This window comes from Notolepis coatsorum (assembly GCF_963971535.1).
Source record: "Notolepis coatsorum genome assembly, chromosome: 7".
Lineage (NCBI taxonomy): Eukaryota > Metazoa > Chordata > Actinopteri > Aulopiformes > Paralepididae > Notolepis > Notolepis coatsorum.
In genome coordinates this window covers 157,580,571-157,724,749 of record NC_140171.1, presented here as the reverse complement: position 1 = coordinate 157,724,749, position 144,179 = coordinate 157,580,571, and the positions used below count along the sequence as shown (strand labels likewise).

The 144,179-nt window shown below is 45.4% G+C and overlaps 2 protein-coding genes and 2 long non-coding RNA genes across 5 annotated transcripts; all 4 read right to left on the bottom strand.

Moving 5' to 3' along the window:
• Positions 1–24,246: 24,246 nt before the first annotated feature.
• On the bottom strand, positions 24,247–43,651 carry LOC311232314 (NLR family CARD domain-containing protein 3-like). 2 transcript variants are annotated; one of them, XM_084319068.1, is made up of 10 exons: positions 43,632–43,651; positions 42,791–42,989; positions 38,058–39,867; positions 37,669–37,842; positions 37,214–37,387; positions 34,915–35,088; positions 32,477–32,650; positions 27,697–27,870; positions 27,498–27,544; positions 24,247–27,184 (listed from the first exon to the last, which is right to left on the bottom strand). In XM_084319068.1, exons 1-10 carry the CDS (start codon positions 43,632–43,634, stop codon positions 26,649–26,651), a joined length of 3,465 nt encoding a protein of 1,154 aa, XP_084175194.1. In that variant the 5' UTR covers positions 43,635–43,651; the 3' UTR covers positions 24,247–26,648. The 2 variants fall into 2 exon arrangements, with proteins under 2 accessions (XP_084175194.1, XP_084175195.1); XM_084319069.1 differs by lacking the exon at positions 32,477–32,650.
• A 20,572-nt stretch (positions 43,652–64,223) lies between these two features.
• On the bottom strand, positions 64,224–65,309 carry LOC311232316. The gene is made up of 4 exons (XR_014619937.1): positions 65,191–65,309; positions 64,857–65,028; positions 64,579–64,727; positions 64,224–64,423 (listed from the first exon to the last, which is right to left on the bottom strand). It is a non-coding gene; the product is annotated as an uncharacterized lncRNA (long non-coding RNA).
• A 1,100-nt stretch (positions 65,310–66,409) lies between these two features.
• Positions 66,410–68,234, bottom strand: LOC311232318. The gene is made up of 4 exons (XR_014619938.1): positions 68,103–68,234; positions 67,012–67,246; positions 66,648–66,921; positions 66,410–66,543 (listed from the first exon to the last, which is right to left on the bottom strand). It is a non-coding gene; the product is annotated as an uncharacterized lncRNA (long non-coding RNA).
• A 1,710-nt stretch (positions 68,235–69,944) lies between these two features.
• Positions 69,945–111,253, bottom strand: LOC311231821 (uncharacterized protein; the record flags this gene model as incomplete). Its single annotated transcript, XM_084318443.1, has 7 exons — positions 111,157–111,253; positions 93,823–93,971; positions 91,361–91,471; positions 75,332–75,436; positions 74,787–74,891; positions 71,520–71,630; positions 69,945–69,960 (listed from the first exon to the last, which is right to left on the bottom strand). The coding sequence occupies exons 2-7, from the start codon at positions 93,942–93,944 to the stop codon at positions 69,945–69,947; spliced, it is 570 nt and encodes a 189-aa protein (XP_084174569.1). The 5' UTR covers positions 93,945–93,971; positions 111,157–111,253.
• Positions 111,254–144,179: the final 32,926 nt, after the last annotated feature.

The window sequence follows — 144,179 nt, the reverse complement described above, 5'->3', positions numbered from 1 at the left end:
TTTATAAAGCGCTTTAACAGCCACAGGGGCACAAAGTGCTGTACAGAGGGAGCATATTAAAAAACTATAAGCAGCACTAAAAATAGATTAAAAGTACCAAAAAGAGAAAAAAAGAAAAGTCATCGACATCAGGGTTAATACAGGGGCAATATAAATCAGTCAAAACATCTGCAGCCAGATGACCCTGCCTCAAAGTCATTAAGAATAACTTAAAATGCATCCAATGCGACCACCTACCAAAGATTCTGATAATTTTGCAACTGTTTCCAAGTAGAGGGAGCAACATACTGAAAGATACTTCGGTAATCAGCCAATCTCATCTCGTCATCTCCTTCGTGACTCTCCCTGTTCTGCGTTGTGTTTGTTTTCAATACTTCCCATTGGCTGTCACACCCACTGTATCAACCCCTGTTAGTACATCCGTAGTCATAAGAAACGACACTGCAACATGATCTTTTTCCTGATGTTTATTTTCATAAACATAGCTCTGTATCAGATGTAACCCATTCAGTAATGTCCTTGAACAGTCCTTGAAGAAAGACTAAATTCATTATTCTCCACCGTCTCGTCTCATTAGTCCAATGGTTCTGAGGCCTCGTCGTAGCCAACAACCATTCCCTGTTAGCCAAAGCTAGCGATGACATGGCATATTCCCTTCCTCCCCGCGAGGGGAGGAGGAACCGTTTCAAAGTCTCTGATCAACACGTCTATGCGTCGTGTCTCAATCTAAACTTACCCCGGAAGGAACTCACACCTCATAACATTCTCCCCATAGCAACGGGCCCGCCCCTTCTTCTCGTTACTACGTGACACGCTCTTCACCTTTAACACACTAAACGTCCGTTCTATCAATGTCAAATTCTCCCCATAGTTCTCTCTGACCAAACCTGCCTGCTCTCAGTGCTTATCAGTGTTTTTGTTACAAACCTGCTGATGACCTCTGAGCCATGGGCTCTGCTATTAGTCTGCTGCTAACACACACTGACTGCCGGCTACTTTTAAGATCTATAGATCCGTATGAGTAGATGCTGCCACCCACCGATATATACATTATATACACATTGAAAAACATAGATTCCTTCAATACTTAAACCCCCTTTTTCCCAATTCAGTACGGGCTTTAGGGACAGATAGTAGGAATAAGTCCTGGGAGTAAACACAATAAATTCCTGTACATTTTTAAAGAATGTAGATCCATAGGTATGATGGAGGAAAACCAAGAATAGCCTTATAAATAAAAATATGCCTATTTTAACAACACATCACGCATATCGCTCCGGCGTCCAAAGTGTTAAAGTAGAAAAACAAAAGTAATCTGTAAAATAATACAGTGAATTTCCTGTGAGAATTACATTTTTTACAGTGTAGGCTGATGAATGAACAATAATCCACTTGATAAAGTAAATTTGGATGTAACCGAATAACCACGGCTTGGGTCGAGTGAAAACAGACGACTGACGAGCTTAAAAAGTAAATAAAGACACAAGGTACAACTGAAGACTAAATATTGGGTCCTCCTCTACTAGTCAATGAAAGCAGGTGGATTTTATTCAACAAAAACACGATGCAGGTGCAGATAACGCTCTGCCTTTGCTTAAAGCCGGACATTTGCACAAGGTGCGCTTGATTTCCATCACAGGCCAGTTGAATTGCTCCTGGGTGAGGCAGCGGGCCGGATGAAAATGCCAGGCGGGCCGGCATAAGGATACTAGTAAAACATTTTAAAATATTAAATGGCATATAGAATCAATGGTTGTTTTTCTGGTAAATGAATAGTTTAGATGAATCGATAACAAAATAATGGTTAGTTGCAGCCCTAGTGTTGGTGCCGTGTACAGGAGTTCAGTCGTAGGTGAAGAGGTATTCAGTACATTGTTCTGGGTCTGTAGTAAGAAACATGAGCATCACGTTCTGTTCAACGTTGTTTCCAAATAAAAAGAGAAAATGCCTTTAATTTGTATTTAGTTTAAACTCTGGATTATTCAAAAGTAGTCATGGATTATGTGGTTATTTTGTAGACAAATGTACTATATCGTGATATATATTGTTACAGATATATGAAATTTCCCATAGTGTGATGTAATATTTTATCCATAAAGTGACACTTAAGCTGTCATAACCAAAGGGGCTTTAGTCCTGGACTAAATTAAACTGACCTTAACCATAGCCATGATAACCACTCCTGCTCCAGAAACGGTTGACTAACTGGTGCTTGAAACAAAGTGGTTTAAGTCTATAACTGTAGATGACTCTGGACTACACTGTTCTTAAACTATAAAACCAAGATACATACCATTATAAACCTCTTACATAGAAACTAAAGCTGAATAAAATAACCAATTATCTTTCTCTCCTTCCTCTGACACTCTTCTCCATCACTATCTCCATCCAGATAGCTGTCCTGTCAGGCCTGAGAAGAAACCAAGAGGCTTGGATGGAAGAAAATGTCTCTGCTGTGACCAGTGTGGAAAGAGCTTTAGTCATCGAAGTAGTCTGAAAACACACCAGAGAATTCACACAGGAGAGAAGCCCTACTCCTGTGGTCAGTGTGGAAAGAGCTTTAGTTATCAAAGTAGTCTGCAATCACACCAGATAATTCACACAGGAGAGAAGCCCTACTCCTGTGACCAGTGTGGACAGGGCTTTACTCAGCAACAGAATCTGCAATCACACCAGAGAATTCACACAGGAGAGAAGCCCTACTCCTGTGGCCAGTGTGGGAAGAGCTTTAGTCAACTGATTAGTCTGCAAGCACACCAGAGAATTCACACAGGAGAGAAGCCCTACTTCTGTGACCAGTGTGGACAGGGCTTTACTCAGCAACAGCATCTGCAATCGCACCAGAGAATTCACACAGGAGAGAAGCCCTACTCCTGTGGCCAGTGTGGGAAGAGCTTTAGTCAATTGATTAGTCTGCGATCACACCAGAGAATTCACACAGGAGAGAAGCCCTACGCCTGTGGCCAGTGTGGGAAGAGCTTTAGCCAACGGTCTAGTCTGCAATCACACAAGAGAATTCACACAGGAGAGAAGCCCTACTCCTGTGGCCAGTGTGGACAGGGCTTTACTCAGCAAGGGCATCTGAAATCACACCAGAGAATTCACACAGGATGGAAGGCCCACTTTTGCGACCAGTGTGGAAAGAACTTTAGTCGACTCGATAGTCTGAAGAAACATCAGAGAATTCACACTGGAGAGAAGCCCTATTCCTGTGACTAGTGTGGGAAGAACTTTAGGACAAGTACACATCTTCTGATTCATCAGCAAATCCATACAGCAGAGAAGCCACATCATTGTGGTCTGTGTGAGAAGAGATTCAGCTAATTAGAATATTCGGAAAAAACATGCGGAAATCCACTTGGGAGAAAAGATTCAATGAAATTTCAAACCTGTCAATTCATCTGCACATTCTTAGAGTAGAGAAACCTGCTGTAGCCAGTGTTGGAAGAGTTCCACTCAATGATATTTGTTTATTATATCTATAAAGATGATCTCTTTATAGATCTGTCAAAAGAGTTTGATACAAGTGATTCACAGCAGTAAAAATTGATATAAAATGAGCATAACATAGACGCAAAGCAATGCAGAGAATATGAAGAAGGGTAAAAGCAATGCAGGTAATAACAATATAAATAGTAACTCAATATTCTTCCCCATTAGATGGTCATGACACACTTTGAAGTTACTTCATCTGTCCGTTTTGATTGATTATTTTGAAGTTACTTCATCTGTCCGTTTTGATTGATTATCCTGTCATTCATTTAGTTCCATTGTATATCACCCTGTTTGTTTGTTTTTGCATTTCTTGTATTTTGTTAATCCTGTTCTACAGTCATCCATAGTATTTTGTTAATCCTGGCTACAGTCATCCATAGTATTTAGTTAATCCTGGCTACAGTCATCCATAGTATTTACTTAATCCTGTTCTACAGTCATCCACTGTATTTAGTTAATCCTGTTCTACAGTCATCCGCAGTATTTTGTTAATCCTGTTCTACAGTCATCCATAGTATTTAGTTAATCCTGTTCTACAGTCATCCAGAGTATTTAGTTGCTTCTTTAGCTGTACAGGATAGCCTTGTAGCAAATGAACCGGAGGTAAAATCCAGAAATCCAGTTATAAAAAAATATCGTTGCACCAAACTGTTTTATACTCTCAACAATTCCAAATTTGTTTGGGATCCACGGTGCAAGCCAAAGGGACTTTTTTGTGGACACTTAAATTTCCGCAGTCTTGGAACAAACGTGAACAGTTAGATCATCTATAGCTTGATTCCAATATTGATTGTTTAGGTATATCGGAATCCTGGTTAAAAGAGTCTTCTCCAGAAGCCCTTGTATCCATGCCAGGATACAATGTTTTCAGGAAGGATAGGATTAAGGGCAAAGGTGGGGGTGTATTACTATATAGCAAGCAGCCATGACCTCCTGTACGGCCTCCAATCCGGCTTTAGGAAGTCCTACTCTACTGAAACATGTCTTCTTTATCTTACAGACAGTATCAGGAGGGAGATAGATTCAGGTAAGCTGTGTGGGCTAGTTCTACTAGACCTACAGAAGGCTTTCGACACAGTCAACCATGACATACTGCTCTCCAAGCTTAAGGCCTTGGGTATGTCTGAGACAGTGGTCAGATGGTTCTCTTCCTACCTTGCTGATAGGGTGCAGCGGGTTGAGGTCAGTGGCACTATGTCAGAGGCCAAGCCCATTGTATGTGGGGTCCCACAAGGAAGCGTGCTAGGACCTCTCCTTTTTTTACTGTACATAAATGACATGTCAGCAGCATGCTCATGTAACTTGTTTTTATTTGCAGACGACTCAGCCCTGCTAGTCTCACACAAGGATCAGAACACACTAGAACAGATGCTAGGTGGCTTTCGGACAACAGGCTTTCGCTTCACCTAGGTAAGACAGAGGCAGTACTATTAGGCTCCAAGCTCAGGAAAGCACAGGAGTTTAACATCCAGCTAGGAGCTGTAACCCTAAAACAGCAAAAAAAAGCGAAGTATCTAGGCTGTATGATAGACGGGAGCCTAGATGGGGAGGCTATGGCCTCCCAAATACTGGGCAAAGTCAACGCCCGCACCAGGTACCTAGCTAGGAAAGCCAACCTCCTTGGCAGAGATAGCCTCAGGCTACTAGCAAATAGCCTAGTACTCTGCCACTTTGACTATGGTAGCGTGTCGTGGTTCGAGGGCCTGACGGTGAACATAAAAAAGAAGCTTCAGGTTTCCCAAAATAAGCTGGTAAGGGTGGTAATGGGTCTTGGCCCTCGCACCCACATAGGGAGGAGTCACTTCCAGGAGCTTAACTGGCTTCCTGTGGAGGCCAGAGTTACCCAGCTCAGGCTGAACATAGTGCACAATATCATAAACCAAAGGTCCCCTAGATACCTCCAGAACTACTTCACCCCGGTAAACGAATCCCACAACCACAGAACTAGAGCAAGCATAGCAAACCTGAAGCCTGCTTCTTTCCGATCCAAACTGGGCCAGTGCTCCCTTACTTTCTCTGGAGCCCAGGATTGGAACAAGCTGCCTATCCCCATCAAACAGAGCTTGAGCCTCCACAGCTTCAAGAGAAGCGTCAGGAAGTGGCTCATGGACAGAATAGAGGAATAGACCCCTATAGTTTGAATGGGTTTCCAATCAGTTTTTAGTTATTGTGGGGTATACAATTTTAGCGATAGGTTAGTCTTTTAATGTTTTAAATGTATGAGTTTTGTGTTATTGTCAGTTTTTAGTTATTGTGGGGTATACAATTTTAGCGATAGGTTAGTCTTATAATGTTTTTTTTTTTTTTTTTTTTTCTCCATTTTCCTCCGATTTTCTCCCATCCCAATGTTAGTCGTATGCCAATTTCCCAGTCCCTTCCTGGTCGCTGCGCACTTACCCCCCACAGTCAGATCATCTGGGAGAGTGGAGGCTACCACGTGCTTCCTCCGACACACGTCCAGCCAATCACCGCTTCTTTTCACCTGGCAGCGCGGATTCTCATCGAGAGGGCGTAGCGTGTGGGAGGACCACACTATCCCCCTCGAGTCCTATCCGCGCTTAGCAGGCGCCCCGACCGAACTGTAGGAGTCGCTGTTTACAACGACCCGGACCCACCCCGCCAGCTTCTCCCACCCTCTAATACAGCCAATTGTATTAGTGCAGACGGCCAGCCAAGCTGGTGACAACCCCGGAGCTGTGAGCTGGATTCGAACAGGCGAATCCAGCTCACAGCTCCGGGGCTGGTGACGAACGCAATCTCCGCTCGGCCACCTAACCGCCCACAGTCTTATAATGTTTTAAATGTATGAGTTTTGTATTATTGTCATGTTTTTGTTGTGGCCTAACAGCCCTGGGACCATGACGGAAATAAGGGTTTTACTCTTTTTTTTTACTCAGTATTTACTCAGTATTTTGTTAATCCTGGCTACAGTCATCCATAGTATTTAGTTAATCCTGTTCTACAGTCATCCATAGTATTTTGTTAATCCTGGCTACAGTAATCCATAGTATTTTGTTAATCCTGATCTACAGTAATCCATAGTATTTAGTTAATCCTGTTCTACAGTCATCCATAGTATTTAGTTAATCCTGTTCTACAGTCATCCATAGTATTTTGCGCTGCGCTTGTGTCGTTATGAATCTTTATGTTCAACAGACTATAACTTTAAAATATACTCGTCAGTATAAATCCAGTGGCGAGTAATGATTAGGGTTTCTCTCATTTTAATGCTAATTATACCACTAGTTCAGACGTCTCGTTACATTCCAACAAGTGCCAACATGTCCTGATAATGCTATGAATCGTAAGCTAGCGACACTGTTACACCTGTCCATTTTACAGAGAAGAAGGCATCAAATAGGTTTTTTTGTGGTTGAACTGTGGTATAATAGCAATAACATGCTTACGGTTGTGTATCACAGTACTGCACTACCTCATTGCTGTGCATTAAAATGTGGTTTTAAAGATGTCGTACTACCTGTATTATGTTTGAGTTATTCTATTGTTTGCAACATTTTGGATAAAATGGTCAATTCTGTTAGTTTTTTGTTTTGAATCTTTTTTTTTATTGTATTTTGAACAGACAAAAAAAGTAACACACCTAAAGGTTACAGTAGTTATTTTTCCCCCCACAAAATAAATCACCCCCCTTTCCCCTCACTCATCCCGCTCGGATCAAAATAAAAATATAAATAAAGAAATCTGTCTGTTCAGATGTCAGTTCTGTTCTTACTTCATTTCTTAATTAATTTCACTTCAAGTTGCTTCTTGGAGATTATGATGATGATGATGATGATGATGTTAAATGAGACAATAAATACTTTTTTTGTACAAAAAATAAAAGAGTTTGATACAGTCGATAATCACATTCTTTTATAAAGGTTATCTAGTATTAGCCTGGATAGTGGTGCATGTTATTGGTTTCAGGATTATCTATCTTCTGCTGTGTCAAATCGGGCCCTGTTCAATCTGAATTATTGTCCATAACTAAAGTTTTGCTGCAAAGTTCAGCTGGGTCCTGTCCTTTTTACTATTTATATGAATGATATTGTTTCATCTTTGAATGACTGACTTGACAACGTTTTGGATAAGATGTGATTTATTGACATGCTGCAGCTTTAACGCTTAAACCGCTGGACATCATTCTGCCTTCCGGTTTGTTATTGGTGACCGATATGATGCCACCACTGTGTCCTTTATGATATATATGATGCCACCACTGTGTCCTTTATTATATATATGATACCCACCACTGTGTCCTTTATGATATATATGATACCCACCACTGTGTCCTTTATGATATATATGATACCCACCACTGTGTCCTTTATGATATATATGATACCCACCACTGTGTCCTTTATGATATATATGATACCCATCACTGTGTCCTTTATGATATATTGTTTAACCTTTATTTACCCAGGGTAAGTTTGCTGAGCACAGCTGCTCTTTTTCAGCTACGCCCTGCTTCACATTCACACAGTTCCATTCACACCTGGGAGCTGCCCAGTACAACCACAGTCTGACACCATTGGCCACTGACCAACTCCACTGGAGCAGTTGGGGGTTAAGTGCCTTGCTCAAGGGCACTTCAGCGGCAGATTTTTCCTGCCGGTCCCGGGGATCGAACCGGCGACCTATATATGATGCCCACCACTGTGTCCTTTATGATATATATGATACCCACTACTGTGTCCTTTATGATATATATGATGCCACCACTGTCCTTTATGATATATATGATACCCACCACTGTGTCCTTTATGATATATATGATACCCACCACTGTGTCCTTTATGATATATGATACCCACTACTGTGTCCTTTATGATATATATGATACCCACCACTGTGTCCTTTATGATATATATGATACCCACCACTGTGTCCTTTATGATATATATGATACCCACCACTGTGTCCTTTATGATATATATGATACCCACCACTGTGTCCTTTATGATATATATGATACCCACCACTGTCCTTATGATATATATGATACCCACCACTGTGTCATTTATGATATATATGATGCCACCACTGTGTCCTTTGATATATATGATACCCACCACTGTCCTTATGATATATATGATACCCACCACTGTGTCATTTATGATATATATGATACCCACCACTGTGTCCTTTATGATATATATGATGCCACCACTGTGTCCTTTATGATATATGATACCACCACTGTGTCCTTGATATATATGATACCCACCACTGTCCATATGATATATATGATACCCACCACTGTCCATATGATATATATGATACCCACCACTGTGTCCTTTATGATATATATGATACACTGTGTCCTTCTTGATATATATGATGCCCACCACTGTGTCCTTTATGATATATATATGATACCCACCACTGTGTCCTTTATGATATATATGATGCCCACTGTAACTGAGGGGTACAATTCCCTGACTGTATTGAGAGTATGGTATTATTAAACCACTACTTAGTTATGTACTTTAATTACTGGCCATACAGTACACGGTATATATGGTGATCACCCACACAAGAATACTTCAATGACACTAAAGTTCTATTTTGAGGGATTTATTATTATAGCAAGCAACAATAGGTTACAACATGAGAATTATGAATTGCGCTTATATGGCGAAGAACACTTAATTAGGTCAAGAGCGTAAGTCCATGAGCATTAAGATGGGTATAATTGAATACCACCTGTAGCATAAGAATTACATAAGGCACACTCGTAGTCAGCTGGAGATACTAAGGGGGTTCCCTCCGGTTGTAAGCCAGCAGGGGGGAGGAATGTTCGGGAGCAAAAGTCTGGATCAACGGGGAATCAATAAGCTCCAGCTACGGGAGTCGGTACATATACTCCCCTCGATCGGCAGACAAAAGCAGCAGCTATAATCCAGTATGCGCGACAGCATGGATGAAAGCCAGCCAGCCTCTTCCTAGAGACGGGCTCGAGTGATGCTCCTCACGGGTAGATCCCACACAGCAGTGGGGTAGACGGTTCTATGCTCCAGCAGCCACAGTACCAAAAGCAATATAATCCAGCCGGAAAAGGCTCTGCATTCGCCGGTGTAGATTCTCCTGTGCACTATACTTCACATTAACTAGGTCGAACTTGACGTTATTTCACTAAGCTCTGACACTTTTACTATCCTATTCGCACGCGGTTCTAAATGCTCTATTTAGACGCAAGGTTGCTCACTTCACTTGGTCGTTGACTCGTGGTGAAGGCTTTAACGTTAAGACGATACGTTACTTTGAACGAATGATGAACTGAATAAACTGATACTTTGAACGAAGTGCTGCTGTTTCCACCTGCGCCGTATTTATACGTAAGGTGAATTATCTAGTGCCAACCTCAGTTCTGTCTCGTATTACTGCGCAAACCTGGACATGTTGAGACAAGCCTTGGCGGTGGCTTTGAACTCGCCATTGGGGGTATGGTCGTTGGCGCCTAGGGGTCGCTGTCCAATAGGAGAACGAATATTATGGTCTGGTTTGTACCTAGGTAAAGGGATATTCCGTGTATATATACAAAGAATATACAAGGGATATCAAACGATATACAAATATTATACAAGGGATCTCAAGCAATAAATATATATATTCGGTTTAATCTGACCCTTTGTAACACCCACCACTGTGTCCTTTATGATATATATGATACCCACCACTGTGTCCTTTATGATATATATGATACCCACCACTGTGTCCTTTATGATATATATATGATACCCACCACTGTGTCCTTTATGATATATATGATACCCACCACTGTGTCCTTTATGACAGTGGTTCTCAACTGGTCTAGCCTCGGGACCCAACATTTTCCTTAGTCATTAAGTCGCGACCCAACATTTTTAACCACTATGATTTATGTAAAAAAAAGAAATTGCAGTAATACGCAATCTTTGAAAACATAGAATAAATACAAAAAAAGTGCAACAAAAGTGCAACTATTGCTAAAAACCCAATGAAATAAAATAATAATAAATAATATATGGTTCTTAGCAGATTTCTTAGCTTAACATAACAGACCTAAATTTGGGGGAACTAATGGGATAACTGGGGTTGCAACAAAAGTGCAACTAGGGCTAAAAACACAATGAAATAAAACAATAATAAATAATATGCTTCTTAGCAGATTTCTTAGCTTAACATAACAGACCTAAGTTTGGGGGAACTAATGGGATAACTGGGGTTGCAACAAAAGTGCAACTAGGGCTAAAAACCCAATGAAATAAAATAATAATAAATAATATGCTTCTTAGCAGATTTCTTAGCTTAACATAACATACCTAAGTTTGGGGGAACTAATGGGATAACTGGGGTTGCATCAAAAGTGCAACTAGGGCTAAAAACCCAAGGAAATAAAAGAATAATAATAATAATAATAATAAATAATTATGCTTCTTAGCAGACTTCTTAGCTTAACATAACAGACCTACAGTAAGTTTGGGGGAACTAATGGGATAACTGGGGTTGCAACAAAAGTGCAACTAGGGCTAAAAACCCAAGGAAATAAAAGAATAATAATAATAATAATAATAATAATAATAATAATAATAATAATAATAATAATAATAATAATAATAATAATAATAATAATAATAATAATAATAATAATAATAATAATAATAATAATAATAATAATAATAATAATAATAATAATAATAATAAATAATTATGCTTCTTAGCAGACTTCTTAGCTTAACATAACAGACCTACAGTAAGTTTGGGGGAACTAATGGGATAACTGGGGTTGCAACAAAAGTGCAACTAGGGCTAAAAACACAATGAAATAAAACAATAATAAATAATATGCTTCTTAGCAGATTTCTTAGCTTAACATAACAGACCTAAGTTTGGGGGAACTAATGGGATAACTGGGGTTGCAACAAAAGTGCAACTAGGGCTAAAAACCCAATGAAATAAAATAATAATAAATAATATGCTTCTTAGCAGATTTCTTAGCTTAACATAACATACCTAAGTTTGGGGGAACTAATGGGATAACTGGGGTTGCATCAAAAGTGCAACTAGGGCTAAAAACCCAAGGAAATAAAAGAATAATAATAATAATAATAATAATAATAAATAATTATGCTTCTTAGCAGACTTCTTAGCTTAACATAACAGACCTACAGTAAGTTTGGGGGAACTAATGGGATAACTGGGGTTGCAACAAAAGTGCAACTAGGGCTAAAAACCCAAGGAAATAAAAGAATAATAATAATAATAATAATAATAATAATAATAATAATAATAATAATAATAATAATAATAATAATAATAATAATAATAATAATAATAATAATAATAATAATAATAATAATAATAATAATAATAATAATAATAATAATAATAATAATAAATAATTATGCTTCTTAGCAGACTTCTTAGCTTAACATAACAGACCTACAGTAAGTTTGGGGGAACTAATGGGATAACTGGGGTTGCAACAAAAGTGCAACTAAGGGCTAAAAACACAATGAAATTAAATAATAATAATAATAATAATAATAATAATAATAATAATAATAATAATAATAATAATAATAATAATAATAATAATAATAATAATAATAATAATAATAATAATAATAATAATAATAATAATAATAATAATAATAATAATAATAATAATAATAATAATAATAATAATAATAATAATAATAATAATAAATAATATATCCTTCTTAGCAGACTTCTTAGCTTAACATCCCAGGGAACTAATGGGATAACTGGGGATGTTGTTTGCTCCTGACAAGAGTCTCAAAGTCTGGGGTGATGGCAGACAAAGCAACTCTGAGGTCATGCTTAATGTCCAATCTGTTCCTCCGCTTTGTCTTCAGCTGGACCAGAGCTGAGAAGCCACTTTCACAAAGATAGGTAGTGCAAAAAAAAATTAAATTTATTTATTTATTTTCTTTACTTTTCTTCTTTTTTTTCACACACATCCACTCAAAATGGCCCCGCGACCCACCAGTTGAGAAACACTGCTTTATGATATATATGATACCCACCACTGTGTCCTTATGATATATATGATACCCACCACTGTTTCCTTTATGATATATATGATACCCACGCCACTGTGTCCTTTATGATATATATGATGCCCACCACTGTGTCCTTTATGATATATATGATGCCCACCACTGTGTCCTTTATGATATATATGCCCACCACTGTGTCCTTTATGATATATGATACCCACCACTGTGTCCTTTATGATATATATGATACCCACCACTGTGTCCTTTATTATATATATGATACCCACCACTGTGTCCTTTATGATATATATGATACCCACCACTGTGTCCTTTATGATATATATGATACCCACCACTGTGTCCTTTATGACAGTGGTTCTCAACTGGTCTAGCCTCGGGACCCAACATTTTCCTTAGTCATTAAGGCCCCGTTTAGACGGAAACGCTAGCAGGTGAATCCGCAAAAATATTTTTACGGATGTGCCTTTCGTTTATACGGAAACAGCGTTTTTACGGGGTGAAACCGCAAAAAAGTGAGACTACCTTCCAGGGTGGAATTCCTAGAAACGCAAAAGCTTTGCGCTTTCGTCTAAACTGTCAAACCGTATAAATCTGTTAAAACGATGACGAAAGGGTTGTCACGGCTCTGGTCGCGCGTACTGCTTACGTCACATGTAGCAGGTATGCGCCAGTAGCCGAGACGTAAACAAAGCAAGTATGTCTGACTTATATCAACGGAGATCACCTGAAGGCTACATTGGCAGTACTTTTAACCCTTTCACTGCCACACGACAGAAGGTTAACCCTTTACTATCACACAACCGGTGTTCTGCAAAATCCTACTCCCTGCAGAATTCTACTGCCGAGCGCTCCTCCGGCTGTCGTGTGGCAGTGAAAGGGTTAAATACACAAGAATCTGTCCCGCGGCGTGACTGGACCCACTGTCTGTGAGTGACTCTGCTTTGGTGCAATCACATTCCCCATCCACAGTCTGATACCGTTGTTTGTTACATAGCAACAGTGGTAGACGGCATTGTCCTCACAAAGAAGGCGCGGGTTTTCCCAAACCAGAAACCTTGGGTGGACAGCACTATAAGAACAACCCTAAACTCACGCACCACGGCTTATAACCTGGGCAGAGAGTCAGGAAATATGGAAGAGTACAAGGCTTCAGTCTACACTCTGCGCAAGGCTGTTAAACTTGCTAAGAGGACATATGCTGAGAAACTGGAGACACAAATGGCACAAAACGACAATAACTGACTACAAAGTCAGCGCCCCCTCAATGGGGAGCGACGACGCCTCTCTAGCGGACAAACTCAACTCCTTCTACGCTCGGTTCGGTGTAGACAGTGTCGCCGCTAGCCCTCTGGCTAGTGACGTCACTGGCGCACCGGCTGTTGTGGAGGGGGGGGGGCAACCGCGGGGGGGCGGGGGCGCTCTCTCGTTGTCGGAACACAGTGTGAGAAGAGCATTTATGCAGGTGAACACCAGGAAGGCTGCAGGCCCAGATGGTATAACAGGACGCATACTTAAGTCCTGTGCAAACCAGCTTGCCCCGGTGTTCACCGCCATATTTAATCAATCCCTGGCGGAGTCAGTAGTCCCTGCCTGCTTCAAGATGTCTACCATCATCCCTGTACCGAAGAAACCCTCCCCAACATGTCCAAATGATTACAGACCGGTGGCACTCACCTCTGTGGTCATGAAATGTTTCGAGAGGCTGGTCAAGGACCACATTTGTGCCTCTCTCCCCAGTGATATGGACCCTATGCAATTTGCATACAGGACAAACAGGTCCACTGATGACGCGGTCTCCCAGGTACTGCACAGCACTCTCTCCCACCTTGACCGTCAGAAGGGGGGCTATGTGAGACTGTTGTTCATTGACTACAGCTCAGCGTTCAACACCATAGTCCCCACCAGACTGGTGGACAAGCTGATCGAGCTAGGCCTGAGCTCCGCCCTGAGCGCCTGGGTACTGGACTTTCTGAGTGAAAGACCCCAGGCGGTCAGGGTGGGGGGTCAGACCTCCAACACCATCACCCTGAGCATCGGGTCCCCCCAGGGCTGTGTTCTAAGCCCCCTGCTGTACTCACTCTACACACACGACTGTGCGGCCAAGTTCAGCTCCAACTCCATTGTGAAGTTCGCCGACGACACGGTGGTGGTGGGGCTGATCTCGGACAACGACGAGAAGGCCTACCGAGAGGAGGTTGAGGTACTGGAACGTTGGTGCCAGGACAACAGCCTGCTCCTGAACATTGGTAAAACCAAGGAGCTGATCGTGGATTATAGGAGAGGACAGCAGGAGACACACACACCACTGTCGATTAACGGGGCTACCGTGGACAGGGTGAGCAGCTTCAAGTACCTGGGGGTCCACATCTCAGAGGACCTGACATGGTCAACACACATAAACACAGTAGTAAAGAAAGCGAAGCAGCGCCTCTACCACCTGAGACAGTTAAGGAAGTTCAGAGTATCGGGGAAGATACTCCAGTCCTTCTACTCAGGAGCTGTAGAGAGCATCTTGACCGGAAACATCACTGCCTGGTATGGGAACAGCACGGCACAGGACAAGAAGGCCCTACAGAGTGTGGTGCGCTCAGCCGAGCGTACCACGGGTATTGCGCTACCTCCCCTGCAGGCTCTATACAACAAGAGGTGCAAATCCAGAGCCTGCAGGATAATGAAAGACCCCCACCACCCCAATAACAGCCTGTTCCAGCTGCTGAGGTCAGGCAGACGCCTGCGAACTCCAGCTACTAGGACGGAGAGGCTTAGGCTAAGCTTCTTCCCCCAGGCCATCAGAGCCTTGAACAATGAACATTGAGAGACACAGAAACTGAACTATCCACACACAAGCACATACACGACACGCACGCTGAGCACGCTCACACACTAGCAGCCACTTTAACACTCATGCCGCACACACGCACACTTATGGCCAGAGGAAAGGCCACTTAAAGTAGTATAGCATCAGGAACAGTGTATTGCACTACTAAAGCTACCTAGCATGTCCTATATGCTCTGTAAATACTAATGTACAGATACCGAGATGGCACACCATGTACCTGTTTATTGCACTGTTTTATTGGATTCTATTAATATGTTGTACCACTGTATTTTATTGGATTCTATAATATGTTGTACCACTGTATTGCACATCGTCGCGGGCAAGACCAGCCGCATTTCATTGTATACCTGTATGCCGTGACAATTAAAACTCTTGACTTGACTTGACTTGACTTGACAGTCTGCGAATCAGAGGCAGAGTAGGGCGGGTCTTCACAGCACGTCATGTGACATATGCGCCAATCGTGTGACAGTGGGGCTCCGTCGTCTCGAGTCGTTACAGCGTCGTCTGCACGCAGAATTCCATCCCAATACGCTCGTCTAAACGTAAAATTAAAAGTGAAACCGCAAGATGACTTTTGCGGTTTCTGTTCACAAAACGCTCGTCTAAACGGGGCCTAAGTCGCGACCCAAAATTTTTAACCACTATGATTTATGTAAAAAAAAGAAATGCAGTAATACGCAATCTTTGAAAACATAGAATAAATACAAAAAAGTGCAACAAAAGTGCAACTATTGCTAAAAACCCAATGAAATAAAATAATAATAAATAATATATGCTTCTTAGCAGATTTCTTAGCTTAACATAACAGACCTAAATTTGGGGGAACTAATGGGATAACTGGGGTTGCAACAAAAGTGCAACTAGGGCTAAAAACCCAATGAAATAAAATAATAATAAATAATATGCTTCTTAGCAGATTTCTTAGCTTAACATAACAGACCTAAATTTGGGGGAACTAATGGGATAACTGGGGTTGCAACAAAAGTGCAACTAGGGCTAAAAACCCAATGAAATAAAATAATAATAAATAATATGCTTCTTAGCAGATTTCTTAGCTTAACATAACAGACCTAAGTTTGGGGGAACTAATGGGATAACTGGGGTTGCAACAAAAGTGCAACTAGGGCTAAAAACCCAATGAAATAAAATAATAATAAATAATATGCTTCTTAGCAGATTTCTTAGCTTAACATAACATACCTAAGTTTGGGGGAACTAATGGGATAACTGGGGTTGCAACAAAAGTGCAACTAGGGCTAAATACCCAAGGGAATAAAATAATAATAATAATAATAAATAATTATGCTTCTTAGCAGACTTCTTAGCTTAACATAACAGACTTACAGTAAGTTTGGGGGAACTAATGGGATAACTGGGGTTGCAACAAAAGTGCAACTAAGGGCTAAAAACACAATGAAATTAAATAATAATAATAATAATAATAATAATAATAATAATAATAATAATAATAATAATAATAATAATAATAATAATAATAATAATAATAATAATAATAATAATAATAATAATAATAATAATAATATATCCTTCTTAGCAGACTTCTTAGCTTAACATCCCAGGGAACTAATGGGATAACTGGGGATGTTGTTTGCTCCTGACAAAGAGTCTCAAAGTCTGGGGTGATGGCAGACAAAGCAACTCTGAGGTCATGCTTAATGTCCAATCTGTTCCTCCGCTTTGTCTTCAGCTGGACCAGAGCTGAGAAGCCACTTTCACAAAGATAGGTAGTGCAAAAAAAAATAATAAAATTATTTATTTATTTTTTTTACTTTTCTTCTTTTTTTTCACACACATCCACTCAAAATGGCCCCGCGACCCACCAGTTGAGAAACACTGCTTTATGATATATATAATAATAATAATTCATTTAATTTATATAGCGCTTCTCAATAACCCGAAGTCGCTGACAGTAGTCGGGAGCAGGGGTACAAACAAAGAGACGAAAGCAAAGAAACAAAACAAACAACAAAGAAACAAAAACAAAGGAACATGAGACCATGGGGGGAACGGGGGAGACAGCCTGATGGCAAAAAAAAAAAAGACTAGAGACATATCGATCAGGTTGGAGGGGAGGGGGGGGGTTTAGGGGTGGGGGGGGTTGAAGGCAAGGGAGAACAGGTGGGTTTTGAGGCGAGCTTTGAAGGTGGAGAGTGTAGGGGAGTCTCTGATGGACTGGGGGAGGGAGTTCCAGAGTCGGGGTGCAGTGCGAGAGAAGGCCCGATCTCCAAAGTTTTTAAGCTTGGATGTCGGGACAGTGAGGGAGGCAGTGGAGGAGGACCGGAGGGAACGGGTTGGGCGGTAGGCGAGAAGGAGATCAGTCAGGTAGGGGGGGGCCAGGCTGTGGAGGGCTTTGAAGGTGAGGAGTAGTGTTTTAAAGTTAATGCGGTGTTTGATCGGGAGCCAGTGGAGGGAGTGGAGGACAGGAGTGATGTGTTCGCGGGACCGGGTGTTAGTGAGGAGGCGGGCGGCTGAATTTTGGACCATTTGCAGTTTATGGAGGGAGCGGGAGGTGATACCAGTGAGGAGGGAGTTGCAGTAGTCCAGGCGGGAGGAGATGAAGGCGTGAATGAGGGATTCAGCAGCGGGGGGGGAGAGGCAGTGACGGATTTTTGCGATGTTGCGGAGGTGAAAGTAGGATGTTTTCACGATGGAGCGGACGTGGGGGTCAAATGAGAGGGTGGGGTCAAGGAGGACACCAAGGTTGCGGACTAGGGGGGAGGGGGTGATGGTGGAGTCGTTGATGGTGAGTGTGATGGGTCCGGATCTGGTGAGGGTGGTTTTGGTGCCAATGATGGGGAGTTCAGTCTTGTCACTGTTGAGTTTGAGGAAGTTGTGGGTCATCCAAGTTTGGAGTTCGGTGATGCATGATTCGATGTGACTGAGGGGTGGGCTGTGGGGGGATTGTGTACTGATGTATATTTGGGTGTCGTCAGCGTAACAGTGGAAGTTGAGGTGGTATTTGCGAATGATGTGACCAAGGGGGAGAATGTAGCAGATGAAGAGCAGGGGGCCGAGGACTGAGCCTTGGGGGGATACCCACCACTGTGTCCTTATGATATATATGATACCCACCACTGTTTCCTTTATGATATATATGATACCCACGCCACTGTGTCCTTTATGATATATATGATGCCCACCACTGTGTCCTTTATGATATATATGATGCCCACCACTGTGTCCTTTATGATATATATGCCCACCACTGTGTCCTTTATGATATATGATACCCACCACTGTGTCCTTTATGATATATATGATGCCACCACTGTCCTTTATGATATATATGATACCCACCACTGTGTCCTTTATGATATATATGATACCCACCACTGTGTCCTTTATGATATATATGATACCCACCACTGTGTCCTTTATGATATATATGATACCCACCACTGTGTCCTTTATGATATATATGATACCCACCACTGTGTACTTTATGATATATATGATACACTGTGTCCTTTATGATATATATGATGCCACCACTGTGTCCTTTATGATATATATGATTCCCACCACTGTGTCCTTTATGATATATATGATGCCACCACTGTGTCCTTTATGATATATATGATACTCACCATTGTGTCCTTTATGATATATATGATACTCACCATTGTGTCATTTATGATATATACAGTGGGGGAAATAAGTATTGAACACATCAACATTTTGTTCAGTAAATGTATTTCCAATGAGCGTATTCAAGCGAAATTTGCACCAGACTTTGGTATTTAAAAAAAAGTATTGGACACACTAAGAAAAAGCAGTACACCACAGCAAGGAAAGGCAAGTAACTATAGCTGAAAACCAAAACTAATTAGGAGGCAACTCTACCTCCTATCTGTGCTAATAATGTCAACTGGGTTAGAATATATTGATGGGCTATAAAATGTTTTTTTTTGTTACCAAGGTGCCACACAAGAAACATCAAATGATGGGTAAAAGCAAAGAGCTCTCAAGACCTTCACAAACAGATTATTGCAAATCATGAAAATAGAATTGGCTAAAGACGTATTTCACAACTTCAGAATCTTCCAGTGAGCACCATTATGGGCATTATCCATAAGTGGAAGCAACATCACTCCATCATCAACCGGCCATGCACAGGTGCTCCTCGCAAAATTTCTGAGCAGGGAGTCAGAAGGATACTTAGAAGAGTAGCCAGAGAGCCATGGACCACTAGGAAAGAGCTCCAGAAAGACTTGGAGGCAGCAGGTACAACTGTGACAGAAAGGACCATAGGCAATGCACTCCACCGCCATGGCCTCTGTGCACGCTCAGCCCGCAAGACTCCACTACTGAAAAAAAGACATGTTGAAGCTTGTTTAAAGTTTGCCAAACAACATTTGGACAAGCCAGTGAACTACTGCACGTATTTATCCATCAGCTTGGCGATGGGGTAGGTGTACTGCGACAGGCCTATGTCTTGGCTGGTGAAAGCGTTAGTGATCCTATACCGTCTCTCTGGCTGCCCGCTTGCTGCGATAGTGAAGGAGACGTTCTCACCCTTGATCGTCTTCAGGTCTCTTCTTATAGTCCGAATCGGCATCATGTCTTCGCTCCCCCGCAGCCCCAGCTGGGCCGCAGCGGACGCGAGGAGAAGGGTCTTCTCTGACCCGTCGTCAAGGACGGCGTAGGTGTCCATGACCTTGTCCTCGTAACTCAGTGTTACGCGGACCACCTTCAAGAGCACCCGGGCGCCCCCGCTGCTGGCGGGGTCAATGTACATAACACTTGCCGTTGTGCTGCTTGAGGGTGCGGGCTTTCTTCTGTTACTGTCATGTAAAACGTCCAAGTGGGCTCCGTCACACCGACTACACCTCTTCTTTAAGCGGCACTCGGCTGCCATGTGATTGCGCGCACAGCGGTAACAGCGGCGGTTGGACTTTATCCATTGACTCACCTCGTCGGCGGTCATCTTCTTGAACGTGTCACAGTGTGACAGCCAGTGTTCCTTTTCGCAGTACGGGCATACAATCTTCCACTTCTCTTTCATCGAGGGGGTACTGTGGTTCTTGTTGCGCGGTACTGATTCGGCTTGGTGCATGACGGTCACCAGCCTGCGGCCATCGTTTGATCTCCTAGGTCCCTCTCTGGAGCTTGGCGCGCTCCTTACGAACGTATCCAATCGTAGGCTGCTGACTTCTCTCGCCAGGAAGTCGGCTAGGTCTAGGAGGGATGGCTCGGGACCGTTAGGATCACGGTGGTCCCTTTGCCGCCTGAAGCGCTCTTGTCGGGCGGGCGGAAGCTTCTCTAATATTCTCTCAACATTAGAGTTTGCGTACAGTTCGTGCATACCCTTTTCCTTTTGTGCCCCCAGCATCCCTACCAGGGATTGTACCTTGATAGAGAGGTCATCTAATGAGCGATTGTCTGTGGCTGGGGGTAGACGGTCAATATTCCTTATCTCTTGTATTACGTAGTCCCATATGCGTCCATAACGTTGGTCGAGGGCTACTAGAGCCGTGGTGTATGGGGTAGTAGAGTTGGAATATGCCAGCGCTATATTGTGCGCCCTGGGCACCTTCAGGTGCTTGAGTAGGATAGCATACTTGTACGGTTCATCTGGTACATCGGACATCATTGTCTCTAAGCACATTCGTAGCTCTGTGTACTGTGCTCTGTTCTCGTGTGTGAAGTCCGGGAACGTCGGTGTGCCAAGGTACGATGCCATGGATGGCTGGCACATCGGTGAGCGTTGGGGGAGAGGCCTCCTAGGCGAGTCTCCTCTTACGTGTCGTGGTGGGCTGGTACCTGTCGGGTACCAAGGCCCGTGTACCCAGGTGCTGTTCCTCAGGGCTGGTCGTGCGTCAAGCTCACCCGTGAATTGAGTCGGGGGTCTGTAGCGCAGAGCCGCGGGGGTAAAGTCTGGGCTGTACTGGACATCCTGGTCCTGTGGAGTGCGATGCTGCTGTTGGGCTTGACTTTCCTCCTCTCCCTCTTCTTCTTCCTCTGCCAGGTCTTCTAGATCCTGTAATCGTCTATTTAGTCTCTCAGCGGCGTAGGCCGGTTCTTCCCTGTTGCTGGGTCTCGCATGGACCGGTCGGGGAGGGGGTTCGGAGAGGTGTATAGGCTCTTTCGGTTGGCCGGGCTCAGGGTCGCTTGATCGGGTAGGGGAGGGTGCCCTAGACCCTTGTCTTGACGAGGCCCTGGAGCTCCATGCGGAGGGAGGGGGGGTTGCCTTGGCAATCAGTTGCTCCATTATCTGCGCTTGTAGTCGGTCGCGCTCGGCTTCGCGCTTGATGTGAGCGAGGTCGCGCTCAGCTTCGCGCTGGGCTTGGGCTGCGTCGCGCTGTGCATTGGCGGCTCCGCGCTGTGCATCGGCGGCGGCGCGCTGGGCTTCGGCGCGGTCTCTTTCCATATTCTCTTCCGTCTGGAGGCGTCTAGTCTCTAGGCGTATGCGGTCATCGTCACTCCTTTGCTGCGCCTGGAAGCGATCTCGCTCGATCGCAGAGTGTTCGCGTTCACTAAGGGCTTGCGCTTGGAGTTGCGCGTGGAAGCGTTCTCTTTGGTCTGCAGATTGTTCGCGCTCACTTAGTTGTTGAGCCTGCAGGCGGTCTCTTTCCATGGTAGAGTGTTCGCGCTCACTTTGGTGTTGCGCGCGGAGGCGCTCTTGTTCCATGGAAGAATGTTCGCGCTCGCTAAGCGTCTGTGCTTGGAGTCGATCGTGTTCAGTGGAGGCTGCCAGGGTGGCGATAAAGGCCTGCGCCAGCATCTTGTCCGCCTCGCTGGGGGAAGATACTGATGGAGGTGATCGGCTTCTGGCAGTGCTCGTTGGAGATCCGTTCTCCTGTCGCGCTCCGAGGAGGTCCATCTCCTGGGTGCGCGTCTCTTCTGGTGGTGGGTCGGGTTCCGTCCCTGGAGGGCTTTCTTTATCCTGGAGCTCTCCGGGGACTGTCTCGTCGACGTTGGCGGGGGGTAAAGTCATGTCAGGTCCCTCCTGGTCCCCCCCGTGAGCTTGGTCAGTTACGTTAGAACCCACTAGGGTCTCTACTGGCAGGGTCGCCTGTTCGGTAGGGTTTGACATACTTTTACTATCCGCTTTTTCCGCGTTTAACGTCTGTATAAAGCTAGGTAGTAGACTGGCAGCGTAGTCCTCTAGGTAACGAGGTGGCTGCCGTCTGCGCTCCGGGTGATCTAGCTTAGGAGAACCGTTTGTGGAGTGTTCATCATTGGCCCTGTTAATATTAATATTATATTAATATTACGCTAATTACCATCCGGCTCGAAGGACCAATTGTAGCATGGCCACCTTCATTTCACTATATGTCTTGTGTATGTATGTGATGAATAAACCTCTTGAATCTTGAATCATTCTGGTAATGTTGTGTTGGGGTCACTTTGTATCTTTCAATGTCTCTGAACGTTTTTTTGGTTTTGTTTTTCTTGGTATGTTTGTTTGATAGGGGCCTTTATCACTTTATTCTACATAATAACAACGGAATTACCATAGGCGTATATACAGTATGTACCCACATATAGTTGCTGTTATTGTTGTTGTTATTGTCCTGTAAATGTCTCAGTATTGTAATTTTGTATGTTTTGAATATTGGAAAATCTAAAGAAAATATATATAAAAAAGAAGAAAAAAAAATTATAAATCTTAAAAGTCAACTTAATTTCCCTGATTACAGTTCCACTTTGGACCAATCAGATGCCAATCAGGCTGCGTGAGCAGAGAAGGAAGTTGTGAGTCAATGTAAAAGTTATGTTCATTCTGTTATTTTAAACCTGAAATTATGGGAAACTATTCTAGAAATCAAGACAGATACTGAAATATACCAAATAAAACAAAGGTTGAAAGAAAACATATTTTAATCAGTCGATCACAAATATCACGAACGCTCAGCTGAACAACAATAACTGGATTATGTCAATACACTGTGTCTAAACATCTCATTTATTACATTTTCAAAATATAAAATACATGTCTTAGTGTATTTGTATCATATAAAAACCATGCATCTACACACAGAATACATTACATTTACGCTGATTCATGAGTCATGTTTGTTTAGTAAAATAAGTAGCTAATCACTTTACAAATAATACACATCAATAATCACACCTTCCTCCAAGTGTGTGTGTGTGTGTGTGTGTTCATAGACAGAGTGAAGTCTAAAGTTAAACCATCATTTCAGCAGCTGTCTTTAGGCAGGAGTGTGACTGTTCCTCCAGGACACACAGGGGCGGACCTAGCACATTTGGCGCCCTAAGCGAAATTCACCACTGCCCCCCCCCCCCCCCCTGAAGGGTTAACCCTTTTCACTGCGACAATACACCGAAGGTTAACCCTTTCACAACGGTCGGTTGTGCGATAGTAAAGGGTTAACCATCCGTCGTGTGGCCGTGAAAGGGTTAACAGTTATACAGTAAAGTACTGCACCTTTATTTTTTACAAGCAAGAACAAGAGCTAAAACTGCGCAGAGAGAAAAAAAGTAAAAATTTAAAATCAACATTTTTTGGTGGTCAATTACTATGGAAATGTTGTGTCTTACTAATAATAACTAATTCCTTGGTCAATAGAAGTCTCTGTGATACTTTCTGAATATGATTTGGGAATGGGCAGGGTTATAATAGAAGAAAGACAGTGTAAACAATATAATTAACTCTGAATATAATAATGACGAAAAATAAACAGGATACACAACAAGGTGCATGAGATGAGGTTATATGTAGTGCACCTTGTTGTGTATCCTGTTTATTTTTCGTCATTATTATATTCAGAGTTAATTATATTGTTTACACTGTCTTTCTTCTATTATAACCCTGCCCATTCCCAAATCATATTCAGAAAGTATCACAGAGACTTCTATTGACCAAGGAATTAGTTATTATTAGTAAGACACAACATTTCCCTAGTAATTGACCACCAGACTCTTTCTCTTAAGGCATTAACTGGGTTAATTAACACTTTCCGTGCCACACACGAGAATACTCAGGTTTATTTATAGGTGGTTGAAAGCCACTCACGAGATTTCTCGGATTTTTTTTTCTTCTTTTTTTTAGTGATCTGAAATCATTATTGCATCACCCGAGCCTACCCGAGTATAGCCGAGCGGTCGGAGCGGCGCCGGCGATCATTGTGGCAAAAAGCGCCCCCTGTCGTCTCCCAGATGACATAAGTGATTTTGGAATGGACTCAATGAAAATGAATGGGGAAAAAAATCCGGTACTCCACATTTTCCAGTCCACTGATCCAGCCGGGGTTACCACAGTTCATTCTGGAACCTCAGAGCCCCGCTGATCATGGAGTTCTACTGTATCGCGTTGGATCCATACACTTATCGATTTTTTCGAATGGTGATCAGGAATTGGAATATACCAGTTGGATACCATCTGATGTCAGGTAAGGACTCTATGTTATCAGTGTTAGGATAATCAGAGTAAGTTTGATGAAGTTATAAGCTGTTTTGTGAAATGTCTTCTTTCGGTTTCACTGTAAAAGTCCGAGAGGAAATCAACGGGGGAATTATCCGTGCGCGGCTCGAATGTGCTTGCGTGCACGTATAATATTGATCATCTAGCGTTTATTTGAAAACGATTCATAAAAAGGCAGACGAATATCAACGTTGTGGAATATTCCAGTAAAAGACGATTTTCATAGAATGCTCCATAATGGGCTGTTTTTTATCTGAAAATGGGTGCTTTTCTAAATGCTCTGAAACGGAAACGACGCGATAAAAAAACAATCTGCCTTGACAGCACTGACTGGAAAATAGTCTTTGATAATGCGATGGGCAGATTAGACACATAGCCATAATTTAAAACATAGATTAGGCGATATTAACGTTAACATTGGCGCCGATGGTGGCATTCAGCGGGTAAAAAGGAAAACCCGGCGTGGCGCTCAAAGTGTTAATATAAATGTTATATTGTAACTGTCTAGTTACACATTGGTTCCGAAACATGTATGTTCCAGGCTGCAATTAAAACTTTGAATCTGAGAGAGCTCTGGTCAGCGAAGCCGGCACCGTTCGCAACCTCCATGTTTTGGGGCTATTCATCAAAAAACTCGGATCCGCGATTCGGCTCCCATCCGTCGGGCAAGAACTGTGGGTTTTCAGCCTCTCTCTCTGGAGCTTAACGGAGTTTCGAGTTTGTGATTAACCGTGTTGAATGGGGCGTCTGAACTAAGCGAGGACCTCATGCGCATGCGCGGCGAAGAATGTTGAAGCGCTCTTGCACTCTTCGGCTGGGATAATATAGACGCAGTCTGGCATCCCCTCTGCACACCTCCCCTCTGCACTCTGAAAATTGTATTAACCTGTGACTGCTCCCACGGGCCGAATATTGCCTCGATCCTCGCGAGATTAAATCCACGGGTACCTCTCGGCGTGCCGAAGCTTTTCCTAAATCACTTCCATCATCGAAAACGAGGGGAAAAGGTCGGCTCGCGAACCTGAAAATGTTGCATAATTTTAAAAACGCTGTATTAAGTGAGCCTATTATGGGATCCACGCAAGCTTTCTATGGTGGAAACATCTGGGCGTCCCGCAACTTTTACTCATTCACATGTAGCCCCGAAAATGCTTAGAAAAGGAAAACCGAAAGCGTGGAATAAACTCACCGAAACGGAAAAGTGTCCCACGGGCACTGATTCCGATCCGCGTGAAAATATTCACGGCCATAGAGGAGACCGTGGGACACCTTTTTGCAACCGAATATGTGTCTCGAATTTGCTCCCACGCGGTGCGCAAAATCGTGCAAGGAAAAATCGGACCAAAAATTAACCAATGCTCCGGCAGTATTAATGACCCTGATGTAAACAAGACAAACGTCTTTCTCTGGTCTGCATCCCCTTATACAATTGTGTGTATTGAGCCGTACTGTATTGTACCCATTCTGCAATCTGTTAAATAAATAAAAAGAAAGTTTGACTGGCCGCCGAGCCATACTGTAGTGTACAGTATGCTGCTTGACTTAAAAAAATAAAAATAAAAAATGAATAAAAATGAATAAAAATATTTAATAAAAAAAGATTTAATCAATTTTTTTTGGCTTCTCCTGTTATTTTACCCACGCGACGCCACTGGCTATCTGACACATGAAGCTACTCTCTCTGACACATGAAGCTACTCTCTCTGACACATGAAGCTACTCTATCTGACACATGAAGCTACTCTATCTGACACAGGAAGCTACTCTATCTGACACATGAAGCTACTCTATCTGACACATGAAGCTACTCTATCTGACACATGAAGCTACTCTATCTGACACAGGAAGCTACTCTATCTGACACATGAAGCTACTCTATCTGACACAGGGTCACAGAGCAGCCTTCATCCCAAACCCTAAACCCAGGGTAGAGGGGCTCAGTGAAAGTGCAGAGGAAGGTGTGTAGGTGGGTCAGTGTGTCAGAGGAGACTGTGTAGAAGGACAGAGTGCCAGCAGGACAGTCCAGATACACTCCTACTCTGGTGGAGCCCTGGGGGGGGTCAGGTATGTGTGTTCTTCTGTTATTGTGCCAGGCAGTGTATCTATCATCACGACAATACAGACTCCAAGACTTATCATTAAATCCAAGACCACAGTCAGCAGCCGCTCCTTTCCTTCCGGTGCTTCTATATGTAACTCCTATATGAACCCTTCCTTTCTTCTCTACCTCCCAGTAACAGCGTCCAGTCAGACCCTCTCTACACAACACCTGTGGATAGGAGTCAAATCTCTCTGGGTGATCAGGATACGACTGACGCTGTTGTTCCCGTGTTGCCGTTCTGTTCCTCTCAGACAGAGAGAGGAGGTTGTGTGCTGTGTTTGGGTCCAGTGTGAGTTCACAGGCATCTGATGGAGAGACCATGACAGGATTTATCACACAATACATCATACTCATCTTCATTCACGCTAGGATGTTTAAAGCTGCATTGACCGTTTCTGACACGAGGATCAAGTAGAAGAAAGAGCATTCGTACGTGGTTGAGTCTACATGGTCCTCGTTTAAAAACCAGTTCATGCAGCTTTAACTTCCTCAACTGAATAAACCTGTTGTATTTATTTTATAATTGATCAGCTGAGTTCTTCTGTTATTAATGAAATGCCTCCGTATCCTGAAGGGAAGCTCAGTCTGTACATGTGCAGAACAACAAGCTCAACTTACATTTCCTGAGACCTGGTTTCAACCAACACTGTCCACCATGGTCAACACTGTAGGAGAGGTAGACACAAGAGACCTTTAGACAGACACACGCACGCACACACACGCACACACACACACACACACACACACACACACACACACACACACACACACACACACACACACACCATCCATTAACCCCTAAAGTACCATATCCTACCGGAGAGTCTCGAGTCCACAGTGTGGATCCTCCAGAGCAGCAGAGAGCAGCTTCACTCCTGAGTCTCCTGGGTGATTGTAGCTCAGGTCCAGCTCTCTCAGGTGGGAGGGGTTGGAGCTCAGAGCTGAGGCCAGAGAAGCACAGCCTTCCTCTGTGACCAGACAGCCTGAGAGCCTACACACACACACACACACACACACACACACACACACACACACACACACACACACACACACACACACACACACACACACACACACACACACACACACACACACACACACACACACACACACACACACACACACACACACACACACACACACACACACACACACACACACACACACACACACACACACACACACACACACACACAGGCAGTATTTAACCAACACACCAAATGTACATATTTCTTATTCATCTGATGTTAGACACACACACACACACACACACACACACACACACACACACACACACACACACACACACACACACACACACACACACACACACACACACACACACACACATACACAAGTGAAAACCACACAGACACACAGGTAGTATTTAACCAACACACCAAATGTACATATTTCTTATTCATCTGATGTTAGACACACACACACACACACACACACACACACACACACACACACACACACACACACACACACACACACACACACACACACACACACACACACACACACACACACACACACACACACACACACACACACACACACACACACACACACACACACACACACACACACACACACACATTCACATATATACACACACACACACTGAACTGCTGCGGTCAGGCAAGCGATACCGGAGTCTTAAGGCGAGCACAGAAAGACTCAGAAGAATCTTCTATCCCCAGGCCATCAGGCTGCTCAACGAACAATAAACACTATGCAACAACCATCAAATGCACATAGCACACACACCCACACGCAGGGCCGCCTGGGAGAAATGCGAGGCCCTGTGCGAGATTTAAACGCGAGCCCCCCCCCCCCCTAAAAGGTAAAAAATATATATATATATATATATAATTTTTTTTTATTTTTTTTTTCATACAGTCAACATATTCTTAAATAATAGCGCTGCACGAGGCTGGGCATGATACAGTCAACATATAGCAAGAGAGAGAGCGAGAGAGAGCTCCCGTTCTACAGTCAATATACAGTGTTATCGCTGCACACACCCGGCAATGCCCCTGACCCTCCACCAGAGCAAGGCCAGAGAGAGAGAGAGAGAGAGAGAGAGAGAGAGAGAGAGACACATTGGAAAGAAACAACCCAAAACCAGAGCAAATTGAAATGCTATTTGGCCCTAAACAGAGAGTACACAGTGGCAGAATACCTGAGCACTGTGACTGACCCAATACTAAGAAGATCCTTGACTAGGTACAGACTCAGCGAGCACAGCCTAGCCATCGAGAAAGGCCGCCATAGGCAGACCTGGCTCCCAAGCGAAGACAGACCCACTGCACACAAGATGAGGTGGAAACCGAGCTCCACTTCTTAACAACCTGCCCACTATACCAAGACATACTTCCCACAAATTGCAAACACCCAAAGAGACTTTGAAAACATCGACAATAACTCAAAACTCCCATACCTACTGGGAGAAATACAAGAATGTGAAATAAAGCCCATTTGAATTGAAGAGAGAGAGATAGATAGAGCATGTCTGTGTGTGTTAGAAAGAGAGAGATAGAGAGAGAGCATGTCTGTTTGTGTGTGTTAGAGAGAGAGCATGTATATGTGTGTTAGAAAGAGAGAGAAATATAGAGAGAGAGCATGTCATTTTGTGCGTTAGAGAGAGATATAGAGCATGTCTGTGTGTGTTAGGAAGAGAGAGAGAGAGAGAGAGAGCATGTGTGTTTGTGTGTTAGAGAGAGAGAGCATGTTTGTGTGTGTGTGTTAGAGAGAGAGCATGTATGAGAGAGATAAGCAAAGATGAGCCCCTAAAGGATATTCAACTTTTAATGGAAGAACAAAACAGAAGGAAAAGATAACTTCACAAAGGCAACATGAATATACATAGATCCAAAAGGACAAAGATCAACACTTAAATCCAAAGAGAAGAGGGTCTATACCAGAGAAAACAAAGTAGTAAGGAGCCAATGGCCGACATCAGCTAAATAGGCTAACTGCAAATAGAGTAGCCAGGTACTGACACCAGGCCACACACCGTTAGCTACTACAACAGCTAGCCGGCCCGTTTGGCTCAATATAACGTTAGCTATGTTAGCTAGCCGGCCCGCTTTGGCTCAATATAACATTAGGCTACAACAGCTAGCCGGCCCGTTTGGCTCCCGAGAGAGAGAGAGAGATATATCCACGGCGGGAATAGAATAGAGTGCATTAAAAACTCACCAAACGTCCAAGAGGATGGAGACAACCGCGTGGAGTTGACGAAGTTCATCTGCCGAATGACCGTCCTCTTCATCTTGGCATAACAATGCTGCACGCGCTCTCTCTAGGTTAGCTAACGCTAGTTAGCCTTTAGCTAAGCTAGCTACTAGCCGACATCATCATGGCTATCCCGACTGAACCACACGTTAGCACTCGATATTATAACGTAGCTAAAGCTAACTAGCTGTCCCTGCCTTTAGCTAAGCCGACATGGCTAGCCTGACTGAACTGTCTAACATGCAACAACTTTCATCTTCAGTCCATCTGCCGAATGACCGTCCTCTTTGTCTTGGCTGGCATAACTAAGCATAACCTCCAAAGCTGCACGCGCGAAATAGTCAAACGCAGCTGACGCACGCCGGCGTACACATGATGTAACCCCTCCCTTCGTTGAAACCAATAGTATGTCTGCTGCAGAGCCCCAGAGCTCCAATAGTGAGTATGTCTGCTGCAGAGCCGCAGATCCAGGAACAAGTCAGACACATTCTACAAACGTGTCTAATGTGAAATATATAAGCATATAAGCAAAACTAGATTTTAGGTCTGTGATGAAAAAAGGCCTCGCGGGAAGGGGGGCCTCGCAAACATTTTTTATTTAATTTTTTTTTTTTTTTGATGCCCCCCTTCCCACGAGGCCCTGTGCGACTGCACTGCTCGCACACCCCCTGAGGCGGCCCTGCCCACATGCACACACTCACTTAAACAAACAACACACTGCAGCACCCACTCTCCACACTTTAGATCACACAAACACACTTTATATTTATTCATAAAGGATTTGCACTACAACACGTAGACCTACTGTAAATTGTACCTAAATTGTACCTCATCCCATTTCTGCTTTGCACTATATAGTATTGTATATTAGTACACTGCATAGTATATTGTATATTATATGGTAACTCAGTTACGTCTATTCTGCATCGAACATTGTACATATGTCTATTCTGAACACTGACCTCATTTTTACTTCTAATTTACATGCTATACTATGTTATTTTATTTCATACTTATCTTGTCTTGCACAGTCTCTGGAGCGTAACAGTAAGAAGCATTTTGTATAAAAGTATTCTGTACTTCTGTATGACAACTAGGGGTGGGACGATACATCGATCCAGATCGATACATCGATGTAATTATCAACAATCGAATCGGATCGATGCGATGTAATAAGATCGATTCATATCGATACTTATTTTGAAAATCCTGTGGCGAGTCTCATATCCGCCCAAGAACAACAGCAGTAGCTCCGTGTGTGTAGATGTTACAGCATAGCATTCTCCCTTTCTGTGTGTGTGTGTGTGTGCACGTCTTTGGAAAGACCAGATGAGGTCAGAGGAGTTTGATGTTTAAATGTTATTTAAACATAAACAATATAATACATAATAAATGTAGGCCTATACATGATCATGCAACATCAACAAATTGTTGTAGGAACGGTTTGGGAGAGGGAGGTTGTGAGTTTTGAGTTCCAAAAAATTTAGCTTAAAGTTTAAAGCTCAATATATAAAAACGTGGCACTTTACAGTGAACAGGAGGTCTATTTGTATTAAAAACAATAGATTGATTTTCCTTTAAATGTCTGGAAGAGCTCAAAAATACAAATGTCAAATGATATTTTCATTACCTTTTTTTTGTTGATCTAAATGTTACTGATTGTGTTAAATGGGCATATGATATCATCTCATATCGATCGCAGGCACCTGAATCTAATCGTATCGTATTGTATCGTGAGAGACTTTGTGATATCGGCAAATATCGTATCGTTGTCCAAAGAATCGATATCGTATCGTATCATGATGAAACTGGTGATTCCCACCCCTAATGACAACTATTAAAGAAACTTGAGAAACTTGAAACTTGAGAACACACACACACACACACACACACACACACACACACACACACACACACACACACACACACACACACACACACACACACACACACACACACACACACACACACACACACACACACACACACACACACACACACACACACACACACACACACACACACACACACACACACACACACACACACACACACACTCACATATATACACACACATGCACACACACACACACACACACACACACACACACACACACACACACACACACACACACACACACACACACACACACACACACACACACACACACACACACACACACACACACACACACACACACACACACACACACACACATAAGTGAAAACCACACAGACACACAGATACTAGTATTTAACCAACACACCAAATGTACATATTTCTTATTCATCTGATGTTTCTAAAAGATGTTTTACATGGTTGTCTGTTGAACTGGTCCAGGAACACTAACCTGAGAGTCTCCAGTCTACAGTGTGGATCCTCCAGTCCAGCAGAGAGCAGCTTCACTCCAGAATCCTGCAGGTCGTTGTTACTCAGGTCCAGCTCTCTCAGGTGGGAGGGGTTGGAGCTCAGAACTGATGATAACTCCTTACAGCATTTCACTGTGAGGCTGTTTTGCTTCAACCTGAAGAAGATTAATAGAACAGTGGAGAATATAATAGAATATGACTACTAATATGCAGGGCCGCTGCAAGGGGCGTGCAAGAGGTGCGGTCGCACAGGGCCTCGCACCTAGGAGGCCTCGCGAAAAAAAATAATAAAAGAAAACAAAAAAAATTGCATATAGAAAAATAAAAATAAAAATAATGTTAACAATCACTTTCCATCACAGACCTAAAATCTAGTTTTGCTTACATCCATGCTTATATATTTCACATTAGACACCTGCCTCACTATGCCTGCGACAGCGTGACTGCGTGCGTCATCTATCAAGCGGCGCACTATATATAAAAAAGCAGCCATTAAGCGCTGGCACGTGGACTGGTGGTCACAGGTGTGTAGTAAGGTGGAGGGTGTGACTGAGTCAGAGTGGTGTTTTTTTTATTTTTTAAACACAATGTCGACGAGAGAACGCGATAAAGGGTGGAAATTTGCCTCAGGGAATGAACAAAGAAAAAATATGTGTTTAATACCTCGCTGAGAGGTTCATTTGATAAATTTATCAAAAAAATCAGCGACCCGACCGAAGCAGCCACAGGGCCTCGCGGCGTCGGGACAACCGAAAATGGGAATTATGCTTTGGAGAAGCTAGCAAGCGAAGCTGGCAGCACCAGGGCTGCCCAGCCCCAGGTGACAAATGTGAAGAGCAGTGAAGATGAGGAGGATGGCGAGGCCACACAACTGTTCAAGTTGGCAGATAAAGTAGCTGCATTCAATGCCAATATGGAATTGTGGGGGCGGCGAGTGGACATTTGACAGTTTCAAACATTAGCAGGGATTTGAGGACACCGAAACAGAAAACAAGCCCAGGGCTCCCATTGATTCTGCGTTATGGTGAGTTGTGTCTTTCTGTTCTGTTGTGTTAATATGAACCTGCCGTGGTCTCTCTCTCTGTCTCTGTCTCTGTCTCTGTCTCTGTCTCTCTCTCTACCCCCACTCCTACCCCCCCCCCCCCCCCCCCCCCCAACCACCTCCAATGTACAGTCCCACCCCCACCTACCCAATCCAATGTACAGTTTCTACGCCTAATGTATATACTCTTTTCTTTCTGGACTCTTTTTGTATCACAAATACAGTACTGTAATTGCAAATCTGGTATGTCATAAATGTATAGATGTAGCAGTACTGTCTATCTGTATGCCATGTATGTCATATATGTTACGATGAATTGGAAATGGGGGACCCTGGTGTAAACAAGACGAAAGTCTTTCTCTGGTCTGCATCCCCTTAACAATTGTATGTATTGAGCTGTACTGCACTGTACCCATTCTGCAATCTGTTAATAAAGTTTTCATTCATTCATTCATTCATTCATTCATTCATTCATTCTCTCTCTCTCTCTCTCTCTCTCTCTCTCTGTGCCGTATTAATGGTATCATTCACCAGTAGTGCCGAATTTATCAGTTATCCGCTTGATGTAACTAATACAAATGTCCATTCTAACGAAATTCGTTCGCTCCTAAAATTCTTAACATGTTAAATGTGATTATAACAGACTGCTGTTTAATGTCGGGCCGACTGCCCACAGACGGACTTTCGGAACATTCATTTGGGAGAAATAAATAATACGTTTATTAATAAGTATAATAATAAGAGACAATAAGTTTAACGAATTCCATATAAATCGATAGTTTTAACATTAAACATTCAACATTAAACCGGTCCGTGGCCGTCAGGTAGACGGTTGCGTGTAATGTAGGATAGACCGATAGAGAGAGGCGCTTTATAATACAATGGAAAAAAGACAAACATGTATATGTCGTTTACAGTTTATTATGCCACCTATGCAGCTCGTTTATTTTGACAGAGTTAAACATTTTTCACTATCATTATATTAAATTAGCCATTGTTTTTGGTTCTGGCCCGCCATACAATGGCTTGGGGGAAAATTGGCCCGCGGCCAAACCTAATTGCCGACCCCTGATGTAGGCTATGGTTATTGCAGAAAGTTTATCTTGGGCGTGGCAGAAACATAAATCGACGCCTATGGAGACGACAACCTGATTTAATATTTTTTAGGAAATTTAAGGCAAAAAGAAGTATTACTTAATTAATGAATTAAAACATTTCGCACAACAGGGCCTCACATTTAAATTTCGCACAGGGACTCGCATTTCTCCCAGACGGCGCTGCTAATATGACAGAGGAAGAACACAGACCAGAGAGAACAGCATAAATCTAACATATAATCATATAAGATCAACATAGAATAAAACAGATTCAACTGACCTGAGAGTCTGCAGTCTACAGTGTGGATCCTCCAGTCCAGCAGAGAGCAGCTTCACTCCAGAATCCTGCAGGGCGTTGTTACTCAGGTCCAGCTCTCTCAGGTGGGAGGGGTTGGAGCTCAGAACTGATGATAACTCCTTACAGCATTTCACTGTGAGGCTGTTTTGCTTCAACCTGAAGAAGATTAATAGAACAGTGGAGAATATAATAGAATATGACTACTAATATGCAGGGCCGCTGCAAGGGGCGTGCGAGAGGTGCGGTCGCACAGGGCCTCGCACCTAGGAGGCCTCGTGGGAGGAACAAATAAAAAAAAAATTTTTATATAAAAATTAAAATAAATATAATGTTAACAATCACTTTCCATCACAGACCTAAAATGTTACCTAGTTTTGCTTACATCCATGCTTATATATTTCACATTAGACACCTGCCTCACTATGCCTGCGACAGCGTGACTGTGTGCGTCATCTATCAAGCGGCGCTCTATATATAAAAAAGCAGCCATTAAGCGCTGGCACGTGGACTGGTGGTCACAGGTGTGTAGTAAGGTGGAGGGTGTGACTGAGTCAGAGTGTTTTTTTTTTTATTTTGTAAACACAATGTCGACGAGAGAACGCGATAAAGGGTGGAAATTTGCCTCAGGGAATGAACAAAGAAAAAAGAAGTGTTCAATACCTCGCTGAGAGGTTCATTTGATAAATTTATCACAAAAATCAGCGACCCGACCGAAGCAGCCACAGGGCCTCGCGGCGTCGGGACAACCGAAAATGGGAATTATGCTTTGGAGAAGCTAGCAAGCGAAGCTAGCAGCACCAGGGCTGCCCAGCCCCAGGTGACAAATGTGAAGAGCAGTGAAGATGAGGAGGATGGCGAGGCCACACAACTGTTCAAGTTGGCAGATAAAGTAGCTGCATTCAATGCCAATATGGAATTGTGGGGGCGGCGAGTGGACATTTGACAGTTTCAAACATTAGCAGGGATTTGAGGACACCGAAACAGAAAACAAGCCCAGGGCTCCCATTGATTCTGCGTTATGGTGAGTTGTGTCTTTCTGTTCTGTTGTGTTAATATGAACCTGCCGTGGTCTCTCTCTCATTCTGTTCATTCTGTTCTGTTGTGTTAATATGAACCTGCCGTGATCTCTCTCTCTGTCTCTCTCATTCTGTTCATTCTGTTCTGTTGTGTTAATATGAACCTGCCGTGGTCTCTCTCTCTCTCTATCTCTCTCTCTCTCTCTCTCTCTCTCTCTCTCTCTCTCTCTCTCTGTCTCTCTCATTCTGTTCATTCTGTTGTGTTAATATGAACCCACGTGGTCTCTCTCTTTCTCTCTCTCTCTCTCTCTCTCTCTCTCGCTCTCTCTCGCTCTTGCTCTCTCTCTCTCTCTCTCGCTCTCGCTCTCTCGCTCTCTCTCTCTTTCTCTGTGCCGTATTAACGGTATCATTCACCAGTAGTGCCGAATTTCTCAGTTATCCGCTTGATGTAATTAATACAAATGTCCATTCTAACGAAATTCGTTCGCTCCTAAAATTCTTAACATGTTAAATGTGATTATAACAGACTGCTGTTTAATGTCGGGCCGACTGCCCACAGACGGACTTTCGGAACATTCATTTGGGAGAAATAAATAATACGTTTAATAATAAGTATAATACTAAGAGACAACGGATACGTTTAACGAATTCCATATAAATCGATAGTTTTAACATTAAACATTCAACATTAAACCGGTCCGTGGCCGTCAGATAGACGGTTGCGTGTAATGTAGGATAGACCGATAGAGAGAGGCGCTTTATAATACAATGGAAAAAAGACAAACATGTATATGTCGTTTACAGTTTATTATGCCACCTATGCAGCTCGTTTATTTTGACAGAGTTAAACATTCTTCACTATCATTATATTAAATTAGCCATTGTTTTTGGTTCTGACCCGCCATACAATGGCTTGGGGGAAAATTGGCCCGCGGTCAAACCTAATTGCCGACCCCTGATGTAGGCTATGGTTATTGCAGAAAGTTTATCTTGGGCGTGGCAGAAACATAAATCGGCGCCTATGGAGACGACAACCTGATTTAATATTTTTTAGGAAATTTAAGGCAAAAATAAGTATTAATTAATTAATTAATAAAAAACATTTTGCACAACAGGGCCTCACATTAAAATTTCGCACAGGGACTCGCATTTCTCCCAGACGGCACTGCTAATATGACAGAGGAAGAACACAGACCAGAGAGAACAGCATAAATCTAACATATAATCATATAAGATCAACATAGAATAAAACAGATTCAACTGGCCTGAGAGTCTGCAGTCTACAGTGTGGATCCTCCAGTCCAGCAGAGAGCAGCTTCATTCCAGAATCCTGCAGCTTGTTGTAGCTCAGGTCCAGCTCTCTCAGGTTGGAGGGGTTGGAGCTCAGAACTGAGACCAGAGAAGCACAGCCTTCCTCTGTGACCAGACAGCCTGCGAGCCTACACACACACACACACACACACACACACACACACACACACACACACACACACACACACACACACACACACACACACACACACACACACACACACACACACACACACACACACACACACACACACACACACACACACACACACACACACACACACACACACACACACACAGAGGTACTAGTATTTAACCAACATACCAAATGTACATATTTCTTATTCATCTGATGTTTTTAAAATATGTTTTACATGGTTGTCTGTTGAACTGGTCCAGGAACACTAACCTGAGAGTCTCCAGTCTACAGTGTGGATCCTCCAGACCAGCAGAGAGCAGCTTCACTCCTGAATCCTGCAGCTTGTTGTTACTCAGGTCCAGCTCTCTCAGGTGGGAGGGGTTGGAGCTGAGAACTGAGGCCAGAGCTTCACAGCATCTCTCTGAGAGGTTACAGTCACCAAGTCTGGATATGCAATAGAGATACCATTAGTTACATTGAAACGTGCTATATTATTTCTTAATACATAATAATAATAATAATAATAATAATAATAATAATAATAATAATAATAATAATAATAATAATAATAATAATAATAATAATAATAATAATAATAATAATAATACGTGTAAAAAGCATTAAGAGAATACAATGTATTAAGATATAAATGTACCCACAGAGATATATTCGAGTCTTTGACCACTGGCAGCAGCCTCAGAAGAGCCTCCTCTGAAGCAGAGTATTTCTTCAGCTCAAACACGTCCAGCTTCTCTTCTGATGTCAGCAACACAAAGACCAGAGCTGACCACTGAGCAGGGGAGAGTTCGTCAGTGGAGAGCCTTCCTGAGCTCAGGTACTGTTGGATCTCTTTCACCAGAGACTGGTCATTCAGCTCATTCAGACAGTGGAACAGATTGATGCTTCTCTCTGAAGACAGATTCTCCCTGATCTTCTGCTTGATGTAAGTGACTGTTTCCTCATTGATCCTTGAGCCGCTTCCTGTCTGTGTCAGCAGCAGGCCTCGTAGCAGAGTCCGATTGGTCTTCAGTGAGAGACCCAGCAGGAAGCGGAGGAACAGGTCCAGGTGTCCATTCTCACTCTGTAAGGCCTTGTCCACAGCAGACCGATAGAAGAGGTTGTCTTCAGGTGTGTGTTTTACCAGCTTGTCCACAGCAGGCCGATAGAGCGTCTTCCAGGAGGTTGACCCTGGTTCAGACAGGAGATTGACACCTCTGCTGATGAATGAGAGAAAGACATGAAGAGCAGCTAGAAACTCCTGAATGCTCAGATGGACAAAGCTGAACACCGTCTCCTGGTGCAGCCCTCTCTCTTCTCTGAAGATCTGTGTGAACACTCCTGAGTACACCGAGGCTTCTCTGACATCAATGCCACACTCTGTCAGGTCTTCTTCATAGAAGATCAGGTGGCCTTTCTCCAGCTGTTCAAAAGCCAGTTTTCCCAGAGACAGAATGATCTTCTTGCTCTCTTCATTCCAGTGTGGATCTGTCTCAACGCTGCCATGATACTTCTTATTCGCCTGTATGGACTGAAACGCCAGGAGGTGGACGTACATCTCAGTCAGGGTCTTTGGCAGCTCTCTTCTCTCATCTGTTCTCAGCATGTTCTCCAGAACTGTAGCAGTGATCCAACAGAAGACTGGGATGTGGCACATGATGTGGAGGGTCCTTGATGTCTTGATGTGTGAGATGATTCTGCTGGCCAGCTCCTCATCACTGAATCTCTTCCTGAAGTACTCCTCCTTCTGTGGGTCAGTGAACCCCCGTACCTCTGTTACCATGTCAACACACTCAGGAGGAATCTGATTGGCTGCTGCAGGTCGGGAAGTTATCCAGAGGTGAGCAGAGGGAAGCAGATTACCCTTGATGAGGTTTGTCAGCAGCACGCCCACTGAGGTTGGCTCTGTGACATCAGTGCAGACCTTGTTGTTGTGGAAGTCTAGAGGAAGTCGACACTCATCCAGACCATCAAAGATGAACGCAACTGTGAACTCATCGTAGCTGCGGATTCCTGCTTGTTTGGTTTCCAAGAAGAAGTGATTAAGAAGTTCCACCAAGCTGTATTGTTTCCCCTTCAGTGGGTTCAGCTCTCTGAACGTGAATGGAAACATGAAGTGTACATGCTGGTGGGCTTTTCCTTCAGCCCAGTCCAGAGTGACCTTCTGTGTTAAGACTGTTTTACCAATGCCAGCCACTCCCTTTGTCATCATCACTCTCCATCCAGATGTAAGGATGTCTTCAGGTTTGATCAGTGTTTCTGGGCTCGCTGGCTTCCTGGATGCTGCTTGGATCAGTCTGACCTCATGTTCAGTGTTGACCTCTCCACTCCCTCCCTTTGAGATGTGGTTCTCTGTGTACATCTGATTCAGAAGGGTTGGGTTTCCTTCTTTAGCGATTCCCTCAGACAAAGACTGGCACGTCTTCTTCAACTTAGATTTGAGTTTACGATGACACTTCACAGGAAGAGTCTCTGAATGAAGATAGAAAACATAGACAACATTAATAATAATATAATAATGGGCGGTCAGGTGGCGTAACGGAGATTGCGTTCATCACCAACCCCGGAGACGCTGGATTCGCCTGTTCGAATCCAGCTCACAGCTCCGGGGTTGTCACCAGCTTGGCTGGCCGTTCACACTAATACAATTGGCAGTATTAGAGGGTGGGAGAAGCTGGCGGGGTGGGTCCGGGTCGTTGTAAACAGCGACTCCTACAGTTCGGTCGGGGCGCCTGCTAAGCGCGGATATGATCTAAGTGGGATAGTGTGATCCTTCCACACGCTACGCCCTCTCAGTGAGAATCCGCGCTGCCAGGTGAAAAGAAGCGGTTGATTGGCTGGACGTGTGTCGGAGGAAGCACGTGATAGCCTCCACTCTCCCAGACCGACTGTGGGGGGGTAAGTGCGCAGCGACCAGGAAGGGGATTGGGAATTGGCATAACGACTAACATTGGGATGGGAGAAAATCGGAGGAAAAAGGAGGGGGAAAAAGACCAATAAAAAAAAAAATATATAATAATATAATAATAATACTTTATTTGTATAGCACTTTTCATACAGAAGTTGCAGTTCAAAGTGATTTACAACAGTAAAAAATATAGTCATAAGCGAGCATGAGCAAGGTAAGGTAAATCACAGTGTTTCACATTAGGACCTAGTATCCCAATAGGTTCTCTGTTTACAGTTTCATTCAGTACAAAAATAGTTTAAAATGATTCGGTTTAGAAATAAACTAAGAATTATAAAATGGAACAGACATACAACAGGGTATTTAACATAGAACAGTGATAAAATAGTTCAATTTTGAGCAGTGCTCTTCAATATTCAAGGGGCTTTCACAATTATTACATTTTGTAGTAATAATGGCACACAGTCTTAAATTCATCAGCAATGATATCAATAATGTATTTTTTTGGTAAATGTGGGAAACATATAACGTATAGACTTTTGTATATTCTGTGTCATTCTGTTATCTACAGTCATTATTGCTTAATAATATATTAGTGGTTTGACAACCTGGCCACAACTGGTCCTGATTTTGTGTGTTGTGTATTTAATTTACACCAGTGCTCAGCATTTCATACCAACATTAAATAATCACCAGTTTTACCACATAACTACTGGGGAATATATATTTACCGAGAGGTTTTCGAATGTATACATTTATAATTTCCCCTACTGACATCCATCTATTATTCAAATAGTAAAGACACTATTTTACTGTTATCCAGAGAGAAATATAATAAAGTAGTGAAGACAGAGTATCTTACTGCTCTCTAGAGACATATCATCATATTAAACTAGTGAAGACAGAATCTCTTACTGCTCTCTAGAGACATATCATCATATTAAACTATTGAAGACAGAGTCTCTTACTGCTCTCCAGAGACATATCATCATATTAAACTAGTGAAGACAGAATCTCTTACTGCCAGAGACATATCATCATATTAAACTAGTGAAGACAGAGTCTCTTACTGCTCTCTAGAGACATATCATCATATTAAACTAGTGAAGACAGAGTCTCTTACTGCTCTCTAGAGACATATCATCATATTAAACTAGTGAAGACAGAGTCTCTTACTGCTCTCTAGAGACATATCATCATATTAAACTAGTGAAGACAGAGTCTCTTACTGCTCTCCAGAGACATATCATCATATTAAACTAGTGAAGACAGAGTCTCTTACTGCCAGAGACATATCATCATATTAAACTAGTGAAGACAGAGTCTCTTACTGCTCTCTAGAGACATATCATCATATTAAACTAGTGAAGACAGAGTCTCTTACTGCTCTCTAGAGACATATCATCATATTAAACTAGTGAAGACAGTCTCTTACTGCTCTCCAGAGACATATCATCATATTAAACTAGTGAAGACAGAGTCTCTTACTGCTCTCCAGAGACATATCATCATATTAAACTAGTGAAGACAGAGTCTCTTACTGCTCTCCAGAGACATATCATCATATTAAACTAGTGAAGACAGAGTCTCTTACTGCTCTCTAGAGACATATCATCATATTAAACTAGTGAAGACAGTCTCTTACTGCTCTCTAGAGACATATCATCATATTAAACTAGTGAAGACAGAGTCTCTTACTGCTCTCCAGAGACATATCATCATATTAAACTAGTGAAGACATAGTCTCTTACTGCTCTCTAGAGACATATCATCATATTAAACTAGTGAAGACAGAGTCTCTTACTGCTCTCTAGAGACATATCATCATATTAAACTAGTGAAGACAGAGTATCTTACTGCTCTCTAGAGACATATCATCATATTAAACTAGTGAAGACAGAATCTCTTACTGCTCTCTAGAGACATATCATCATATTAAACTAGTGAAGACAGAGTCTCTTACTGCTCTCTAGAGACATATCATCATATTAAACTAGTGAAGACAGAGTCTCTTACTGCTCTCCAGAGACATATCATCATATTAAACTAGTGAAGACAGAGTCTCTTACTGCCAGAGACATATCATCATATTAAACTAGTGAAGACAGAGTCTCTTACTGCTCTCTAGAGACATATCATCATATTAAACTAGTGAAGACAGAGTCTCTTACTGCTCTCTAGAGACATATCATCATATTAAACTAGTGAAGACAGTCTCTTACTGCTCTCTAGAGACATATCATCATATTAAACTAGTGAAGACAGAGTCTCTTACTGCTCTCTAGAGACATATCATCATATTAAACGAGTGAAGACAGAGTCTCTTACTGCTCTCCAGAGACATATCATCATATTAAACTAGTGAAGACAGAGTCTCTTACTGCTCTCTAGAGACATATCATCATATTAAACTAGTGAAGACAGAGTCTCTTACTGCTCTCTAGAGACATATCATCATATTAAACTAGTGAAGACAGAGTCTCTTACTGCTCTCCAGAGTGACAGCCAGCTCATGTTGCTTCATGCTCCTCAGGAAGTGGAGTGTGATCTTCAGAGCTCCCTCTCTGGCGCTCCTCTGCTCCTCCTCCCTCTCACTATCTAAGCACTCTGGGTAATCTGGACTCAGAATCCTCTGGAACCCCTTCAACTCCTTCTTCACAAAAGTCATGATGTTCTCCTCAAGCAGCTGAAACAGATACAAGTCATGATGTTCTCCTGAAGCAGCTGAAACAGATAATAGGATTCTTCACTGGTACTGTAAGCTACTGTATCAACTCTGGGGAAACCATGCTGATGCGCTCTAGTTTCATATAGTGTTAGGGGAGGGGTTATGATAAGGATGGCTCCAGTGTGTCAATACAGTTTAACAGAATAACTCCACAACTCAGTTCTACATAGTTCACCATTTCCTCACATGTTTTCAGCAACTATTCTATAATATGTGTTTAAAAAACAAATATCTGGATTTGCTTTACTCAGAATCTAATTATATCATTATTAATGAATGAATGAATGAATGAAGGAAAACGTTTATTTATTATATGTATTCTTCATATTCCTTCACACAAATCACGGTATCTAGCTCCGTCAAACAGAACAATCATAACAACAACATTCTTTATTTTTTTTTAAACAATTAAAAAAAACATTCAAAAAAGGAATTATAAACAAAAAGTCAAGAGCAATGTATTTTCTTAGCAGACATGTCCAAAAAAGGAGTAGAGGGAAGCTAAACGTATAGATCCCTACCCCCTTACATTTACATTTGTTCTTCCATTAATTTGACTGAACATTTTACATTAATTGTCTAATGAACTTCAGAACTCACCATGAATATGGAGTCCAGGTCTGTTTGATGATCCTGGGCAGACTGACCACAGAGAACGTCTGATCTCTCCTGGTGATTTCTGTGGAGAAAACCATGTGTCACAGGTGGACTGGACGCACCTATGCCTTCTACAACGCTGTTCGGTTTCCGGGTTCCTCTGATTGGCCACTAAGCCCACGTGACCCTACGCTAGCACGCCCCCCTTATGGCTGAGAGTCACACACAGCTAGTGGCAGGCAGAGAGCCTTGCTACTACTAGCCGAGTGATGAATGATTCTGTTTCATCTAACAACACTATTGCCAATGCTCTGTGATCATAGCCATCCATCTCTAAAGCTAACCACTATTTGTAAAAGCCACAACCACGTGACCATATGTAATAATGTAAATCATTGTGTCGTTATACATATCGCTGCTGTCGGGACAAAACCTCATAACTCCATTTTTTTATTTATTTTTTATTATATAAATCAACTCCGTAGATCATCCTCCATATGTGTGTGTGGGTTTTACAAAGTTTAAACAATGGGAAAGCATTAAACATTAACATTAAATATTATTGTGTATACACCGTTAGAAGCTAACATAGCTTAGCTTGGTAGCTATTGTTGTGCTAACAACATACCGACACCCAGCTTGTTAGCCGGCATGAATGCCCGATTTTAAAATGGTTCTCTCCTCCTTGTATACCCTTGTCCTCACAAGTATTCTGCCAGGGAACTTATGGACATGACAATAGTAGTAGTTATAAGGTGTTTGATCATTGTGTCGTTGTACATATTGTGTATACACTGTTAGAAGCTAACGATAGCTATGAGCTAACTAACGCTACAAGCTCAAACACCCTACAACCACCACTATTGTCGCATGAACACACAAAGAGGAGAGAACCACCCCAAATCGGGCACTCATGCCGGCCAACAAGCGACCTGCGTCTATGCCTTCTACATCGGGCATTCATGCTGGCTAACAAGCTGGGTGTCGGTATGTTGTTAGCACAACAATAGCTTGTTGTTCAAGTTCATGTAGGCGTGCTGAAAGAAAGTGGAAGAAGGACAAGTTGCATGTCTCGTTTGGGATTGTACAGGACTGTCTAATGGAGTACCAGAGAGCCATGAAGGCTGCTAAAACTGAGTATATCTCCAATCGTACTGTATCTTTAAGAATATTAGTAAACCCAGGGTTCTGTTTAATACTCTTGACTGTTGTACCATCGCCTGCTCTCTGTAATGATTTTTTTTATTTCTTTGTTGCTAAAATATTGTCTCTTCGGTCTGTACCCCCTCTTGCTGCCCCCCACGCGTCTTGTCGTGTTTTGAACATTTATGTTGTGTTGATGGAATCACGTTAATATAGAGAGATGAAAACAATACGTTATTTCGATTGATATGAATTGGATAATGCAGGCTGTTAGTAGAGGCAGAACTAGCGATCCGTTAATATAGAGAGATGAAAACAATACGTTATTTCGATTGATATGAATTGGATAATGCAGGGCGAGCCGTTAATATAGAGAGATGAAAACAATACGTTATTTCGATTGATATGAATTGGATAATGCAGGCTGTTAGTAGAGGCAGAACTAGCGAGCAGGCTGCAGGCTGTTAGTAGAGTTGGGCATGCAGAACTGGCGTAGATAACTGGCGTAGATAAGGGGGGCGTAACTAGCGTAGGTCAGTGGCCAATCAGAGCAAAATGGCAGAAAAAAATTACAATTCCCATGATTCAAGGTTTTCCAAAATGGTCGCCCCTCGCAAAATAGACAGACATTTCGAAAAGGAAAATCTATCTAATAACACTTTAACCTATTCCTAAACTGACGTATTGATGATAATATACATTATAAATGCTGTTGTGACATGGTTATGATGTTTATACTTGAATACATTTGAAAATAAAAACGCTACTTTTGTAGAACAGTCTGGAGATATTGATTTATGACCAGATGTAATTTGCGGTCCGGTTTATTGTAGTTTTGAAAAACTGTGGATTAACCCTTTTTCTGAACATTATTGATTAATATATTTGTGTTTTATTACATGTACTGTATGTTCATACATACCAACTATTTTGCCTGTTTTATTCTCCACATATCGATCATCCATAGCAACACTACTATCCATAGACGCCTGCGCAATAGAGCACGAGGAGCATTTGCTCTACGACTATTGAACATGGGGGGGGCAAACGCTGGTTTTGCTCCCCCACTTTTTGATCATATGAAAAATATGATATACCCCCCCCCCCATATATAAATCTAACCATAACTAAGTAATTTCAATCAAATTAATAATACGCAATGACACTTAATAGCAAGTTTTTAAGTTTCCAAAGATTGTGTGACCCCCCACTTTAATGGTTTGATCCAGTGCCCACGGGCCACGGTTCGTCGGCATGACGTATACGACATGTTGGGGGAGGCGGCTTTTTCGAAAGCCCTTGAAAAATTCAGGCTGGATATTGGATAACATTGTGAGGATTATTCTTCGGCGTTTACATCAAAATGGAGCAAATCATCATGTAAGTCGAACACTGTGACTGTATACTAAATGCGCAAACAGATTGAAACTGAATATTTCTCGTATGGTGAGCCTCGGCGCTGCTGCGCTGCACCGAGTGAATCCAGAGATACGGGATGGTGCGCAGGCGCTGTGATCACCCAACGGCGGAAATAATGCCGCTTTGAGCAGTTTATAAAAAAATATTAAAAATATTTATTAGCAACGCCGAGCTTTCAAACCATCCCGTATCTCTGTGCGAACCCCTCGTGCAACTGTGAGCACCTTTGTAATGTCTCTGTGATACTTGTATAACGAACGGTTCGGCCAGAACCAGTCCTTCATGGTAAATCTAGGTTAGTTTCCCATTGAGGAGCAAGTGACTGTGGATTCACTCGGTGCAGCACAGTCACGAAAGGGGTTAACATGGACCCTGATGTAAACAAGACAAACGTCTTTCTCTGGTCTGCATCGCCTTAACAATTGTGTGTATTGAGCCGTACTGTATTGTACCCATTCTGCAATCTGTTAAATAAAGTTTTCATTCATTCATTGAGCCGCCGCGCTCACTGGGGCTATTGATAGCGTCAATTAGTTGTTGTTGTTGTTGTTGTTGTTGGTACTGCGCTGCGGATGTGAACGGGGCCGGAGGGGCTTTGGGAGGATGGGAAAGTTATTATTATTATTATTATAATAGTAATTGGCTATCATACGTGCCTAGCTAGCGTTAGCTAAAAGAGCCCTCGCAGTGAAGTTATTATTATTATAGCTATCATACTGCAATATAAACTGAGTTTTATAGTGAAAAGAGCAGCTTTATTTTGGTCAAGATTGAAGGCTCTATATTGCAGGAAATTGCACATACAGGTGTTCATTAAATGTTAAAAAATCTGCCGTGGAGGGGTTCGTGCCGGACCCCCTCCAAACCACCCCTTGCACACAAAAAAAAGGAAAAAAAAAAAAAAAAAAAAAGGGAAAAAAAAAATGAATACAAAAAAATCTTGCACCCCCACTTTCAACTATAACTAGGCGGCCATGCTACTATCACCGAAATCCAAGAAGGGGGATCCCCCCTTGAATGGCCCTTCTAAGGTTTCTCTCCTCCACATTGCCTGTGGTGCTTTTTTCCTATTGCTATTTTTTTTTGAGTTTTTCCTTACCTGCGCTGGGGTATGTCTGGGAGTGTTGTTTTGGATTTCATGATGTTTTTTTGTTCTTGATTTATTGTGATGTTTCTTCTTGACGTGTTTAAAGAAGACTTGTCCAGCCCATGGGGACATTAACATGTGAGTGCAGGCTTTACAAATACATTTGATTTGATTTGTTAGCTGTTGCATTACACCCTACTTCCTACCCTGAAAGTCAGGATTACTGGGTTCTTACTGGGTTATCCAAGATTAGTGTGAATAAGGCCAGAGGACCGGACAACACCAATCCCAGGGTGCTCAAAGCATGTGCGGAGCAGCTGGCAGCACCGCTCCAACATCTCTTCAACCTCTCTTTGAGGCTGGAGAGGGTGCCCCAGCTCTGGAAGACCTCCTGCATCGTCCCGGTGCCCAAGAAGGGACGACCCAGCACCCTTAACGACTACAGGCCAGTCGCTCTGACGTCACACGTCATGAAGACGTTTGAGAGACTGGTCCTGCAACACCTCAAGCCCCTGGTGTGTGACTCCCTCGACCCCCTGCAGTTTGCATACCAGGCAAACATCGGGGTGGAGGACACCATCATCTATATGCTCCACAGAGCGCACCTGGAGAAGCCGCACAGCTCAGTGAGGATTATGTTCTTTGATTTCTCCAGCGCCTTCAACACCATCCAGCCGTCACTGCTAGCAGAGAAGCTCTCTGCGATGCAGCTGGAGCACGGCTTGGTGGCCTGGATCAAGGACTACCACACTGAGAGACCGCAGTACGTCAGACTAAAGGACAGTCAGTCTGACGTACTGGTGAGCAACACCGGCGCCCCCCAAGGAACTGTGCTGTCACCCTTCCTCTTCACCCTCTAAACCTCAGACTTCTGCCGCAACTGAAGCCGGTGCCACCTGCAGAAGTTCTCCGACGACTTCTCCATCGTAAGCTACATCACCGACGATGATGAGGAGGAGTACAGAGCCCTGGTGGAGAGCTTTGTGGGGTGGAGCGACAGCAACCACCTTCAACTCAACACCAGTAAGAGCAAGGAGCTGGTGGTGGACTTCCGGAGGGGCAAGAAGAGGCCCCCCCCGATTCCTATCACCATCCGAGGGGAGGAGGTGGAGGTGGTGGACTCATATAAGTTCCTTGGGGTACATCTGAAGAATAAACTGGCATGGTCGGACAAAACAGAGGCCCTCTACAGGAAGGGACAGAGCAGGCTGTTCTTCCTGAGGAGACTCAGGTCCTTCAACATGTGCAATAGACTGCTGCAGTTATTTGACCAGTCTGTAGTGGCCAGCGTCCTCTTCTATGCTGTGGCATGCTGGGGAGGCTACATCAACTCAAGGGACACCAACAAGCTCAACAAGCTGGTGAGGAAGGCTAGCTCCATGGTGGGAGTTGAGCTACCTAGACTAGAGGTGATGGCAGAGAGGGGGATGAGAAGGAAGCTGGCTGCCATCCTGGAGAACCCCTCCCACCCTCTGTACGACGAGCTAGTCAAGATGAGAAGCACATTCAGCCACAGACTCATACCCCCGACACTCAACTAACCGCCTCGGACAGTCCTTCATACCAGCGGCCATCAGGCTCCACAACAGTGGGCAGGGACTGCTGCCAGACATCGACCTAGAACTAATAGGAACCCAAGGAGGACAATAACACTACCTTAGGCATACTGCACCTTATGTGGATACTGTGATACTGTGAATAATGTATATTTCAGTTAGTTAGATAGTAAATTATAACACTACATTATGCATACTGCACCTTATGTGACACTGTGAATACTGTGAATATATATTTCAGTTAGTGTGTTGTTTTTACTACCTGTACCCCCCCCCCCCCTTCCCCCATGCTGCTATGATGCCTGCATTTCCCCAAGGTGATCAATAAAGGAATATCTTATCTTTTTTTTAATAACTTTCTTTATTGGAAGAGTTTTGAAAATTATACAGACAGTTATACATGTTATGCATCTTCCATTTTTTTTTTCTCCCATTTCCCTTTCCTATCCCCTAACCCCACCCCACCCCACAAAGAGCGACAACAAACATACATATAATACACAAATACAAAATAAAAGTATGTGACAGAAAAATAAAAGTAAAAAATTAAAAAAAACCTATAGTACTAATATAACTGAGATGAAAAGACAAAACATTTTAAGAAATAAATAAAAATATGGAAAAAAACGGAGGGGGGGGGGGGAGACTCAGTCGTCACACCCAGGCAGGGATGTCAAGGATTCTATATGCTTTAAAAGGGGTCTCCAATACCTTCTCAAAGGTATTCAGGGAGCCAGTAGGGCCTTTGAGGGAGAATCTGAGCTTTTCAAGATTAATAGATAATAGTAGTTCCTTAACCCACCTATTGTGAGATGGAGGTTGAGTATGTTTCCACTTAAAAAGAATAAGTCACCTGGCCAATAAAGTGGAGAAGGCAAGAACAGAGTGTGACATTTTGGAGGGTAGAGGTTGCAGAGGAACACCGTACAAGGCCACAAGAGGATCCGGGGTGATAGTAAGGTTGTACGCTGTGCCGATGGTTTAAAAAATTTCAGACCAGAATGTGGCAAGGCTGGGGCAGGACCAGAACATGTGGGTGTGATCGGCAGGGGATTGTTTGCATCTATTACATGCGTCAGAGATGTTGGGGTACATTCGAGAGAGTCTCGAGTTTGTGTAGTGGACTCTGTGTATAATCTTGCACTGTGTGAGGCCGTGTCTCGCACAGATGGAAGATGAGTGGACAGAGTCCAATGCCCAACTCCAATACTCATCAGACAGTTCAATTCCCAGCTCCCGCTCCCACGAGTTCTTAGGGCCGGTTCCTGAGGTATCCGTAGCGGAGCTAATCAGGTTGTAGATGTTGGAGATTAGCCGTTCTTTTTCCGGGTTGAGAACCATTAGTGAATCTATAAGGGTTTCAGGGGGCCGACTAGGGAATTTGGGGTTCTGGTTCTGTGTGAAGTGCCTAATTTGGAAGAAACTAAACAGGTGGGATTTGGGAAGGTCGAATTTCTTTACGAGGTCTGGAAAAGACATGAAAGTCCCTTGGTCATAGAGATCATTAAAAGTGGTTCTGTTTCATTAGGGGATCCGCTTGGCATCACTCATGCACTCCCTCGCGTACGTGCACGCGCGCTGAATAAATTCCACAAATGTACCTCTAATAACAGTATTAGTCTGACCACACCCCTCATTAGCTTACCTTCATAAGCAGGTGTGTGGTCACCTGCTCTCCTCCTTCTCGCTTTCACCACAAGGAAGTGCCTCGGTAGTACCCCACTTGACGTGTTGTTAGTTGAAAAGAGTTGTGACGAGTCTACATTGTGCTTAATTTTTTCTTCTCTCATATCTGTTGTAAAGAAAAAGTTTGGGTCATAATGTATTCTTCGGAGAGTAGACCCGCTAGACCTACTCTTCACCAGCGGTTCTCCATTCCCGCCTCCGTCGTGCGTTCTGGTGCTGGGCTGTTGCCACTTTCGTGGTTGCCGACCCAGCCCAGGAGACAGCCGATGGATAGTTTGCCTCTCCGAAGAGCCGAGGAGTCGGTGCCGTCGCTCCGGCGATGGCCTGATCTCGACTCTGGTTCCAGGGAATCGTCCGTTGGTGAACGGGGGGTTGTCTTGGAGCCGGAGGATTTGCGACGCAAACTTTTCGCGTCTGCCCGTTCACGTCGCAAGATGGTGGCATGCAGGCGCGAACGGCCTGGGTTTGGGGAACTGCTGGAGACCAGCGAGGATGCGTCCGGCTCTGGATTTCCGATGGAAACTGAGGACTTCTTGGAAGAGTCGGACGGATTCTTGTATGATGGTCCCGTGGAGGAGAGTATCCCTCCTATCCAGCTAACACCGGAGGGGGGAGAAATGGCTCCGTGGGACGCCTTGTTCAAAGATGTCGAGGAACCACCTTGGCCTCATCAGCAGGATGCCCTACTATCGGCCACATCTGACTGTGGCTCCTTGACCAGTTGCAGCCTGCTGCATGTGAGGGATGCGGGTTCGGTGGAGGAAGGTCCGCAGGGGGAACTGCGGGCTTTGTTTCCCGAGCTCATGGCGGTAGCCGCCGCCGCAAACGGCGTGCCGCTGCCGCTGCCATTGCCTGCTCCTGTCCCTGATGATCTCATAGGTCATCTCTGGCAGCGTCGCCCGGTGAGAGGGGTGGACGTTGTCTACCCATTTTTCCCCTCAATGGGGGCCTATGTTAGTCAGGGTCAGGCGGTGTTTCACATCATGGGACTTACCCCCACCTACGTACCAGTTATGTGGGTGTCGGGGTTAGTCAAAGGTATGAGGGAGGGCGTGCCTTGGCTTGATAGTCTGATGGCCGCTCTCCTCTGTCCGGATATGGTGTGGGAACCCTTATGCAAGCCGGTCCTCCAGGGAAGATCGGCTAGGCGATTGGCATATTGGGGTGACCAGTCATTCATCGCTGGTACACAATCGCTGGCTGCGGCGTCTAACATCGCCCACCTAGCTAGATTTGTATCGGGGATTATGACGGGCGGCACGGATCTGACCGAGGTAAAATACGATCAGATCACCCAGGCGTCAGGAGCTGTCCTGCACCTTACCCAGGTGCTGGCCATAGCCATGGGGAAAGTGCGCGCCCTGGCCACCCTGGGCCAGCGTCATCTTTGGCTGGAGCAGGCCCGTGTGCCGGAACGGAAGAGAGCCCCTCTTCTGACGGCCGCCCTCTCCGACGTTGGTCTGTTCGGGAAGGCCCTGCGGTTGATGACCTCAACATGCAGAGAGATGGCAGAGGAGAGATCCATCCTTCAACCCCATTTTCCGCCTCCCGTCCTTGCCGGTGGAGTCAGAAGGCTTCCACGACGTCGAGCTTTCTCCGTCGTCCCTACCACTGCCTCTACCGCCGCTGCTGGCCCCTCCAAGAGGGCCAGGAGAAGAGACAGCGTTTCTGCTGCCGCCGGCCCATCCACGACCGGAGGAGACGGTAGGGAACGTCGAGACCAGCAGACAGTAACCTACCGTCCCTCCGGGGCTCCTCAGGGTGGCAAGACTCGAGCGGCGCGAGGTGGCAGACGCCGCTGAGAGTGACTTTTCCCCTCTGTGTCCCCTCTCCTTTACACCCTCCCCGGCCCCTCTATGATTGTGTTTTTGTGCCTTAAAACTTATGATAATAAAAAGTTCCCCGACATAAGGGGGACTATGTTTTTTGGCCAAACAAACTGTGTGTTTCTTCAACAAATCATATGGTGGGGTTGTGTAAATATGAATCTGCACTTTTACGTTGTGAGATGAGTCGTGTTGTGTTACGAGATTAAGCAAGGTCTGCAACATACACTCAGTCATAGGGGGTTCTATTAGCCTGACGCTCCACATGCAGGTAGAAACTGGTGTTATTCCGTTGCTTAAACTAAGTATGTGTCTCACAATGCTGTTGTGTTAGTTGCAGTAATACTCGTACACACACGTTCCACGGCCTAGCCGTTACTCTCGGTCAGCGTTTTTGCTATGTACGACATAGTCAACGGGTGTAGGATTCACACACATACGACTTGTTTTTGTTGTAAATCCTGTTCACATTTTGTGGGTAGCGGGCATTGTATTAGCTTACGCTATACATTAGTATTCTACCGGAGGTTTTCAAAATGGCTACAGTTGTTTTTTGTGTGTAGGGAAAGAAGGGTTTTTTGTGAGGGGGTGTCGAATAAACCCCTCCTTCCCACTTGATTGGTTTAGGAGATTTTATCTCTTTTGCTGAGCCAGTCAGGGCCGAGCCGTTAGGACGTCTTGGCAGGGGGGGGGGGGGGGGGAGGGTTATCCTGCCGACTCCTATTACAAACAGGAGCCGTGTGCAGGGTTTCCCCCCGTCGTAGCGGTGTTGCTATGGCGACGCCTTCCATGAGTTACAGAGTCTTAAGGTGTCGAGTTAGAGCGTAGGGCTCACGGGTCTGCTGCGCTCGATTTATGTGTAACTTGAGTCAGTTGGTCACGTGACTCACAGTTGGCATGTCTTTCTCATGACTACAACTCGTGTGGGAAGGTTTTAGGGAGGGTCTAGTCTTTACTCTCTGATTAAAAAGAGTGACTGGATGTAAAATAATGTGAAAACGGGTTTTTTACTCCCAGCTGTGCAGTTGGGTTCATACGGGTGATGCTTCTTCTTTATTATTATAAAGAGTTGGATGTGTCTATATGAATTGGAAATGGGGGCCCCTGATGGAAACAAGACTAACGTCTTTCTCAGGTCTGCCTCCCCTTACCGATTGTGTGTATTGAGCCGTACTGTGTTGTACCCTTTCTGCAATCTGTTGGTTAAAGTTTTTATTCATTCATTCATGGAGTTGGTTGCATCCCGCCCTCTTGTCGTTCCCCTGGGCGTCTTGGGGATTCAATAAGATGGTCTAAATAGCCTATTATTGATGTGGATATGCCCAACGCACACATAGTGCTAGCTCAGGATGTTCTGTTGGACATTAGGTAACTGACTGGCGCGCCCTGGTTGCTTGGGGTTAAAACAGCGTTTTTATAAAGCAATTGGGATGGGGGTTTTTCCTCTTCCGACGCCCTGTGTGGTTGTCGACGGGTTCTCGTTCATATCAGGGGATGATAACGGAATGGATCTGAACATATGTGGAAGGGTCTCACGCCCTGGGGGTGGGCCACCAGGCGCGGTTCGCACCGTAACGTCTGAGTGGCGCCTTCTTTTTATGTTTAAGATCAACACGCATATCTGCCCCTTCTCCTGGAGTTGGCATGTCGGCGTGGTTAGGGCACGGGACTGGTTCTGGACACGCTGGTCCGGATCAGTTAAACCCGTTGTCCGCCGGGGATGCAGATCTGCTGTTCTGGTACCCTGAGGGACTTGGGCTTTTTTCAGGGGGAAAAATGCTAGGTCGGTCCGGGTGTCACAGGGTTGAGCGCTATGGAACCCTTGTTGGGTACATTGTATTCTACACTGTCGTAATGGCTTACGGCCGTGCCAACCTGTACGCGCCCGATCTCGTCGGATCTCGGCCGCCACGCAGGTTGGTCTTGGTTAGTACTTGGTTGGGTGACCTCCTGGGAATACCAAGTACGGGGTGCTGGGGCTGGTTTTCCATTCTTACGCTCTTCTCTTACGCATGGCGAAGAGGGGCCTGTTGGGGTGGTCTTGACCTCCTCGGGGGACCCTGTGCTCCCCGTATCACCGGGCCCGGTCCGAAGTAATGTTTTCGTTGACCCGTAGGCCCGGGATAACCCTGTTGGAAACTGGAACACGGGCTGCGGCAGTGCCGCAGGTGTGTTTTGGAGTTTTTTCCTGTAGGGTTATGGGACCAACCACCGCATAGGGTAACACCTGGGTGGTTGGTTCTCTGGTGTGTTGCTGCAGTGTCAACTCCCGGGTTAACCAGTTGAGGGTGCCCCTGCATGTTCATGACGTCTGCCAATCGTGTCAGCCTTCTCTGCCTCGACCCCTCTGGGTGGGGTTTTTTAAATGGAGGCTTGGTCATGCAACAACGCCAGCATACGCCCCTTCCGCCGGGGGGCTGTGTTCAGCTGTCCTTTCTGGCGCCTGTCTCGTCCGCAGTCTCCAGGCTAGGGTTAACAGCCTGTTGCCTGGTTTTCCCCGGTGCGCTGCCTGCTTCCGTTGGTTAACCTTTTTTGTGTGCTTACGGCCATGCTGACTGCCTGTTGCAGGGTCAGTGTGCCAGGCGGTGTACTGTTGGGGAGGACAGGGCCCGCTCGGCTGAGGGGCCTTTGTCCGAATACGCTGGCGATGTGGGGGGCGGGGTCACTAAGTGCCCACCTGGTGGGGTCTTGATGCTGGCATCATGGACTTCTCCGGGCCCCCGTTCCAGGGGGTCCAGTCCCTTTGGTGGGTCTGGGTCTTCCTTTGCGCTCCGCTGCTACGGCCTTGCCACGGGGTTGGGTTTGCCCTTGACCCCGTGATTCTGGGGGCAGTAACGAGGTTGTTCCCTCCGTTCGTTCCCGGGTGGCATGCGGGTTGTGCGTGTGTGTAGTCGTGGGGTCAAGCCACGGTCTGCTCACCCTGTGCGTTGAGTTGCTTGAGTGCCTCTTCGCACGGTCGGGTCCGTCGCCCTCCCGGGAAACCTCTAATAGGGGGGGTGCCCTCCATTAGGGGGGGTCGGGGGGGCTAGGCCCTCCCTGTTCTGTTGGTTGTGGGGGGCCTTCAGCGGGGTGTATTTGTCGGCCAGTGGCTCCGCTTGGCCTCCCCCTATGTGCATGAGTGATGCCAAGCGGATCCCCTAATGAAACAGAACGATAGGTTATGACTATAACCAAGTTCTGTTAATTAGGGGTGACGCTTGGCATCCGACGCCGCTGCAGCCCTTGACCTCACCTTGTGGTGAAAGCTTGGGAAGGAGGAGAGCACACACACCTGCTTATGAAGGTAAGCTAATGAGGGGTGTGGTCAGACTAATACTGGTATTAGAGGTACATTTGTGGAATTTATTCAGCGCGCGTGCACGTACGTGAGGGAGTGCATGAGTGATGCCAAGCGTCACCCCTAATTAACAGAACTTGGTTATAGTCATAACCTATCGTTATCCCTTTGTCAAACCAGACTTGAAAGGAAGAATCAGTGCAAGAGGGCAGGAATACATGATTGTTAAAAGTGGGGGAGAGGTCAGAGGCCCTATGGAGGCCGAGGCTTTTCCTGATTTGAATCCAAATTTTTGTGGAGTCGACCACCATTGGGTTTGCAGAGAGTCCAGTAACCGACATAGGGAGTTGGGAGCACAGCAGAGAGCGAAGAGAGTATCTAGAGGAAGAGAGTTCCATGTCGACCCACACCGGGCCTAAGTTGTGTGTCGTGCCCCTCATCCAGTATAAAAGTTTGTGTATGTTACACGCCCAGTAGTAGTGCTGGAAGTTAGGCAGTGCCAGTCCCCCTAGCTCTTTGGGGAGTTGTAGTATTGATCTCCTCATCCGTGGGATCTTATTGCCCCAGAGGAAGGAGCTTATTAATCGGTTGAATGTCTTAAAGAACGACTTCTTAATGAGGACTGGGATATGGGTGAAGAGATATAAAAACTTTGGTAGCACTACCATTTTAATTAAATTTACTCTGCCCACTAGAGACAGTGGAAGACATGTCCACCTGTTGAAGTCTAGTTTGCACTTTTCAAGAAGAGGTGAGAAGTTTTTTGAGAACATTGTTTGGATTGAGTTGGTGATGTTAACCCCTAGATATCTGAATCCATCTGTTGTATACTTAAAGGGGAAGAAAGTCCGGGGTATTTTTTTGGCTGAGGGGTTGATTGGGAAGAGTTCGCTTTTATGAAGGTTTAACTTATAGCCCGGATAGGACCCGAACTTGTCCAGTATATTAAGAATTATAGGGAGAGAGGCGGTCGGGTTAGATATATACAGCAGGAGGTCGTCTGCATATAGGGACAGTTTATGAACTTTTCCGACCCGTGTGATGCCTTCAAACCTCTCTTCCTGTCCTAACCAGATGGCCAGTGGTTCGATGGCTAGGGCGGACAGAAGGGGGGAAAGGGGGCAGCCCTGTCTGGTGCCTCGATGAAGGGGAAATGAGGCTGACTGAAGTCCGTTTGTATGGACTGAGGCGACTGGGTGAGTGTAGAGTAACTTAATCCAGGCAATAAAGTCAGGGCTAAAACCGAATTTCAGCAGTATAAAGAAAAGGTAGCCCCACTCCACTCTGTCGAAGGCCTTCTCTGCATCCAGGGAGACAATTACTTCTGGTGACATAGAGTTAGGGGAATTGAGGATATTAAGAAGCCTCCTAGTGTTATGAAAGGAGTGTCTACCCAGCATGAATCCAGTTTGGTCAATTGAGATTAAACTTGGTAATACCTGTTGTAAACGTTTGGCTAGGATTTTGGATAGAATTTTTAAGTCTACATTTAAAAGTGAAATGGGTCTATAGCTGCCACATAGAAGAGGGTCCTTGTCTTTCTTAAGCAGGAGAGAGATCGAGGCCTCAGACATAGTTGGGGGCATGCGCCCCCTCGAAAAGGACTCGTTATACATTTCCTGGAGAATTGGAGCGATGGATGTAGAGAATGACTTTAAAAATTCCACAGTGAACCCATCTGGGCCCGGTATTTTACCATTCTGTAGAGACGTAATTGCTTCCAGTACTTCCGTAATCTTAATCGGACCGCCCAATGCCTTAGCTAGGTCTTGATCGATATTGGGGAAGGCAATCTCCTCTAGAGGGTTGTCCCCTTCCCATATGTCTGATGAGCACTGTGAGTTGTACAGTTCTGAATAAAAGGCAAGGAACGTCTTATTAATCTCTACAGGGTCTAAAATAACATCACCAGTCGTGGATCGGATCTTGGGGATCAGTCTGGATAGGGATGTGGCACGTGCTTGGTGAGCAAGCAGTCTCCCCGCCTTGTCACCAAATTCAAAGAACCGCTGTCTGGTCAAGAATAGCTGCTTCTGCGTTTTATTTGTAGTCAGTAAATTGAATTTAGATTGGAGTTGAAGACGTTCTTTATATAGGGCCGGGGTAGGGGCTGAGGCGTAAAGGCTATATATGGTCTGCGGTTGCAGTCAGATCAGCTCTTTCTGTTTTATTTAAGATGGAGATAAAAGAAATTGCCTGACCCCGCATATATGCCTTAAATGTTTCCCATAGAGTGCACCTAGAGATTTCGGGAAAGTCATTGGTGTCTATAAATAAGGAAATCTGTACCTCAAGAAATTCCTTGAAAGGAGTTTGGGCCAACATTGATGAGTTGAGCCTCCATTGTCGGAAAGGGGGAACATATCTAGAAAAGGTAATATCGACTGAGGTGGGGGCGTGGTCTGAGATCACAATACTGTGGTACTCACAGGAGTGTACGTCTGACAGGTAGCGGTTGTCCAAAAGGAAAAAGTCAATACGCGAATAAGAGTGGTGTACATGTGAGAAAAAATAAAAAGCTTTATTTGAATGTGGTTTAGCTCTCCAGGGGTCGAATAAACCTAAACTATTTTTATATGTGTTGAGAATTTTAGCTGATTTGGATATGAAGTGGGGGTTGGACGACGACATATCTAAGGTGGGGTCCTGTACCAGATTAAAGTCACCACCGATAATTAAATAGTGGTCATCTACCTTGGGAAAGGAGGAGAAGAAATTGGATAGGAATTTGTCATCATCCCAGTTAGGTGCATAGACACATGCCATAATCACAGGTGTACCACATAGCCTACCTGAAATAATCACAAATCGTCCATTAGGGTCTTCAATAGAATTTGATAACTCGAAGGGGATATTTTTATTTATAAGGTAAAAAAAAAGGTATATAAAAAGGTAAAAAAAAAAAAAGAAAAAAAAAGAAGGGAAACAAACTAACAATATACCTACATCCGCCCTTGTCCATATCCCACCCCTCCAAATCCACCCGTACGAACCCACCCATGCGTCTTCCCCCCCCCCCCCCCCCTACATGCCCACCCACCTCCCCTCTATACTCCCAGCAGGATAGCTTTCCTACTTTTATAACTTCTCCTATCTGGAGATTACGCTGCATCCCACCTAGTGTGGGATGTGCATAAAGTCCCCCCTGTGTCTCCCGAGTTTCGTGGTCTCTGTCCAGCAGAGAGATTTTTACAACTTTTTGAACTAAACCTATAAACTGAAGCTATGACATCAGACATGGCCACAAGTAAATGTCTCACATTTAGCAGATGGACTTTATATGAACTAATAATTGCAATAAAATGCATATACGTATTGCAGGTGTGCCTGCGTTAATGCTGCACTTACACACATGAAATGAGCTTTGAGTGAAATAATAATAAGTGTGTGCGTGCACCTGCTGCCCATGCATAAGAAAAAAAAAAGAAAAAGAAAAAGGCTTTAGATGAAATAGTAAATTCAGTATTCATACCAACGCAGTGAGTGGGCTTTAAGCGAAATCATATTAAATGCATGCGTATACGTGCTGCACCTATCTGTGCAGTAAGTAGGCTTTTTAGGAGAAATAATAATAAATGCATACATACTGTGTGTTCACACATACACACACATGCCTGTCTACGAATGCATGTGCACTCACACACATTCATGTAGCCATGTGCATGCAAACAAGCCTACCAGTACCACACTAATTGTCAAAAATTCATGTTCTTGGAGAGCTAATACCACAATGGCCACATGTAGCCTATAAACAGTGTTGGGACTAACGCGTTACAAAGTAACGCGTTACAGAAACGAAGTTACTTTTTGCCGCAACTAGTACTCTAACGCATTACTTTTGAAATTCAGTAACGCTACTTACGTTACTGAATGGTTTGTTAGTTCGTTACTGCGTTCTTTTTATGTAGATTCATAGCGAGCGTCCTTATTTCGCCTGCGTTTGTTTTGTTTACTGTAGACTGAAAGGCGCTATATAAAACGAAGTATTATTATTATTATTATTTCTTTCCGTAGCCTCATTCTGGTTTCGCACTTCTGATTGGCCACTGACGTTCTGAAAGAAATAGGCGCTCTCTACAGTAAACAACAAGAGGACGCTCGCTATGAATCTACATAATAAGAACGCAGTAATAATAACGAACTAACAAACCATTTAGCAACTACTTGGAGAGATAATTAATATACAACATGGAAACGAGATAAAGAACATGTTTGAAGGGCTGCTGGAGTCAACTGGACTAACGTTACATCTCGACCACCGCAGACTGGTGACGGTGAGTGCAATGTGTTCACTGAAACTCAAGATCAACGGATTTTGACTGTACAAAATCTGCCAGGGAATCTCATAATACTAATCAAACAATATAAATATAGTCCTTTCATGCACAATTGATATCCTAACTATTCTAACGTTGCAATGCTTTGATAACAACGCTGCAAGATGGTTATGAATGAATTAATGAATGGATGAATGAATGAATGAATGAAAACTTTATTTAACAGATTGCAGAATGGGTACAATACAGTACGGCTCAATACATACAATTGTTAAGGGGATGCAGACCTGAGAAAGACGTTTGTCTTGTTTCCATCAGGGTCCCCCATTTTCAATTCATATAGACATTTATGACATACACAACATACATGACATTTATGGCATAGGGACATATAGGTATTTAGTACTGATACATTTGTGACATAAACGGTATTCCAATATACAGTACTGTTACCCCTAGATCCTGACAGAGTATATACATATGATGGGGAGGGGACTGTACATTAGGAGGGGGTGGGTGGGTGGGAGAGAAATATACATACAGCGGGGAGGGAATATATAATGAAACGCTCTAGACCACATTGCTTAGCAGAGTTCGGTGATGTGAATGGAAACTGTCAAGTTGATCAACCGATTTTGAGTATATGGGGCATGGGACTTGAGCAATTTTTTTTTTTTTTTTTTTTAAATAACTAAATAGTTACTTTTCACAGTAACTCATTACTTTTGGGTGTAAGTAACTAGTACAGTAACGAAGTTACTTTGAAATGAAGTAACTAGTAAAGTAACTGAGTTACTATTTTTCAGTAACTAGCACAACACTGCCTATAAAGTATAATGTCCACAGTAATCGAATAGGCTTTAGATTAAATACTAGGAAGTAGATATACATGTATGTACACACACCCTCCGACACAAATAGGATTCATATGTGCAGTAATAAGCATGAATGCCCACAAACACACACCCCTATACACACATCCACACCTAAAGAAAAATAAAAAATAGAAACCGACAAGGTTCAATGCCAAAAGGTTTAGATTCTCTCTCCCCTCAGTCTAACTCTACTTGAATGATAGACAGTCTGCTGTCTGGTAGAGAGTGGCGAGAAATAAAATAAAAGAGAAAAATTAATAATATGTTAACCTTGTTATATTCGGCAGATTGTAGTATTAATCCCAATATAAACGGGTTAGGGTCTGTGAGGCAAGGTCGTGAGCAGTGGTGCAGTCGTGGTCACACGCGGTTACACGCCGTGTTACTAGATGATCACTGAGGCAGAAGTACGCGCGCACAAAGATGCGCTCTATCCATTCGTTGTGCGCTAAGTACCCGGCCAGTGGCCACCCATAACAAAAGCGCGTCTTCAACCACGCCCCCGCCCGCAAATACAAACAGATATAAACAGATCATTTGAGTACACCCGGCCACCCATAACAAAAGCGCGTCTTCAACCACGGCCCCGCCCGCAAATACAAACCGATATAAACAGATCATTTGACAACAGTATCATGTTCCTACCTGCAACGCAACCTGAACCAACGATGCCACCGCCGCTCCCCAAGAGAAGAAAGTTGCAGCTTCAGAATCAGCTTATCCAAAGAAACTATAGATTAGTGTGACAAACTGTTTTTACCATAATTCGTTTTGATGGAATATTGTGTGACTCACTTGATCACAAAGTTTGCCTACTTTAATTAAGTGTCTCAAAAAAAAAGAAGCAAATAACAAGCTGCAATAATAATAATAATAATAAAAAAAGAGAACAGTAGTGAAGATGATCGTGATAATGATAATAATAATGACAATAATAATAACACTAAGCCAAACACGTTGCATTAAAGTATGTTGCGTGACTCACTTGATCACAGAGTTTGCATACCTTAATTAAGTGTCTCGAAAAAAGCGAATAACAAGCTGCAATAATAATAATAATAATAATAATAATAATAATAATAATAATAATAATAATAATAATAATAATAATAATAATAATAATAATAATAATAAAAAAAAAATATATATAGGACAGTAGTGAGGATGATCATGATAATAATAATGACAATAACAACAAGACTAAACAAAACCCGCTATATTAAAGGGGCTATGCAGTGCTATTCCTAGCACTATTTGGGCAACTTTACACAATTCCTGTGAGTCTATGTAACACATCTGTAATTTTTATTCAAAAAATAATCATTGTTTTATATTTCTAATCTTGTACTCAAAACCAGCATTTTTCAGCCTCAGGAAATCAGGCTATTATTGGCTTGGCTCCACCCATACTAGCAGAATGCTTTGAGTGACAGCCACCCACCAAATAGCTCCGCCCATCTCCCCGTCCTTCCCTCTCTTCCCTCTCAGGTGTTTTTATTTCGACACGCAAAACATATACGGATTTTACTAACTAACAGCATTAATAACAATCAACAATCATGGCTGTACATTATGTTTGGGATCCAGAGAGCGACCCACATGTATGATTCAGAAGAAGAAGAAGAAGTCGATTTGCAACAACGAGGCTTACATTACATCGTTTCCGATTGGTAAGTTGATTGCACAGTTAGTCTAATGTAAGTAATTTAGGACCTGCTCCGAGGTCATCAATTGGCACACATGCGATGCATGCATGCAATCCATATCTGCGATTAACCCATCCCGTCGTCCTTCCCCCCAAGGGCAGCCGGGAGCAGACAGGCACAACGTGAGCTGCGCCAGGGGACCAATCCAAGTGCTCCTGTCCGTCTTCGTCAAGGACGCCACAGCGTTAGCGATCTTGTTGTTGTGCATGTTTTTCCATTGGGTTTATCTTATCGGGGGGGAAACCCTTGCGAGCACGGGGAGAACATGCAAACTCCACACAGAAAGGCCTGGGAGATACCCCACCTGGGTAACTGGCACCATGGAAACCTGGTCCCCAAGCGGGATTCGAACCCTGGACCTTCTTGCTGTGAGGCGACAGTGTTAACCACTACACCACCGTGCCACTACACTACACCACCGTGCCGCTTGTGTACTTCTGTCGCGGCCCGTCGAAAACACACACTAACGTTAGATTGTACTCACACCCCCCCCAAACAACAGCGATCGAGGCTTACAAATAGTTTACGATTGGTTAGTTGATTCCACCGTTAGTCTAATGGTTGCCGAAATAACGGTACTTACTTACTTGATCGATCAGCCAGCTTTTGCTTCGATAGCTTACTATAAGTAACGTTACCTTGCTTCAATAGTTTGCCAAAATGTTAGTTTATAAAGAGCAGCAGTTATACTGTATACAGTGTACTTACTTCTGTCGCGGCCCGTCGAAAACACACACTAACGTTAGATTGTACTCACACACCAACAGCTTTATACAGTGTCCCCCCCCCCCCACTCCTATGTACAGTTTTTACGGCAAATGTATATCCTTTTTTTTCTGGGCTCTCTTTGCATCACAAACAGTACTGTATTTACAAATATGGTATGTCATAAATATATAGATGTAGCAGTACTGTCTATCTATATGTCATATATGTTACGATGAATTGAAATTGGGGGACCCTGATGTAAACAAGACGAAAGTCTTTCTCTGGTCTCCATCATAGCAGTTGTGTTGGTATTGAGCAGTACTGTATTGTAGCAATTTTGATCATTGATTGATAATTTCATTCACCCTCAAATCAATCTACTAGGTGCACGTGCGGAAATTGTGAACGGATGCCAACAGAGGCTGAGAATGTATGCTGCATGGAAGTTCCACAGGTAAAGTAGTAACACAACCTTGCATCTTGGTAGCACTGAAAACCATGCATATGGCTAACGATTTAATTTTATATATATAGGTCAGACGTCGAATTAACCAGGAACCAACTGGACTACTGTGCATGGTTGATCATCCGGGATTGGATCCAGTGTGCTTCAACCCCTATACCATCCAAATGGCAACTAATATCTACAAGGCAGATTTTGGCCGGATACCAGAAAGCGGAATCAATAAGTAAATAATATTTATTACAGATTTATATATTTTTTTACAGGTGTTTCTCCATCTTGCATCTCTCAGACTATACTAATCTTTCTTGCAAACACAATCTAATCCTTATTGCACATCACATATAATCAATGCTTGCTACTGTCCAATGACATGACATGACAAATGGTTATTTCCCAGCTTTTTTTTAATTTTATTTGTGCATAAATATAATACTTATTTTTCTTTAGCCGTTTCAGATATATCGCGTACAGGTGCTTTGTGGCGTGGTGTTGGGGATACTTAGGACGCAGAGTGAGGGTAGTAATCCCTTCCTGTGTAGTGGTTCGAATCCGCACCGAATTTCCGGATGCTGATGGTGTCTATACTGGCTTCAGACCGGTACAAGATTGAAGCGTGACACATAGGCGGAAACCGCTTCTTCCATGGAAGGCCTGTCGAACTGTGCGCACAGATGTTCTGGGATGGGAATCGCCTCAACCACCTGGATATATGGTTGGGGGTCACGAATGACGGAGTCAAACAGGAGCTCCATAAGCTGGTTGACATAGTCTGTAAATGAGAAATTGTTATTTGTTTTGTCATGTTAAAAAGGTTATTATTTATTCAATTTATTGTTATTAATGCTGTTCCACTGTAAGTGGAAATATTTTTCTATTTATATAGGTCATGTGTGTGCAATAATAAATGTTGATATTTTGACTTACTGACTGTCGGAGCGATTTTCCTTGGTTTTATAGTGTGCCCACCCTTTTTGGCCTTTGGAAAGCTCATCTTGTAAGCCGGGGCTCCCGAAGCGTCTGTCGCTTGCTGGCGATTTGAGTTTTCATTGAAATGCATTGCAGCTAGGTATAGTCTGAAAGGAACATTTCAATAAGCACAAGCAATATATTTGTAGTTGATCTGAGGTTATCTAATGCAACATAATGAGTTATTTGACAAATCAGGAGTCCATAATTAGTCATTTGTACACAATATAAAATACCTGCAAAGCATTCCAATGTATGAAAAAACAACGTTTTTTGGGGCAAAACGTAAAATCACACTGTGATAGGACTCCAGTGAAGACGTTTGATGGTGTGGACTTAGTTTGGCGACATCTTTGATGATCCTTGTGTTTAGCAGAACCTTCTCGAGCTGGTGGGCCGGTTTTGAGTCTAAAGTAAAAAAGAAATTGCATTCAGATATTTCATTAGAGTATATTACAGTAGATTAGAATTATTCAAGCAAGTATACATTTGTAAATCACACCAATCTAGAATGAGGACATAAATAAATATGTTGAGTATATATTCATGATGAAAGACAGACAGACATACCAGGTTTAACCCACTTGCTACTATCTCTCGATACACGGTCAGCATGAAGACAACGCGGATAGAGTGGTTCTTCGTCGTGTTCATGTACATTCATCATGTGATTGAGACATGACTTCCACCTAGCCACCCTCTCAGCGGGCGTCTTCGATGTGGCAGCGGTCCAGTAGAGGTGGTTAGATATGTGTGGGCGCCATTTTTTTATCACCTTGCAGTCTTTCGCTTGTGCAACCTTGTCTAGCTTCTTAGACAGACCTTGAATTACATAACATAACATTACATAACAGTCGTATGACATACATGACATACAGATAGACAGTACTGCTACATCTATACATTTATGACATACCAGATTTGCAATTACAGTACTGTTTGTGATACAAAAAGAGTCCAGAAAGAAAAGAGTATATACATTAGGCGTAGAAACTGTACATTGGATTGGGTAGGTGGGGGAAGGGGGGACTGTACATTGGAGGTGGTTGGGTGGGTGGGGGGGGGGGGGGGGGGGTTGGGTAGGAGTGGGGGGGGGGGGGGGGTTGGGTGTTGGGTAGGAGGGGTGGGATTGAATGTGGGATGCCTTTCGACATACCTTTGGCCACATGCCACACATCGTAGAAGTGTTTGATGCCCAGATCTCTCAGGTACTTTTGAATCTGCGGGTGACGATCTGTGACAATACAGTCCAAGGTCACAGATCGGTCCTTCAGAAGAGCGAGGCTTCTCCTCAAGCCTTCTAATTCCATATGGTAGCTGCCCCCCACCTCATTGCTCTGTTGAGGTACAAGCAAGGAAGGGAAGAGCAATGAAATAGCCTTTTCAAAATAGTCACCAGCGTTAAAAATAACTATTCCACCATCCCACAATTTCCATTTCCTAACCCCCGCTCACACACACAGCCAAACCACTTCACACCTACAGCGATTCAAGATTCAAGACCGAGAGCTTTGTGAGATGTGTTTGTTAGAGCACAATGAAGGGTGCGGTGTCTTCAGACTTGTTAATTACCTGAATTAGTTGGACGTCTATGACATGATTGGTGGCGAGTTCCATCACAGAGTAACTACCATACTTAGCACTGTGGCCTGTTGAAAATAATAATAACAATTTCAATCAATGTAGTGCAATATTAAAAATGTATTCATAAAGTAGAAATTTGACATTGGGGAGCTTTTTCTAACCTGGAGAATCGGCTCTCATGTCACCACCGATTATCACCATCTCTTCCTGGCTTAATCTGGCGAGGGTAAGCTCTTGGTCCTTATACCACATGCTCAGAACTGCCGGTTCCAAGAACTTCTTGGCGTGTTCCCGAAACGCTCTGTACTTTATTGTGGAGACGTGTAACGCATTGAGAACCTAAAAGAATAAATGAATAACGCTTTGTTAATATGCACGTGTGAATCACAAACAAAAACATAATGTATATCTGACTTGTCAATCAAATCAATCAAATCAAATACCTTCTCCATTTGGGTGAAAAATGAGCCAGTGAAAAAAACTGCTGCAGACAGCTGAATATTTCCAGCTGGTGTGCTCCCGATGAGAGGCTGACTGGCCCACTTTCGGCTATATTTACAACTGGGGCAAACTTGGGAGACAGCCAAGATGGTCCCTCGCGTAGTTTTGTTGATATGACATCGAGCATCGCACACCGGACACTGTTGGAATAATTCCAGTAGACTGTCTTCGTAAACGATGTATTTCTGGACCTCATAGATTGGTTTTGACGGTTCCCTGCTCGAGAAAAACACAAATAAATAAAACGGCACAACTATACAGCTTTTCTATTTTTACGTGGCCATGGAGATCTTTGTAACAACTTACGCTACAATTGAGGGCTCGCTCATCAAAGAGTCAATGTTGAAAGTGGAATCCTGAGGCTCTGGAACGTCTATCGAGCTGTAGGTCACTTCATCGTCATCAGACTCCAGTCGTGGTCTTTTACTGGGTCTAAACGCCTTCACAGGTGTTGACGTGGAGGGTCCCTGTTGATTAGACCAGTAGCCAGTAGTTGGGGTCCCCACCGCGACAGATACAGACACGACTTTCGCCTGAACACCTATTTACAAAACATAGTTTAGTCAAACAAGGGATTGATTGATAACTTTGCTCACTCACTCACTCACTCACTCACTCACTCACTCACTCACTCACTCACTCACTCACTCACTCACTCACTCACTCACTCACTCACTCACTCACTCACTCACTCACTCACTCACTCACTCACTCACTCACTCACTCACTCACTCACTCACTCACTCACTCACCCACCCACTCACTCACTGACTCACTCACTCACTCACACACTCACACACTCACACACTCACACACACACACAGATGAATAATCTTTTGTCTTGTTTACATCAGGGTCCCCCATTTTCAATTCATCAGGACATATATGACATACATGACATACAGATAGTCAGTACTGCTACATCTATACATTTATGACATACCAGATTTGATTTGCAAATACAGTACTGTTTGTGATACAGAAGGAGTCAAGAAAAGGGAGTATATACATTTGACGTAGAAACTGTATATTGACAACCATACTGGGTAATTTACATTGGAGGTGGGGGGGGGGGGGGCACACTGTATAAACAAGTAAAACTGTACATTGAGGGGGGGGGGGGGGGGACACTATACAAACAAACAAAATTGTACATTGGACTATTGACAAAACCATACTAGGTAAATTACTGTACATTGGAGGGGGTTGGGTTAGGATATTTACAGGGGCCAGTGTTGAATTGCAGTCTCCCGTAGGTGTCCCTTGAGAGAGGTTTTGAAAGTGGGTAGTGATCCACATTCCTTTACAGCTTTGGGTGAAAGCGGTGAAAGGAAGGGCCAATCTACACAATCCTGGGTCACATTATTACATTACATCACACTGAGTTACAAACCTACCTTGACTCTTGACATGTGACCGTAGTGTTTTCATAGACAGCTGTGTACCAACAGAACGTATCTTTGGGTTGTCTGTCTGGCAACTGATGTCCCTTGAAGCAGGAGGCAGGCGTACATTGGCGCTGGAACTTGTGGCCTAAGAATGACCAAATAGTAAAACAATTACAATATAATCCAAGCCACAAATATAACGTTACCTTGTTTACCTCTCACTAGTTGTGTTTTTTTATTTAGCAGTTATGACTAGCTTGCTTCAATAGTTTTCTATAACGTTACTTTATAAAGAGCAGCAGTTATATACAATAACGTTAGATTGTATTTATGATAACATATCTCACCCACCCCCCAAGGTTCCCTCCCACATACAAACAGTGAACGTAGCTAGCAACAGTCAGTAAGTTAGCTGGCTAATTACGACATATCTACTTACTACTTGTGTCGGGTCGCGTATTGTCTACTTACTACTTGTGTCGGGTCGCGTATTGTCGGTACAACTCCTTTGTTTAGCACCAACATGGATACCACGCCAGCATCAAAAATACCTTGATTGGTAACGTCCTCGGTGGAAAAATGTGCAGTACAAACCCGAGTATTAGACGTTGCGACAGAACTTGGAGGGTCCCCAAAAACGAACTTGTTCCATTGTTGGCGAAGTTCGGCATCAACGGGAAAACCGTGCAAAGACGTATTAGTAGCTTTACAGCCAGGAACAGAACATGTTCTGCGGGGTTTGCTCATCGTGGAAGATAGGCGAGTGACGGCATTCCTGTTTCTAGGTTGTAGGTCTAGGTTGTAGGTAGCAAGAATGGGGGCGGGCATTAGCTCCAACCACAGAGCCAATCGCATCACCGTGCGCTATCCACAGCGCCCAGTGACGTGCTCAGGGACTTCAAATCAAAATGACCCGATTTACTAGAGGCACAGAGGGGTTGGGCTGTAACTGAGCAATTCGCCAATATGGTATTTAGGCCCACGAACTCCTATTACTATAATACAATGCTAGAGACTGAAAAATGACATTTATAATGCATGGGACCTTTAAAGTATGGCAGGAGGCTTGACGAGCAAAACTAAACCAATACAGCTGCACTGTATTAATCAACAAGCTACTGCACAGCATAACCAAATTGACTGCTCTAATTCAACACAGTAGCTCATTAATTAAATATATTAATATAAATATTCAGTAGGCTCCTATGCAGTTCTTTAGTGATCGATTATCCGCCAATAATCGTAGGCATAGCATTGGTGAAATAATAATAATAAAGTAAATAGAAAAAACAGTTCAAATGTTCAGAGATACATAACCAATTGACTGCTCTAATTCAACACCGTAGATCATTAATTAAATATAAATATTCAGTAGGCTATGCAGTTATTTTAGTGATAGATTACCCTCCAATAATAGTAGGCAAATGCCTATGGGTGAAAAAAAAATTAAGTAAAGAGATAGAAGTTCAAATGTTCATAGAACAGTCACTTATCTTGATCCGTTGGTTGTCATCCTAGTGTTCAACAGTTGCTGGGCCGCTTTTATTCATTTTTTGATGAAGATTGTTCTGTTTGAGAAATAAATCAGCGTCCTCTTTTGAATGACACATTATTTGGTTCCCTTTGAAGTCGATCTGTAATGATGAAGGCCAGCGCATTCTATAGACAATGCCATTGTCTTGTAGGGCGATTTTGGCCTAGAGAAACATTTCTTTTCTCATTTTTTTAATGGCTGGTGGGATGTCTTGAAAGATTTGGACTTTGGCACCTTCAAACGTGAGGGACCGCATTTCCCTAGCCAGCTGTTGGATTTTATTCTTCTCTTGGAGACGGAGAAAGCGAACCCAAACATTACGAGGCGGGCGGCCTGCAGGTGGACGTGTGTTTGGGGCCCGGTGCGCAGCTTGTAGCTCAATTCGCCTCGGGAGCGGGGCGTCAGGGCCGAACAGGTTCGAAAAGAACGTCTCGAAAAATGCGATTGGGTCGGGACCTTCTCTCCCCTCGGGAAGGCCGTGGATTTTAAGGTTAAACCTTCTGCTGCGATTTTCCAGGTCGATATTCCTCTCCGTCAGGTATGATATTTCTTTTTCTAATTTGTGGAGTCGGCTGTCAGCGTGTTGGGTGTGGTCCTCCACGTCGCTGACCCGCTGTTCCATAGTATCGACTCTTGTTGTCAAACCTGTCAGCTTTCCATCCATGGCTGTCAATGCAGATTGGATTTGATCCACTTGTTTGGCGATTCTGTTTGAGACATCAGTCCCATCTTTAATTCCCTTCATTAAGTCACCTAGATTTAATTCCGCTGAGTCTGTCATGACTGTTGGCGGCGTGTGACGTATCCGTCGTCTCGGCTGTATACCTGCAAGAGTGTCGGGAGGGCCTTGGCTCCGTAGTCCTTTACTCATTTAATAAATGACATTTAAATGAAATCCGACAATAAACTAAATGTCTAAGCAGGCAGGACGGTTTCAGTGTGACAGTGACATAGTCAATTCTTTAGGCAAGCATTAAGTTGGTATAATAAGATTGGCATCGGGAGCACAGGGAGCGTGCGACTACTCTAGCACTGCATCCTCCAGCACTGCCCATACCTGGAATATCTTATCTTATCTTATCTTATCTTATCTTATCTTATCTTATCTCTCTTATCTTATCTTATCTAATCTAATCTTATCTTATCTTCTCTGTAGTGGCTGAATTAGCACAGTATATTGTCTGCCCGGCCAGGGTCAGTGACCTTCTATTCCCCTATTATATTCTCTCTTCAGTAGACTGCCTACCCCATGTTTGTACATTTCCTTCCCCCTATTTTGTTGTATTTTTAGCATACAGAGGTAAGTCCCCCTGGCAGCTAGTATTTATAGCTCCATCATGTCTGTCCCCTTGTTTATTCTATTACACTACTAATACAGCATATCAACAACATCTGAGGAAAGTGTTGAGACTGAGCCATTCAATCACAGTCAGGGGTGCAGTGCTGGGCATACGCGGTCAAACGACGTTTGGGCTTCGTCACTGAGGCCGAAGTGCGCGCATCCTATTATTATGCAAAGTCTAGGTGATAAGTGTGACACAAAAATTACTCGTCGCCGGTACTTATCACCTAGACTTTGCATAATAATAGGATACCGACAACCAAATACAAGCCCTGTAGGTGGGGGGTTGCTTGATCTCTCGACTGGAAGGATGAGACAAGGTGTATCATCTGTTCTGTGCGCAACCGAGGGAACATGTATGCGCGTGCGCGTGCACGGGCGTTTGGCCTTCGCCCATATTACGACTGCACCCCTGATCACAGTGTGAGACTCTAAGCTACACAGAAAACAGACATGGTAAACAGTGCAGCAAGCAGAGCACTGGTGTGAGAGTGGTCCCTTATAGAAATACATCTGGAACTGAGAGACTGAATATGTCATGAGATCTGACCTCTCAGGTGACTGGTGTCCATCTTTGAAGTAGATAGGTATATCCATGGAATTGTCACTCTTCATGGACACACAGCTGGGTACAGGGGAGACTGGTCTCTCCTGATGGAACCTGAACAGAGACAGATGATCATAGATAGAACATAGATACACACTAAACACATCATATTCATATTTAATAATATTATTGATCATAGATAAAACATAGATACACACTAAACACACATCATATTCATATTTAATGCTGATGATCATAGATGGAACATAGATACACACTAAACACACATCATATTCATATTTAATGCTGATGATCATAGATGGAACATAGATACACACTAAACACACGCCATATTCATAATGATGATGATGATCAGTTTTATTTGAGTCTCTCAAGATGGTCAGCCCACCTGGACTTACATGACACTATACATACAGATGCAATAGAGAACATACTAATATTTATACAAGAAGGGTTGTGTCTTATCATCATCATCATCATCATCATCATCATCATCATCATCATCATCATCCTCATCCTCATCCTCATCCTCATCCTCATCCTGTGTGCGTGTGGATGTGTGTGCTGTGAGTGCATCTGATGGTTGTTGTATAGTGTTATTGTTCGTTGAGCAACCTGATGGCCTGGGGATAGAAGCTTCTTCTGAGTCTTTCTGTGCTTGCCATGAGACTCCGGTATCGCTTGCCTGACCGCAGCAGTTCAAAGAGGCAGTTGTTTGGGTGGCTGGAGTCTTTGATAATTCTCTTAGCCATACCCCTGCACCGCTTGTTGTAAATGTTCTGGAGAGTGGGAAGCCCCCCTCCAATTGTGCGTTCGGCTGAACGTGCCACTCTCTGTAGTCTGCTACGGTCTTGTGTGGTGCTATTCCCAAACCAGGAGGTGATATTGCCAGTCAGGATGCTCTCTATTGTACATGAGTAGAAGTTCTTAAGGATCTTCTGACTGACTTGGAACTTCCTTAGGCGCCTGAGGAAGTAGAAGCGTTGTCGTGCCTTCTTCACTACACTGTCAATGTGTGTGGTCCATGTCAAGTCCTCGGATATGTGGGCTCCGAGGTACTTAAAACTGTTCACTCTCTCAACCGGTGCCCCGTCGATGCTGAGGGGGCTGTAGTCTCTGACCCCCGACCTCCTAAAGTCCACAATCATCTCCTTTGTTTTGCTGATGTTTGCAGAGATCAGGCCCACCACTACTGTGTCGTCAGCAAATTTGATAATTGTGTTGTTGTTCCGCTGAGCCACACAGTCATGTGTGTACAGGGAGTAGAGGAGGGGACTCAGAACACAGCCCTGGGGGGCCCCTATGTTGAGGGTGATGGATGAGGAGGTGCAGTTGCCTGCTCTCACCACCTGGGGTCTGCCCGTCAGGAAGTCCAAGACCCACTGGCAGAGGTCATAGTTCAAGCCCAGGTCCCTGAGCTTGGCTATGAGTTTGGAGGGGACTATGGTATTGAATGCTGAGCTGTAGTCGATGAATAGCATTCTCACATAGTTCCCCTGCCTCTTGTCCAGGTGTGATGCTGCTGTGTGCAGCACATGGGCTATGGCGTCCTCCGTGGACCTGTTGGTGCGGTATGCAAATTGCAGGCGGTCCAGGTTGATGGGGAGGGAGGAGCAGATGTAGCCCTTTACTAGCTTCTCAAAGCACTTCATGGCTATGGAGGTGAGAGCTACAGGGCGGTAGTCGTTGAGGCAAGCAGGCTTGGATTTTTTAGGTACAGGGATGATAGTGGACTTCTTCAGGCAGGTGGGGATGACAGCCTGTTCCAAGGACAGGTTAAATATGTCAGTGAATACCGGGGCCAGTTGGTCGGCACAGACTTTTAGGATGCGGCCGGGGATGCCGTCCGGTCCTGCTGCCTTCCTGATATTCACTTTTTTAAAGGTCCTCCTCACCTCATGCTCTGTTACCCTGAACACTGAGTCTCCATCAGCAGACCCCCCCCCCCTCCATTGCCGTGGCTTGTAGGCTGGTGTTGTTATTCCCAGCCTCAAACCTTGCATAGAAAGTATTGAGATAATTTGCTAAGGAGATGTTACTGTTCAGTTTGAGGGAGGTGCCTTTGTAATCTGTCATCGTTTTGAGGCCCTGCCACATAGCTCTGGAGTCAGCCTGTTCAAACTGAAGTTCAATTTTATTCCTGTAGTGCCGTTTTGCTTCTATTACTGTCCTCCTTACGTTGTATCTCGCCAGAGGAGTGTGTGGTGAACGTGAGGGGAAAAGGAGGGGGAGTGAAGTATGCTCGTGCTGTGACTATGACAGGACCCCCCCCCTCTACGGGCGCCTCCCGGCGGCCCAGGCTTGTCAGGGTGGGCCCGATGGAAATCCCGGATGAGGTCCGGGTCCAGGATCATCTGCCGGGAGATCCAGCTCCGCTCCTCCGGGCCGTAGCCCCCCAGTCGACCAGGTACTGGAAGCCGCGGCGCCGCACGTCCAGCAACTCCCGGACCACGTAGGCCGGGTGGTCGTCTATAACCAGCGGAGGAGGAGGCTCTGGAGCAGGGGGAGACATGGGACTGGAGGCCACCGGTTTGAGCTGGGAGACATGGAAGGAGGGGTGAATGCGCATATGGGAGGGGAGCTGGAGCCTGACGACAGAGGGATTAATGAGGGACAGGATCTTGTAGGGTCCCACGAAACGGGGGGTCAGTTTTCGTGAGACGGATTTGAGTGGCAGGTCCCCAGACGAGAGCCATACCATCTGACCTGGTTTATAGTCGGGGGCCGGGGTCCGGTGGCGGTCGGCGAAGCGACGGTTCTGGTCCGTAGTGCGGAGAAGCGCAGCCCTCGTCCCCTCCCAAATTCTCCTGCAGCGGCGGAGATGGTCCTGCACCGACGGCACGGCGATCTCCTCCTCCTGGGCAGGGAACAGCGGGGGTTGGTAGCCCAAAGAGGATTCATATTCGACCCACGGCAGGAAGGTGCTCCAGCCGGAAGGGTCCCGGGCTGTCACGCAGCGGATGGCGGATCCCAGGTCCTGATTGGCCCGCTCCGACTGGCCGTTGGTCTGCGGGTGGAACCCGGAGGAGAGGCTGACCGTGGCCCCCAGGGCCCGACGGAAAGCCCTCCAGACCTGGGAGATGAATTGAGGGCCCCTGTCGGAGACGATGTCCGCCGGGATCCCGTGGAGGCAGAAGACGTGGAGCACCATCAGGTCTGCGGTTTCTGCAGCAGAGGGGAGTTTGGGGAGAGCAACAAAGTGCACAGCCTTCGAGAAACTGTCAACAATAGTGAGGATGGCTGTGTTACCGTGTGAGAGGGGAAGGCCGGTGACAAAGTCCAGGGCGACTTGCGACCAGGGCCGACCGGGAACAGGGAGCGGACGAGGCAGGACGGCGCACAGGAACGGTGGTCCTGGGGCACAGGAGAAACGGGTTAGAGCAAGGCAATACAAGGGTAGGTTTCAGCAGAGCTTTAGGCAGAGACGTCGTACCTGGGTTGTGGTGTTTAACACCACAACGACTTCTGGTCAGCGTCGTGGGGTAGAAGTAGGCACCTCGTCAACGGGGAATAGGATACAGCTGTGAGGAGTGAGGTGCCTGACAGCGTGTGAATCAGGGGGATGAGGTGCAGCTGGGCTAGGTGACATGAAGTGAACTGATGCTGGTCGTATAAGGGTGAATGGAGGGGTGAATGGAGTAAGAGAGGATGAGGAGGAGTGCGTGGTGGATGGAGAGGGGGATGAAGAGGAGTGTGTGGTGAACGTGAGGGGAAAAGGAGGGGGAGTGAAGTATGCTCGTGCTGTGACTATGACAATCTGGAACTGAGAGACTGAATATGTCATGAGATCTGACCTCTCAGGTAACTGGTGTCCATCTTTGAAGTAGATAGGTATATCCATGGAATTGTCACTCTTCATGGACACACAGCTGGGTACAGGGGAGACTGGTCTCTGGAACCTGAACAGAGACAGATGATCATAGATAGAACATAGATACACACTAAGCACATCATATTCATATTTAATAATGTTATTGATCATAGATAAAACATAGATACACATTAAACACACATCATATTCATATTTAATAATGATGATGATCATAGATACACATTAAACACACATCATATTCATATTTAATAATGTTAATGATCATAGATGGAACATAGAGCCAGAAAATTATTTATTTATTTCTTTGAACCAACTAGGAGGGAACTTTAACGGTATAGAGCAGGGGTTCTCAACCTTTCTGCTGCCAAGGCACCCCTGTGTTCAATAAAATATTCCAGGGCACCCCTACATACGATAAAGACTTTTTCGGTCCTGTCTTTTTTGCTACAATGATGATACAATGATTCTTTATTTGCCGTGCTGTCGTTGAGATGTTTTGTTGTTTGTTTGTCTTTGTTGCTTGTTGGTGAATCTGCAAATATGAATTGCCCCACGCGGGATCAATAAAGTTGTCTGAATCTGATGACAAAAGTGCTTGCTTTCAAAATAATGTTTATTTAAGAAAAAACTGAAAATCATGTATTTTTTTTTAATACAGAAAAGGATCACTAAAGTGCTATCTGTTGCAGCTGCACTGTTCTCCATAAAAATAGCATATTTGGATAAGTTTGACAATTTCTCAAAAACAGAAAATCATGTATTTTTTTTAAATACAGAAAAGGATCACCAAGTTACCATTTCTCAAAAAATATAAATAAATACAGAAAATAAGCACTCGTTCACTCAGTGGACATTTCTAGCTCAATGCGAGGTCCGCTGCTGCTGGCTAATAATACGGTCAATACGTGGGGAGATCTTTGACAAGGCAACACGCATGTCATCATCAAGGCTCAACTTGGCCCTATATTTTGTTTTCAGAGCTGTCATGGATGAAAAGCCAGCTTCACACAGATATGTGGGGCTGAATGGTATCAACACCTTAACTGCAGCATCATGAGATACTTGGTACTCAGCACCACACTCTGAAACTAGCTCTCCAGGTGGTATCAGATGAGATTTCAATGAGTTCTTCCAAGAGTTTGGATGGAGATGTGTCAGGAAGCTTTGTCTCAATGTTGTCTGTAAAGTATTTTTTTATCCAGAGTGACTTAATGATTTTCAGATTTTTTGAAATGGTCAAACTTATCCAAATATGGTATTTTCATGGAAAACAGTGCAGCTGCATCAGATAGCACTTTAGGGATAATTTTCTGTAATCCAAAAAATTATTTGGATTCACTAAAGTGCCTGTTCACTATAAAGTGCCACGTTTTGATATATTGAGCTTTAAACTTTAAGTACATTTTTTGGAACACTCAACCTAAAACACCTTCCTCTCCCAAACCGTTCCTGCAATTGTTTTATGTTGCATGATGATCATGGATACATTTATTATGTATTGTATTTTTTATGTTTAAATATCAACATAATATGTCTGTCCACCCTCAGTACATTTACTATCAATATAATATAGTATTCTGACTTCATCATATCTTTTCAAACGCACACACATAGAGGGAGAATGCCCCCCCCCCCCCCCCCCCTCCTTCCCAGTCCTCCTTCCAAGTCCCCACCCTGCTGTTCTCTGTCGCTCTGAACAGGGCTTGTTGTTAGCTTATGCTAAAGGGACATTAATTCCGGTCTTAAACACAACGTGGCCACAAAGGAATGGCAAGGATTGCAAAGCATGTTATATGCATTTGACCCGTTGCGGAATAAAACAGCAGGGATTTGTTTTGGGTCGCAAAAACACTATCCTTGCTGTGTTTCAATGTCCGCGTTCCAGATCCAGAGTACGCTACTACTGCTGAGCTGAGAGACGCTAAGCTCACTGCTCAGCCTGCTGCTGTGTTGAGATGCATCCTTATTGGCTGTGTGCTGTAGAGCGGATATGAGTCACGACACCACAGAGTTTCAAAATAAGAGTATCATAATGACCTAAATGTTGCTAGCTTTCGGAGCCTAGTTATTTAGCTGGAGCTGCGCGTGGGCAGAAATGAGACCCGCTATAGGATTTTCAAAATAAGACTGTTGTCATTCTATATTTTTAAAGAACATTGCCAGGCATCTCGCGGAACCCCTGGCAGCTCTCCGCGGAACCCCTGTGTGCCGGGGAACCCCTGTTGAGAACCGCTGGTATAGAGGACATCAAAAAAGCTAGTCTTGGTAACAAATTCATTTTTATAATATCAGATCTGCCCCATAGGGATAAAGGCAAGACTGTCCATCTTTTGATGTCCTCCTTTATATTCTTTAAAAGGTCAGATGTATTTAACTCAACAATTTTTTCAATGGGAGATCGGATTTTAATTCCCAGGTATTTAATTCCTTTTGGCTTCCAATTGAAAGGAGCAGAACCCAGATGTGATTGAAAAGTTAGGTTGTTAAGTGGAATAGCTTCACTTTTACTATAGTTCACTTTATAGCCCAAACATTTACCAAATGTATCTATAAGCTTTAGCACTTGAGAGATGGAATGGCTAGGATTTGTTAGTGTTAATAATATGTCATCAGCAAACAGGCTGGCCTTATACTCACAACTACCAATACGAATACCACTGATTTCCTTATGAGCACGTATAGCACAGGCAAGTGGTTCGAGGGAAAGAATAAAAATGTGCGGTGAAACCGGACATCCTTGGCGGGTAGATCAAGTTCAAGTTCAAGTTCTTTAATAGTTGTCATACAGAAGTACAGAATACTTTCATACAAAATGCTTCTTACTGTTACGCTCCAGAGACTGTGCTAGACAAGATAGTATCAAATAACATAATATAGCATGTAATTTAGAAGAAGAAAAATGAGGTCACAGTGTTCGGTATAGACATATGTACAATGTTCTGAGTTACCATATAATATACAATACTATGCAGTGTACTAATGTACAGTACTATCTAGTGCAAAGCAGAAATGGGATGAGGTACAATTTTAGGTACAATTTACAGTAAGGTGTACGAGTTGTAGTGCAATCCTTCATCAATAAATATAAAGTGTGGGGAGTGGGTGCTACAGTGTGTTTGTTTAAAGTGGGTGTGTGCTATAAAGTGTGTGGAGTGGGTGCTACAGTGTGTTTGTTTAAAGTGAGTGTGTGCGTGTGGATGTGTGTGCTATGTGCGTTTGGTGGTTGTTGTTGTGTAGTGTTCATTCATTGTTCGTATAGCAGCCTGATGGCCTGGGGATAGAAGCTTCTTCTGAGTCTTTCTGTGCTCGCCTTGAGACTCCGGTATCGCTTGCCTGACCGCAGCAGTTCAAAGAGGCAGTTGTTCGGGTGACTGGAGTCTTTAATGATTCTCTTAGCCTTGCGCTTGCAACGCTTGTTGTAGATGTTCTGGAGGGTGGGGAGCCCCCCTCCAATTGTGCGTTCGGCTGAACGTGTCACTCTTTGTAGTCTGCTTCGGTCTTGTGCAGTGCTATTCCCAAACCAGGAGGTGATGTTGCCGGTCAAGATGCTCTCTATTGTACATGAGTAGAAGTTCTTAAGGATCTTCTGACTGACTTGGAACTTCCTTAGGCGCCTGAGGAAGTAGAGGCGTTGTCGTGCCTTCTTCACAACACTGTCAATGTGTGTGGTCCATGTCAAGTCCTCGGATATGTAGGCTCCGAGGTACTTAAAGCTGTTGACTCTCTCAACCGGTGCCCCGTCGATGCTGAGGGGGCTGTAGTCCTTGACCCCCGACCTCCTGAAGTCCACAATCATCTCCTTTGTTTTGCTGACGTTCAGGGAGAGGCTGTTTTCCTGGCACCATCCCGCCAGGACCTTGACCTCTTCCAGGTAGGCCCTCTCGTCGTTGGCAGAGATCAGGCCCACCACCACTGTGTCGTCAGCAAATTTGATGATTGTATTGCTACTCCGCTGAGCCACACAGTCGTGTGTGTACAGGGAGTAGAGGAGGGGACTCAGAACACAGCCCTGGGGGGCCCCTATGTTGAGGGTGATGGATGAGGAGGTGCAGTTGCCTGCTCTCACCACCTGGGGTCTGCCAGTCAGGAAGTTCAAGACCCACTGGCAGAGGTCATAGATCGATAGAGATGGAATGGATCAGACCTTATACCATTTGTTCTGACTGAAGTAACCGGTTCATGGTAAAGTGCCTTTATCCAGTTCATGAGAACATAAAACAGATATTTCCACTCCACTCGATCAAAGGCTTTCTCAGCATCCAGCGATATTGCCATCGCTGGATGATGGGAGGTCCCCGCCCTTGACATAACATGCATTAGCCTCCTCATGTTGTTTGAAGCTAGACGACCCTGTACAAAGCCAGCCTGATCAATATGAATCAATGAGGCTATAACATTTTCCAATCGCCCTGCAAGGACCTTCGCAAACAACTTATAATCATTATTTAAAATACTCAAAGGTCTGAAATTACACATTTGAAGAACAAATTATAGAAGAACATAACAAAGATCTATCTCTTTCAATGTTGTGGTATAACCCAAAAATCACTCCCAGACTGGACAATCCGCTTTTAGAATTTTCATGTGAAATAGTGAAAATCTTACATAAACGCCTGACCTTTAGTGGATATTCCTTACCATCATGTCCATTATGGAAAAACCTGTTGCTCTCTGCAGGAGGTAAAATCCTTAAAAATAATGTATGGCAACAACATAATATAACACAGGTGGGCCAAGTGATCGAAAGGGGAAATATGATACCTTTTAATGAACTTAAAACACAGTTTGGGCTGAAAGACACAGAATTTGTATCTTATTTACAAATACAATCAGTTATTAAATCATTGTTGTCTAAAGGCATAGCTATAGGAACAAACAGAGTCTTGGAAGAGACATTAAGGGGAATTACAGGCAGGAAAGGCATTGTTTCTGCAATGTATAAACTATCATGTTCAACCACCCCTGATACCAATACCCAAACTAAAGTCCAATGGGAGCGAGACATGGGTATACCCATATCTGAAACACAATGGGAAGCAGCACTTAGGAATAGTACTAAAATATCAAAATGTGTTAGATATAAAATTATACAATTAAAGATACTACACAGGGCCTATATAACACCCTGTACATTGAATAAAATGAATCACACCCTACCCAAATTGTGCTGGCATGGGTGTGGAGTAGAGGGTACGCTCATGCACTTGCTGTGGCACTGCCCGCTTGTTAGGACATTTTGGTTGGACATTGCTGAGGACCTGTCAGTTACTCTCCAAATTGACATTAATCCTTGCCCTATAATGTGTATATTGGGTGTAAAAATGGACACTGCTCAAGCAAGGATTGTAAATAATATTGTAGCACTGGCTTTTCTAGCATGCAAACGGATTATTTTAATGAACTGGAAAGAACGCAAACCGAACTGCTTCAGTTTGGAGAACTGGCGCAAGGACTTCATGGACTTGCTATCGATGGAACAGGCTGCTCTGTCTCTTCAAGAGAGTGATAGGCCCGATGGCCTTCAAGGTCCCCTGAACTTTATTAGATCACTGTGTACTGAACCTTTGTAACGCTCTGCAACCCCCCCCCCCTTGCCCCTTGTTATTATTATTATTATAATTTCTTGTCTTGTCTTGTCATGTATGTATTGTCTTGTTTGTGAAAAATAAAAACTCTAAATATCAAAAAAAATAAAAAAATAATAATGTTAATGATCATAGATGGAACATAGATACACATTAAACACACATCATATTCATATTTAATAATGTTAATGATCATAGATGGAACATAGATACACATTAAACACACATCATATTCATATTTAATAATGATGATGATCATAGATAGAACATAGATACACATTAAACACACATCATATTCATATTTAATAATGATGATGATCATAGATGGAACATAGATACACACTAAACACACGTCATATTCATAATAACGATGATGATCATAGATAGAACACAGATACACACTAAACAACACACATCATATTCATAATAATGATGATGATCATAGACAGAACACAGAACACAGATACACACTAAACACACGTCATATTCATAATAATGATGATGATGATCAGTTTTATTTGAGTCTCTCAAGATGGTCAGCCCACCTGGACTTACATGACACTATACATACAGATGCAATAGAGAACATACTAATATTTATACAAGAAGGGTTGTGTCGTATCATCATCATCATCATCATCATCATCATCATCATCATCATCATCATCATCATCATCATCATCATCATCATCATCATCATCATCATCATTGTTACAAAGGATCAGATTAAACCGAATATATATATTTATTGATTGATATATATTGCATAATATTTGTATATCGTTTGATATCCCTTGTATATTCCTTGTACATATACACAGAATATCCCTTTAGCCTAGTACAGACCATAATATTTCATTCTCCTATTGGACAGCGGTCCACAGGCGCCAAGGCCATGCCTCCAAAGTCAGGTTCAAAGCCACCGTCAAGACATGTCTGTACATGCCCGGCCTTGCCCAAGAATACGAGACAGAAATGAGGTTGGCACTAGATTGTTCGCCGTGCATATAAATATGGCGCAGGTGAATACAGAAGCACTTAGAGAAACTTAGTGTTGTTACCCAATAAGTTGAAGCCTCACCCACGATACGACGTGCAGTGAAGTATGGCCTGTTTGGCCCCAAATAGAGCATTGAGACCGCGTGCGAATTAATAACTGAAGTGTCAGAGTTTGGCGCTATACCGTCGAGTGCGACATATTTCTATTAAGTCAGTAATAGTCTATTTGTGTATAGTGTATCGTGCGGCTAAAGTTCTACAGTGACCAGCATCACCAACGTTTTCCTCGTATCAGCTAGAGTGCTTATCCAGGCTGGGCTGCTTTCATGGCGCTTTCACCCGAGGAGCCCTAGACGAGGACCGTGTGGACATGTACACTGGATTATCTACCCGACGACTGCATAGCCCTTTACGGCTGGATTATATTTGCTTTTGGTCCTGTAATTAATGGAGTGGAGAATCGCCGACGCCCACACGTGTGTGGGATTTACCCTGTGAGGAGCCACGTCGAGTCTGCGCCTCAGAGAGCCTGAGGCAGGCTAGCTTTCTTCCCTGTGGAGCTACAGGCTACGGAGAACAGCTGTATTCGTCTGTGGATCAAGATCTTATTGCACCGTCTCCCGTACTCGGAGTCTCCTTATCATCGTTGACCCAGACTCTATTACCGACAGATCCTCTACCCTTGCTGGCTTACAACCGGGGGGACCCTTCCAGTATCTCCCGCTATATATTACTAGTGTACCATAGATATAATTCCCTAAGATTCAGGTTGTATAATTACCTCCTGCGTAACCAGAGAATGGACATTCATTATTGATTTGCCTACGCACATTCCTTTGCCTTATAAGCGCATTCAAAGTAAAATAGAGAAGTATATTATGTACCTTTTGCTGCAATAAATACTTAATTACAACTTTGTGTGGAACCGATTCATTGTGGGAAGTGTTCATCATTATATATATCATGTACTGTATGGCCAGTAATTAAAGTACATAAGACGGTAGTGGTTTAATGATACCATACTTATCAATACAGTCAGGGAATTGTACCCCTCAGTTACAATTGGTCCTTCGAGCCGGATGGGTAACTAGTGTAATATTAATATAGTGGTATTAATATTGACATGGCCAATGATGAACACTCCACAAAACGGTTCTCCTAAAATAGATCGCCCGCAGCGTAGACGGCAGACACCTCAGTACTTAGAGGATTACGTTGCCAATATACTACCTAGCTTTCTACAGACGGTAAATGCGGAAAAAGTAGATAGTAAAATTATGTCCGACCCTATCGACCAGGCTACCCCGCCAATAGAGGCCCTAGTGGGTTCTAACGTAACTGACCAAGCTCACGGTGGGGACCAGGAGGGACCTGACATGACTTTACCCCCCGCCAAGACCGAAGAAGTAGTCCCCGGAGAGCTCCAGGATAAAGACAGCCCTCCAGGGATGGAACTCGACCCGCTACAAGAAGAGGCGAGCACCCCGGAGATGGATCTCCAGGACTCGCCACAGGAGAACGGATCTCCAACGAGTACTACCAGGGGCGGATCACCCCAACCAGCGTCTTCCCCCAGCGAGGCGGACAAGATGCTGGCACAGGCATTCCTCGCCAGCCTGGCAGCCTCAACAGAGCGCGATCGACTCCAAGCACAGACGCTTAGTGAGCGCGAACATTCTTCCATGGAAAGAGAACGCCTTCAAGCGCAGCAACGGAGCGATGAAGATCGTATACGTCTAGAGATTAGACGCCTTCAGACGGAAGAGAATATTGGAAGGGACCGGGCCGAAGCCCAGCGCGCCGCCGCCGAAGCCCAGCGCGCCGCTGCCGGTGCCCAAAGAGAAGCAGAGCGTGACCTCGCTCTCACCAAGCGCGAAGCCGAGCGCGACCGATTACAAGCGCAGATAATGGAGCAGCTGATCACCAGGGCAACACCCCCTCCCTCCGCACGGGGTTCCAGGGCCTCGTCAAGACAAGGGTCAAGGGCACCCTCCCCTACCCGATCAAGCGACCCTGATATAGCGCTGGCCTATGCCACCTCTACTACCCCATACACCGCGGCTCTAGCAGCACTCGACCAAAGATATGGACGCATATGGGACTACGTAATACAAGAGATAAGGCATATTGACCGCCTACCCCCAGCCACAGACAACCGCTCACTAGATGACCTGTCTATCAAGGTACAATCCCTGGTAGGGATGCTGGGGGCGCAAAGAGAAAAGGGTATGCACGAACTGTACGCGAACTCTAATGTCGAGAGGATTTTAGAGAAGCTTCCGCCCGCCCGACAAGAGCGCTTCAGGCGGCAAAGAGACCACCGTGATCCTAACGGTCCCGAGCCATCCCTCCTAGACCTAGCCGACTTCCTGGCGAGAGAAGTCAACAGCCTACGGTTGGATACGTTCATGCGGAGCACACCAAGCTCCAGAGAGGGACCTAGGAGAGCAAACGATGGCCGCAGATTGGTGACCGTCATGCACCAATCAGAATCAGTACCGAGCAGCAAGAACCACAGTACCCCCTCGATGAAAGAGAAGTGGAAGATGGTGTGCCCGTACTGCGAAAAGGAACACTGGTTGTCACAATGTGACACGTTCAAGAAGATGACCGCCGACGAGGTGAGTCAATGGATAAAGTCCAACCGACGCTGTTACCGATGTGCGCGCAGTCACATGGCAGCCGATTGCCGCTTAAAGAAGAGGTGTAGTCGGTGTGACGGAGCCCACCTAGATGTCCTACACGACAGTAACAGAAGAAAGCCTGCACCCTCAAGCAGCACAAAGGCAAGTGTTATGTACATTGACCCCGCCAGCAGCGGGGGCGCCCGGGTGCTCTTAAAGGTGGTCCGCGTAACATTGAGTTACCAAGACAAGGTTATGGACACTTACGCCGTCCTTGACGACGGGTCAGAGAAGACCCTTCTCCTCGCGTCCGCTGCGGCCCAGCTGGGGCTGCGGGGGAGCGAAAACCAGATGACGATTCGGACAATAAGAAGAGATCTAAAGACAATAAAGGGCGAGAATGTCTCCTTCACTATCGCAGCAAGCGGGCAGCCAGAGAGACGGTATAGGATTACTAACGCTTTCACCAGCCAAGAAATAGGCCTGTCGCAGTACACCTACCCCATCGCCAAGCTGATGGATAAATATGTGCACCTGCGTCAACTACCTATACCGCTCATAGACGGTGCCACCCCGACCCTGCTGATAGGCTCCGACCATGCAGACCTCATCGTCCCGATTGACCGGGTCCACACAGGGCCCAGAGGCTGTCCTGCAGCAGTCGAGACCCGCCTAGGATGGACACTACAAGGCCCCCTCGCTAAGTCTCTTAACCGAACAGCAGCCACTAGCTGCCTCCACTCCAGAGTGACAGAAGAAGACACCACCCTCCTACAGCATGTCGAGAGGCTATGGACACTAGAGACAATGCCCTTTAAGAACGAAAAGAAAGACATTCGTTCCAAGGAAGACATTTACGCTATAGCCCTCCTCGAGCAGGGGACAAAGAGAGTCAAAGTCAACGGAGTGATGAGATACGCAACTCCACTCCTGAGGCGAGAGGGTATGCCTACCTTCCACGCCCCAAAAGAAGCGACGGAGCGGTATCTATTGAACACAGAGCGGCGCCTAGCCAGAGACCCCGCTCAAGAGACTGTGTACCGCGCTGAGATTAACAAGCTAATCACAGCGGGACACATAAAGAAAATTGACATTAAAGAGGCCGATCAGACGACCGAATCATGGTACGTGCCGCACCACAAAGTCCACCACAACGGCAAGGATCGTATTGTGTTCAACTGCAGCTACCAGATCGGATCACAAAATCTGAATAAAGAGCTCCTGCCCGGCCCAACACTCGGCCCCTCTCTACTAGGCGTGTTACTACGTTTCCGCCAAGACAAGGTGGCCATCAGCGGCGACATCAAAGGGATGTTCCTGCAGGTGAGACTAGTGGAGGAGGACAAGCCCCTGCTGCGGTTCCTATGGAGAGAGAGGATCGGGGACGAGCAACCAGCCATCTATCAATGGGAAGTCCTCCCTTTCGGAACCACATGCAGCCCATGCTGTGCTACGTTTGCACTGCAAAAACACGTCGCAGAGGACCCAGCAGCCGATGAAGAGGTCCGACAAAGTGTAGGAAATAGTTTCTACGTGGACAACTGTCTGCAAAACGTCTCGACGCCAGAAGAAGCCGAGGCCCTTCTACTCAAGCTCCGCGCCTCCCTGATCAAAGGCGGCTTTGATCTCAGGCAGTGGGCCAGCAGCGACCCGCAAGTATTGCGCAGCCTCTCCCCCGAGGACAAGGCAGCAAGCAGCGAGACCTGGATGGCGACCATCCCAGGAGAAGCCCAAGAAATGACATTAGGACTAGTCTGGCGCTTCAAAACAGACTCGCTCCATTATAAACACACACCCCTGACCAAGGAGCAGGGAAGGTCGACTGCACTACCGACCACCAGACGGAGTGTATACAGAACACTCGCCAGACAATATGACCCGTTGGGATGTATTCTACCTTACACCACCAGGGCAAAGATGATTGTAAGAGCGTTATGGGACAAGGACCAGGGCTGGGACGACCCCATACCCGAACACCTTGCATCCACATGGAGAGAGTGGGAGACGGAACTCAGCTCACTCCCAGGTGTCAACATACGCCGCAGCTACTTCCCACCCACAGTGAGGCCAGAGACGTGCCAGATGGACCTGCACGTCTTCAGCGACGCCTCCGAAGTAGCCTACGGTTCAGTGGCCTACTTGCGTGCCCGAGAGGAGGGAGGAGAAATACATACTGCTTTCATCCTGGCTCGCTCAAGAATAGCCCCACGCAAGCAACAATCTATCCCGCATCTAGAGCTCTGCGCAGCCCTAGCAGGAGCGCAACTCGCCACGTTAATCCAACGTGAACTCACCATTCCGGTGCAAAGAACAATCTTGTGGTCAGACTCCACGACAGTACTCACATGGATCCGGTCTGATTCGTGCAGATACAAGGTCTTCGTGGGAGTCAGAGTCACAGAGATTCAAGATTTAAAAGAAGTAGCAAGCTGGAGGTATGTGGACACAAAACACAACCCAGCTGACGTCATCACCCGGGGAATGTCCCTGGATGACCTCACCCGTCACAACCTATACAGTGACGGGCCAGAGTTCCTCAAGCTCCCGGAAGAAGAGTGGCCTACACCCACCCCACGGGAAGCGAGTAAAGAGGAGGCCGAAAACAAGAAATCTATGTTCTGTGGATTGAACACACTCGTCTCCACAGACCCCGACACAGACCCTCACCCTAGAGAGTGCGCAGCTAAAGACATTCCTGTGGCACTACCCAGAGGTTCAGCTCACTACTGACATTACTGCAGCTGACTACGAAGAAGCAGAACTTCTTCTACTACAACGAGCCCAGAGAGACTCGTTTCCCGATGAGCTAGACTGTCTACAGGGAGCAAAGCCCGTCCCATCAGACAGCAGATTGCTCCACCTAGCCCCCGAGAGCGACGCCCATGGTCTCATCAGAGTGGGTGGTCGTCTGCGGAGAGCTCCAGACTTACCGGATGACGTCAAGTACCCGATAGTCTTAAACAGCCGACACAAGGTCACAGAGCTGATCATAAAGAAATACGACGAGGATGTGCATCACGCCGGGGCAGAGAGAGTCTTCGCGGAGATCAGACATCGTTATTGGATACTGCAAGGGAGAGAAGCAGTGCGGCGCTTCCAGCGAACCTGTCTAGACTGTCGTAAATGGCGAGCGCAGCCCAGTATACCCCGGATGGCTGACCTACCTCCCTGTCGCCTCCGACTCGGCGACAAGCCTTTTCACTCCACCGGTATGGACTGTTTTGGCCCGCTGTATGTAAAGAAAGGAAGAGGAACCGAGAAGCGGTGGGGTATTGTATTCAAATGCATGACCACCCGAGCGATGCATATAGAACTCCTTCCAACCATGAGCACAGACTCATTCCTTATGGCCTTCCGAAGATTCACATCGCGGAAAGGCAAACCGTCTATATTATTGTCTGATCACGGGACAAACTTCAAAGGCGGAGAAAGAGAGCTGAGAGAGAGCTTCCAAGCTATGGGCCCAGAACTTAAGACCCACCTCGCTCCATCCCAGATTGACTTCCAGTTTAATCCCCCGAATGCACCTCACTTCGGTGGAACTTGGGAACGAGAAGTACGTTCAATAAAGACAGCCCTGTACGCCGTGCTCGGGGCCCAGACCGTGGCGGAAGAAGTCCTAATGACAGTCCTCACGGAGATCGAGGGAGTATTGAACTCAAAGCCCCTCGGTTACGTCTCAAGTGATGTAGCAGATGTCGACCCAGTCACCCCCAACACACTCTTGATGGGGCGGCTGGACCCCGCGCTACCACAGACAATGTACAGGCCTGAAGAAGCGAACGGCCGAAGAATGTGGAGGTACAGTCAAGTATTGGCTGACAAGTTTTGGAACAGCTTCCTACTCCACTATCTACCGTCTCTACAGACCCGCCAGAAATGGGTGAAAGAGAGAGACAATTTGACAGAAGGAACAGTCGTCATGATTATCGACCAGTCACTACCCCGAGCTATGTGGCCGGCTGGCCGCGTAAGCAAAGTGATCACCGGTGCCGACGGAAAGGTCCGAGCAGCCGAAGTGCTCGTCCAAGGCCGGATCTACACCCGACCCGTGGCGAGGCTAATAGAGTTGCCAAGGCTCCCCGATACTATCGATGACGACCATGACCCCATGACTTTGTGAACTGCCCTACCCCTCACAACAGACATTGAGTAGTGGACAGTGCGGTTAATCTGTCTCTGCTTAGCTAATTAGGTGGGACTAATTAGGAGGCGGCTGTTACAAAGGATCAGATTAAACCGAATATATATATTTATTGATTGATATATATTGCATAATATTTGTATATCGTTTGATATCCCTTGTATATTCCTTGTACATATACACGGAATATCCCTTTAGCCTAGTACAGACCATAATATTTCATTCTCCTATTGGACAGCGGTCCACAGGCGCCAAGGCCATGCCTCCAAAGTCAGGTTCAAAGCCACCGTCAAGACATGTCTGTACATGCCCGGCCTTGCCCAAGAATACGAGACAGAAATGAGGTTGGCACTAGATTGTTCGCTGTGCATATAAATATGGCGCAGGTGAATACAGAAGCACTTAGAGAAACTTAGTGTTGTTACCCAATAAGTTGAAGCCTCACCCACGATACGACGTGCGGTGAAGTATGGCCTGTTTGGCCCCAAATAGAGCATTGAGACCGCGTGCGAATTAATAACTGAAGTGTCAGAGTTTGGCGCTATACCGTCGAGTGCGACATATTTCTATTAAGTCAGTAATAGTCTATTTGTGTATAGTGTATCGTGCGGCTAAAGTTCTACAGTGACCAGCATCACCAACGTTTTCCTCGTATCAGCTAGAGTGCTTATCCAGGCTGGGCTGCTTTCATGGCGCTTTCACCCGAGGAGCCCTAGACGAGGACCGTGTGGACATGTACACTGGATTATCTACCCGACGACTGCATAGCCCTTTACGGCTGGATTATATTTGCTTTTGGTCCTGTAATTAATGGAGTGGAGAATCACCGACGCCCACACGTGTGTGGGATTTACCCTGTGAGGAGCCACGTCGAGTCTGTGCCTCAGAGAGCCTGAGGCAGGCTAGCTTTCTTCCCTGTGGAGCTACAGGCTACGGAGAACAGCTGTATTCGTCTGTGGATCAAGATCTTATTGCACCGTCTCCCGTACTCGGAGTCTCCTTATCATCGTTGACCCAGACTCTATTACCGACAGATCCTCTACCCTTGCTGGCTTACAACCGGGGGGACCCTTCCAGTATCTCCCGCTATATATTACTAGTGTACCATAGATATAATTCCCTAAGATTCAGGTTGTATAATTACCTCCTGCGTAACCAGAGAATGGACATTCATTATTGATTTGCCTACGCACATTCCTTTGCCTTATAAGGGCATTCAAAGTAAAATAGAGAAGTATATTATGTACCTTTTGCTGCAATAAATACTTAATTACAACTTTGTGTGGAACCGATTCATTGTGGGAAGTGTTCATCATTATATATATCATGTACTGTATGGCCAGTAATTAAAGTACATAAGACGGTAGTGGTTTAATGATACCATACTTATCAATACAGTCAGGGAATTGTACCCCTCAGTTACAATCATCATCATCATCACCATCATCATCATCATCATCATCATCCTCATCATCATCATCATCATCATCATCATCATCATCATCATCATCACACTCTGAGCCTACTGGATGAAGTCATTACCAGCTGGGTACAGGAGAGTCTGGTCTCTCCTGATGGAGTGGGTTTCAACACAATCAGAGACGGAACTGTTACTCTGACTAATGATGATGTCATGATGATGTCATGATGATGTCATGACATCACTGCTGAGATGGATAACAGTCATGGACCGTTAGAGATCCTCATCTTATCTCTTAGCTTTGGTCTGGCTGGTTTTAGAGAGTCAGGGCTCCCCTCCTCTCTCTCTCCATACAGAGTGGTTTTAGACTCAGGGCTCCCCTTCTCTCTCTCTCCATACAGAGTGGTTTTAGACTCAGGGCTCCCCTCCTCTCTCTCTCCATACAGAGTGGTTTTAGAGTCAGGGCTCCCCTCCTCTCTCTCTCTCTCTCTCTCTCTCTCTCTCTCTCTCCATACAGAGTGGTTTTAGAGTCAGGGCTCCCCTCCTCTCTATCTCTCTCCAGACAGAGTGGTTTTAGAGGCAGGGCTCCTCTCCTCTCTCTCTCCATACAGAGTGGTTTTAGAGTCAGGGCTCCCCTCCTCTCTCTCTCCATACAGAGTGGTTTTAGAGTCAGGGCTGCCCTCCTCTCTCTCTCCAGACACTCATTGTAGAGTGGATAATGTATTCTCTGAACTGGACCCCAATTCACTACCAGCTCCATTTGAGCCAAATAAATAAATAAAATGTTGAGCCAAGATGGCCATGTGGTTGACACATGAGGCCCAGTGTCTCTCCTGTTTGTGCAAATTAGTGGTGATACACCTACTTGTTTTTAGTCTGCTCACCCAGAACAATCTTGCTTTCATATCGTACACCGACAATATCTTTTGGACGTCGGATTACAACAATCTATCAACGTCATCTGCGATCTGCAGCTAGTATTTATAGCTCCATCATGTCTGTCCCCTTGTTTATTACTGTATATTACACTACTAATACAGCATATCAACAACATCTGAGGAAAGTGTTGAGACTGAGCCATTCCATCACAGTGTGAGACTCTAAGCTACACAGAAAACAGACCTGGTAAACAGTGCAGCAAGCAGAGCACTGATGTGAGAGTGGTCCCTTATAGAAATACATCTGGAACTGAGAGACTGAATATGTCATGAGATCTGACCTCTCAGGTGACTGGTGTCCATCTTTGAAGTAGATAGGTAACTCCATGGACCAGTCACTCTTCATGGACACACAGCTGGGTACAGGGGAGACTGGTCTCTCCTGATGGAACCTGAACAGAGACAGATGATCATAGATAGAACATAGATACACACTAAACACACATCATATTCATATTTAATAATGTTAATGATCATAGATAGAACATAGATACACATTAAACACACATCATATTCATATTTAATAATGATGATGATCATAGATAGAACATAGATACACACTAAACACACATCATATTCATATTTAATAATGCTGATGATCATAGATGGAACATAGATACACACTAAACACACGTCATATTCATAATAACGATGATGATCATAGATAGAACACAGATACACACTAAACAACACACATCATATTCATAATAACGATGATGATGATAGACAGAACACAGATACACACTAAACAACACACATCATATTCATAATAACGATGATGATGATAGATAGAACACAGATACACACTAAACACATGCCATATTCATAATGATGATGATGATCAGTTTTATTTGAGTCTCTCAAGATGTCCAGCCCACCTGGACTTACATGACACTATACATACAGATGCAATAGAGAACATACTAATATTTATACAAGAAGGGTTGTCTTATCTTCTTCATCATCATCATCATCATCATCATCATCATCATCATCATCATCATCATCATCATCATCATCATCATCTTTATCATCATCATCATCATCGTCATCATCATCATCATCATCATCATCAAGGAAAGAAAGAAAGAAAACGAAAGAAAAATTTGTAAATGACTCTGCCTGATTTCCCCTTTTTCTTTCGTTTTCTTTCTTTCTTTCCTTTTGATTATTATTTTGTTGTTACGTTGTTCCCTGTTCCCCTCCATTAGCTGTTAGGCGCTATATAAATTTAAGATATTATTATTATTATCATCATCTTTATCATCATCTTTATCATCATCTTTATCATCATCTTTATCATCATCATCATCATCATCATCATCATCATCATCATCATCATCATCATCATCATAAGCATCATCCTCATCATCATCATCATCACACCCTGAGCCTACTGGATGAAGTCATTACCAGCTGGGTATAGGGGAGTCTGGTCTCTCCTGATGGAGTGGGTTTCAACACAATCAGAGACGGAACTGTTACTCTGACTAATGATGATGTCATTATGATGTCATGATGATGTCATGATGATGTCATGACATCACAATCAGAGACGGAACTGGTAAATGGTAAATGGCTGCATTTATACAGCAGCTTTTATCCAAAGCGCTTTACAGTTTGTTGCTCACATTTTAAGATAAGATAAGATATTCCTTTATTGATCCCCTTGGGGAAATTCAGGCATCATAGCAGCATGGGCGAAGGGGAGGGGGGGTACAGGTAGTAAAAACAACACAAGCAGTGTAAACAAATAGGTCAATATAATTTACTATCTAACTAACTGAAATATATATTCACATTTTACCCGTTCACTCACACATTCACACACCGACGGTGGAGGCAACCATGCAAGGAGCCAACCTGAGCATCGGGAGCAATTAGGGGTTAGGTTTCTTGCTCATGGACACTTCCACACGCTGCCGGGAGGAGCGGGAATCGAACCAGGAGCCTCCGGATTACCGGACGACTGCTCACAACACCAGAGGGAGCTCCACAAATCATGTGAAACCCAGATTCGGCTCGAACAAGGGACTAAACACATTTCGCAATTATGCCACATCAATGTGGAACGCCCTACCCAAAGCTGTAAAGGAATGTGAATCACTACCCACTTTCAAAAACACTCTCAAAGAACACCTACGGGAGACTGCAATTTGAAACTGGCCCCTGTAAATGTCATAACCCAGTTGTACAGTAAATTACCAAGTATGGCTTTGTCAGTATTCCAATGTACAGTGTACAGTGTACAGTGTCCCCCCCCCCTACCCCAACCCAGCCCCCCCCCCCTCCAATGTACAGCCCCCACCCACCCACCCAACCTCCTCCAATGTACAGTTTCTACGTCAAATGTATATACACTCTTTTTCTGGACACTTTTTGTATCACAAACAGTACTGTATTTGCAAATCTGATATGTCATAAATGTATAGATGTAGCAGTACTGTCTATCTGTATGTCATGTATGTCATATATGTTATGATGAATTGAAAATGGGGGACCCTGATGTAAACAAGACGAAAGTCTTTCTCTGGTCTGCATCCCCTTAACAATTGTATGTATTGAGCTGTACTGTACTGTACCCATTCTGCAATCTGTTAATAAACTTTTCAATCAATCAATCAATCTACCTCCCGAGCCACTGTCGCCCCAACTGTTACTCTGACTACTGATGACGTCATAACATCATTGCTGAATTCTAAGATGGACAACAGTCATGGACATTTACAGATCCTCGTCTTACCTCTTAGCTTCGGTTTGGCGGTCATCTTCCAGAGTGGTTTTAGAGGCAGGGCTCCCCTCCTCTCTCTCTCCAGACAGAGTGGTTTTAGAGTCAGGGCTCCCCTCCTCTCTCTCTCCAGACATAGTGGTTTTAGAGGCAGGGCTCCTCTCCTGTGTATATATGAAATATATAAAGAATATATGGTATAAATAGTATGAACAATGAGGTCATTGAACAATGAGAATACTCTATACTATAGACAGAGGTAATACATTCGAGTACATTATAGAAAATATAGCAGGTGATAATATTCCTATGATAACCAATAGGAATGCATTATCACAGTGAATGATCACCAATAAGAATTTATTTTATGCAAAGCACCTCTAGGCAACGTCACTCACTCGCTCACTCACACACTCACTCACTCACTCACTCACTCACTCACTCACTCGCTCACTCACTCGCTCACTCACTCACTCGCTCACTCGATCACTCGCTCACTCACTCACTTGCTCACTCACTCGCTCACTCGCTCACACAGTAATTCAGTCATTCACTTATCTACTCTGCCCCTAGTGGTGGCTCACATACATGGCACATTATGTAAGACCAGTTCAATCTATGTGAGAATGCTTAACATCTATGACAGTAACTGTTACAAAGGATCAGATTAAACCGAATATATATATTTATTGATTGATATATATTGCAGAGTATTTGTATATCGTTTGATATCCCTTGTATATTCCTTGTACATATACATGGAATATCCCTTTAGCCTAGTACGGACCATGATGTTTCGTTCTCCTATTGGACAGCGGTCCACAGGCGCCAGGGCCATGCCTCCAGAGTCAGGTTCAAGGCTACCGTCAGGACATGTCTGTACATGCCCGGCCTTGCCCAGGAATACGAGACAGAAATGAGGTTGGCACTAGATTGTTCGCCGTGCATATAAATATGGCGCAGGTGAATACAGAAGTAGAGTTACCCAATAAGTTGAAGCCTCACCCACGATACTCCGTGCGGTGAAGTATGGCCTGTTTTGGCCCCAAATCAGAGCATTGAGACCGCGTGCGAATTAATAACTGAATTGTCAGAGTTTGGCGCTATACCGTCGAGTGCGACATATTTCTATTAAGTCAGTAATAGTCTATTTGTGTATAGTGTATCGTGCGGCTAAAGTTCTACAGTGACCAGCATCACCAACGCTTCCTCGTATCAGCTAGAGTGCTTATCCAGGCTGGGCTGCTTTCATGGCGCTTTCAACCGAGGAGACCTAGACGAGAACCGTGTGGACATGTACACTGGATTAATCTACCCGACGACTACATAGCCCTTTGCGGCTGGATTATATTTGTTTTTGGTCCTGTGATTTATGGAGCAGAGAATCGCCGACGCCTACACGTGTGGGATTTACCCTGTGAGGAGCCACGTCGAGTCTGTGCCTCAGAGAGCCTGAGGCCGGCTAGCTTTCTTCACTGTGGAGCTACAGTCTACGGAGAACAGCTGTAGTCGTCTGTGGATCAAGAGACTATTGCACCGTCTCCTGTACTTGGAGTCTCCTTAGTCATCGTTGACCAGACTCTCTACTACCGACAGATCCTCTACCCCTGCTGGCTTACAACCGGGGGGACCCTTCCAGTATCTCCCGCTATATATTACTAGTGTACCATAGATATAATTCCCTAAGATTCAGGTTGTATAATTACCTCCTGCGTAACCAGAGAATGGACATTCATTATTGATTTGCCTACGCACATTCCTTTGCCTTATAAGCGCATCCAAAGTAAAATAGAGAAGTATATTATGTACCTTTTGCTGCAATAAATACTTAATTACCACTTTGTGTGGAACCGATTCATTGTGGGAAGTGTTCATCATATTTATATATCATGTACTGTATGGCCAGTAATTAAAGTACATAAAGCGGTAGTGGTTTAATGATACCATACTTATCAATACAGTCAGGGAATTGTACCCCTCAGTTACAATTGGTCCTTCGAGCCGGAGGGTAACTAGTGTAATATTAATATAGTGGTATTAATATTGACATGGCCTATGATGAACACTCCACAAAACGGTTCTCCTAAAGTAGATCGCCCGCAGCGTAGACGGCAGACACCTCAGTACTTAGAGGATTACGTTGCCAATATACTACCTAGCTTTCTACAGACGGTAAACGCGGAAAAAGTAGATAGTAAAATTATGTCCGACCCTATCGACCAGGCTACCCCGCCAATAGAGGCCCTAGTGCAGGGAGGGGCAACTGGCGGCCCGCGGGCCGCATGCGGCCCTCACCGACGTTCCATGCGGCCCCAGGCCAATATAATAAAAAAAAAAAAAAAAAAACGTTTTTTTTTTTTTTTTTTTTTTCGACTAAGAAGAGTTGGCAGTCGACTATGGCTCCTTTCGATCGATTAGTCGACTATTTGACTAATAGGGGTCAGCCCTAGTGTGGACATATTCAACGCTGTTGAAAGTGCCGCAGCAATATAGGGGTTTTGATAAACTGTCGGCTGTTGTTACCGATGGAGCACCCGCAATGAAAGGAAAACGCACAGGATTCGCCAGGCTTCTAAGGCAGAGTGGCGTTGAGTGTCCAATGCTGCACTGCATTATACATCAGGTAAGTTCGCTAACATAATTTCCATCTATTGTGGGTCACTAATAATGACCAATGCGAGTCGAGTGTAGTCAAATTATATGCGAGAGTCGTTAAATCGTTTTTTTTTTTTTTTTTTTATCCGATATAGGAGGCTCTCTGTGCCAAGAAGCTTGACTACAGCCATGTTATGGATTTGGTTACCAAGGTTACCAATCTAATTTGTGGAGGCAACAGGTTACTAAACCATTGAAAGTTTGTCTCCTTTTTGGAAGAGATGGACACTGAGCTACACACAGAAATCCAATGGCTGAGCCGTGGGAAGTGCTTGGAGAGGTTTTTTGCGCTGCGTAAAGAAATCCCCACATTCTTGGATGAGCAACTGACGAGCGACACAAGCGCATACTGCACTAAACTCAGAGATACAGCGTTTCTCTGTGACATGGCCTTCCTCACGGATATCACTTTGCACCTTAAACTGCAGCTTGAACTGTGCGAGCTACAGTCAGATCCTTTTTTTCAAGCAAAGAGAAATGAGAGGGGAATTTCGTTTTGGAAACTGCTACCTGAGCCCCGCTTCCCACTCCTCAGGGACTTTGCCCTCTCTATGGCCAGTATGTTTGGGAGCACATACATATGTGAGAGCAATTTCTCAAACATGAAGCACATCAAGTCAAAGGAGAGAAACAGGCTGTCAGATGAAACATTATTTCATCTGATGCAGATCGCATGCACAAACATTGAAGTTGACATTCCTGCTATTGTGCGCCAACAAGAGAGACAACAAGTGTCTCATTAAAGACAGGGGGGGGGGAGGAGATGATGAAGAGGTGTAGAGAGGGGACCATTATTATTATTATTATTATTATTATTATTATTATTATTATTATTATTATTATTATTATTATTATTATTATTATTATTATTATTATTATTATTATTATTATTATTATTATTATTATTATAACCATTATTGACCCACTGTGGGGCGAGGGTGAATGTCATGCCAGTTTGATAAAGGGTCAATGGGAGGCATGTAGTATTGCACTTTACTTTACTTGCACTTTACTTGTTTACTTTTGTAGTGTTCAGATAACACTATAACACAAACAAGCATTCCTGCTGCATTTCACTACAACAGTAAATCAAAAGTGCAATAGTAAATTATTTTGTTAAATGTATAAACTTTTATCCTGCTACTAAACAAAACATTCCTGGGTGCTTCATATCCATAACATGCATTTCAGTGTTATAACGTTTTGTTTAGTAGCAGGATAAAAGTTTATACATTTAACAAAATCATTTATTATTGCACTTTTGATTTACTGTTGTAGTGAAATGCAGCAGGAATGCTGCTTTGTGTTTGTTGAGCAGTGGGCTTTAAGTTCACACATTTATTTTATTAGAAGGCTTAATTATAATTGATCATTTTTGTATATATTTGGGGTTACACAGCAATACTTTTAAATTCAGCTGTTTATAAATTCATAAAGTTGAAATTGCATTACTAAATGCATTTGAAATGGAATAAAAACAAAGTTACAACAAATTATAATTGTTTATATACCTTATTTATCACATCTGTGACTATTATGGGCTATTGATGGGGTACTACTGGCGGGACTGCCAATAAACAATGCGGCCCCCCAGATTTATTGTGGACATTTTGTGGCCCTCACCATATACAAAGTTGCCCACCCCTGCCCTAGTGGGTTCTAACGTAACTGACCAAGCTCACGGTAGGGACCAGGAGGGACCCGACATGACTTTACCCCCCGCCAAGACCGAAGAAGTAGTCCCCGGAGAGCTCCAGGATAAAGACAGCTCTCCAGGGATGGAACTCTACCCGCTACAAGAAGAGGAGAGCACCCCGGAGATGGATCTCCAGGACTCGCCACAGGAGAACAGATCTCCAACGAGTACTGCCAGGAGCGGATCACCTCAACCAGCGTCTTCCCCCAGCGAGGCGGACAAGATGCTGGCACAGGCATTCCTCGCCAGCCTAGCAGCCTCAACAGAGCGCGATCGACTCCAAGCACAGACGCTTAGTGAGCGCGAACATTCTTCCATGGAAAGAGAACGCCTTCAGGCGCAGCAACAGAGCGACGAAGATCGTATACGTCTAGAGATTAGACGCCTTCAGACGGAAGAGAATATGGTAAGGGACCGGGCCGAAGCCCAGCGCGCCGCCGCCGAAGCCCAGCGCGCCGCTGCCGGTGCCCAAAGAGAAGCAGAGCGCGACCTCGCTCTCACCAAGCGCGAAGCCGAGCGCGACCGATTACAAGCGCAGATAATGGAGCAGCTGATCACCAGGGCAACACCCCCTCCCTCCGCACGGGGTTCCAGGGCCTCGTCAAGACAAGGGTCAAGGGCACCCTCCCCTACCCGATCAAGCGACCCTGAGCCCGACCACCAGAGAGAGCCTATACCCCCCTCCGAACCCCTTCCCCGACCGGTCCAAGTGAGACCCAGCTACAAGGAAGAAACGGTCTACACCGCGGAGAGGCTAAATAGACGACTACAGGATCTAGAGGACCTGCCAGAGGAAGAAGAAGAGGGAGAGGAGGAGAGTCAAGCCCGACAGCAGCACAGTACTCCACAGGACCAGGAGGTCCAGTACAGCCCAGGCTCTACCCCCGCGGCTCTGCGCTACAGACCCCCGACTCAATTCACGGGTGAGCTTGACGCACGACCAGCCCCGAGGAACAGCACCTGGATACGCGGGCCATGGTACCCAGCAGGTACCAGCCCACCAAGAGGCGTAAGAGGAGACTCGCCTAGGAGGCCTCTCTTCCAACGCTCACCGATGTGCCAGCCATCCATGGCATCATACATTGGCACACCGACGTTTCCGGACTTCACCCACGAGAACAGAGCACAGTACACGGAGCTACGAATGTGCCTAGAGACAATGATGTCCGATGTAGCTGATGAACCGTACAAGTATGCTATCCTACTGAAGCACCTCAAGGTGCCCCGAGCGCACAATATAGCGCTGGCCTATGCCACCTCTACTACCCCATACACAGCGGCTCTAGCAGCACTCGACCAAAGATATGGACGCATATGGGACTACGTAATACAAGAGATAAGGCATATTGACCGCCTACCCCCAGCCACAGACAATCGCTCACTAGATGACCTGTCTATCAAGGTACAATCCCTGGTAGGGATGCTGGGGGCGCAAAGAGAAAAGGGTATGCACGAACTGTACGCGAACTCTAATGTCGAGAGGATTTTAGAGAAGCTTCCGCCCGCCCGACAAGAGCGCTTCAGGCGGCAAAGAGACCACCGTGATCCTAACGGTCCCGAGCCATCCCTCCTAGACCTAGCCGACTTCCTGGCGAGAGAAGTCAACAGCCTACGGTTGGATACGTTCATGCGGAGCACCCCAAGCTCCAGAGAGGGACCTAGGAGAGCAAACGATGGCCGAAGATTGGTGACCGTCATGCACCAATCAGAATCAGTACCGAGCAGCAAGAACCACAGTACCCCCTCGATGAAAGAGAAGTGGAAGATGGTGTGCCCGTACTGCGAAAAGGAACACTGGTTGTCACAATGTGACACATTCAAGAAGATGACCGCCAACGAGGTGAGTCAATGGATAAAGTCCAACTGACGCTGTTACCGATGTGCGCGCAGTCACATGGCAGCCGATTGCCGCTTAAAGAAGAAGTGTAATCGGTGTGACGGAGCCCACCTAGATGTCCTACACGACAGTAACAGAAGGAAGCCTGCACCCTCAAGCAGCACAAAGGCAAGTGTTATGTACATTGACCCCGCCAGCAGCGGGGGCGCCCGGGTGCTCTTAAAGGTGGTCCGCGTAACACTGAGTTACCAAGACAAGGTCATGGACACTTACGCCGTCCTTGACGACGGGTCAGAGAAGACCCTTCTCCTCGCGTCCGCTGCGGCCCAGCTGGGGCTGCGGGGGAGCGAAAACCAGATGACGATTCGGACAATAAGAAGAGATCTAAAGACGATAAAGGGCGAGAATGTCTCCTTCACTATCGCAGCAAGCGGGCAGCCAGAGAGACGGTATAGGATTACTAATGCTTTCACCAGCCAAGAAATAGGCCTGTCGCAGTACACCTACCCCATCGCCAAGCTGATGGATAAATATGTGCACCTGCGTCAACTACCTATACCGCTCATAGACGGTGCCACCCCGACCCTGCTGATAGGCTCCGACCATGCAGACCTCATCGTCCCGATTGACCGGGTCCACACAGGGCCCAGAGGCTGTCCTGCAGCAGTCGAGACCCGCCTAGGATGGACATTACAAGGCCCCCTCGCTAAGTCTCTTAACCGAACAGCAGCCACTAACTGCCTCCACTCCAGAGTGACAGAAGAAGACACCACCCTCCTACAGCATGTCGAGAGGCTATGGACACTAGAGACAATGCCCTTTAAGAACGAAAAGAAAGACATTCGTTCCAAGGAAGACATTTACGCTATAGCCCTCCTCGAGCAGGGGACAAAGAGAGTCAAAGTCAACGGAGTGATGAGATACGCAACTCCACTCCTGAGGCGAGAGGGTATGCCTACCTTCCACGCCCCAAAAGAAGCGACGGAGCGGTATCTATTGAACACAGAGCGGCGCCTAGCCAGAGACCCCGCTCAAGAGACGGTGTACCGCGCTGAGATTAACAAGCTAATCACAGCGGGACACATAAAGAAAATTGACATTAAAGAGGCCGATCAGACGACCGAATCATGGTACGTGCCGCACCACAAAGTCCACCACAACGGCAAGGATCGTATTGTGTTCAACTGCAGCTACCAGATCGGATCACAAAATCTGAATAAAGAGCTCTTGCCCGGCCCAACACTTGGCCCCTCTCTACTAGGCGTGTTACTATGTTTCCGCCAAGACAAGGTGGCCATCAGCGGCGACATCAAAGGGATGTTCCTGCAGGTGAGACTAGTGGAGGAGGACAAGCCCCTGCTGCGGTTCCTATGGAGAGAGAGGATCGGGGATGAGCAACCAGCCATCTATCAATGGGAAGTCCTCCCTTTCGGAACCACATGCAGCCCATGCTGTGCTACGTTTGCACTGCAAAAACACGTCGCAGAGGACCCAGCAGCTGATGAAGAGGTCCGACAAAGTGTAGGAAATAGTTTCTACGTGGACAACTGTCTGCGGGGCGTCTCGACGCCGGAGGAGGCCGGGGCCCTTCTGCTCAAGCTCCGCGCCTCCCTGATCAAAGGCGGCTTTGATCTCAGGCAGTGGGCCAGCAGCGACCCGCAAGTATTGCGCAGCCTCTCCCCCGAGGACAAGGCAGCAAGCAGCGAGACCTGGATGGCGACCATCCCAGGAGAAGCCCAAGAAATGACATTAGGACTAGTCTGGCGCTTCAAAACAGACTCGCTCCATTATAAACACACACCCCTAACCAAGGAGCAGGGAAGGTCGACTGCACTACCGACCACCAGACGGAGTGTACACAGAACACTCGCCAGACAATATGACCCGTTGGGATGTATTCTACCTTACACCACCAGGGCAAAGATGATTGTAAGAGCGTTATGGGACAAGGACCAGGGCTGGGACGACCCCATACCCGAACACCTTGCATCCACATGGAGAGAGTGGGAGACGGAACTCAGCTCACTCCCAGGTGTCAACATACGCCGCAGCTACTTCCCACCCACAGTGAGGCCGGAGACGTGCCAGATGGACCTGCACGTCTTCAGCGACGCCTCCGAAGTAGCCTACGGTTCGGTGGCCTACTTGCGTGCCCGAGAGGAGGGAGGAGAAATACATACTGCTTTCATCCTGGCTCGCTCAAGAATAGCCCCACGAAAGCAACAATCTATCCCGCGTCTAGAGCTCTGCGCAGCCCTAGCAGGAGCGCAACTCGCCACGTTAATCCAACGTGAACTCACCATTCCGGTGCAAAGAACAATCTTGTGGTCAGACTCCACGACAGTACTCACATGGATCCGGTCTGATTCGTGCAGATACAAGGTCTTCGTGGGAGTCAGAGTCACAGAGATTCAAGATTTAACAGAAGTAGCAAGCTGGAGGTATGTGGACACAAAACACAACCCAGCTGACATCATCACCCGGGGAATGTCCCTGGATGACCTCACCCGTCACAACCTATACAGTGACGGGCCAGAGTTCCTCAAGCTCCCGGAAGAAGAGTGGCCTACACCCACCCCACGGGAAGCGAGTAAAGAGGAGGCCGAAAACAAGAAATCTATGTTCTGTGGATTGAACACACTCGTCTCCACAGACCCCGACATAGACAATTGCCTCACCCTAGAGAGTGCGCAGCTAAAGACATTCCTGTGGCACCACCCAGAGGTTCAGCTCACTACTGACATTACAGCAGCTGACTACGAAGAAGCAGAACTTCTTCTACTACAACGAGCCCAGAGAGACTCGTTCCCCGATGAGCTAGACTGTCTACAGGGAGCAAAGCCCGTCCCATCAGACAGCAGACTGCTCCACCTAGCCCCCGAGAGCGACGCCCATGGTCTCATCAGAGTGGGTGGTCGTCTGCGGAGAGCTCCAGACTTACCGGATGACGTCAAGTACCCGATAGTCTTAAACAGCCGACACAAGGTCACAGAGCTGATCATAAAGAAATACGACGAGGATGTGCATCACGCCGGGGCAGAGAGAGTCTTCGCGGAGATCAGACGTCGTTATTGGATACTGCAAGGGAGAGAAGCAGTGCAGCGCTTCCAGCGAACCTGTCTAGACTGTCGTAAGTGGCGAGCGCAGCCCAGTATACCCCGGATGGCTGACCTACCTCCCTGTCGCCTCCGACTCGGCGACAAGCCTTTTCACTCCACCGGTATGGACTGTTTCGGCCCGCTGTATATAAAGAAAGGAAGAGGAACCGAGAAGCGGTGGGGTATTGTATTCAAATGCATGACCACCCGAGCGATGCATATAGAACTCCTTCCAACCATGAGCACAGACTCATTCCTTATGGCCTTCCGAAGATTCACATTGCGGAAAGGCAAACCGTCTATATTATTGTCTGATCACGGGACAAACTTCAAAGGCGGAGAAAGAGAGCTGAGAGAGAGCTTCCAAGCTATGGGCCCAGAACTTAAGACCCACCTCGCTCCATCCCAGATTGACTTCCAGTTTAATCCCCCGAACGCACCTCACTTCGGTGGAACTTGGGAACGAGAAGTACGTTCAATAAAGACAGCCCTGTACGCCGTGCTTGGAGCCCAGACCGTGGCGGAAGAAGTCCTAATGACAGTCCTCACGGAGATCGAGGGAGTATTGAACTCAAAGCCCCTCGGTTACGTCTCAAGTGATGTAGCAGATGTCGACCCAGTCACCCCCAACACACTCTTGATGGGGCGGCTGGACCCCGCGCTACCACAGACAATGTACAGGCCTGAAGAAGCGAACGGCCGAAGAATGTGGAGGTACAGTCAAGTATTGGCTGACAAGTTTTGGAACAGCTTCCTACTCCACTATCTACCGTCTCTACAGACCCGCCAGAAATGGGTGAAAGAGAGAGACAATTTGACAGAAGGAACAGTCGTCATGATTATCGACCAGTCACTACCCCGAGCTATGTGGCCGGCTGGCCGCGTAAGCAAAGTGATCACCGGTGCCGACGGAAAGGTCCGAGCAGCCGAAGTGCTCGTCCAAGGACGGATCTACACCCGACCCGTGGCGAGGCTAATAGAACTGCCAAGGCTCCCCGATACTATCGATGACGACCATGACCCCATGACTTTGTGAACTGCCCGACCCCTCACAACAGACATTGAGTAGTGGACAGTGCGGTTAATCTGTCTCTGCTTAGCTAATTAGGTGGGACTAATTAGGAGGCGGCTGTTACAAAGGATCAGATTAAACCGAATATATATATTTATTGATTGATATATATTGCATAGTATTTGTATATCGTTTGATATCCCTTGTATATTCCTTGTACATATACATGGAATATCCCTTTAGCCTAGTACGGACCATGATGTTTCGTTCTCCTATTGGACAGCGGTCCACAGGCGCCAGGGCCATGCCTCCAGAGTCAGGTTCAAGGCTACCGTCAGGACATGTCTGTACATGCCCGGCCTTGCCCAGGAATACGAGACAGAAATGAGGTTGGCACTAGATTGTTCGCCGTGCATATAAATATGGCGCAGGTGAATACAGAAGTAGAGTTACCCAATAAGTTGAAGCCTCACCCACGATACTCCGTGCGGTGAAGTATGGCCTGTTTTGGCCCCAAATCAGAGCATTGAGACCGCGTGCGAATTAATAACTGAATTGTCAGAGTTTGGCGCTATACCGTCGAGTGCGACATATTTCTATTAAGTCAGTAATAGTCTATTTGTGTATAGTGTATCGTGCGGCTAAAGTTCTACAGTGACCAGCATCACCAACGCTTCCTCGTATCAGCTAGAGTGCTTATCCAGGCTGGGCTGCTTTCATGGCGCTTTCACCCGAGGAGACCTAGACGGGAACCGTGTGGACATGTACACTGGATTAATCTACCCGACGACTACATAGCCCTTTGCGGCTGGATTATATTTGTTTTTGGTCCTGTGATTTATGGAGCGGAGAATCGCCGACGCCTACACGTGTGGGATTTACCCTGTGAGGAGCCACGTCGAGTCTGCGCCTCAGAGAGCCTGAGGCCGGCTAGCTTTCTTCACTGTGGAGCTACAGTCTACGGAGAACAGCTGTAGTCGTCTGTGGATCAAGAGACTATTGCACCGTCTCCTGTACTTGGAGTCTCCTTAGTCATCGTTGACCAGACTCTCTACTACCGACAGATCCTCTACCCCTGCTGGCTTACAACCGGGGGGACCCTTCCAGTATCTCCCGCTATATATTACTAGTGTACCATAGATATAATTCGCTAAGATTCAGGTTGTATAATTACCTCCTGCGTAACCAGATAATGGACATTCATTATTGATTTGCCTACGCACATTCCTTTGCCTTATAAGCGCATCCAAAGTAAAATAGAGAAGTATATTATGTACCTTTTGCTGCAATAAATACTTAATTACCACTTTGTGTGGAACCGATTCATTGTGGGAAGTGTTCATCATATTTATATATCATGTACTGTATGGCCAGTAATTAAAGTACATAAAGCGGTAGTGGTTTAATGATACCATACTTATCAATACAGTCAGGGAATTGTACCCCTCAGTTACAGTAACCTTCCAGGCAGTCCTGTGGTTGGTAGAGGGCAGGTATGGAATGTTGAGTTTCCTGTTAAACTGTCAGCAACAACGACACAGAACTAATGGACCAAACAGCCGACACAGTTCCCTCACTTTGTACAGAGATGCTACAATACAAAGACACAGCAACATACAACAACATATCAGTAAACCAATAGTGCATGAAGTCTAACCAGATATAGAGGTTGTAAATTATCTCTGACTATAAACCCTTATGGAATACATCTGTGTTAGAGCCAAATGTATGATTTTGAAAGTAACTATTATGAATTATACATTTTTATTATTGGTATGAATGAAGTCATGACTTATGTAAATAATGGGTTTTGTGATCATGTATTGTTGTGATTATTATATTGTGATGATGGAATGTAGGCTATTGTAGGCTATTGGTACTATGAAGGTAGGCTACTAATTTGCTTTGCTTTTATGGGATAATTGATCATCTAATTATGGAGATGCCAATTGGGATGCATGTGGCCAATTTGGGAAAACAGGCATCAGGTGTTTAAAATGGGCTGGCCGTCACACAGCCAGTGTTCTAAAATGTTTGGTATGTGGCGACATGGTTTTTTTACCGCTGCAGAGCAGCCTATGTTTTTGATTGATTCTACACTATGATTTTTCTGTCAAATGGTAAGACAAGCATTTCCTACCTTTCATTGTGGGTATTATTGGAATCCGAAGATCTGAAAGGAAAATCTGAAAGGAAAATAAAATGTCAAATGTAAAATTATCTCCCGAGTGCTGCTACAGTATCTAAGCGCGTCAACCAAGTGCATACCAGTAGAACCAGAAGGTGCATTTACGTCGTCACCGCAGTGTGTGTAAAAGCATATGCGGGAGGTTTCAATGCACCCAGAAGGACTGCATGAATGAAGTGAATTTAAATCCCACAACGCGGCTGAAGTAAAATAAAACTGAAAAGTTGTGTTGGTGTTTTAGTGAATGGAAAAAAATGCCTGATCAATTGAAAAGAGGTGGTTCTGAACAATCCAAGGAAGAGGGTGGAGCTGAGCATGAAGAGAGAGAGTTGGAAAGTAAAGAAGAAAAGCTCAAATGTTTAAAGGCTTCCAGAAGTGCAAGATTGGGTTTAATAACCAAAAAGAAAAATGTAATAACACAATTAATGCAAAATGTGTGCAATGTTGAATTGGTGAGATCCAAACTGGAAAATGAACTTCCACAACTGTGCAGTGACCTGGGTGCAAGCAATGACTTGCTATTTTTTGTGAATTACTGACCACAGAGGAGATGCAAAGTGATCAAGATGACTGGTATGACCCCAGAGTGGAGTCTCTTCTGGAGTACAAGGCTACAGTTAAACATTGGATTGCTGCTGCTTCCGTTCAGAGTGAATCAAATGTTGTAAAACCAGGTGACAGAGTTTCACCGAGGTCAAGGTCAAGGTCAAGCACCACCAGATCATCTCTTGGTGATAACTTAAGGTTACTCTGGAATGTAAGGAGGCGGAACTTTTGGCAAGAGCTGACATGTCATGTGTAAATGATCTCTGACTAGAAACCCTTATGGAATACATGCAGACCAGGCTGCAGAAACAAATTAGTGGGGGGGCATCAAATGTTCTCGGGGGGGCACAATGGTTTTTCAACACAGGTTCCCTTTTATACGTTTCAGCTGGGACAGCGGCGCTGTGGCTTGCTTGGCGCTGCCCACGGTGCTGAACTAAACAGCAGAGAGGCAATTGAAAAATCTAATTTCTCTCTATCTTAAGAACATTCACTTATACAAAAACAGACTGAACGGATATATATAACAGACCTGCTGGGGCAGCGGACTGAGAGCAGGGGACACAAACAGGCTGGATAAGATGGTCAGGAAGGCCAGTAGCGTGGTTGGGGTGGAGCTGGACTCTAGCGAGGGTGGCGGAGAGGAGGAACCTTGCTAAGCTCCAGGCCATCAGGGAAAACCCCTCCCACCCACTATACACATACTTGGCTGACAGGAGGAGCATGTTATAGGCTCACACTACCTAAATGCAGCACTGAACGGCACAGGAAGTCCTTCATTCCGACAGCCATCAGACTATACAATGCATCACTGTGCCTCACTGCATCACTGAGCACAGAGTGACAGTTACCATCTTCCTGGACTCTTACTTTTTAAACAGCACCCTGCAATATTACACCTACTGTAGACTTCAGTATATTTTTACTGTATTTATTTACTGTATCTTTTATTCTATTTTTATTCTATTTCATTTTATTCTATTCTTAGGCCATTTGTTTTGTTATTCTTATTCGTGACTTGTTCTGTCTAAATGTTTAATGTTGAGTGATTTGCAGTGTCAAATTTCCCTCAGGATAATACATTTCTATTCTATTCTATATCTTTGAAAAGTCTCCATTTATTCAACACTTCTGAATTCACTGACAAACTGAACTGAACTAACAAAAATAAGGTGCATAAAAAAGCAAACAAAATTCCTCCACAGGCTACTCACCATCATTAGTAGAGCGGCAAGCAGCGTTTGGGGACAGAGTGAATTCTTCTTAAAACACTGCCACTCCACTCATTCCTGAACTTTTTTGTTAAGTCCTTCTCAAATGCCAACTGAATTTAATTGGCCTTGCGTCGATGAAGCATACTAAGGCGATGTTCTGTAAAGACGTTCTTGAGGGTAGAAAACGAATTCTCACAGAGTGCTGTGCTAGCTTCAGTAGTGTTGTTGTTGACATCAGTCCCCACTAGGGCTATCCCCGACTAAGGATTTGGATAGTCGACTTTGATTGAAAAAAAAAATAAAATAAAAAAATCTTTTTACCAGGGTGGCAGTGGCGGCCCGTACATTCTTCTCCATGGGGGGCGCTATACCAAACATTTTGCAAACATGTACCACGCATTGGCAAATATTTAATTAGGTACAACTATCACCATTGCCATCAATCAATATATGATCACAGTCAGTCAAATGCAGCCAATATGCCCTACACAATCAGAGAGAGAGTGAGAGAGAGAGAGAGAGAGAGAGAGAGAGAGAGAGAGAGAGAGAGAGAGAGAGAGAGCGAGAGAGCGAGAGAGAGAGAGAGAGAGAGAGATATCGCAACTCTACGTTGTTGTTACTGTAAGTTGAAACGCACAGTGGTCCAGCAGGCAGAAGGGCTTGATAAAGTATATCCACTCCACTGTCAAGACTGTGTTGATGTCCATGCATGTCCACACTGCATCCATATATAGCTTCTTGTTGTTAGCCAACAAGTACTGTGTGAGAGCTGTGTCTTTGCCCATTTCCGCGTCGAACAGCCTGCAAACTACCTGGCGTTCCTATCGCCCTGCTCTAAGACAAACTCTAACCTTAACCAACTTTGAAAGAGTGCCTAAGCTTAACCGTCGAAAGAACTTGCCGTCACGCTCTAAGACAAATAGCTGCATCACAACAACACAACAGCTAGCATAGAGACTATCTACTGTAACTAACCAGAAACTGGCGCTGGCCAATCAGAGAGAGCGTCTCCGCGAAATGCGGCTACGGAAAAAAATGACGTCGGCCAATCAGAGAGCGTCTCAGAGAAATGCGGCTACGGAAATGATAGACACTGCTTGCTTAGACCGCTTCAAAACGCGCCCGGCTTCCATCATAATACATCATATTTCAACGCACAGCGCGTTACACACTGATTGGCTGCGACGGATACAGCGATGAAACAGTGCACGGCGTGCACGTGCACTCAAAGCGCTATTGCGTCTAGCCCGAGAGAAATACGGCTAGGAGAAATGCGGCTATGGTAACGGAACGTATTCTCTATCAGACAGTGAGTCACTTCCTGTTCAGGAAAACGATTATTTATATTTGATATATTAACGTTATATTGTGCATTGGAAACACAAACTACTTAAAAATTAGTAAATATTATTCATTTTAAACATGTTTATATTATTTATAGGGCTATAAAACAAAACAAAAAAAAATTCTTATTCTTCTCTCTTTTAACCAGGGTTAACCAGGGGGGGCGGCGCCCGAGCGCCCCTAGTAGCGAGCCGCCACTGCAGGGTGGGCACAGCTGACTCAGTGGGCGGGCCCGGCCCCCTAATGCCCGCCCATGGCGCCGGGTCTGAATACATGTGTTTCATGTGTAATGCTCTCTGACTAGAAACCCTTATGGAATACATCTGTTTCATGTTTCTTATCCTGAAACAATGTCTACTTGTACCATCCATGACGAATAAACACATAATGAGACACATAATACAAATGTACCCATAAAACTGCATATGTATTAAGCCTCTCAGAGTGTTAGTACTGATCTAGCGTCAGATTCAGTCTATTAGTCTAAATAAGGTCATGCAGACGAGTGCTCCTGTTCACTGATCTAGAGTCAGATTCAGTCTATTAGTCTAAATAAGGTCATGAAGACGAGTGCTCCTTGTTACTGATCTAGAGTCAGATTCAGTCTATTAGTCTAAATAAGGTCCTGCAGACGAGTGCTCCTGTTCACTGATCTAGAGTCAGATTCAGTCTATTAGTCTAAATAAGGTCATGAAGACGAGTGCTCCTTGTTACTGATCTAGAGTCAGATTCAGTCTATTAGTCTAAATAAGGTCATGCAGACGAGTGTTCCTGTTCACTGATCCCAGATCAACATTCCTGCTTTGGGAAGCTTTGTAAATATGGGACCAGATATCAGTAACAAAAGAAAAAATATAGCTTCATATCGATATACAGACGAATAATGTGTTTTAAAGTAATCATATTAGGGCAATATATGTTCTGTTATGCTCTGATGTAAGTTGCATGTTTGCAGCTTTTCCAAAGCTCCAAAGTTTCATCTTGTTAAAACTGGGACACAATGCTGCTCACCTTCTGACTGACTTCATCCTTCATGAGACACAATGCTGCTCACCTTCTGACTGACTTCATCCTTCATGAGACACAACGCTGCTCACCTTCTGACTGACTTCATCCTTCATGAGACACAATGCTGCTCACCTTCTGACTGACTTCATCCTTCATGAGACACAATGCTGCTCACCTTCTGACTGACTTCATCCTTCATGAGACACAATGCTGCTCACCTTCTGACTGACTTCATCCTTCATGAGACACAATGCTGCTCACCTTCTGACTGACTTCATCCTTCATGAGACACAATGCTGCTCACCTTCTGACTGACTTCATCCTTCATGAGACACAATGCTGCTCACCTTCTGACTGACTTCATCCTTCATGAGACACAATGCTGCTCACCTTCTGACTGACTTCATCCTTCATGAGACACAATGCTGCTCACCTTCTGACTGACTTCATCCTTCATGAGACACAATGCTGCTCACCTTCTGACTGACTTCATCCTTCATGAGACACAATGCTGCTCACCTTCTGACTGACTTCATCCTTCATGAGACACAATGCTGCTCACCTGGTTTCATCCTTCATGAGACACAATGCGGCTCACCTGGTTTCATCCTTCATGAGACACAATGCTGCTCACCTGGTTTCATCCTTCATGAGACACAATGCTGCTCACCTTCTGACTGACTTCATCCTTCATGTGTTTCACCTCATATACATCATCATCTTTAATAGTATTTACTGGTTAGATTCTTACCTGGTGAATTCACCTCCAGCTCAAGGAGACATTCTGTCTTCGCGTGAAGAGGAAACCTTGAGAGAGAAGACACTGCTTGTTGTCCTTCGTCAGTCCTGAGTGTGTTTCTGGATGAGATCTGAGGGTCACTTCCTCATAACTTCACTTTCAAAGTCTGGACACATCAGGTGATCAAACCAGTCTAACCTGTAAGTGTCACCTTTAGGTATGTGCCCCTATTCATGTATTTATGTATTGTAAACAGTGTATGTGCTCTTATTCATGTATTTATGTATTATGAACAGTGTATGTGCTCTTATTCATGTATTTATGTATTATGAACAGTGTATGTGCCTTTATTCATGTATTTATGTATTATGAACAGTGTATGTGCCTTTATTCATGTATGTATCTATTATGAACAGTGTATGTGCCTTTATTCATGTATTTATGTATTATGAACAGTGTATGTGCCTTTATTTATGTATTATGAACAGTGTATGTGCCTTTATTTATGTATTATGAACAGTGTATGTGCCTTTATTTATGTATTATGAACAGTGTATGTGCCTTAATTTATGTATTATGAATAGTGTATGTGCCTTTATTTATGTATTATGAATAGTGTATGTGCCTTTATTTATGTATTATGAACAGTGTATGTGCCTTTATTTATGTATTATGAACAGTGTATGTGCCTTAATTTATGTATTATGAATAGTGTATGTGCCTTTATTTATGTATTTATGTATTATGAACAGTGTATGTGCCTTTATTTATGTATTATGAACAGTGTATGTGCCTTTATTTATGTATTATGAACAGTGTATGTGCCTTAATTTATGTATTATGAATAGTGTATGTGCCTTTATTTATGTATTATGAACAGTGTATGTGCCTTTATTTATGTATTATGAATAGTGTATGTGCCTTTATTTATGTATTTATGTATTATGAACAGTGTATGTGCCTTTATTCATGTCTTTAGGTATTATGAACAGTGTATTTGCCTTTATTCATGTCTTTATGTATTATGAACAGTGTATTTGCCCTTATTCATGTATTATGAACAGTAATAACCTGCTGACTGGTTTCATCCTTCATGAGACACAATGCTGCTCACTTTCTGACTGACTTCATCCTTCATGTGTTTCATCATCATCTTTAATAGTATTTACTGGTTAGATTCTTACCTGGTGAATTCACCTCCAGCTCAAGGAGACATTCTGTCTTCGCGTGAAGAGGAAACCTTGAGAGAGAAGACACTGCTTGTTGTCCTTCGTCAGTCCTGAGTGTGTTTCTGGACGAGATCTGAGGGTGCGCTCACTTCCTCATAACTTCACTTTCAAAGTCTGGAGACATCAGGTGATCAATTAAGCATTACATCACGCGCAGGAGTGCGTTATGAGAATTAGAGCATGCCTAGGGGTGGTCGTTAGACCCCCCTATAGGCATGGTCTAATTCTCATAACGCATGACTGTGCGTTGTGTAATGTCTTTTATACAATTGGCGCATTCATCCAACCTTATTGCTATACAATAAACACACATTAATTGAAGATTTATTGACAAAACCATCCGCAGAAAAAGTAGTTCCAAAAAAAAAAAGGGGAAGTTGCCTCCGTGTGGAAGCAGTTCAGAGGTGCGCTGTTTCAAGGCAAGAATGAAGTGAGCATGTGTTATTGGTTTGTTTGATTGATTGATTGAACATTTTATTACATCTTTATACAATTGCCGAATTCATCCAACCTTATTGCTATACAATAAACACACATTAATTGAAGCCTTTATTTATGTATTATGAACAGTGTATGTGCCTTTATTCATGTATTTATGTATTATGAACAGTGTATGTGCCTTTATTCATGTATTTATGTATTATGAACGGTGTATGTGCATTTATTCATGTATTTATGTATTATGAACAGTGTATGTGCCTTTATTCATGTATTTATGAATTATGAACAGTGTATGTGCTCTTATTCATGTATTTATGTATTATGAACAGTGTATGTGCCTTTATTCATGTATTTATGTATTATGAACAGTGTATGTGCCTTTATTCATGTATTTATGTATTATGAACAGTGTATGTGCCTTTATTCATGTATTTATGTATTATGAACAGTGTATGTGCCTTTATTTATGTATTTATGTATTATGAACAGTGTTACGACCCTGGCTCAGAGGGAAGCAACATAAGGGGGACACAGACACCAACGGTCAAGTTTAAACCAAAAGGTTATATTTATTACTGTTTCTAGCACAAACAAAAGGTCAATGAGGTGGAAGGGAGGGAGACACTGCTCCTACAGTGTCTTCCAGCAGCACTGTGGCAGCATGTGTGGGGCGGGGGAGGGGGGGGGGGGGGGGGGCTTTTGAGCCCAGACAGGCAGCTTCCCAATTAGCAGCTGATTGCTGCAACACAGGAGACAGTGGCAAACAGCCTGGCACGTAACAAACAGTGTATGTGCCTTTATTCATGTATTTATGTATTATGAACAGTGTATGTGCCTTTATTCATGTATTTATGAATTATGAACAGTGTATGTGCCTTTATTCATGTATTTATGTATTATGAACAGTGTATATGCCTTTATTCATGTATTTATGTATTATGAACAGTGTATGTGCCTTTATTCATGTATTTATGTATTATGAACAGTGTATGTGCTCTTATTCATGTATTTATGTATTATGAACAGTGTATATGCCTTTATTCATGTATTTATGTATTATGAACAGTGTATGTGCCTTTATTCATGTATTTATGTATTATGAACAGTGTATGTGCCCTTATGCATGTATTTATGTATTATGAACAGTGTATGTGCTCTTATTCATGTCTTTATGTATTATGAACAGTGTATTTGCCCTTATTCATGTATTGGAGGACAGTTGATGTTTAAGTGGCACATAACATTGGACACAACAACAAACAGCCAAGCGACTTGGTCGTAGTGTCGTCTAGTACCACTTCTTCTGCTTTCTCCTTCAGTGTTCCCTTTCTCGTTCCCAGGGAGGCGTGCAGTTTGTTCTACTCGCCTAGTGAGCGTGACCTCGCTCCCGCTCAGCTTAAAGGGATATTTCACTTTAGTATAACTAGTCAAGTTTCAGCAGTCTTACCTCTATGTAAAGGCATCTACAAGTAAACTAGTGACCAATGCATTGTTTCATTGAGTTGTAATTAACACAAGGATTCAATGTCCCTCGATGACATCACTGGTGGCCATATTTAAATGAATTACTCTTGATAACTGTCAAACTAAAGTTTGTGTGTTAGTGTGTACTAGTGTTGATGATATGGAATATTTTCACTACTGTATAAACAAACAAAGGAACATTGGATCCCTGGAATCCTGAGGCTAGAAAGCTACATGAAAGGTTACTGTTTCACTGATGCTGCTGCTGTTGTTGTTGTTGTTGTTGTTGTTGTTGTTGAAATGTAACCAGGGCCCTATTCCCCGTACCTGGTTCAACTAAGTCGATCAAGAGTCCCATTATCCAGCTTCAGTTAACCCGATGTTTGAAGCCGGGATTTTCATGTTCCTCGAAGGTGGATTCAGTCTCGTTAACTAGAACCAGACTTGAGACCCAGGATAAGTGCGCGCGGCCGCTTCAGTTGAAAAGCCATCACGTATCGATAGCAGAGATCCTGATTTTTTAACGGCATTGATTGATTAATTGATTTAAAACTTTATTAACAGATTGCATTACGGCTCAATCGCCTCGCCGACAAGTTAAATGCGTTATCTATAGGCTAATTTTAAGTCCCTCATTACCCCAATCAATCAGATTATATTTCTTTAAACTTGCCTGCTGGCAGTAGGTTTATGGAATGGATAATCAAATGAGATCTTGCTAGTGAAAATAATTAGTTAAACTGTTATACGGAATAAGGACACGGCTCTCTTACCCATTGATTGATGTATGGTGGATCTTTTACTTATCTACACTGTGGTGTAACGGTGTCTGCTTTTGACTTTCACACAGGCGGCCCGGGTTCAAATCCCACTTCTCCTAGTCTTTTCCTTCTTTTTGCAATGTAGGAATAATTCAATTTGGTGCACGTTGAGAGCTATATAAAGAATGACATCCTCAATGCATGTAGATTTATAATATTTTAACTTAAAACTAGGCTACTTCTGCGTATAATCATTAATATTATATTCCAAAAAATTATATTGGAAACACGGGGTTTCGAACATCGGTCGCCCGGTTGCCAGGATTGAGCACTACCGCTGCGCCACTGTGCCAGATGGGATAAATTCATTGTTTATACATTAATGAACGAGAGACCCGTGTTTAGAATATTCTTTATTTTGAATGAAGTTTTATCTCTTTATTCTCATTCATTAATGTGACGTCAACGGCTCATTCAATTTCTCAAATCCGTCAAACAGCGCATATCATCAGACATTTTAATCCCAGTTACAATATCACACAAAATCCACAATCCACGCATAGACACTTCAATTTTATGCTTGAATGAAACAAAATCCAGGCGCTCCTCTCCTTCCTCGCTCCTCATCCACAGCGGAGAATATGAAATGAATAAGAGCCAAACGAGCGATAGGTTTCAATCATTAAGGATATCCCCGCGGGATTCACATTTGCAATGCTGCGCGTTGTTAAAATAACCACATAATGTGTACATCGCACCGAGCGAGCGCCACGGTATAATATAACGTGCATTATTTAGGACAAAGTGAATTTAGTATCAGCATTTTGGGTCTATTTTACATTTCAAAAGCCCCCTCTGGAAGAATGGAGCACAAAAACGTAATTCAGAATGGTATAATGCAGATCGTAGACTGTGGGAATAATTTCAGGAAACGGGCTGTCACTTCTTTGCGGGGGCGTGGCTATGGTTCATCCGGCTAACTTGAACTTAAACCCTGCTCTCGACCAGGCTCAAACTTTTTGATCTGTTGTCATGGTGATTTAGACAATCCAGCTTCGGGGAATGGGAAAGTCCGGCTTAAGTCAGACTTGACCGAAAGTTATCCGGCTAACTCAGTTATCCAGGTACGGGGAACGGGGCCCAGGGTGTAACCCGATGTTTGAATCCAGGCTTTCCCTGTTCCTCGAACGCTGATTCAGTCTCGTTAATTCCAACCAGACTTGATACTCAGGATAATTGCGTGCGGCCACCTCACCTGAAAAGACAGCAGGTGTCGATCACAGAAATCCTGATTTTATAACTGTAAAATGTAAAAATGTAAATAACTGCATTGATTGATTGATTGAAAACTTTATTAACAGATTGCAGAATGGGTACAATACAGTACGGCTCAATAGCCTCGCAGACAAGTTAAATGCTTAATCTATAGGCTAATTTTAAGTCCCTCATTACCCCAATCAATCAGATTATATTTATTTAAATGTGCCTGCTGGCAGTAGGCTTAAAGGAAAACTCCAACATTTTGGGAAATTAGCTTATTTAACATCTTCCCTGGATGGTGAACCCGTCCGAAAGGGGGAGGCCAGAAATAAAGTCCAGGGATATGTGCGACCAGGGCCGTTTAGGAATAGGAAGTGGCCGGAGGAGACCTGCCGGTGCGCGGCGAGAGGTCTTACTGCGAGCGCACATCGGGCAGGCCGCCACAAAGGAACGTGTATCCCCCTCCACTGTCGGCCACCAGAACCTCCTACGGATAAATTCCAGGGTCCTGGTGGCCCCAGGGTGGCTGGTGAGGGATGAGGCATGTGCCCACTGCAGCAAACGTGAGCGTGCCGCCTTGGGCACATAAGACCGCCCCGGAGGGCCCCCGCCAGGATCGGGCTCCCGCGTCAGCGGCGACCTTACCACCTTATCTATGCCCCAAGACACGGGTGCCAAAATCAAGGCCGGTGGAATAATGGGATGGGGCTGCTCCTCCCGACCAGGAAGATCAAACTGGCGCAATAACGTGTCGGGTTTGATATTCTTGGACCCGGGCCTATAGGAGATGGCGGATCAATACAGGAGCGGATGTAAACCGACGTTTGAGATCGCAGAAGGCCGACTCTGCCCTAGGCGACCATTCAAAGCCAGGGAGAGAGGCCTTAGTAAGAGCTGTTAACGGATTGTCTAAGGCGCTAAAGTTGCGAATAAAGCGCCTGTAAAAATGTGCAAAGCCCAAAAACCGTTGTAACCCCTTGAGCGATGAAGGCCGTGGCCAGTCCAAGACTGCACTCACCTTGGCCGAATCCATGCGTAGATCACCCTTCGTCAACACAAAGCCCAGGAAGGAAACGGTATCAGTGTGAAACACACACTTCTCGGCCTTAACGAATAGTTTATGCTTGAGAAGACGGTCTAGCACCTCCCGAACATGCAGTTGGTGTTGCACCATATCGCAAGAAAAAATTTGGATATCATCTAGGTAAACAAACACCGACACCTCAATCAAGTCTCGCAGCACGTCGTTAACCAGGGCTTGGAAGACTGCCGGAGCATTAGCCAAACCAAAGGGCATGACCAAATACTCATAGTGACCATTAGGCGTATTAAATGCAGTCTTCCACTCGTCTCCTTCTCTAATCCTGACCAGATTGTATGCATTACGTAAATCAAGTTTAGAAAAGACCTGCACTCAAAGGCCGTGTCCATGAGAGGTAAAGGATATCGGTTCTTGATAGAAACGTCATTCAATCCCCTATAATCAATGCACGGACGCTGATCCCCATCTTTTTTATCAACAAAGAAGAAACCAGCGCCGGCCGGGGATGTGGAAGGACGTATGTGCCCTGCAAGCAATTCCTCCTCAATGTAGGTGTTCATGGTCAAGGTCTCGGGGCGTGAGAGAGAGAACATTCGCCCACGAGGCGGGGAGGTACCGGGTAGGAGATTAATGGGACAGTCGTATGATCTATGAGGCGGTAGTGCTTTAGCACGCGTCTTGCTAAAAGATCTCAGGAACCCCTATCAAATCGGGATTAGAGGGTGGAACAGAATCTGCGACGCTCCCCACCATCCTGGAGAGAGAAGAAGGAGAAAAAAGAGAAGAGGGGAAGGGAGACAAGGGAGTGGACAAACTCTCGCCGAAGACAGACTTCACGTCGACCTCCGTTGAGAGCTTGCTCGTGCTCCAATTAATATTACGTACACATGAAGACAACCAGGGATGACCCAACACCATTACAGAATAGGGGGAGACAATGACAAATAATTGAACCCATTCCCACCCCCCACCCGCCACCCGGATGTGTATAGGAACAGTGCGTTGAGTGACGCTCCCACTGCCCAGGGGCTGACCGTCCAGGGCGTAGACCGGAATAGGAACCCCCAACTCTTCTACCGGGATTCCCCATTCTCTCACCAACCCCAAGTGAATGAAATTGCCCGCCGCCCCTGAGTCAATGAGAGCCTTCGTTCCCCTAACGTTACCCCCACAGTTAACCGCCACCTCCAGAAATGTACGTGTGTCTGATGGTAGTGCTGGGGTGAGCCCACCTGCTGCCGCCCTCTCGAGGCCCGGCGGAGCACCTCCTCTTCCCGACTGGCGCAGAGTTGAGCCAGCCTGTTCCCAACAGCTGCCGAAACGATGACCGGAGCGGCCGCACCGGAAGCAGCGTCGCTCCTCGATGAAGCGCCGCCGCTCGTCGTCTGAGAGCGACAGCGCCCCAAGCTGCATGGATTCATCACCAAGTGGCCCACTTGTGTAATGCGGGAAGATATCAACAACGGGAGGAGAAAGGACACGTACCTGGGTAGTATCTTCACGCTCCCTCTCTCTCTCCCGATGTCGGTTGTCCATCCATATGGCGGTGTTGATGAGCGTTTCCAGCTCCTCAGGGATCTCACGCACGGAGAACTCGTCCCTCATCCGTGCGGAGAGTCCCTTGAGAAACAGGACCACACAAGGAATTTCCGGCCAAGCTGCCTCCCGAGCCACGATCCGAAATTCGATGGCGTATTCTGAGACCGTGCGGAGGCCCTGCCGGCAGGCGAGAAGCCGCCCACCGGCCTCGAAGACCGAGAGTACTCGGGAAGTGTCGAATACCCTTCTCAACTCCCCGGTGAAGTCGTCCACCCAGTCGCAGATAGACGAACCGCTCTCCAATTCGGCCGTAGCCCAGGAGAGTGCTTGACTGGTGAGGAGGGTGATAATATATGCGACTTGTGCTCTGGAAGAGGGAAATGAGCGTGGCTGCAGCTGGAACACGAGTGTGCACTGGGTGATGAACTCCCTGCATCCCTCCGGTGCTCCCGCGTAGCGGCCTGGTGGGGGTAGCCATGGCTCCTGGGTCCGATCCTGGTGCCCAAGAGCTCCCCGACTCTCCTCGGTGTTGAACGTGGTGTTGAACGCCGCCTCTCCTGCCGCTCTCTCTCCCACCGTCGTCCTTACCCCCGCCACCTCGACTTGTGCCTGCTGGGCTGTGAGTAGCGCCGACTGCGCCGTCTCCTGCAACGAGCTGAACCGGCCGCGTTATCTCCGAATGCCTATAGTGAAGACCTGACGAATGACAAGCAGAGGAAAGGAATGTTAAATAGCCACCAAGTACCAACATTCCACACACACCCCCGTGACAGCCAATCAGAAGCCAACCCCTAGATTCAAGATTCAAGATTCAAGAGTTTTAAGTGACAGCACTAAATTACAGGGAAAAACAAGTGACAGCAGTCAGGTGACAGATGACAGAGAAGGTGGGTGGTTCCCGACCGTAGTCAGGAACCAGAATCGTAACATTAATCACCCTCTTGTTCATCATCAGATAACAGTGCTTGAACAGATAAATGCATTTTCTCAAATTCATTCATCAAAACATCAAAAGCTTGCAATTACTCATAGATTTTCTCAAGTCACGTCCTTGTCATCAAATCCGTCAAACAGCGCATCTCCTACTCAGACATTTTAATCCCAGTTACAATATCACAATAACGTGTGAGTGACAGTGATACAATTCAACAATCCACATATTCAGATTTGTCGTATTTCACATCCACAATCCACGCATAAAGACGCTTCAATTTATGCTTGAATCAAACACAATCCGGGTACTCGTTAAGCAAATACATCAACAGCGGAGAATATGAAACTAATCAGAGCCAAACGCCCGATAAGTTTCATTCATTAAAAATATCCCCGCGGGATTCACATTTGCAATGCTCCGTTATTAAAATAACCACACAGTGTGTGTCGTGACTCGCGAGCGCCGTATCCGTATAACTATGACGTGCATTATTTAGGACAAAGTAAATCCATAGGCTGAATATGATTTATTATCAGCATCTAGAAAAATGAAGCACAAAAACATAATTCAGAATGGTATAATGGGATCTGTGAGGAGAGCTGGCATTTCTTTGCGAGGGCGTGGCCAGTTTATCTAGCTAACTTAACCAAACCCTGCGCTGGACCAGGTTCAAACTTTCTGATCTGTTGCCATAGTGATTTAGACAATCGCACGTCGGGGAACCGAAAGGTCTAGCTTAAGTCAAGTTATCCTGAAAATTATTCGGCTAACTCAGTTAGCCAGGTACCTACTGTAGGAACAGGGCCCAGTTCTCTCCCCACGCTGCATAGTGGTGCACCCATAGATATCTATATAGAACACTAGATAGCTTACCCGCGCTGCCGGCCAATGTAGAGCGACGTTGTTTTTATTTTTTTTACAAACCGCTTGAATCATAGCCACGTTAATAATGCTTGTAATAAACCAACACGTTTGTAAATCCGTCAATATTTCAGCGAGTTATGAGTATTTTTGTCTGTGCAGCTCACTCACCCTCACTCAAGGCTGACTCGAGCAAGATGGCGGCGGTTCAGTGACGCTGGTGACTCCGCCTTAAGCTATCTAGTGTTCTATATAGATATCTATGGGTGCACCTTTTAATGTGGATCCACAATGCTCTGCGGCCACCTAGTGTCTGAACCAGGAAGTACAAGCAATCCATGGCCCCCATGTGGTATTTTAACTACTGCCACAGATATCATGTTGTCACCAGTGTTAATTTTGGCAGCTATTTTCATTTTAGTTTTAGTCTTAGTCATGTGTGAAGTGCTGCTTTTTCGTTTTCATCATATTTAGTAATTTTCATTTATTTTTCGTTTAGTCAGTTTTAGTCAACTAAATGTCTGAGCATTTTAGTCTTAGTCAGTTTTTGTCTCAATTTTGACTTTTTTGTTTTCGTCTAGATTTAGTCGACGAAAACGGATGACATTTTTGTCTATTTTTTGTTAATGGAAAAAAACTTGTCAGAAGTCAGAAATAGTCAACATGAAACATATTCTGATTTAAATTGCGTATTTATTTTTTAACCTAGGGGAATCTGAGTCGGCGGCACAAGTAATACACAGGAAGGGTGCACTGTCGACCATTCCACAGCAATACACAGCAACACACTGCAATACACAGCAATACACAGCAACACACTGCAATACACAGCAACACACTGCAATACACTGCAATACACAGCAACACAACACACTGCAATACACAGCAACACACTGCAATACACTGTAATACACAGCAACACACTGCAATATACACCAACACACTGCAATACACAGCAACACACTGCAATACACTGTAATACACAGCAACACACTGCAATATACACCAACACACTGCAATACACAGCAACACACTGCAATACACAGCAACACACTGCAATACACTGTAATACACAGCAACACACTGCAATATACACCAACACACTGCAATACACAGCAACACACTGCAATACACAGCAACACACTGCAATACACTGTAATACACAGCAACACACTGCAATACACTGTAATACACACCAACACACTGTAATACACACCAACACACTGTAATACACACCAACACACTGCAATACACAGCAACACACTGCAATACACTGTAATACACACCAATACACTGTAATACACAGCAACACACTGCAATACACTGTAATACACAGCAACACACTGCAATACACTGTAATACACAGCAACACACTGCAATCCACAGCAATACAAAATAGCTCTTTTCTTTCAAGCCTTACTAAATATGAATTCATGTTCTAAATAATACCTCTTTCTGTATAAAAAAATGCACCTTTAAAAAATATAGCTTCGTATCTTTTCAATGTAATGTAAATTATAACAGTAACCTCAGTCACAAAGATACGAATTAATAAAGTACAGTCACAGTACGTTAGCTAGGTGTCACGTGGGCACTAGTACATCTACTAGCTAGAAAGTTACAACAGACGGGCTAATCCACCACAAATGGCTCCATGATATATACTAGTCCATACAAATTCACTCATATGGTGCTAAAAGCATTTTTACATTTAGTCACAGGATGTACGTTAGCTAGGTTTAAGCGTACTTATACTTCGTGAGCCAACCCCGGGCCCTGTGAGCCGTCACGTGGCTACTGGCTAGCGTTAGCATCAGGGGGCTAGCTAGTAGCTAGCAAGCAAGTTACAACAGACGGGCTAATCCACCACAAATCCACCACAAATTCACTCAGTCATATGGTGCTAATGCATTTTTACATTTACCTGGATTTCCTTGTGGAATGTCTTCAGATGGCGTTTGAGATTAGTGGTGTTTTTTCCCTTCATCCGACGACCACATTTCTCCCCGGCCTGAGCGGCCTCTCCTCGTGTCTGGTCTTCGTTTTCTTCCAACTAGCCCACGGGATAATTGATCATTGTTGAGACCCTGTTGCTGTTGGTTCGCGTTCGCGGTCGCCATTGTCTGACTGAGTGAGGGCCTGAGGCGGGGGGCGTCACTCAGCTGAGCAGCTATTTGATAATGCAGTAATGCCACCTACTGGTCTTTCTACCTCCGTGCTTGTGCTGTGTCAGGAAAGAATGAAAGCCCCACGCGCCTGGTCACCTGCAGTGCTGCAGAGACTCACGTCACAGCCGGAAACGGAAATACTGAAATAATAATTCGAAAAGTTATAATTATTTTGTCTCGTCTTGTTTTAGTCAACAATATCAACATACATGAAGAGTAATTTCGTCATGGTTTGTGTAAATTACATTTTCGTGTCCTCAGTTGGAGTCAACGATATATAATTAACTATTTAGTCGCGTTGGCGTCACGTGGTCTTCAATAACGTGACGTCACGTCTCGTTGTCGTCATGAAAAAAACCTTCGTTGACGAACATCTTTCGTCATCAATTTAGTCAACAAAATTAACACTGGTTGTCACACATCTAAGTAGGTAAAGATGAGATTCCATGTGGCTTCTCCCTGTTTCCAGCCCCGAGAGGTCCGGATGTGTCACCGTGCGCTGTGTCGTTTAGGGAGAGAAAGTGGAAACTCAGAGAAGATAAAAAAAAAGTATGGGGGAGCTCCAGTAGCTCACCACGTACCGCGAGTGCTATTTCAGCGCCGTGGACAACCGTGCTCGTCACGGATCTGGGGCTGAGCGCGTTCGAATCCCGGACGGCAGCCGTGCCTTTCCCAGAGTGTCTTCCCCCCCATCTGAACCCTTTCAGCCTGCTTCTGTCGGTCGAACTTGACCAAGTATGAATGCGATGAAAAAGCGATAAACGCTAAAAGAACCAGCTGACTGGTCAAAGTTAAAAAAAAAAAAAAAAAGTATGTGGTATATTGTATTCTATATTGTATTCTGTATTGTATTCTGTATTGTATATATTTTTTTTTTTTTACTTTTAATGACATACACAGACACACAACATCCAGACAACACTTACAATGACACAATAATACACCAATATGGGCCGCTTGAATATGGCTGCGTTCAGCCTCCCAGACAGTGATGCCAGTAACGCGTTACTAAGTAACGCGTTATTGTAATCTGATTACTTTTCCCCGAAAATAGTAATCTAACGCGTTAATCTTTAAAAGCCAGTAATCTGATTGCAGTTACTTGTCCAAGTGGCTGTGTGTTACTATTTTGTTACTATCTCATCATAAATTCATAATGCAGGCGGAATGCAGTATTTTATTTCGTTTTCGACAGTCAAAAATACATTTTGAGCTGTTTTTCTTATTTGGGTGTGACGTCGTGTGGCAGTGAAAGGGTTACACAAGAATGTGTCCCGCGGCGTGACTGGTCCCTCTGTCTGTGAGTGACTCTGCTTTGGTACAATCACATTCCCCATCCACAGTCTGCGAATCAGAGGCAGAGCCTTCACAGCACGTCATGTGACATATGCGCCAATCGTGTGACAGCAGGGCTCCGTCGTTAGAATTCCACCCCAAAACGGTTGTCTAAACGCAAAATTAAAAGTGATTGCGGTTTCTGTTCAGACTTCCATCCCAAAACGCTCGTCTAAACTACTTCACGTTCATATGCGGAAGAAACAAAATACTGTCTACCGCTAAAAACAGCACATCCAATTGCATTGAAAGCATCTGGAATCACAACACTAGCCGACGCTTCGACTAGGTACAGGAGGACTCGGATGTCCAACAGCAAAAGAGAGAGATTGTTTCTTTCCCTTTTGATTAATGTATATTTGATGGTGGCAGAGCAAAAGCTCTTATTTGCCAGATTTACAGTTAATTTACATGTTAAAGAGAGACTGATTGTATGTTTATAGAGAGACATTTATAAAAACAATTTAATAGTTACAGTTGATATAATTGAATAGTTCAGCCTGCATTTGTTAGATGTGATACACTGGTTTTGTAAAACCACTGGCTGGCTGCTCTAATGCTGTGAGCATCATAGACTGTTGCTTTACCATACTTGATGGTACAGAAGCTGAAGCACTAGTTTAACAATTTACGTTATGTGCAGAGAAACAAGTTAAAAACAATTTATGCACTTTCAATAAAGCGTTTAAAAAAAAACTGTTGGGGGAACGACGACGACTTCGTAACCTAGTTACTTTCAAAGTAACTAAGTTACTCTGATAATCAAGTAATCAGTAAAGTAACTTAGATTACTTTTTAAAGGAGTAATCAGTAATCAGATTACTTTTACAAGTAATCTGTGGCATCACTGCTCCCAGACCCCTACAAGAGGGACCCCACCCTCGCGCCATCCACCCCCAGAAATAGGGCTCCCCCACATCCCAGGTCCGTCCCACGCGGGGCCGAGCACTCAGCGACACGGGTCCCTTGAATTTAATTGGGCCAGGCTCAGTAGAGGAGCGAGGGGTGGTACTCCCCCCCACCGAGCCAAGCCCGCTACCTCCCATGTCACCAAGCACCCCACCCCACGCACAACGACCCCACAACATACAAGACCCCACTCTCCCGGGCCAAACCACGGAAATGATGCCCCCCCCCCCCCCCGACATTCCCCCCCCCTGAGCTAAGCCCGTAGAACTCCCCCATATCCCAGGCCGATATGCGCGGAGCCGGGCCCCCAGCGACATGGGCCCCTTGAATTAATTGGGCCAGGCCCAGTAGAGCGGAGGGACCGAGCCTCCCCCACCAAGCCAAGCCCGCTACCTCCCATGTCACCGAGAGCCCCACCCCACGCACACCGACCCCGCAACACACAAGACCCCACTGGGCCAAGCTCAGCCCCTCTGACCCCCACAAGAGAAACCCCTCCCTCCCGCCCTCCTCCCCGAGAAACAGAACACCCCCACATCCTGGCCCCCCATGCGCGGAGCCGAGCACCCAGAGCCCCCACCCGCCCCCGCCCGACTTCCAGGCCCCCGGCCCACGAGAACCCCAAGCCCAGGCCCGCAGAAGGCCAAAGCACCACGCCTCAATGGCCCCCCGACCCCCCGCGACCCCAAGTCCGGTGCCCCCCCGGCCCGGTGACCAGACCACCCAGGCCATGGCGGCCGAAGGCCCCAGGAAACCCCACCCCACCCATACCAATCCCACAACACGTAAGGCCCCCCTCTCCCTGGTCGAACCGCCGGATCGATGGCCCCTCCCCCCGACATTCCCCCCCACTGAACTCAGCCTGCCCACTTCTGTACCTCCCATGTCACCGATATCACTATATACATTTATGAAAAAATTAAACTGAAATGAAAATAAAATAAGCTATATGGGTTAGGGTTAGGGTTAGGGTTAGCACTTTTTCCCCCCGTTGGCCGTTTGGAGGGGAAATCGCTCTCCTAGGGAGAAGCCCCCCCCCCTAGTGACGGAGATATCCCCAATGGAGATTCCCCAATCCTCTATTATTGTCCAACATTTTGAATTCTTGTCCTTCACAAATGTCCATGTGCACATTTAAAGCAACTGCTATTCTAACATAACTCAGATTCTAACATAACTCAAAGAAAAAAGACAACATTGGTGCTCCCATGGTGTTAGAGGATCTTAATCGTATCCCTCTGTTCCCCGTTGGAAGGGTGAGGAGTAATGGCTCTCCTAGTGAGAGGGCTCCCCCTAGTGGCGAAATGCGCACTATATAAGTCCAACTTTCGTTCTGTGGATGGCCTCAGAGCTCCCGGTCAATGTTCTGAATTTGCCTTTTTTTTTTATATACTTTTTTTTTTTTTTAGAGTTTATCGCTTTTTCCTTGTCAAACATGACCGACAGATACAGTGAGGGTGAAACGGGAGAGAGAGCAGGAGAAGACATTTGGCAAACGACGGTGGGTCCGGGAATCGAACCCGGGTCAGCCGATCCGCGACGCAGCGCGGTACATGGTGTGCTACTGGAGCGCCCCCATGAATTTGTCTTTCTTATGCTCATTTTCATTTGTATTGTGTCACGTGTAATCCTGTAGTTCCTTCATACCAGTCCATCGTGTATTATTCCCCAATATGTTTCCTAATCAGCGTGTCCCTTTTTAAAAAATAAATTTCAAATTGTTTGTCTATAACGTGTGTATTGTAAATCATTGTGTTAATTATTCTAAATTCTGGTGTTATAGTTTTATACTACCTGGGGTCAATTATCTTTCCTCTGTTGCATCTATTCTCATCCCCAGGTCCCCCGTGTGTATGTTTGTATTGGGTACTCTTCCATGTTGATTTTGTCTTTTGTATCTTTCCTTGGATCACCGTGTCCCTTCCTTCATGCCCCTTTCTCATGTCCCTTTGTCGTTCTTCATAGTTGATCTGCTTTGAATCGGTTCAGGTCCCCTCTTTTCCTCCTCTTGGCCTCCTCTCCTTGTCCTCGTCTCTCGGTTCTGGTCCACCTGCGCGCCCTCTCCATCCTCTGTGTCAGCGTAGGCCTCTCTCCTTCCCCTCCCGGCTCCTTCCATCCTCTCCGCACCGTGTCCCTCGCCGCCTCCTGCACGTTGTTGGGACCTGGTTCCTTTCTTTTTCTGAATTTTCTTTATTTCTACACAGCTCCGACGTTTCCTTGCCACCTCCGTTGGATTTTTCAGTGTTACATTGTATGCTCCGCATTGCTCCTAATCCAATCTGCGTGGTGGCCTGGTTAGCCTCTATGTTAGCTTGTAAGCTAGTTTGTATGTTAGCCTGTAGCTCCTCTGCACTGACATTCAGCGTCCCGCTAGCTTGTTCTACCTGTTGCATCATTGCCTCATGTTGAGTCTTTTCCATCTGTGTATTTACTTCATCTGGGGTTGCTTTTCTTTCATTTGTCCTCCTCGTGTTCATTCTTCCTTCTTTCTTTTGTCCTCGAATCTTCACTTTTTATTTCGTTTTTAATTGTTTTACTTCCTTTTTTTTTATATTCATTGACCGGGAGCTCTTTCATGTGGCTGCTCACCAGAACGTCGCAAACCGGAAGTCCCGTATTGTATATATTCTTAACTGAATAAAACAAAGGTTTCCATAGAAACACTTCTCATCTAGTCCAGCAGGGGGGAATTCTTTCACACTGTGGAACACACACACACACATATGCAGGCAGGGCCGCCTCAGGGGGTGTGCGAGCAGTGCGGTCGCACAGGGCCTCGCGGGAAGGGGGGCCTCGCAAAAAAAAAATAAAAAAAAAATAAAAAAAAAATATTTTTTATTTATTTTTTTTATTATTTTTTATTATTTTTTTTTATTTTTTTTTTATTTTTTTGCGAGGCCCCCCTTCCCGCGAGGCCCTTTTTCATCACAGACCTAAAATCTAGTTTTGCTTATATGCTTATATATTTCACATTAGACACGTTTGTAGAATGTGTCTGACTTCCTGGCTCTGCAGACTGCAGTTTTCCGGTTTCTGCGGATTTGCTGCTCTACAGATTTTAGGATAGTGTTTCCGGCCCGTCCGCCGACCGCCGTAATACCAAATAGAAGAAGAAGACACACGAGGTAGATAATTCAGCGCTATTCAGAGGAGCGAGGCGAGTGGATGTCTTTTCAAAAGAAGGAGAAGAGAACTTGTGAGCAGATAAATCTGTTAGGCAGCAATATGCCGAAAGGTGTCCAGTCTGCCGGAAAGTACTCGAAGAAGAAGAAGAATTACACCGTGGGCCAAGTCGCCATGATGCTGTCGCCGGCTAGTAGCTAGCTTAGCTAACGGCTAACCTATCCAGAGGAGCGAGGCGAGGCGAGTGGATGTATTTTCAAAAGAAGCAATACGCCGAAAGGTGTACAGTCTGCCGGAAAGTACTCGAAGAAGAAGAAGAAGAAATTACACCGTGGGGCCAAGAAAGTCTCCTTCCACGTGACGTTGATACTGCGTTATGGTGAGTGACCGTGAGTCAACATATGATTATAAATACCCGCCGTGGATCTGTCTTTCTCTCTCTGGAGCCAAACTGGTCGACTACTGTAGCTAATACTACTAGTAGCTAACGCTAACGGTGTGTGCCTGCTGGTGGTGAGAGCACCTGGCTGGCTGTATGCAGCTACATAGAGCCACGTGCCTGATTGAGCTAACTGTTAGCCAGACGCCATGTGTGGGCTGGCTGGCTGGCTGTCGGCCCACCACGTCCTCCCCACACCCAGTCTCCTCGGCCGGAGCCGTGGCCCCCCGTACTATACCAGGAGGGAGGGGTGGGGAGCGAAGGTGGAGGGAGGCGCGCTGAGGCCTTTCGTCAACGTGGAGACCTGTGTTGCGCGGCCTTTCGCCCTGCGCCCTCGTGCAGGTAACTAAGATTAATGAAAATGTCATGACATTACCCCACTCTTACTTCCTTCCCCTCCCGAATGTTTTGTTAATAACAATGTTTTTTTCCAGGCAAAACATATGCTACTTCACAACATTTGGAGATACGACATGTGCTGTGTGTGAATGGTGTAGCTTGTGTAGCTTGTGTAGCTTGTGTAGCTTGTGTAGCGTTGGGCCATTGGCCAAAGCTGTGTGTGGCCTGGTGTCACAGAGTACCTGGCTAGCCTATTTAGCTGATGTCGGCCATTGGCTCCTTGCTTTGGTTTCTCTGGTATACCCTGCTCTTCTTGTTGGATTTAAGTGTTGATCTTTGTCCTTTTGAATCTGTCATACATGCTCTAGTCTCTAACACACACACACATGACAAACACACATGTTCTCTCTCTCTCTCTCTCTCTCTTTCTAACACACACAGTCTGCCTATGGCGGCCTTTCTCGATGGCTAGGCTGTGCTCAAGGATCTTCAGTCACAGTGCTCAGGTATTCTGCCACTGTGTACTCTCTGTTTAGGGCCAAATAGCATTTCAATTTCTTTCCAATGTGTCTCTCTCTCTCTCTCTCTCTCTCTCTCTTTTGATCTTTGTCCTTTTGAATCTGTCATACATGCTCTAGTCTCTCTCTAACACACACACACATGACAAACACATGTTCTCTCTCTCTCTGTACACTGTATATTGACTGTAGAACGGGAGCTCTCTCTCGCTCTCTCTTTTGCTATATGTTGACTGTATCATGCCCCGCCTCGGGCAGCGCTATTATTTAAGAATATGTTGACTGTATATATAAAAAAAAAAAAAATATATATATATATATATATATATATATATATATATATATATATATTTTTTTTTTTTTTTTTGTACCTTTGGGGGGGGGGGGGGGGGGGCCTCGCGTTAAATCTCGCACAGGGCCTCGCATTTCTCCCAGGCGGCCCTGTATGCAGGCACACACACACATTCTGTGGAACACACACACACACGCACACGCATGCGCACGCGCACACGCACACGCACACACACACACAGGCACACAGACACACTCTGTGGAACACACACACTCTGTGGAACACACACACACACTTTGTGGAACACACACACACACACACACACTCTGTGGAACACACACACACACACACACACACACACACACACACACACACACACACACACACACACACACACACACACACACACACTCACAAACACACACACACACACACACACACACACACACACACACACACACACACACAGGGATTTATCAAGGATTTCACCGGGGTCTTTTCCTCCAAACTACGCAAGAATCGTTGTTCAAAACTGGCAGAGCTGGAAACTTTTACTCTTCGTTATTTTCCTCTTTACAATACAACTACTCGGTTAGATTGGAATCGCAAATTAATGTGTTAAAATAAGAGATTAACGCCATTTTAAAACAACAATCTGAATTTCAAATACGTAGCACAAGACAACATTATTACTTTTATGGTTCTAAACCAAGTCACCTACTAGCTATGCAGATACGAGCCAATGCAAAATTTGCAGATATCCCTACTATTAAGGCCCAGCAAGGACTTGTTACAGACCCTAAAAAAATCAACGAGACATTCAAAAAGTTTTACTCCAACTTGTACAAATCAGAAATGGCCTTCGATCAAAACAAAATGGATATATATCTTAATCAAATTAACCTACCTAAACTATCAGAGGAAGACGCTAAACAATTAGAAACACCCATCACACTAGATTAACTTAGGGAGGCTATATCTGAAATGCAAAGTGGTAAGGCTCCTGGAAGGGACGGTATACCACCAGAAATGTACCTCTCATGCTGGAATGTAATTGGACCCCTATTACTTAATATGATTTTATACTCAATCAAGGAGGGGAATTTCCATAAGATCGACAATATTGCACTCATAACAGTCCTCCTTAAAAAAGACAAAGACCCCACCGATTGCGGTAGTTATAGACCCTTGAGCCTCCTCGGAACCGATATCAAGCTGTATTCCAAGGTATTAGCCATGGCCCATCAGACTTCAAAAGCATATGACATCTTTAGTTCATCCTGATCAGACTGGCTTCATAAGAGGCCACTTGATCACGGATAATATAAGACGGTTACTACATGTGCTAGATGCCAGCAAGGAGGACACCCCACCTATAGCGATGCTGTCCCTGGATGCGATGAAAGCCTTTGATAGGTTGGAATGGTCTTATTTATGGGCAGTACTAGAAAGGATGGGGTTAGGAAACGGATTCATTGATATGATAAAAGTATTATACAAAGACCCATCGGCCATGATTACAACAGGTATAATCACCTCCGAAATCTTTCCGGTATCGCGCTCCTCCAGACAGGGTTGCCCTCTTAGTCCCGGACTATTTGCTTTATCATTAGAGCGTTTAGCACAATATATAAGACAATCGCAATTAAGGGCACACAACATCATATTAGTTTTATATGCGGACGACGTAATATTGTTCATGCAAAACCCTACCACCTCAATGCCTCATCTTCTCAAGTTGATTGATGACTTTGGCAATCTATCGGGATTTAGGATAAATTGGCCAAAGTCGGCCTTCCTACCACTTAATGCCCCTGCAAAGAATATACTCCTTCCAGAAAAAATACCAATGGTAAAACACTTCAGATGTTTAGGAGTTGAGGTATTCCCTACTATAAGCCAAACGGTGAAGTACAATTACACAAAATTCCAAGATAAGATCAAATACGACTTTGACAGGTGGTCCAAACTTAAAAACTCAGTACAGGCCCGATTATCAATAGTTAAGATGGATGTTTTACCTAGAATCAACTTCATTAGCTCAATGTTACCGTTACCCCCTCCTGATGGTTACTGGAAAAAATTACACTCCACCGCATATAAATTTATTTGGAATAACAAACCTCCACGAATAAAAAGATCCACTGCACAGAGAAACAAAGCCGACGGAGGTTTAGCATTTCCAGACTTTTACCACTATTTTAAAGCGTATTCTTTAAGACCACTGACAACCTGGTTTGACTCCCAAGCATCTGTATCCTGGAGAAACTTAGAAGAAAATATAGTAGCACCACATAGACTGCAGGACATAGTATACACCATATTATCAATTAAGCAATGCGAATTGAAATTTGGCCCCCTTATTACACATGTGATTCGGATATGGCGTGAAACACAAAAAAAATATTCTAACCAACATAAATGGCATAGCCATACTCCCCTATTCAATAACAATGCACTCCTTATTGGAAAACGACCTATCAGATACCCCAAATGGGAAAAGCAGGGCATACATACATTGGGAGATGTTTTCAACAAACTGGGTTTTTGTAGCTATCAAGATATACATAACAAATTTAACCTCACCAGTTCCACATATTATTTTTACGCACAGTTATTGGAATGTTTGAAGGCTCATGGAGTCCCATTAAGGATACCAATTGAGCACCACAGATATCACAAATTCTTCTATGAAAGAGAGACATCGAGAGGCTTCGGATCTGATTTTTATCATCACTTACTAACGTCTTCGTATGGAATCCTTCCCCTAGACTCAGTCTGGAGGAGGGATATACCAGACTTGGAAATAGATTTTGATTGGCAAGAAGTCTGGGCAAACGTTCAAATTGCGTCACGCAACCCGGACCATCAACACATTAATCTTAATTATATTCATAGGACATACCTGACTCCTATAAGATTGAACAGAATGGGACTTAGACAAGATTCTCTATGTTCCTTATGCACAAATGGGGATGAGGGTACATTTATGCACATGTATTGGGATTGCCCACCGGTTAAGATATTCTGGGAAGAAGTGACCCTGCAATTATCAGAATTCTTATTTCTGAACATACCTGTACACCCCTCTGTATTGCTGTTGAATGATGTTTTTCAGTTTGCAGCCCCTATACAGCTAAAGAGACTAGTTTTATCCGGTCTCACAGCTGCTAAAAAGCTGATAGCATCACGATGGATTCAACCGGATAAAATGTACCGGAAGGTATGGGTTCTTACCTATCTCGATGTGATTTATCTAGAGATATCTACAGCAAGAATTTTAGGTGTCAGTGAAACCAACATTGCAATCTGGTTAGAAGTGGTGGAGAGAAGGGCGGTTAGGTGGTCGAGCGGAGATTGCGTTCGTCACCAGCCCCGGAGCTGTGAGCTTGGTTCGCCTGTTCGAATCCAGCTCACAGCTCCGGGGTTGTCACCAGCTTGGCTGGCCGTCTGCACTGATACAATTGGCTGTATCAGAGGGTGGGAGAAGCTGGCGGGGTGGGTCCGGGTCGTTGTAAACAGCGACTCCTACAGTTCGGTCGGGGCGCCTGCTAAGCGCGGATTGGACGTGAGGGGGATAGTGTGGTCCTCCCACACGCTACGCCCTCTCAATGAGAATCCGCGCTGCCAGGTGAAAAGAAGCGGTGATTGGCTGGACGTGTGTCGGAGGAAGCACGTGGTAGCCTCCACTCTCCCAAAATGATCTGACTGTGGGGGGTAAAGCGCAGCGACCAGGAAGGGACTGGGAATTGGCATACGACTAACATTGGCATGGGAGAAAATCGGAGGAAAATGGAGGGGGAAAAAGACCAATAAAAAAAAAGAAAAAAAAGTGGTGGAGAGAATAAAGGCTAGCATATGAATTGTAGTGCCTGGTTAGAAACGAATGAAAATGGATGGATTATCCAAGTGGGGGTCCGGGGGTGGAGAGCGAGCAAAAGCATAATGTATGTATTGTAATAGATAGCAAGTGTAACTGAGGGGTACAATTCCCTGACTGTATTGAATAAGTATGGTATCATTAAACCACTACTGAGTTATGTACATTACTACTGGCCATACAGTACACATGTATATGAGATGAACACCTCCACAATAACACGGCTTCACAACAAATACTGTTTAGAAGAATATTTATTAGCAGCACGAAGATGATCTTACATTACTTTACTTATCAAGATTGAGAGTTGCGCTTGTAAGGCGAAGAATGTGCATGAATAGGTCAAGAGCGTAAGTCCATGAGCATATTACGCAGGAGATAATTAATACCACCTGTATCATAAGAATTATATATGGTACACTAGTAGGGCAGCTGGAGATACTAATAGGGTCCCTCCGGTTGTAGGCCAGCAGGGGAGAGGATTTGTCGGTAGCGAAAGTCTGGGTCAACGAGGAATAAGGAGACTCCAGGTACAGGAGACAGTGCAATAATCCCTTGATCCGCAGACGAACAACAGCTATTCTCCGGTATGCAGTGCCGCATGGAGGAAAGCTAGCCAGCCTCAGGGGTCCTAGAGGCGGGCTCGACGTTGCTCCTCACAGGGTAAATCCCACACAATTGTGGGTGTAGACGATTCTCCGCTCCATCAGCTACAGGACCAAAGCAAATATAATCCAGCCGAAAAGGGCTCTGTAGTCACCGGTGTAGGTTATCCAGTGTACATATCCACACGGTTCTCGTCTAGGGCTCCTCGGATGACGGCACCAGGTTAAGCCGCCCAGCCTGGATAAGCACACTAGCTCGGTACGAGGAAGCGTTGGTAATGCTGGTCACTGTAGAACGGTAGCCGCACGATACACTATACATAATAGACTATTACTTAATAATAGAATAGGTCGAACTCGATGATACAGCGTTAGACTCTGACACTTCAGCTATCAATTCGCACGCGGTCTCAAGGCTCTATTTTGGGGCAAAACGGGCCCACTTCACAGCACGTTGTATCGTGGTGTGAGGCTTCAACTTATTGGGTAACATAACTGCTGTATTCACCTGCGCCGTATTTATACGTAAGGTGAACAATCTAGTACCAGCCTTATTTCTGACTCGTATTCTTGCGCAGAGCCGGTCATGTCCAGGCATGTCTTGGCGGTGACATTGGGGGGTATGGCCGTGGCGCCTAGGGGATCGCTGTCCAATAGGAGAACGAAATATTATGGTCTGTACTAGGTAAAGGGATATTCCGTGTATATGTACAAAGAATATACAAGGGATATCAGACGATATACAAATACTATACAATATATCTCAAGTAATAAATATATATATTCAGTTTAATCTGATCCTTTGTAACAGCCGCCTCCTAATTAGTCCGCACCTAATTAGATAAGCAGAGACAGATTAACCGCACTGTCCACTACTCAATGTCTGTTGTGAGGGTAGGGCAGTTCACAAAGTCAGGGGGTCATGGTCGTCATCAAGAGAGTCGGGGAGCCTTGGCAACTCTATCAGCCTCGCCACGGGTCGGGTGTATGTCCGCCCTTGGACGAGCACTTCTGCCGCTCTGACCTTTCCGTCGGCACCAGTGATCACTTTGCTTACGCGGCCGGCCGGCCACATAGCTCGGGGTAGTGACTGGTCGATAATCATGACGACTGTGCCCTCCGTCAAATTGTCTCTTTCTTTTACCCATTTCTGGCGGGTCTGTAGAGACGGTAGATAGTGGAGGAGGAAACTGTTCCAAAACTTGTCAGCCAATACTTGACTGTACCTCCACATTCTTCGGCCGTTCGCTTCTTCAGGTCTGTACACTGTCTGTGGGAGTGCGGGGTCCAGCCGCACCATCAAGAGAGTGTTGGGGGTGACTGGGTCGACATCTGCTACATCACTTGAGACGTAACCGAGGGGCTTTGAGTTCAATACTCCCTCGATCTCCGTGAGGACTGTCGTGAGGACTTCTTCCGCCACGGTCTGGGCCCCAAGCACAGCGTACAGGGCTGTCTTTATTGAACGTACTTCTCGTTCCCAAGTTCCACCGAAGTGAGGTGCATTCGGGGGGTTAAACTGGAAATCAATCTGAGATGGAGCGAGGTGGGTCTTAAGTTCGGGGCCCATAGCTTGGAAGCTCTCTCTCAGCTCTCTTTCTCCGCCTTTGAAGTTTGTCCCGTGATCAGACAATAATATAGACGGTTGTCCTTTCCGCGATGTGAATCTCCGGAAGGCCATAAGGAATGAGTCCGTACTCATGGTTGGAAGGAGTTCTATGTGTATCGCTCGGGTGGTCATGCATTTGAATACAATACCCCACCGCTTCTCCGTCCCTCTTCCTTTCTTTACATACAGCGGGCCGAAACAGTCCATACCGGTGGAGTGAAAGGGCTTGTCGCCGAGTCGGAGGCGACAGGGGGGTAGGTCAGCCATCCGGGGTATACTGGGCTGTGCTCGCCACTTGCGACAGTCTAGACAAGTCCGCTGGAAGCGTCGTACTGCTTCTCTTCCTTGCAGTATCCAATAGCGACGTCTGATCTCCGCGAAGACTCTCTCTGCCCCGGCGTGGTGCACGTCCTCGTCGTATTTCTTTATGATGAGCTCTGTGACCTTGTGTCGGCTGTTTAAGACTATCGGGTACTTGACGTCATCCGTTAAGTCTGGGGCTCTCCTCAGACGACCACCCACTCTGATGAGATTATGGGCGTCGCTCTCAGGGGCCAAGAGGAGCAGTCTGCTGTCTGACGGGACTGGCTTTGATCCCTGCAGACAGTCTAGCTCGTCGGGGAACGAGTCTCTTTGGGCTCGCTGTAGCAGAAGGAGTTCTGCTTCTTCATAGTTAGCTGCAGTAATGTCAGTAGTGGACGGAACCTCTGGGTGGTGCCACAGGAATGTCTTTAGCTGCGCACTCTCAAGGGTGGGGCAGTCATCTATGTTGGGATCTGTGGGGACTAGTGTGTGTGTCAACCCACAGAACATAGATTTCTTCTTCTCTGCCTCCTCTTCACTCGCCTCCCGTGGGGTGGGTGTAGGCCACTCTTCTTCCGGGAGCTTGAGGAACTCGGGACCGTCACTATAGAGATTGTGACGGGTGAGGTCATCCAGGGACATTCCCCGTGTGATGACGTCAGCTGGGTTCTGTTTTGTGTCCACATACCTCCAGCATGCTGCTTCTGTTAAATCTTGGATCTCTGTGATTCTGACTCCCACGATGACCTTGTATCTACACGAATCGGACTGGATCCATGTGAGTACGGTCATGGACTCTGACCACAGGATTGTTCTTTGCACCGGGATGGTGAGTTCACGTTGGATTAACGTGGCGAGTTGCGCTCCTGCTAGGGCTGCGCAGAGCTCTAGACGTGGGATAGATTGTTGCTTGCGGGGGGCTATTCTTGAGCGAGCCAGGATGAAGGCAGTATGTATTTCGCCTCCCTCCTCTCGGGCCCGCAAGTAGGCCACCGAACCGTAGGCTACTTCGGAGGCGTCGCTGAAGACGTGCAGGTCCATCTGACACGTCTCCGGCCTCACTGTGGGTGGGAAGTAGCTGCGGCGTATGTTGACACCTGGGAGCGAGCTGAGTTCTGTCTCCCACTCTCTCCATGTGGAGGCAAGGTGTTCGGGTATGGGATCGTCCCAGCCCTGGTCCTTGTCCCATAGCGCTCGTACAATCATCTTTGCCCTGGTGGTGTAAGGTAGAATACATCCCAGCGGGTCATATTGTCTGGCGAGTGTTCTGTATACACTCCGTCTTGTGGTCGGTAGTGAAGTCGACCTTCCCTGCTCCTTGGTCAGGGGTGTGTGTCTATAATGGAGCGAGTCTGTTTTGAAGCGCCAGACTAGTCCTAATGTCATTTCTTGGGCTTCTCCTGGGATGGTCGCCATCCAGGTCTCGCTGCTTGCTGCCTTGTCCGCTGGGGAGAGGCTGCGCAATACTTGAGGGTCGCTGCTGGCCCACTGCCGGAGATCAAAGCCGCCTTTGATCAGGGAGGCGCGGAGCTTGAGTAGGAGGGCCTCGGCTTCTTCTGGCGTCGAGACGCTTTGCAGACAGTTGTCCACGTAGAAACTATTTCCTACACTTTGTCGGACCTCTTCATCAGCTGCTGGGTCCTCTGCAACGTGTTTTTGCAGTGCAAACGTAGCACAGCATGGGCTGCATGTGGTTCCGAAAGGGAGGACTTCCCATTGATAGATGGATGGTGACTCATCCCCGATCCTCTCTCTCCATAAGAACCACAGCAGGGGCTTGTCCTCTTCCACTAGTCGCACCTGCAGGAACATCCCTTTGATGTCGCCGCTGATGGCCACCTTGTTCTGGCGGAAACGTAGCAACACGCCTAGTAGAGAGGGGCCGAGTGTTGGGCCGGGCAAGAGCTCTTTATTCAGATTTTGTGATCCGATCTGGTAGCTGCAGTTAAACACAATACGATCCTTGCCGTTGTGGTGGACTTTGTGGTGCGGCACGTACCATGATTCAGTCGTCTGATCGGCCTCTTTAATGTCAATTCTCTTTATGTGTCCCGCTGTGATTAGCTTGTCAATCTCAGCACGGTACACAGTAGCTTGAGCGGGGTCTCTGGCTAGGCGCCGCTCTGTGTTCGATAGATACCGCTCCGTCGCTTCTTTTGGGGCGTGGAAGGTAGGCATACCCTCTCGCCTCAGGAGTGGAGTTGCATATCTCATCACTCCGTTGACTTTGACTCTCTTTGTCCCCTGCTCGAGGAGGGCTATGGCATAAATGTCTTCCTTGGAACGAATGTGTTTCTTTTCGTTCTTAAAGGGCATTGTCTCTAGTGTCCATAGCCTCTCGACGTGCTGTAGGAGGGTGGTGTCTTCTTCTGTCACTCTGGAGTGGAGGCAGCGAGTGGCTGCTGTTCGGTTGGGAGACCTGGAGAGGGGGCCTTGTAGTGTCCATCCTAGGCAAGTCTCGACTGCTGCTGGACAGCCTCTGGGCCCAGTGTGGACCCGGTCCATCGGGACGATGAGGTGTGCATGGTCGGATCCTATCAGCAGGGTCGGGGTGGCACCGTCTATGAGCGGTATAGGTAGTTGACGCAGGTGCACGTATTTATCCATCAGCTTGGCGATGGGGTAGGTGTACTGCGACAGGCCTATGTCTTGGCTGGTGAAAGCGTTAGTGATCCTATACCGTCTCTCTGGCTGCCCGCTTGCTGCGATAGTGAAGGAGACGTTCTCACCCTTGATCGTCTTCAGGTCTCTTCTTATAGTCCGAATCGTCATCGTGTCTTCGCTCCCCCGCAGCCCCAGCTGGGCCGCAGCGGACGCGAGGAGAAGGGTCTTCTCTGACCCGTCGTCAAGGACGGCGTAGGTGTCCATGACCTTGTCCTCGTAACTCAGTGTTACGCGGACCACCTTCAAGAGCACCCGGGCGCCCCCGCTGCTGGCGGGGTCAATGTACATAACACTTGCCGTTGTGCTGCTTGAGGGTGCGGGCTTTCTTCTGTTACTGTCATGTAAAACGTCCAAGTGGGCTCCGTCACACCGACTACACCTCTTCTTTAAGCGGCACTCGGCTGCCATGTGATTGCGCGCACAGCGGTAACAGCGGCGGTTGGACTTTATCCATTGACTCACCTCGTCGGCGGTCATCTTCTTGAACGTGTCACAGTGTGACAGCCAGTGTTCCTTTTCGCAGTACGAGCATACAATCTTCCACTTCTCTTTCATCGAGGGGGTACTGTGGTTCTTGTTGCGCGGTACTGATTCGGCTTGGTGCATGACGGTCACCAGCCTGCGGTCATCGTTTGATCTCCTAGGTCCCTCTCTGGAGCTTGGCGCGCTCCGCACGAACGTATCCAATCGTAGGCTGCTGACTTCTCTCGCCAGGAAGTCGGCTAGGTCTAGGAGGGATGGCTCGGGACCGTTAGGATCACAGTGGTCCCTTTGCCGCCTGAAGCGCTCTTGTCGGGCGGGCGGAAGCTTCTCTAATATTCTCTCAACATTAGAGTTCGCGTACAGTTCGTGCATACCCTTTTCCTTTTGTGCCCCCAGCATCCCTACCAGGGATTGTACCTTGATAGAGAGGTCATCTAATGAGCGATTGTCTGTGGCTGGGGGTAGACGGTCAATATTCCTTATCTCTTGTATTACGTAGTCCCATATGCGTCCATAACGTTGGTCGAGGGCTACTAGAGCCGCGGTGTATGGGGTAGTAGAGTTGGAATATGCCAGCGCTATATTGTGCGCTCTGGGCACCTTCAGGTGCTTGAGTAGGATAGCATACTTGTACGGTTCATCTGGTACATCGGACATCATTGTCTCTAAGCACATTCGTAGCTCTGTGTACTGTGCTCTGTTCTCGTGTGTGAAGTCCGGGAACGTCGGTGTGCCAAGGTACGATGCCATGGATGGCTGGCACATCGGTGAGTGTTGGGGGAGAGGCCTCCTAGGCGAGTCTCCTCTTACGTGTCGTGGTGGGCTGGTACCTGTCGGGTACCAAGGCCCGTGTACCCAGGTGCTGTTCCTCGGGGCTGGTCGTGCATCAAGCTCACCCGTGAGTTGAGTCGGGGGTCTGTAGCGCAGAGCCGCGGGGGTAAAGTCTGGGCTGTACTGGACCTCCTGGTCCTGTGGAGTGCGATGCTGCTGTTGGGCTTGACTTTCCTCCTCTCCCTCTTCTTCTTCCTCTGCCAGGTCTTCTAGATCCTGTAATCGTCTATTTAGTCTCTCAGCGGCGTAGGCCGGTTCTTCCCTGTTGCTGGGTCTCGCATGGACCGGTCGGGGAGGGGGTTCGGAGAGGTGTATAGGCTCTTTCGGTTGGCCGGGCTCAGGGTCGCTTGATCGGGTAGGGGAGGGTGCCCTAGACCCTTGTCTTGACGAGGCCCTGGAGCTCCGTGCGGAGGGAGGGGGGGTTGCCCTGGCAATCAGTTGCTCCATTATCTGCGCTTGTAGTCGGTCGCGCTCGGCTTCGCGCTTGATGTGAGCGAGGTCGCGCTCTGCTTCGCGCTGGGCTTGGGCTGCGTCGCGCTGTGCATTGGCGGCTCCGCGCTGTGCATCGGCGGCGGCGCGCTGGGCTTCGGCGCGGCCTCTTTCCATATTCTCTTCCGTCTGGAGGCGTCTAGTCTCTAGGCGTATGCGGTCATCGTCACTCCTTTGCTGCGCCTGGAAGCGCTCTCGCTCGATCGCAGAGTGTTCGCGTTCACTAAGGGCTTGCGCTTGGAGTTGCGCGTGGAAGCGTTCTCTTTGGTCTGCAGATTGTTCGCGCTCACTTAGTTGTTGAGCCTGCAGGCGGTCTCTTTCCATGGTAGAGTGTTCGCGCTCACTTTGGTGTTGCGCGCGGAGGCGCTCTTGTTCCATGGAAGAATGTTCGCGCTCGCTAAGCGTCTGTGCTTGGAGTCGATCGCGTTCAGTGGAGGCTGCCAGGGTGGCGATAAAGGCCTGCGCCAGCATCTTGTCCGCCTCGCTGGGGGAAGATACTGATGGAGGTGATCGGCTTCTGGCAGTGCTCGTTGGAGATCCGTTCTCCTGTCGCGCTCCGAGGAGGTCCATCTCCTGGGTGCGCGTCTCTTCTGGTGGTGGGTCGGGTTCCGTCCCTGGAGGGCTTTCTTTATCCTGGAGCTCTCCGGGGACTGTCTCGTCGACGTTGGCGGGGGGTAAAGTCATGTCAGGTCCCTCCTGGTCCCCCCCGTGAGCTTGGTCAGTTACGTTAGAACCCACTAGGGTCTCTACTGGCAGGGTCGCCTGTTCGGTAGGGTTTGACATACTTTTACTATCCGCTTTTTCCGCGTTTAACGTCTGTATAAAGCTAGGTAGTAGACTGGCAGCGTAGTCCTCTAGGTAACGAGGTGGCTGTCGTCTGCGCTCCGGGCGATCTAGCTTAGGAGAACCGTTTGTGGAGTGTTCATCATTGGCCATGTTAATATTAATATTATATTAATATTACGCTAATTACCATCCGGCTCGAAGGACCAATTGTAGCATGGCCACCTTCATTTCACTATATGTCTTGTGTATGTATGTGATGAATAAACCTCTTGAATCTTGAATCATTCTGGTAATGTTGTGTTGGGGTCACTTTGTATCTTTCAATGTCTCTGAACGTTTTTTTGGTTTTGTTTTTCTTGGTATGTTTGTTTGATAGGTATTATGTTGAGACAATGAACACACGACCGTGTGGTTTCATTACTTTATTCGACTGACTTTTAGGTTACAAACACCAGCCCTACCTCGAGCGCTAACCACGCCCGTCTCTTAAAGGCCCAGTAGCCTACAATGTAACTGCTAGTATGTCACAACCTATACGTAGCATAACAGGACATAACATTTCCCCCCCCTTCCCTCTTGCAACAGCAATAGAACATTCCAGTCCATGAACAGAAACTGAACACTTCAGTCCACCAACCCGTGGCATTTACCCAGTAACATAGTCCCCATGCCAAGCGGGTGGAGCCCTCACCCTCTGAGGGCGAGCAGGCTGGGGAGCAGGGTCTGGTGGTTGTGGTGGGTTACCTCCCACCCTGGTTGCTTCCAAGCGGGGCTGCCAACTGCGGGTTGCAGCTTGGCTCATGGATGATGCAGGCAGTGTCGGGGCACCCACCTTATGCAGGCGGTTTGAGTGCCAGCGAGAACCATCATCTAGTCTGTAGGTGGCCGGACCCAGTTGACGGGTCACTCGGAGGGGTGCTGACCAGTATGAGCTCAGCTTGTTCTTGCGGTTGGCGTGTTTAATCCTGACCCAATCCCCTGCTGACATAGTGGGAGTCTGTACTCTGTGAGAGGCATCATACCTCCGTTTCATCTGAGCCTGTGAGCTTTGGACCTGATCTCTGGCCTTCTCGAGCCCAGGGCTCTCGCATGCAGGGGCCGGTTCAGCTCTCAAGCAGTCTAGTGGTTGTTTCATTTCTCGCCCAATCATGAGCAGAGCCGGAGAGACCCCTGTGGTGGAGTGCTTGGATGCCCGGATGGTCAGGAGAGTTTGGGTGAGTGCAGCGCTGAAGGTTTTCCCCTCCTCCAGGCAGGCTCTGATTCCATTCTTCAGAGATTTGTTTAGGCGTTCAACGCCGCCGTTACTTTCAGGATGGTAGACCGACGTCCTGATGTGCCTGATGGACCTCAGTGACAGGAACTCAGAGAACTCTGCCGAGATGAATTGAGGCCCATTGTCTGTGGTGACGACACTGGGCAGGCCCCAGCGCCCAAACAGCTTGACGAGGTTGTCGGTGATGCTCTGTGTGGTGATGGAGCTGAGTTCGATGGCCTCTGGCCACTTCGAGTGTAGGTCGTGCACGACCATTAGGTAGCGGGCATGTGCCGGGGCCCCATGAAGCTCTCCGCATAGGTCAACCTGAATGTGCTCCCACGGCGCGGACGGCCACGGGGTCGGGGTGAGGGGTGCTGTAGCCGGCTGGCCCGTTTTCCCACTCAGCAGGCAGCAGGTACAGTTGCGCACCAGCTCCTCTACGTCGCCGTCTATGTGAGGCCACCACACTGTGTCTCTGCAGCGTTGTTTCAACTTAACCACCCCCAGGTGGCCGTCGTGCGCCATGTGCAATACCCTGGCCCTCAGCGCCTCTGGTATAATAGCGCGGTGACCGCGGGCGAGGCACACCTCCCCCCAGCAGGAGAGCTCGTCGCGGACTCGGCGGTAGGGGAGCAGTCTGTCCTCCACCGTGGCTGGCCAGCCGTCCTGGATATAGGCACGGAGATTTGTAAATGTCTCATCTTCAGCCGCAGCCTGCTGCAGCTCAGCCAGCGTGACTACTGCGCCGAGCGGTCCATGCAGCATGTGGACCCAGTCCACGTCGTCCTCCTGTTCAGGACTCGCCTCACCCGCCTCTTTTGTCGTAGAGACGGCTCTTGAAAGAAGGTCAGCTACCGTGTTAGAGCGCCCCGGCATAAACTCGAGTCCGAAGTTGTACTGATTCAGCCCACCTCAGTAGCCACATAGGCTTGTGCCCCGCCCCTCGGGTCGCCAGCAGCGCTGTCAGAGACTGATGATCTGTGCGAATGGTGAACGCCCTGCCATACAGGTAGACATGCCAGCGTTCGCAGGCCCACAGACAGGCGAGGGCCTCCCTTTCCCCCACCGAGTATTTCTGCTCGGCTGGTGTGAGGGCCCGAGAGGCAAAAGCCACTGGACGCTCTACCCCTCCATAAACCTGGGATAGCACGGCGCCGAGCGCCACCCCAGAGGCGTCACAGGTGACCAAGGTGGGCGCGGTCAGGCTGAAATGCGCCAGTGTTGGCGGGGACGTGAGCTGCCGTTTGATGACGTGCACAGCCTCCCGGCAGGCCGGGGTCCAGTCCCATACCGCATCCTTGCGTAACAGCTGGCGCAGAGGGGCCGTCGAGTCAGAATAGTGTGGCATGAACCGGAGGTAGTAGGCAGCCATGCCCAGAAAAGAAGACAGCTTGGACGGCGACTGCGGGTCCGGCAGGGACAGGATTGCTTCGGTGTGGGACATGATCGGGGTGATACCCTCCCTGGAGAGCCTGA

Excerpts from the sequence above, each read along its gene's own strand:
- LOC311232314 (XM_084319068.1), bottom strand. Across the intron at positions 37,388-37,668 it reads TGTAGACTGGAGACTCTCAG|GCTCGCAGGCTGTCTGGTCA; the intron begins GTTAGTGTTCCT and ends GTGTGTGTGTAG. Across the intron at positions 27,185-27,497 it reads GAAACCAGGTCTCAGGAAAT|ATGCCTGTGAACTCACACTG; the intron begins GTAAGTTGAGCT and ends TCTCTCCATCAG.